Consider the following 144,179-nt stretch of genomic DNA (forward strand, 5'->3'; position numbering starts at 1 on the left):
TTTGACCCACCTCCTAGAGAAATGGAAATAAAAACAAAAATAAACAAATGGGACCTAATGAAACTTAAAAGCTTTTGCACAGCAAAGGAAACCATAAACAAAATGAAAAGACAACCCTCAGAATGGGAGAAAATATTTGCAAACGAAACAACTGACAAAGGATTAATCTCCAAAATATACAAGCAGCTCATGCAGCTCAATATCAAAAAAAACAAACAACCCAATCTAAAAATGGGCAGAAGATCTAAATAGACATTTCTACAAGAGTATATACAGATTGCCAACAAACACATGAAAGGATGCTCAACATCACTAATCATTAGAGAAATGCAAATCAAAACTACAATGAGGTATCACGTCACACCAGTCAGAATGGTCATCATCAAAAAATCTACAAACAATAAATGCTGGAGAGGGTGTGGAGAAAAGGGAACCCTCTTGCACTGTTGGTGGGGATGTAAATTGATACAGCCACTTTGGAGAACAGTATGGAGGTTCCTTAAAAAACTAAAAATAGAACTACCATATGACCCAGCAATCCCACTACTGGGCATATACCCTGAGAAAACCATAATTCAAAAAGAGTCATGTACCAAAATATTCACTGCCTCTCTATTTACAATAGCCAGGACATGGAAGCAACCTAAGTGTCCATCCACAGATGAATGGATAAAGAAGATGTGGCACATATATACAATGGATTATTACTCAGCCATAAAAAGAAATGAAACTGAGTTATTTGTAGTGAGGTGGATGGACCTAGAGACTGTCATAGAGAGTGAAGTTAAGTCAGAAAGAGAAAAACAAGTACCGTATGCTAACACATATATATGGAATCTAAAAGAAAAAAGAAAAAAAATGGTTCCGAAGAACCTAGGGGCAGGACAGGAATAAAGGCACAGACATAGAGAATGGACTTGAGGACACGGGGAGGGGGAAGGGTAAGCTGGGATGAAGTGAGAGAGTGGCAAGGACATATATACACTACAAGATGTAAAATAGCTGGTGGGAAGCAGCCACATAGCACAGGGAGATCAGCTCAGTGCTTTGTGTCCACCTAGAGGGGTGGGATAGGGAGGGTGGGAGGGAGATGCAAGAGGGAGGGGACATGGGGATATACGTATCCGTATAGCTGATTCACTTTGTTATAAAGCAGAAACTAACACACCATTGTAAAGCAATTATACTCCAATAAAGATGTTAAAAAAAGAAAAGAAAAGAACACAGCAGTTTAGGCCTAGAGTCACGAGCCATACATTTTTTGTTTGTACACCTCCTAAGGTAATTTTGTGAATACTAGGTAGTTGCAGTCAACAAGCATATTGAAAGATGCTCAACATTGTTACTCGTTAGGAAAATGAAAATGAAAATCACATTGAGATACCACTTCACACTCACTAAGTTAACCATAACCTTTTTTCTTTTTCTTTTTTTTTCTTTTGGCAGCTCTATAACTTTATTGGACAATCAGCAGTTAGTTCTCATCCACATTAACTGTCTTTAGATTTTTGAAAGTGGTGACAGGTACATAGGTAACCAATGTATAGAGCTTGTTTGGTGAATCTTCATCTTCATTATGTTTTCTGGACAACCGCACACTGATACAGTATGGGACATTCCTTATTCCTTTGGCCCAGACAGCTTTGTTGAGCCTGGTGTCAATGAGTACATCTGGAGTTCCCATGGCAAATGTTCCTTCATGGCAAATTTCCGGATTTCTTTGAGTGCCTGAGGGGCACGCTTCTTGAAACCCACTCCACGATGGGCTTGTGAATATTGATGGTGTATTCTCTGGTCACCACCTTGTTGATGGCAGACCGGACCTTCTTCTTGCCGCCTTTCATTGCGGGAGCCATCCTGCCCGGCCAGGGTTGGAAAGCCCATGACCTTTTTTTAAATGGAAAATAACAAGAGTTGTCAAAGATGTGGAGAAATTGGAACCTTCATACATTGCTGGTGGATTAAATGTAAAATGTTGCAGTGGCTGTGGAAAAGTTTGGTAGTTCCTCAACAAGTTAAACAAAATTATCAGCAACTTCACTCCTAGGTATAGAACCAAAATAATTGAAAATAGGTATTCACACAAATACTTGTACACCTATGTTCATAATAGCAGCACTATTCATAATAGCCAAAAGGTAGAAACAACCCAAATGTCCATCAGCTGATGAGTGAATAAGCACAATGTGATATATCCATTCAGTGGAATATTATTCAACCATAAAAGGGACTGAAATACTGATACATGCTACAACTTGGATAAACAGCAAAAACATGTTAAGTGAAAGAAGCTGGACAAGGTTACATACTGTATGATTCCATTTATATGAAACGTCCAGAGTAGTAAATCCATAGAAACAGAAAACAGATTAGTAGTTGCCAGGAGGAGTGATTGCTTAATGGGTGTAGAGTTTCCTTTATTTTTTTCTTTTTTAAAAAATTTATTTTATTTATTTATTTTTGGCTCCGTTGGGTCTTTGTTGCTGTGCGCGAGCTCTTCCCTAGTTGTGGCGAGCAGGGGCTACTCTTCGTTGCGGTGATTGCCATGGCTTCTCTTGTTGCAGAGCACGGGCTCTAGAGCGCAGGGTCAGTAGTTGTGGCGCACAGGCTTAGTTGCTCCGTGGCATGTGGGATCTTCCTGGACCAGGGCTCACACTTGTATCCCCTGCATTGGTAGGCAGATTCTTAACCATTGCGCCACCAGGGAGGTACCCTAGAGTTTCCTTTTGAGGTGATGAAAATGTCTTGGAAATACAGGTGATGGTTGTGCAACACTGTAAATGTACTAACTGCTACTGAATTATACAGTTTAACATGGTTAATGGTTAATGTTATGTTTTGTGAATTTTACTCAATAAAAAAATCAATAAAAGAAAAAAAGACCTAAGTAGTCCCCCTACTCGTTTTTAGCTAATATTTAACATTTCTGAAGTTTAAAGAGTTGCAAAGAATGTAACTTCCAGTATATTATATGAGCCTGATGCGCTGCTGGCTGCGCTAAGAGGGCAGCTCTCCGGTATATTATAAATAATGACAATTTAAAATAAAACTGTTAACATCATTCTTTTAAATATATCCATACAATCCTAATGCTCTAATTGATATCCCATCACCTATTTGTAAAAATACATGAATAAACTCTTCTTTAACTATCAGATATTTTATCTGTTTTTCCAGAGTTGCCACATTATTTTACTTAAAATGTGGTTTTCAACAACCAAAAACCACTTATGAGATATACAAAGAAACCAGAATGTATGGCTCGTACACATAGGAAAAAAGAACTATCAGTATTTTATATCACTCCTTTTTCTCCTTAAAATGATATTGCCATTACATGTCCCCACATATTTTTATCCTTGTGTAATTTTTTATGGTTTTTGTTTTTGTTTTAGTTTCCTGATACCAAAGGTCCCAAATATTAAAAATTTCTTCTGGATTGGGTTGTTATAATTGGTATTAGTATACATTTGATCAAAACAACATAAATATTACAAATTTTGATAATAATACAAACAATTATTAAACACAAAGAAATCTGTTGAAAATATAGATCTCTTAATAGAATGGATGGGGCTTTTTTTTTGTTTATTCTTGAATTCATGGATAAATATTACCTCTTGCCAAAATGAAAAAGTTCAGCATAAACCTTTATTTCTTGATTTTTCTTCTACACATTCAAGCACTGTTCACATAAACAAGTAGATGGGAATAGAGAGTTTTGTTATATCAATGTCAGTCAATCAATCCTTTGAAGGTATATGCGAAAACCCACCCAATGGTCAATCATCAAAAGATTAGTTTCAGTGATCTATCTGCTGACAGCTAGATTAGGTATTTCTTCAGTGAGTTTATTTTTTAGATTCATTTATTTATTTATCTTTTAATTTTTGTTATTGATGAGTTCAAGTCTATACAAATGTAAAAGAATAATGAAATGAATCTCTACGTGACCACCATCAAGCTTTCGACAACTTTACCAACCTATGGCCAATCCTGTTTGATTTCTATCCTCCCCCACTATCTGCTCTCCATCCCCCACCCTTCACCACTGCTGGATTACTTTGAAGCAAATGCCAAGTATCATGCCACTTCATCTGTAAATACCTCTATATATAGCTCTAAAATATAAGGACTCTTTTTAAAACAAACCAGTACACCTAAAAAATGTAAGTCATCCAGTATTCAGGCAACATTCAAATCTCCCCTGGTTGTCTCATAGATGCTTTTTGTTTTGTTTTGGTTTGGATTTTAGTGTTGGTTTTTCAAGATCCTAACGATGCCCACGAATTGCTTTTGGCTAATATTTCTCTTGTCTCTTAGTGATAGATTCTTTCTCCTGTTTTTCTTTCCTCTTGTAATTGGTTTGTTGAAAAACTGGGTCATTTGTCTTATAGGGTTTTCCACATTCTGGATTTTGCTGATTACATCTCCCTGGCCTCTGTATTTCCTGAAAATTGATATTTAGGCCTGGTCAGATTCAGAGTTGATACTTTGGCAAGAATCTTTCATAGGTGGACCAGTGGTTAAGATCCGCCTGCCAATGCAGGGGACCCAGGTTCGATCTCTGGTCTGGGAAGATCCCACATGCCATGGGGCAACTAAGCCTGTGCACCACAACTACTGAGCCCACAAACCACAACTACTGAAGCCCACGTGCCTAGAGCCCGTGCTCCGCAACAAGAGAGAAGGCACCGCAATGAGACACCCACACACAGCAACGAAGAGCAGCCCCCTCTCACCACAACTAGAGAAAGCCTGCATGCAGCAACAAAGAGCCAGCACAGCCAGAAAAACCCCAAAAAAACCATATAATTTGAAAATGTCATCTTTAGCTGCTAAATAAAACTTAAAAAAAAAAAGAATCCTTCATAGGTGGTGTGTGCTTCCTGTTTCATTGGAGGTACATAACGTCTGAGTATCTCTTTTTTTTGATAGTATTAATCAGTGGGTTCAGTGTATCCACTCATTATCAAGGTCCCCATTAGCTTTTCATCTAATGGTTTTAGCAATCATTAATGATCATTTCTTAGATCCATCATTTCATTATAAGTTCCTCTTTCATTTTTTTTTTTGTTTGTTTTTTGTTTTTTATTTTCCTCTTTCATTTTTGACAAAAATCAATCATTGGAAACTTGCAAAATAATTTGTTGCCTTCTTATTGGAGTCATCACTTTCTTAATTTCTGTAAACTAGTATACTTTTTAAAATTTCAAGAATTATATTACATAATTATTAATGTTGATTATGTAATTATAATGAATTATATCTGTTACTCTTTCACTTAAGAGATACCTTGTTTAATCTGATACTCAGAAGATATTGGGAAAATCAAAATATTAATTCCAATGCACGACAGCCGATTCAATATTTTTCCAATAAAAATAATTTTATGTCATCCCACATTTTAAATACATTTTTGTCAAAAATCTTAGAGATTTGTACCATTCTATTTATGGAAAATACTCACCACAAAACCTAGTTGGCAACTCTGATCCTCATTTTCTAATCAATAAACTAAATCAGAGATAATTTCTGTCTGACTTTCAAAATCCAAATAAATGTGTTAATAGGCATTTTTGAGGAATATTATAAAAATTACTGAGAAATAAATTATGGAACGCATCTTGTAAGATACATTACTAAAAGCAAGCAAGATTCAAATAATGTAGCTCTTACATAATTTATTCACATTTAGAATAATTTATGAAAACAAGATAATCACGCATTTGTCATCAATTATACTTCACTGTAACATGCAGTTAACATTGTAAGTTATTTATAAAGCAAGAAATATGAGGTAAAATATGGCATTCCTTTGATGTTTGCATGTGCATATATCAATACCAGGTGTTCAGCTTTTGAAAATAATTAAATAAAATTATGTGTAAATATCACAATTAACTTCACTAATTTTGCTTGATATCATGATTGAATTTTTTCTATGAAAGAAAAAGGTATATATTGCACTAATTTGTACAGCCCTTGCATCATTAACATTTTATAAGAGAAAATGAGGATCTGCTATTGGACTAAATAGGATATACAATGGAATGTTATTCAGCCATAAAAAGAAACGAAATTGAGTTATTTGTAGTTAGGTGGATGGATCTAGAGTCTGTCATACAGAGTGAAGTAAGTCAGAAAGAGAAAAATACCGTATGCTAACACATATATATGGAATCTATTGGACTGCTATTGGAATAAATTTCATGATATGTTTTGATAAAATATTTCATGATATGTTTTGATAAAATTGCCTTAATGAACTACCAGATTGATTGATGCACAGAAAATCTGGAAGAAATCATATAAAACTTTCGTTGACAAGTTTATCCAGTACATCTTGAATAATTTATTAGTCTCAGAACATATTAAGTCTCCTTGAAAAGAACCAGCATTATTAACTTTTACCAACCATTTGGAGGTACTTTTCTTTCCATAAAAGACATGTCCTGGATTGAGGATTCAATGGAATGGTTTACCTTAAAAATGGGAGGGAAAGGCATTGTGAGGATCTGGTGTTTGCTTTGCTTTCATGGGTTTGTTGTTAGGAGCAATGCTTTCTTCAATAATAAACTAGAGACAAACGAGGTGAAGTCATTCCCACCCCACTATCACACTCCGTAATATCTGAATTCAGAGTATCCCAATGCAGGCTAATTCCTCCCAATAAAAAAACAAACAAGATGATGGAAGACAAATGGTAGGCAGTCTGTTTTTCCTCTTTGACTAATTATTAAGGGAGCCTATTCAGAAATCTGTGTTTCAAAGTGTCCCTTTGTTTGGTGCTCCAGAGGTTTTCCTGGGGCAGTCCAAGGCAGAGTAAGAGTGTGCATTCCTCTTGTAAAGCAAGAGAAGGTCAGATTATGAAAGAGACTTTGGAAAGGAGAACCGCATACGCAAGCAGGCCTGCTTTCACAGATGGAGCATGAACTGAGAATCTGGATATGGATTCCCTTAGAACTGTCCATGCTGCTGTTCCCACTTTGAACATCACTAACCGCTGGCCTCTGGCTTTGAGGCCATTTCCTTGGACTGGGAAATGGTAGATATAGAAGGCTTGACCACTAATTTGCTTTGGAACCCGTGGGACATTCTTTAGCCTTATGGTTTTAATCTGAAAAGTGGAATCAATATCTAGTTTCCTGTTTCCTTCCCATGGTATTTTGAGAATTGATCATGAGGAACAGTTAATAATACCACTCAGGTTTTGAATAGTACTTTTAACTTTCTAAAAGACTTTGTCTGGACCTTGTGTTTTCCTCCTAACTGTCCTTCAAAGGCAAGTCTTACCCTTGTGTGACAGATGTGGGTCATGACCCAGGGCAAGTCTTGTCAAAGATCTCACAGCAAATAAGTGACCTCGCTGGGAATAGCACCTACATTTTTTTTTTTTTTTTTGTATTTGCGCTTTGGGTTTGTCTTTTTTTTTTTTTTTTAACATCTTTATTGGAGTATAATTGCTTTACAATGGTGTGTTAGTTCCTGCTTTATAACAAAGTGAATCAGCTATACATATAGATATATCCCCGTATCTCCTCCCTCTTACGTCTCCCTCCCATCCTCCCTATCCCACCCTCTAGGTGGTCACAAAGCCCCAAGCTCATCTCCCTGTGCAATATGGCTGCTTCCCACTAGCTATGTATTTTACATTTGGTAGTGTATATATGTCCATGCCACTCTCTCACCTCATCCCAGCTTACCCTTCCCCCTCCCCGTGTCTTCAAGTCCATTCTCTATGTCTGTGTCTTTATTCCTGTCCTGCCCCTAGGTTCTTCAGAACCATTTTTTTTTCTTTTTTTTTAGATTCCATATATGTGTTAGCATACGGTATTTTTCTCTTTCTGACTTACTTCACTCTGTATGACAGACTCTAGGTCCATCCACCTCACTACAAATAACTCAATTTCGTTTCTTTTATGGCTGAATAACATTCTATTGTATATATGTGCCACATCTTCTTTATCCATTCATCTGTGGATGGACACTTAGGTTGCTTCCATGTCCTGGCTATTGTAAATAGAGCTGCAATGAACATTGTGGTACATGACTCTATTTTTTTTTTTTAGGCTGCTTTGGGTCTTCGTTGCTGCACACGGGCTTTCTCTAGTTGTGGCGAGCGGGAGCGACTCTTCATCGCAGCGCATGGGCTTCTCATTGCAGTGGCTTCTCTTGTTGCGGAGCACAGGCTCTAGGCACGTGGGCTTCAGTAGTTGTGGCTCACGGGCTTAGTTGCTCCGTGGCATGTGGGATCTTCCCGGACCAGGGCTCGAACCCGTGTCCCCTGAATGGGCAGGTGGATTCTTAACCACTGAGCCACCAGGGAAGTCCCTGCACATTCATTCTTGACTGTGCAGTGATCTATGACATATTTCCTACTTCTGTAACCACCCTGCAAGGTGATCTCCCTGCTACGGAATGCTGCTGACCAAATAAGCAAGTTCTTAGAAATAATTACATTTCAGACGGATTTCCCCGGTGGCGCAGTGGTTAAGAATCTGCCTGCCAACGCAGGGGACACGGGTTCGAGCCCTGGTCCGGGAAGATTCCACATGCTGCGGAGCAACTAAGCCCGTGCGCCACAACTACTGAGCCTGCGCTCTAGAGCCCACGAGCCACAACTAGGAGCCTACGCACCGCAGCTACTGACGCCCACGCGCCTAGAGCCCATGCTCCGCAACAAGAGAAGCCACTGTAATGAGAAGCCGGTGCACCACAATGAAGAGTCGCTCCCACTCGCCACAACTAGAGAAAGCCCGCACGCAGCAACGACAGACCCAACGCAGCCTAAAATAAACTAATTAATTAATTTTTAAAAAAAAAAGAAAAAAGAAAGAAAGAATTACACTTCAGGAGAGTTTTGGGGTTTTTTGTTTCTGTTTTTGCTTCCTTTCAAGCAAAGTTTTAATTTATACAGATACAAAAGGTATTACAAAAGAGGTTTCCCTTCCACCCTTTTCCTCCTCCACCCTGTTCCTTGTACCAGAGGTAATCAATGAGAAAGAATTTAAAACATGAAATCTGTTGTAATCTGTACATGCCTGGGGCAACATGAGATAAACCATTTGAGGCTAATCCATAGCCCAGGAAGTGTTTGGGTATTGTAAAACCTTTGCTACGGAAGACTAAGTGTAGCAAGTTGGAAGCAGGGTCAAGATAAAAAAGGCACAGAAGCAGAGAAGAGGATGAGGGACAAAGGAATGAAATAATGAGTCTGGGAGTGCTGAATTATAACTATGAGTTATGTGTGAGCCCAAGGCAGGAACAGGAGTTTTCAGAAGTCCACAGAGCAGTTAAGATCAGAATAAATCCAGGTAACCAAGACCAGTCAATGTAGAACCTAGGCATGGAGTCAGGCCCCAAGACTGCCCCTCTCTTCTCAGACTGATTAATGATCTTGAGCCCCTGCCCTCCAAAACTGCTTCACGGATAGAGAACCCCTACATTTTAGAGCTGAGAACAAACTTAGAAATTATCTAACACATCTATTCTCAAGGACTTTGGTCTCAGGGCCGCATAATACTCTTAAAGATATTGAGGACCCCGAAGAGTTTTTGTTTATGTGGGCTACGTCTATCTATATTTCCTATATGAAAAATGAACACTGATGAAGTTTTTAAAATATTTATTAATATATTTTAAAATAACAATAATAAACACATTACATGTATAAGACTTTCTATGAAAAATAACTATATTTTCCAAAACAGAAAAAAAATAAGTGAAAAGATTGGCATTATTTTTGAAAATCTCTTTAGTGCCTGACTTAACAGGAGATAGCTGGATTCTCATCTCTGCTTCTGCATTCAAGGTGTTTGATATCACATGGAGTGGAGCCTCAGGAAAAACACTGTATACATACAAGAGTGGTTTGGAATGTACAGACTCCCCTGAAATGTCTTGGGAATCTCAGTAGTTCCTGGACCACCGTTTGAGAACTACTGATCTGATGTAATTTAGTATTACACTTTCCTGTAATGCCATTTATTAGCAATGGGACCTTCAGCAAGTTACTTGATCTCTCTAGACCTCAGCTTCCTTAGCTGTGAAGCTGGACTAATAATAGATGGTCTTTTTTATGACTTGTGTGGACTCCTATAAATGTGTGTCCTCCCAGTCATTTAAAATACATAAGTGAGATGATACTGATAAATGTTTAATCTAGTGCTTGGCCCATAGTAATCACTCAAATGATGACTCTTCTACTACTGTTGTTAATATTTGTTATAACAACACGCCAAGCATTGTGCCAGGCACCAAGGATCATGTCAAAGTGAGTAAAATAGCCTGAGTCACTTAAGAGTAGGGGAGATAAAATAAATGCATAACTATAAGAACAAAAGATTATGTTAAGAATGATAGAAAAGAGAGAGAGATCACACTCATTCTCAACAAATATTAATGAATTGCTTCCTGTGTTTTAGGAGCAACACACAGTAGGGGGCCAATATAGTGGAGAGGAAGGGTGGCAGGAGGTAAGGGGGGATATGGAGAGATGGGGGTGGGCCATGGACACATTGTGTAGGCCTTGGTAGGCCAATGTGATTTGGGATATAAGGAAATGTTTTATGAGGAAGTACCGTGTGAGTTAGAATTTTGAGAAGAGGTAGGATTTGGGAATAGAGTTGACGTACACATTCTTTTATTTACTCATCCAACAAACATTTGATTTTTCTGCTGAGTCTGCTCCACGTTGTACAAACTAAGGATCCCTACTTTCAAAGACAATATCTTGCATTTAACTGTTTTTATAAGAAATATAGGATCACTTGAAAAAAAAAACAAAACTGGAACATACAGGTGAGCAAAAATGAGAAAATAAGACCCACTCATAATCCCCCTAATCCACAGAGCACCACTTCAGGACCAGGATTAAGGTGAGGTGAATTTTGCCTCAGGTGCAAAATTTCAGGGGAGGGGGAGGTGCTAAAAAAATCAGTAATATTTTAATTTTTAAAAAAATCAAAATTATTGCAAAAAATCCAGGATGACACAATACCCAAGTTTTAAAGAAAAGCAGGCTCCAACCCTGTGCTTGCCCCACTCAGCCTCACTGACTGTGCTTGGTTATTTTCTGTATGTTCCCGCTCCCCAACAGATCCATTCTCTGCCCTTCTCAGCCCTGCTGAGGTCCCTGGGGGGCTGGTCCCTGAGGACTGCATCAATGGGCTTCTTTGCCTTCTGGTTTCCAGTAGGGTTCAGCCAATAGGAGGCACCTATTAGAAACCAGAGGGTGGGAGGAGAGAGAGGTTGGAATATTTCTTTTCCCCACTCCATCGCTTCTCATCACTTATGGGAAGGAGACCCTAGAGCTGGAGTAGTGGGGCCACCTGGGCCCCCCGCTTTGTTACAGATCTGAGGAATTCAAGGGGGGAGCAGCACACCTGTACTGGGTTCTTTCGGCATCCTGACAGGTTGTGTGTGAAGCTCCAGGACTCAGCTTCCCCAAGGTCCACCTGCCAGTTTCAACCCTAAGCCAGCTGACCAGTGGTTTTGTCCATAGGGAGTCTGAAGAAGCGGGAAGAGCAGGCCTACCAGTGTAGACTTCCTCCTTGCCCCTTAAATAAACTGTGCTCACTTTCATTCAGTCCTCACCACCTGTTGATTACACTTCATGCCTGTCTGATTACAGATTTGAAAAGTCAGAAGGAACATTCACCGTATAATAGAAAACATGCCCCAGGGGCCCAGAGGAGTTAGCTCCCTCCCCCGGCTCTCCCGGGAGGCCTGCTCGGGAGGGAGGCGAGGCTGTGGGTAGAGGAGGATGTGGTGGGGAAGACAGATCTCCTCAGAAGGAGGAAACAAAGTTCCCGGGCGACAGAAATGTGAGAAAACGGGGGCAAAGTGAAGTGAGGCGTGAGCATCCACGCTGGAAACGCAGTGAAGCAGAAAAAGCAACCGTGCTGTGAGGGGCGCCCAGAAGCGAGACGTGCTCAGCAAACAACACAGGGAGTTGGCCTGGGAGCCCCTGAGGTGAACGCCTTTGCCCTGACGGCTACTGGAGGGCTGTGAAAACTCCCTTCCCAAACATTTTAAAGCAGGAAGGAAATGAATCTAGCTGGGGACGGTTTTAGGTGTTGCCCCTTTATCTTTTGCTCAGACTGTTGGCCGAGTTCAGAAGTTTCCACTTTGCCTTTAGATTCTCTCACTTTGGATTCCACACCCCCCTCAACACCCCTGTAATCCCACAAGGGAGACAGACATGTAGAGAAACGTGCGTAACTGCAGAAGTCTGTACAACCCAGAGACCATTGCAGTGGGGCAGGGAGGGAGGAGACTGAACTGAGCAGGGGGGTAAGGAAACGTTGCACAGACAAGGCATGTCTGAACAGAGTTTAGAAGGCTTAAAAGGAGTGTGTCAGGTGGAATGGGAGCAAAATGGAGAAAACATGACAAGATTTTAGATAAGGTATTTATCCTTCCTGACTAAATTCCACTTGGATAAAAAACAGTGACACCCACCTAGCAAATTTAATTAGTGGATTATGAAACACTTTTTGAGGACAAAATGACACCGTCACACCTGAAAGGTAAATGCTACCACAACTCAAGTGAGATGTGCTCTTGAGAAAGGCACTTAGAATAGTTTATTCCGATGTTGATTCTCGTTTTGGTTACATGGAGTCTCATTCATTCTTACATCTGACCTCTACCCCTGGCTATAATTAGTTTTTCACAGAATTAGACCAGCAGAGGCCAGGGGAGTGTATGGAAAGCAAAATAGAAGAAAATGAGACAACCCAATAGCCAGAGGGGGGAAAAAACAATTCATGGACCCCCAATGGACAATAGGCTAAATGACTGTCAGGGAGAGAACAGCAAACCTTTTCATCTCAAAATAATTCCTTGGTCACTGGCATCCAGCAGAAATCTAGACTTTAATAAGAGATGTGATTTTAAAATAAGTGGGGGACTTCCCTGGTGGCACAGTGGTTAGGAATCCGCCCGCCAATGCAGGGGATACGGGTTCGATTCCTGGTCTAGGAGGACCCCACATGCCTCGAAGCAACTAAACCCATGCACCACAACCACTGAGCCTGCGCTCTACAGCCCGCGAGCCACAACTACTGAGCCCGCGCACCTAGAGCCCGTGCTCCACAACAAGAGAAGCCACCGCAATGAGAAGCCCGCGCACCGCAACGAAGAGTAGCCCCGGCTCATGGCAACTAGAGAAAGCCCACGTGCAGCAACGAAGACCCAATGCAGCCAAAAATAAATAAATCGATTAATTAATAAAAAAGATAAACGGGAACATAATCTGCATAATAGTATTTTTGTATTAAATTATTTGATATGACTATTAGCCATATTTCTGCAAAAACCATCCCACACCATGCTGCTAGAATTTAGCATCTAAGATTGACCCACCCCTTCATTACGTCACTCCTTGCTCAAAAGTTAACTATCCCCTGCTGAGTAAAAGATAATGTTAAAATGCCCCTAACCTTATATTCAAGGATTTCCACGACTGGGCTCCATCCTGCCCTACCACCCCCAGACTTTTTTTTTTTTTTTTTTTTTTTTTTTTTACTGTTTCTCTGTAGAAACTCTCTTCTTAGGCAAAACTAGTTTGCTCAGTGTCCCCAAAACATGCGATACCATGTGATTGTTGCTGACCTTTCATAAGGATAATATTCTTGCCTTTCTCCCCCCAACCCCCATACCTGACTAGGCTACTAGATATGATATTTTCCTCTGTAGACCCCTAGTGGAAGTTCTCTCTTTCTCTTTTTTTATATTAACACAAATACTTTTTTTTTTTTAAGCCATGCAAGTTTCTTGACATGATTTAGGAAATATCAGTAGTTAACAATGGTTTGGTATTGTGTACTGAAGATAATAGTAAAGATATCTAGACTGAGTCATATCCATTTACACTCTACCCTTTAAAGTGTACTTACAGTATTTAGATTATCTTTAAACAGATCTATACAACATAATTAAACATAAAATAGATTGCCCAATGTTTAAGAAATAGCCATTGTACTTGAGGTAGAAAAAAGCTTTAATCTGTGATGAGTGTTTATCATATACTGTAGCTTCATGTATCTTGTTGAACTAGGTTTTCTGTGGGTGCGTCCATTTGATTACACTGTTTAACTATGGGGAATTTTGCACCTGTTGTGCACAGAGAAGTAAGGCCCTTTGTAAAGGCTGAACAAAGGTTCATTCATTCATTCCTTTCACAAGATTTCACTGTGCACCTTCTAGGTGCCAGGCACTGTGCTAGGTGCCAGATGTACATGGATAAAAGTGTCCTGTCCTAAGGGAGCTCCCTAACACTAGTTCAGGAGACAGGGCTAAGGCTTGTAGCAGAGCTATACCCAAGGGACTCTGTGTCAATGATCCAGTGCCATAATAATGCTAAGTAGCAACCAACCACATAACTTTAGTGGATCAAACAGTAACTGTTAATTTCGGTGGTTGCCTTGGCAGTCCTGCTGATTTTGGTTGGGCTCAATGAAGTGTCTGGGGGTTAGCTGCTGCTGGCTGATCTAGGATGGCCTCACCATGTTGATCTAGCTCTGTTTCATGTGTCTCTCATCCTCCAGCAGGTATGTTCTCACGGCACTGGCTTAGACACAAGAGGAAGAGCATACTCTTGATGATTTGTAAGCTTTTGCTTTAAAATATCCCATTGGTTAAAGCAAGTTGCATGGCTGAGACCAGAATCAGAGTTATATGGCACAGGGCATGGATACAGAGATGGAAGAATTGGGGTTGACATTGCAATCTATCACAGGCTCTGAACACACACACCAGGGGCACCTAACTCAGCCTAGGGAGATGAGGAATGGTTTCTCCAAGAAGGTGATGTTGACTTGAGTAGAATTTTGAAAGAGAAGATGGAAGTTAGCTAGGGAATAAAGATGCTTTAAACAGAGCAATCCACATGAGCTATTGTTAAGTACTTCCACATTTTTGCCTCATAGATGCATCTACCCTTTGCCTGTTAACCTTTTCCCCCTTTCCCATTTGGAATTTAGATTTGAGTTCTAGATGTGCAGCAAACTTCTTATGACCATAAGGCAATAAGTGTCAGGTTGAAGGTCTGCAGAAAGATGGCACTTAACAGCACCACTGAGCCACTGTTAAGAGCCCCAACTGACTATGCCCAGACTTCTTGTCATATGAGTCAGCACCAGAAACTCCTGTAAAATCCCCTGAAGAATTACCTTGTTCTACAGTGTTCCACACTCCACCCCTTTCTTCCTTCAATCAAAACTCCCATTTGTTCAGTCAAGCTGACTCCAGATGCTTTGCATCATTTGCAGAAATGGTGACACTATTTATCTCCAGAATGACATTTCTAAATTTCTAGAATTTCAGGTGCCCTGGATAAGACAACACCCCTCCCCAGACCTCATCATTGTGAAGAGTATAGATGGGCATACCTTGGATGCTACTGGAAGGTCCTTCATACCTCCCTTTCCTCAGTATTCACAGTTTGGCCACCGTTATCTGCCTTCAGACCATCATTATCTGTTATCATTATTCCCTTTACCCTGGTTTATGCTAGTCACACAAGAAGCCCCAGGATTCTAGGTCATTCATTATCCCTTGCATTTCATCCCAAATGGTCCTGTACATTCTGTTTTCTAACCCCATTTCCTACCCTCTTCATCTCCTGAAACTCTCAGGAATTGGTTGTTGGGATCAGCAAAATCCCTCTTTTCTCAAAATCTCTGAATTTTTCCTTCTCCTTGCTCTAAAGGAAATCTGGGTCTCCTCTGAGGACAGTGATTCCTCTGCAGCCCTCTCAAGTGGTGGCTGTTTTTTTCCCACACCTTGCAGTGGATAGGTATCCTCTTTGTCCTTTTTTTTTTTTTTTTCTCTTTGTCCTTATTGCTGCTTCCAGACCATTCTGCTTCCCTCCTTCCCAAAGTGCCCAGCTTTGATTCTGATGTTAACCAGACTATGCTACCCTCATTGCCATCATATGGCCACTATCACTCTCCAACCCTGCTCCCACATAACCTCAGTATCCTTATAGATGATGCTTCCAAAACACTAATTTCTAAAATCCCTGACCACCTCTCCTCCAAAAAGTTTGTCCTCCATTGTAGCTCAGTTATTCCCTTTGTGTCCTTGTTTCACCTCTTATCTCACTTAGATTCTGTGGTCTGTTATTATAATCACTCCTTCGAATATAACCTTGGTTCCCTTTCCCCTCTCTCTCGCTTCACTGTACTTTTCTGACAGAACACAAGCCTTAATTAAATCTAACCCTCCACCTATGCATGCACAAGTGCGGCAGCTGAACACGACTGGAAAATTCACATACCTCTGCTAACTGCTCTCACTTTGAGTTTATGACCACTCACCTTAAAAAGGCCTTCAATGTCACTCATCAATTCTACTTACATTATCCTAGCACAGTCGTTAACCCATTCTCACAGATGGCCATTCCATACCTTCCCCTCTCTTTTCAAACTTTTCATAACTTCTTCCCCATCCTAAGATGACAACCTTGTCTCCTAGTTCACTGAGAAAATAAAAATAAGAAGAGAAAGTCCACAAGGTTCCCACCTCCCTGCATCCATGCTCATATACTCTGCCTTCCCTCCTATTAATAACGATGAACGGTATGTGCTCCTAACTTGGGCCAACTCCTCCACTTGTGTACACCTGATTCCATCACTCCAACCATTCTCCTCTCTCTCCTGGATCATTTCCCTCAGCAAATAAACAAGCCGTTATTTCTCTCATCTTCAAAAACAACAACTGTCTCTTGATCTCACTTCTCTTTCCAGCTACGGTCCCATTTCTCCTCCCCTTCAGACAATGAGAATTGGCTATTTTCCCATCTCCAAACCTTTCCTCCCATCAGATTTTCATACTTATGACTCCACAGAATGTCCTCTTGTCAAGGTTATGAATGACATCCAAATTGCTATATCTAATGGTCAATATCTATCCTTAATCTTTCTGAAGCTTTAAACACAATTGATTACTCCTTCCTCCCAGGAACACTTTCTTCTCTTGGCACCACACGCACTTTGTTTTCCTCCTATCTTGCTGGCGACTCCTTGGTTTCTTTTGTCCTCTTCTCCATCTTCTCACTCTTCCTGAGTGCTCTTATCCAGCCCTGTGGCTCTCTATGTTGATGATTCTCAAATATACATTTCCAGCCCAGACCTCTCCTTTGAATTCTATATATGTATGCATATACATATATCCAACTGCCTGATCAACATTCCCACTTGGTTGTCCAATAGGCATCTTGAACTTAACACATCCAAAATCAAATTCTTGATTTCTACACCAAAGCCTAATTCTTCCCATTTTTGAAAATGGTAACCATATACTTGAGTCAGCCTTGACTCCTCTCTTATTCTCATTTCCACATCTGATCCATCAGTGAATTATTTGACTCTACCTTTAAAATATATGTTTTAATAGATATTTTAGAATCCACTACCTCCACTGCTACTACCCTGATCCGAGACAATGGTCTCTTGCCTAGCCTCCTAGCTGACCTCCCAGCTTCTGTCCTTGACCCTCTTATGGTTTATTCCCCTCACTGTAACCCAAATGATCCCTTAGAATATGTCATTCCTAAACTTATACCCTCCAGTAGCTTCCCATTTCACCCTAAGTCAGAGTCAAACTCCAACTAATAAGGTCTACTGCATTCCTACACCATTTGTCCCATCCTGCCTTTGCTACCTTGCAACCTCCTCTCTTATACTCTCCTTGCTAACTCACTCTGATCAGTCACACTGCTTTCCTTGTGATTCCTGGCTTAGCACCTCTGCACTTGCCTGTTCCTTTTGCCTAGAACGGTCTTTCCTCAGGTATTTTCCTCACCTCCTTTAGGTTCTCGCCAAAATGTTACTTTCCCTGACCCTTCTATTAAAAATTGGAAAACGGAGTTCCCTGGCGGTCCAGTGGTTAAGACTCCATGCTTCCAATGCAGGGGGCCTGGGTTTCATCCGCGGTCAGGGAACTAGATCCCACATACATGCCGCAACTAAGAGTCTGCATGCCGCAATGAAGATCCTGTGTGCCACAACTAAAAAATGAATAAATACATAAATAAAAAATAAAAATAAAAATTGGAACAACCCCACCCTTGGTCACAATTTCTTCTTTCTTTATTTTTCTCCATAGCACTTATCACAATCTGATATACTACACATTTATGTGTTTGTCCCCCACCCAACAGAATGCAAGCTCCACAGACACAGAGAATTTTGCCTGTTTTGTTCACTGCTGTTTTCAGGGCCTAGAGTAGTGCCTGGAGTGTAAGAGACACCCAACAAGTATTTCTGGAATTTACTGCATGAAGGAGATTATGATGGAGAGTACAGAAACAACAGCACTTGAAAAAAATACTTCATGGCATGCCAAGGTTTCATCTTACCTCTAATGAGCTCCACTGCAGCATTTCCAGCAGAAAGGTGATAGGGATCAGATCTGTACAATGAAAGATCACTCTGGCTGCAGGGTGGAGCAAAGACTGGAGGGGTGGGATTGGGGGTGGAGGGAATAGTTGAGGGGCTGTTGGCAGAGATTCAAGCAAGAAAAATTGAGAGTCTGAGCAAAGACAGTGGCTATGGACATAAAGGGAAAGGGAGCAAATTTGACAGTTACTTAGGGGTAGAACAGACAGACCTTGGTGATCAATGTGATACATGGAATACAGCCCAACAGAAGACACCCTTTTATTCTCCCCAGATTTCATCCCCAGAAACTCCTTGACTGGGCCCTCATGGATCACCTGCAGCAGTCTCCAGAGATTTTTGAAAGCCTGGAGGCAGAATCCTCAGATCACATCCTGTCCTGATTCCAGGTAAGGCACCATCCAACAATGTCAAGCTCCTGAACCACCAAGAACTTACAAGTTTGGGCTCTACAAGGAACTCCTGGCTCTATTTCCCATTTTCTCACCCACTCTGACCTGTTAAGGAGACTAAAGCAAGCAAGAACCAACAAGAAACTTAAAACCGTGTTTACCTTTTACCTCCTACTGACTTACCTTAATTCAGTTTGTTCTCCCAGTGTCAACTGAAACAGATACTTCTAATACAGAGATAAGGGCTATCCTATTGCCAGGGGATCCCCACCCAGGTGTCCTCCCTCAGGGCCCAGCTCAAGGAAGCAAGTTCTACTGAAGGCAGTTGTCCATTTGATAATAGGATTTACAGCAACCAAGATTCCCTTCCTGGCATACTTCTCCAGAAGGTCTTGGCTCCCTAGGATGCTAAGGTCCAACTAACTGCTACAGTCTACAGATGCTTAGCCAAAACAGAAAGCTCCAGTCCTCCCGAATTCATTCTTTAAACCCAGCCACTTAGCCAGTACCCTAGTTGGGACTGACACCAGGCTTTGGTAAGCCACACAGGGCTGGTGAACAATGGAGGGAGTGTAACGTCACTCAAGTTTCAGGCCTTAACATCCACATTGCAGGCTGATGCATCCTGAGTGAAATGAGTGCTGGAGCCCCTACATGAAAAGGAACGCAAGGAAAGCTTGGACTGTGCTTTTAGTGTCACCGTGGACAGGAGAGACAGGTAACCAAGTACAGCAGCTAAGAAACTCCAATCCTAGTACACAAGGAGTGATGGTCTGGGTGAAGGTAGCAGGAATGGGTAGTGTAACCAGCATAGAAATCCTTCTTGATCTCTTGAGAAAATCAGACTCTGGTTCAGGGGCTGACCAAGGATTTCTTCACCATTCAGATGGGTCCCCAGACTGTAAAGATCCAAGAGCAACTGATGGAGCTCAGAGCTCTGCTGTATAGTGGTCCCTGGGAGACAGCTCTCTCCACAAAAATCACAGTTTGAGAAGCACCTGAAGTGCATGCAGACTTTTGTAAGGATTCTTAACTTGGGACCCCTTGAAACTGGATATGATTTGCAAATGTGCGTTTTTCTAGAGTGAAGGTCTTTATCTTTCATCAGATTCTCTGAGACTCAAAAAGAAAGGGACTGGAGGAGCCGGGCGTCCCGTGCGAGGGGCAGGCGGCTGTATCGGCCCCCGCAGCCGCGAGCGGCGCGGCCCGGGCCCGGCCGGGGGTCGCCAGCGAGCCGCCGCCGGCTTCATTCATTCCCGCGGCTCCGCCTCCTTCCCCGGGCTCAGGCGGCGCGTCCGAGAGGATAGCATTCCCTGTGGATATGCTGGATAATTGCAGTCATGAGGAAATGGAAAATTCTGCTGAAGATTACATATCAGATCTCAGGTGTGGGGACCCTGAAAATCCTGAATGTTTTTCTCTTCTCAATATTACGATTCCTATCAGCCTGCCAAATGTAGGCTTTGTACCTCTCTATGGTGGAGATCAGACCCAGAAAGTTCTTGCTCTTTTTGCACCCGAGGACTCACTCACAGCTGTGGCACTTTACCTTGCTGATCAGTGGTGGGCTATTGATGATACTGTGAAAACATCTGTCCCTTCCTGAGAGGGACTTAAGCAGGTGAGAACTCTTGGGGAGAGAGGGGTTCTGTATGTTCTGAATCGAATTATTTACAGAAAGCTGGAAATGGAGAGAAATGAGATCCCATTCCTGTGTCATAGGAGTACTGATTATGCTAAGATTCTGTGGAAGAAAGGAGAGGCCATTGGGTTTTATTCAGTTAAGCCTACAGAAAGCATATGTGCCTCTTTTCTTACCCAAAGCTACCAACTGCCAGTTCTTGATACAATGTTCGTAAGAAAGAAATATAGAGGCAAAGACTTTGGGCTTCATATGCTGGAGGACTTTGTTGATTCCTTTACAGAAGATGCACTTGGCTTGCGGTATCCACTGACCTCTCTCATGTACATAGCTTGCAACCAGTACTTTGAAAAATATCCAGGAGAGGGGCTTCCCTGGTGGCGCAGTGGTTAAGAATCCGCCTGCCAATGCAGGGGACACGGGTTCGAACCCTGGTCCGGGAAGATCCCACATGCTGCGGAGCAACTAAGCCCGTACGCCACAACTACTGAACCTGTGCTCTAGAGCCTGCGAGCTACAACTACTAAGCCCGCGTGCCACAACTACTGAAGCCCGTGAGCCTAGAGCCCATGCTCTGCAACAAGAGAAGCCACTGCAATGAGAAGCCCGTGCACTGCAATGAAGAGTAGCCCCCGTTCACCACAACTAGAGAAAGCCCACGCGCAGCAACGAAGACCCAATGCAGCCAAAAGTAAATAAATAAAATAAATTTATAAAAAAAGAAAAATATCCAGGAGACCATGAACTGCTTTGGGAAGTTGAAGGTGTTGGACACTGGTACCAGAGAATACCAATCACCAGAGCATTACAAAGAGAAACATTTAAAATTACTGCAGTTTCTCAAAATGAAGCTAAAAGACCTGTGTCTGGAGAATATGGTCTTGCATCTGTTCCAGACTATGAAGCAGGAGCTGAAGACAGTCTGTCTAGTGAGATGCAGCTAACTATTGATTCTCTAAAAGATGCCTTTGCAAGCACTTCTGAAGGTAAAACACCTGTTTCCACTCATACTCGAAGTAGTCATCTAAAGCGGCCAAAGACTGGAAAACGGTTTCAGGATTCTGAATTTAGTAGTTCTCAAGGGGAAGATGAAAAGACTCCCCAGACTTCACCTACAGCTTCAGTGAACAAATTGGAGTCTACTGCACGAACATCAGAGAGCTCAGAAGAATTCTTGGAAGAAGAACCCGAACGTACTGTGATTGAATTTGAGGATGAAAGTAGTGATAAAAATGTTCGACCAGCACCAGAAACCCAGCCAGGCCTGGAAAAGCAAGAAGGTGAAAAGGAATCTGAATTAGAGCCTATGAATGGTGAGATAGTGGATGATACTCTTAAGACTTCACTTATAACAGAAGAGGAGGACTCCACTAGTGAAGTTTTAGGTGAAGAATTAAAATTGCAGTCTTTTAATTCCAGCGAAGACTCTACGAATCTTGTTCCACTGGTGGTAGAATCTTCAAAATCTCCTGAGGCTGTTGCACAGGATAAGACTTCACATGTAACTGACTCAGAAATGTTGCTAGATGAAGGCCCATCTGATGACAAGGGGCACACTGAAGAGAGGCTGCCTCTAGTTTCAAGAAAGAAAGCACATTTTGGGAGTTCAGACAATGTGGCTACTATCCCAAATGAAGAACGGTCCGACAGTGGTTTTCCAAACTCCGTGATAACTGACTTTTCTGAAGAATTGATTCCTGAAAATGTATCACCCAACACTACTGCCTCACTGGAAGACCAGGGTGAGGAGGGGATGGCCGAGCCCCAGGAAACATCTCCAGCTGTTCCTCAGAGCTCTTTAATAGAGGTTGAACTTGAAGATGTGCCATTTGCACAGAATGAAGGACAGAAGCAGCAGTCAGAGGAGCAGTCTGAAGCATCTTCTGAGCAACTGATCAGTGGACACAATCAACAGAGAAGACTGTGGATAGCAGCTCAGAGGAGATAGAAGTGGAAGTGCCTGTGGTCGACAGGCGGAATTTAAGAAGAAAGGCCAAAGGGCACAAAGGACCTGCGAAGAAGAAAGCCAAGCTGACCTGAATGAGGAAGAAATGCGGATGAAAAATCCTCTTCTTTGTAACCTAATTGTTGTTTTTAAAATATGGCAGTTAATAAATAGCATGGGGCACAGGACAAAAACTCCAAGTTTTCAATTTGAACTTATTTATGATGCCGCTTTTCCCTCCCTTATAGGACCTAGGATTCACCGTTCCTTTTAATTTTTCAGGCTATTTTGTGTAAATACAATTTTTTAAATTTTTATTGACCATGTTTCGATTTTGGGAAACCAAATCATACCGTATTTTCTTTAGCAGTTGGGGATATCTGACCATTAATATTTCAGAAAATATAAATTAAAAAATGTGAAAGTAGTAGGGTTTCCATCAATCGTAAGGATCACAGAAATCTTTTATACTAAGGGTTTTAATAGTAATCTTGGTGAAGGTTCTAGAAGTTTTATCTTAAATTTCAAAACTAATCACCATTTTTTAAAATGTAGGCATGCTTAAACAAAAATGTAAGTTAGGATAAATGCAACTTCAACTAAATGAGAGCACAAATTTGGAAATTCATGGTCAAAGGTTTATGAAGGTGGTATTTTGGCCTCTTAGTTCTTAGATGCAGGTGCAATTTCTTCCTTTGACTTCAATGTCTGTGGAAAGGCACAAACAATCTGTTTCCAGTTCACTCTTGATAACATCTGATATTAACAGTACTGCTAGGGATTTAACTCTGGCCTGTAGGCACTCGTATAATTATTTAAAATTTCATTTGAATCTGGGGACTGTACTTTTGTCCTCACCCAGTTAACATGTACACTTTAGAAGTGTGAGAACCCTTCCTAAGGCTTCTCCTTAATCCTGCCACTGCCTTTATTCTAGAATCTTCGTTATATTCCCCTCACTTTCATCCACTTCCCTAACTCATGGAGTGATTCCTGTCAAAAGATCTTTTTGCCTGCCTGCCAGCTTATGCCCTTGGCTTCCATTTTTGGTAGGTTTGGAACTGCGCCCACAATCTTAGACCTAGATGGCAGGAATAAGCTGCCCTAGGAGCCATAGTTACAAGAGCTTAAATCAGATCGGAGGCTTCGTTTGTCCCTTTTGGCTTGCTTGCTCTTGATTTGTTCTGTGCGGACAGGTTACAATCTAGCCTGTGTGTACACTGTGGATGCCTTTGCCTGCGCAACACAAAGGCCGTTGCCTGGGTAAACAGAAAACAAAAAACATCCTCAATTGTTTATTTTTGTATAATAATTTATTTAAAAATGAACAAAATGGTTATTCTTAGAATCCAAAGAGAATCTTAAAACAATCCTACTCTTTGCAAGTATTATGTGTACTCAAATTTTCATGTAAGTTTGAGAATGTTTTGAGGCCATTCAGATTGTTCTTAAAACTGCTTGGTCCTTACATGAAAAAAAATGTGTTATGACTTTGTGTCATTATTTGAGGTGCTAAGGATTGATGTTGAAGGTTTATTCAGTCTATGGTCAGGTGATACTAAATTTTATTTTGGGATGTTGGCATTTCAGGAAGATTTAAAGTTGAGGTAAAAATCTTTAGCAGACAAAATAGCAAACCCTCCTTATTCGTGTAAAATTTTGAATACTTGTATCCTCTACTGTTTTCTTTAATTATTGGTCAGAGTTAGGCCAGATTATTCCATTCTAAATGAAAATTAAGCACTTTGGCCATTTGTTTTCCCAACAAATGCTAATCAAGTGAAAGAATAAGTATGACTAATATTAGTGTATCTATCGAATGTTTATGCTGTTTTATACATTTTGTGAGAAATTTTTGTTAATACCACAATTAGGGAAATAAAGATTTAGTAAATTCTTAACCTTTTCATTTTTAATTTCTTAAAATAGATTTAAAAACCTAACACTTACTTTTTTACTTGGATTCTTCATTGTTCTCTTTAAAATACTTTCTTTAAAAAGGTGTAATTTAAGACTGAGCTCACTGACAACTCTTGATGTGTGAATATAGTTGCTGAGGTTTACAAAAAGGAAATGTTTAGTTATTCATATATGACCACTAAGGACTCGCAGTATAAATTTATACTTGTTAAACTTGTTTGGTTTAAACAGTACGTGCATTTTAAGCAGTTTCAAAACTTTCTGTTCAGCACACAATTTTTGTCCATATTATCTCTGACAGAAAATGTTATTTTGGACTTTATAGTTGGTAGAGGAAAAAAAGTTAGGTCACATGAAAAAAAACCTAACTTTCATGTTCAGTAACAATGAGTTCTATGCTCAGTGAGTGAAGTGTAGAATTTATAACAAAATTTATCCTCAATAAGGAATCTAAATAAAACTTAATCACATTACTTGTACTTTTTGCGAAAGGCATTAGAAAAACTCTGAGAATGACAGAGGACTGAAATCTGATTTCAACCAGGTAGTCTAGTTGTTCAGTGTCCAGTCACATTCTATAGCCCTCTGTGAACTTTTTTCTGTTTAGAAGTCTTATTTGTGGAGAAGGGAGTTCAGGTCAGTTTGTGTAAATACATATATATTTCCTTGTGTAATATAAAGCAGACAGTTATTAGCAAAATTTTAGTTCTACTTTCAAGTTTATTCAATTGCTAGACATCACAGAAATATATTTAAGAATTTATTATAAAGTTCCTCTACAACTTTTAACAGTGAGAGGGTCTATTATGATTTTTTATAAAATCAAATAGCATGACAGAATGTCAATCTTCTACTACTTAAAATGTGTCTCTATTCATGGTGTTTCCATTCAGTGCAGAGAATTATCATGGCAAGGATAAAAACTACTAGTGATTAATGGTTCACTTTTAGCTGACCACCAGAACACCACCTAAAATGATTTCAGTGACTTTAGAAAAATATCTTGAAGGTTTATGATTGCATCGAATTGAGCCTTTACCTGGTATCTAAATATCTGCTCTTACATTCTGATTTACCCTTAGGGATTACCTTCTAAGGTTTGGTCACACCAGCAAACTGAAACAGATTTTAACGTAAATAAGGAATTTATACTAACATTACTCATCTGTGTAACAGTATTTTAGAAATTTCTGCCTTGTATGTCCACTAGTAGCAATACCGTTTGAAGTGTTAACCCAGTCTTTCATGGGTGTGGTTAGTTACAAATGTTTATGCTTCTGTTTGCATACTTAGTATCAAGCTTTATTTGTACAAGATAGTTTAACTTGCTTATTTTTGGTTGTGAAAAATAAGCAAACCTCAGTTCTGTATCCAGTGCTTATTACCTTTAGTCGATTTTTTTTCTTTCACCCTCCAAAACTTGTCATTCACACATTCCCCATTTCTATTAGCGGCAAAATCATTTGTTAAAATCTAATTGTAAGGAAGGTTCTGCTTCTGTTATCCTGAAGTAATTGTATCATACTGGATAGTAATTCCCAAGGAACTAGCCTTTCTTTTCCTAAGTGTCTGTGTGTTCTAAAACTTCTAAATCTACAATTTAGAAAAGATGTTACATTATTCAGAATAGCAAGACTTACTCAAGTACTTACAGTTGTTTTCTTGATAGTTTCCTTTTTCTGATTTTTTTATTTTTATTTTTAACAGTAGTAATTAAACCTATATTTTGTGATTGTTTCCTGGTCTGTGTTTTGAAATTCCTTCCCTTTTCCCTAATTTCATTGGTGAAGATGTGTTTAGATATTGAATTTGTTTAGACACTGATTTTGTTTAAGGCACAATTAATCACATTGGTTGTACTTTCAAGACAGACTTAAAAAAATAAACAGAATTGAAAACAAAAACAAAAAAAAAAAGAAAGGGACTGGATCTGTACAACCTTAACTGCACTTTCCAAAATGGTAGCATTAGCCACATTTCAAGTGTTCAATGTCCACAAGTGGTAGCTGCCACTGTATTTGTGTAAAAACATTCCTCACCACAGAAAGTTCTATTGGACAGTGCTGCCTTAAAGAAATGGTCCATGGTTATGTAGGAAGGTAACATTACCTGATGAGTAAGCCTGGGCTTTGAACACAGACCTGGGGTTGAGTCCATATTTTGCCACTATAAACCATGTAACTGTGGATACATTATTTAGCTTCTCCAAACCTCTATTCCATCATCTGGAAATTATGAAATTTACCTCCTAAGGCCATGGCAAAGACAATGTGATAACCCAAATAAGTGTGAAGTATAGTACCTGGTTTGTCGCAAGCTCTGAAGGAGCAGTAGCTACAATGATCTTCTTTCATAACCATCACGCTCCATAATTCCTTTTTGGAAATGCCCTCTGTTCTGGATACCCTGAGTTTTCGATTAATTACCTATTTCTTTTTTTTTTTGGCTGTGCCACACAGCATAGGGGATCTTAGTTCCCCGACCAGGGATTGAACCCACACCCCCTGCATTGGGAGCGTGAAGTCTTAACCACTGGACTGCCAGGGAAGTCCCATGAATACCTATTTCTTAACGACTGCTTCCAGCCAGCCTTTCCAGAAGTTCTTCCTAACTGACTTATGAATCACAAATTAAAGAGGCTAAGATCTGTAGTATTACACGTAAGGAAGGAGGTGGGATGGCTACTTGTCCTGAGGACTGTGTGAGGTGCTTCATTAATCATTAAGATCACTGTGTTTGGGACTTCCCTGGTGGCGCAGTGGTTGAGAATCTGCCTGCCAATGCAGGGGACACGGGTTTGATCCCTGGTCCAGGAAGATCCCACATGCCATGGAGCAACTAAGCCCGTGCGCCACAACTACTGAACCTGCGCATCTGGAGCCTGTGCTCCACAACAAGAGAGGCCGCGACACTGAGAGGCCCACGCACCGCAATGAAGAGTGGCCCCCAGGAGGAGGAACCAAGATGTCGGAGAAGAAGGACGTGCTCTCACTCCCTCTTGCGAGAACACCAGAATCACAACTAGCTGCTGGACAATCATCGACAGGAGGACACTGGAACTCACCAAAAAAGATACCCCACATCCAAAGACAAAGGAGAAGCCACAATGAGACGGTAGGAGGGGCGCAATCAGAGTAAAATCAAATCCCATAACTGCTGGGTGGGTGACTCACAGACTGGCGAACACTTATACCACAGAAGTCCACCCACGGGAGTGAAGGTTCTGAGCCCCATGTCAGGCTTCCCAACCTGGGGGTCCTGCAACGGGAGGAGGAATTCATAGAGAATCAGACTTTGAAGCCTAGTGGGAATTGATTGCAGGACTTCGACAGGACTGGGGGAAACAGAGACCCCACTCTTGGAGGGCACACACAAAATAGTGTGCGCATCGGGACCCAGGGGAAGGAGTAGTGACCCTGGGGGAGACTGAACCAGACCTACCTGCTAGTGTTGGAAGGTCTCCTGCAGAGGTGGGAGGTGGCTCTGTTTCACCGTGGGGACAAGGACACTGGCAGCAGAAGTTCTGGGAAGTACTCCTTGGCGTGAGCCCTCCCAGAGTCTGTCATTAGCCCCACCAAAGAGCCCAGGTAGGTTCCAGTGTTGGGTTGCCTCAGGCAAAACAACCAACAGGGAGGGAACCCAGCCCCACCCATCAACAGTCAAGTGGATTAAAGTTTTACTGAGCTCTGACCACCACAGCAACAGTCAGCTCTACCCACCACCAGAGCCTCCCATCAAGCCTCTTAGATAGCCTCAACCACCAGAGTGCAGACAGCAGAAGCAAGAAAAACTACAATCCTGCAGCCTGTGGAACAAAAACCACATTCACAGAAAGATAGACAAGATGAAAAGGCAGAGGGCTATATACCAGATGAAGGAACAAGATAAAACCCCAGAAAAACAACTAAATGAAGTGGAGATAGGCAACCTTCCAGAAAAAGAATTCAGAATAATGATAGTGAAGATGATCCAGGACCTTGGAATAAGAATGGAGGCAAAGATCGAGAAGATGCAAGAAATGTTTAACAAAGACCTAGAAGAATTAAAGAACAAACAAACAGAGATGAACAATACAATAACTGAAATGAAAACTATACTAGAAGGAATCAATAGCAGAATGACTGAGGCAGAAGAACGGATAAGTGACCTGGAAGACAGAATGGTGGAATTCACTGCTGCGGAACAGACTAAAGAAAAAAGAATGAAAAGACATGAAGACAGCCTAAGAGACCTCTGGGACAACAATAAACGCAACAACATTCGCATTATAGGGGTCCCAGAAGGAGAAGAGAGAGAGAAAGGACCAGAGAAAATATTTGAAGAGATTATAGTCGAAAACTTCCCTAACACGGGAAAGGAAATAGCCACCCAAGTCCAGGAAGCACAGAGAGTCCCATACAGGATAAACCCAAGGAGAAACACGCCGAGACACATAGTAATCACATTGGCAAAAATTAAAGACAAAGAAAAATTATTGAAAGCAGCAAGGGAAAAATGACAAATAACATACAAGGGAACTCCCATAAGGTTAACAGCTGATTTCTCAGCAGAAACTCTACAAGCCAGAAGGGAGTGGCATGATATACTTAAAGTGATGAAAGGGAAGAACCTACAACCAAGATTACTCTACCTGGCAAGGATCTCATTTAGATTTGATGGAGAAATCAAAAGCTTTACAGACAAGCAAAAGCTAAGAGAATTCAGCACCACCAAACCAGCTCTACAACAAATGCTAAAGGAACTTCTCTAAGTGGGAAACACAAGAGAAGAAAAGGACCTACAAAAACAAACCCAAAACAATTAAGAAAATCGTCATAGGAATATACATATCGATAATTACCTTAAACGTGAATGGATTAAACGCTCCAACCAAAAGACACAGGCTTGCTGAATGGATACTAAAACAAGACCCATCTATATGCTGTCTACAAGAGACCCACTTCAGACCTAGGGACACATACAGACTGAAAGTGAGGGGATGGAAAAAGATATTCCATGCAAATGGAAATCAAAAGAAAGCCGGAGTAGCTATACTCATATCAGATAAAATAGACTTTAAAATAAAGAATGTTACAAGAGACAAGGAAGGACACTACATAATGATCAAGGGATCAATCCAAGAAGAAGATATAACAATTATAAATATATAGGCACCCAACATAGGAGCACCTCAATACATAAGGCAACTGCTAACAGCTATAAAAGAGGAAATCGACAGTAACACAATAATAGTGGGGGACTTTAACACCTCACTTACACCAATGGACAGATCATCCAAAATGAAAATAAATAAGGAAACAGAAGCTTTAAATGACACAATAGACCAGATAGATTTAATTGATATTTATAGGACATTCCATCCAAAAACAGCAGATTACACTTTCTTCTCAAGTGCGCACGGAACATTCTCCAGGATAGATCACATCTTGGGTCACAAATCAAGCCTCAGTAAATTTAGGAAAATTGAAATCATATCAAGCATCTTTTCTGACCACAACGCTATGAGATTAGAAATGAATTACAGGGAAAAAAAAGTAAAAAACACAAACACATGGAGGCTAAACAATACGTTACTAAATAACCAAGAGATCACTGAAGAAATCAAAGAGGAAATCAAAAAATACCTAGAGACAAATGAAAATGAAAACAAGACGATCCAAAACCTATGGGATGCAGCAAAAGCAGTTCTAAGAGGGAAGTTTATAGCTATACAAGCCTACCTAAAGAAACAAGAAAAGTCTCAAGTAAACAATCTAACCTTACACGTAAAGGAACTAGAGAAAGAAGAACAAACAAAACCCAAGGTTAGCAGAAGGAAAGAAATCATAAAGATCAGAGTGGAAATAAATGAAATAGAAACAAAGAAAACAATAGCAAAGATCAATAAAACTAAAAGCTGGTTTTTTGAGAGGATAAACAAAATTGATAAGCCATTAGCCAGACTCATCAAGAAAAAGAGGGAGAGGACTCAAATCAATAAAATCAGAAATGAAAAAGGAGAAGTTACAACAGACACCGCAGAAATACAAAGCATCCTAAGAGACTACTACAAGCAACTCTATGCCAATAAAATGGACAACCTGGAAGAAATGGACAAATTCTTAGAAAGGTATAACCTTCCAAGACTGAACCAGGAAGAAAAAGAAAATATGAACAGACCAATCACAAGTAATGAAATTGAAACTGTGATTAAAAATCTTCCAAGAAACAAAAGTCCAGGACCAGATGGCTTCACAGGTGAATTCTATCAAACATTTAGAGAAGAGCTACCACCCATCCTTCTCAAACTCTTCCAAAAAATTGCAGAGGAAGGAACACTCTCAAAACTCATTCTATGAGGCCACCATCACCCTGATACCAAAACCAGACAAAGATACTACAAAAAAAGAAAATTACAGACCAACATCACTGATGAATATAGATGCAAAAATCCTCAACAAAATACTAGCAAACAGAATCCAACAACACATTAAAAGGATCATACACCACGATCAAGTGGGATTTATCCCAGGGATGCAAGGATTCTTCAATATACGCAAATCAATCAATGTGATACACCATATTAACAAATTGAAGAATAAAAACCATATGATCATCTCAATAGATGGAGAAAAAGCTTTTGACAAAATTCAACACCCATTTATGATAAAAACTCTCCAGAAAGTGGGCATAGAGGGAAGCTACCTCAACATAATAAAGGCCATATACGACAAACCCACAACAAACATCATCAAAAACTGAAAGCATTTCCTCTAAGATCAGGAACGAGACAAGGATGTGCACTCTCACCACTATTATTCAACATAGTTTTGGAAGTCCTAGCTACGGCAATCAGAGAAGAAAAAGAAATAAAAGGAATACACCGGTCAGAATGGCCATCATCAAAAAATCTAGAAACAATAAATGCTGGAGAGGGTGTGGAGAAAAGGGAACACTCTTGCACTGTTGGTGGGAATGTAAATTGATACAGCCACTATGGAGAACAGTATGGAGGTTCCTTAAAAAACTAAAAATAGAACTACCATATGACCCAGCAATCCCACTACTGGGCATATACCCTGAGAAAACCATAATTCAGAAAGAGTCATGTACCAAAATATTCATTGCAGCTCTGTTTACAATAGCCAGGACATGGAAGCAACCTAGGTGTCCATCATCGGATGAATGGATAAAGAAGATGTGGCACATATATACAATGGAATATTACTCAGCCATAAAAAGAAATGAAATGGAGGTGTTTGTAATGAGGTGGATGGAGTTAGAGTCTGTCATACAGAGTGAAGTAAGTCAGAAAGAGAAAAAGAAATACAGTATGCTAACACATATATATGGAATCTAAGGGAAAAAAAAAAAAAAAAAAAAGAGGTCATGAAGAACCTAGTGGCAAGATGGGAATAAAGACACAGACCTACTAGAGAATGGACTTGAGGATATGGGGAGGGGGAGGGGTGAGATGTGACAGGGTGAGAGAGTGTCATGGACATATATACACTACCAAATGTAAAATAGATAACTAGTGGGAAGCAGCCACATAGCACAGGGAGATCAGCTCGGTGCTTTGTGACCACCTAGAGGGGTGGGATAGGGAGGGTGGGAGGGAGGGAGATGCAAGAGGGAAGAGATATGGCAACATATGTATATGTGTAACTGATTCACTTTGTTGTAAAGCAGAAGCTAGCACACCATTGTAAAGCAATTATACTTCAATAAAGATGTTTAAAAAAAAATAAATAAATAAATAAAAAAAAATAAAAGGTTATCTGACAGCATAAAATGAAAAATAACATATTAAAAACAAAATATCTATTTAAAAAAAAAAAAAAAAAGGAATACAAGTTGGAAAAGAAAAAGTAAAACTGTCACTGTTTGCAGATGACATGATACTATACATAGAGAATCCTAAAAATGCCACCAGAAAACTACTAGAGCTAATCAATGAATTTGGTAAAGTTGCAGGATACAAAATTAATACACAGAAATCTCTTGCATTCCTATACAGTAATGATGAAAAATCTGAAAGAGAAATTATGGAAACACTCCCATTTACCATTGCAACAAAAAGAATAAAATACCTAGGAATAAAACTACCTAGGGAGACAAAAGACCTGTATGCAGAAAACTATAAGACACTGATGAAAGAAATTAAAGATGATACCAACAGATGGAGAGATATACCATGTTCTTGGATTGGAAGGATCAACACTGTGAAAATGACTATACTACCCAAAGCAATCTACAGATTCAATGCAATCCCTATCAAATTACCAATGGCATTTTTTACGGAGCTAGAACAAATCATCTTAAAATTTGTATGGAGACACAAAAGACACCAAATAGCCAAAGCAGTCTTGAGGGGAAAAAACGGAGCTGGAGGAATCAGACTCCCTGACTTCAGACTATACTACAAAGCTACAGTAATCAAGACAATATGGTACTGGCACAAAAAGAGAAACACAGATCAATGGAACAAGATAGAAAGACCAGAGATAAACCCACGCACCTATGGTCAACTAATCTATGAAAAGGAGGCAAAGATATACAATGGAGAAAAGACAGTCAATAAGTGGTGCTGGGAAAACTGGACAGCTACATGTAAAAGAATGAAATTAGAATACTCCCTAACACCATACACAAAAATAAACGCAAAATGGATTTGAGACCTAAATGTCAGACTGGACACTATAAAACTCTTAGAGGAAAACATAGGAAGAACACTCTTTGACATAAATCACAGCAAGATCTTTTTTGATCCACCTCCTAGAGTAATGGAAATAAAAACAAAAATAAACAAATGGGACCTAATGAAACTTCAAAGCTTTTGCACAGCAAAGGAAACCATAAACAAGACGAAAAGACAACCCTCAGAATGGGAGAAAGTATTTGCAAACGAATCAACGGACAAAGGATTAATCTCCAAAATATATAAACAGCTCATTCAGCTCAATATTAAAGAAACAAGCAACCCAGTCCAAAAATGGGCAGAAGACCTAAATAGACATTTCTCCAAAGAAGACATACAGATGGCCAAGAAGCACATGAAAAGATGCTCAACATCACTAATTATTAGAGAAATGCAAATCAAAACTACAATGAGGTATCACCTCACACCAGTTAGAATGGGCATCATCAGAAAATCTACAAACAACAAATGCTGGAGAGGGTGTGGAGAAAAGGGAACCCTCCTGCACTGTTGGTGGGAATGTAAATTGATACAGCCACCATGGAGAACAATATGGAGGTTCCTTAAAAAACTAAAAATAGAATTACCATATGATCCAGCAATCCCACTACTGGGCATATACCCAGAGAAAACCGTAATTCAAAAAGACACATGCACCCCAATGTTCATTGCAGCACTATTTACAATAGCCAGGTCATGGAAGCAACCTGAATGCCCATCGACAGATGAATGGATAAAGAAGTTGTGGTACATATATACAATGGAATATTACTCAGCCATAAAAAGAAACGAAATGGAGTCATTTGTTGAGATGTGGATGGATCTAGAGACTGTCATATAGAGTGAAGTAAGTCAGAAAGAGAAAAACAAATATCGTATATTAACACATGTACGTGGAACCTAGAAAAATGGTACAGATGAACAGGTTTGGAGGGCAGAAGTTGAGACACAGATGTAGAGAACAAACGTATGGACACCAAGGGGGGAAAACCACGGTGGGGTGGGGATGGTGGTGTGCTGAATTGGGCGATTGGGATTGACACGTATACACTGATGTGTATAAAATTATGACTGATTAAAAAAAAAAAAAAAAAGAACCTATACTGAATAGCACAGGGAACTCTATTCAATACTCTGTAATGGAAATATGGAAACAGAATCTAAAAAAGAGTGGATATATGTGTATGTAAAACTGACTCACTTTGCTGTACATCAGAAACTAACACAACATTGTAAATCAAGTATACTCCAATAAAAAAATTAATTGAAAAAAAAGAGTGGCCCCCGCTCGCCGCAACTAGAGAAAGCCCTCGCACAGAAACGAAGACCCAACACAGCCAAAAATAAATTAAGAAAAAAAAAAAAAAACTTACAAGGATAAAATGAAATGAAAAAAGCAAATCGCAAAAGAATACACGTGCTATAATTCTACCTAGAAAGAGGTCAAATTGGGGAAAATTCAATTGTACTGCTTACGGTGATAAACTATATGGAAGACTAAGGAGCTGCTTACCTTGGAAGTGGTCACCTCTGAATGATGAGGGAAGCGGGAAGGCGTGAGACTGAAGGGATACTCAGGCAGCTTTGGCAATGTTCTGTTTTTTGGGTGTTTTTTTTTGGAGTGGTAGTTCCTTTATATTACTTGTTAAATTGTACCTTTATACCTTAATTTTAATTTCATAATTTAAAATGTTTTAAAGACTAAGGAAAAATAAATACAAAACTATATTTTCAGTGTGATCCCAATTATACAGATTTCTGCAGCATGGGAAAAATGATCAATGGTGCTCTTCTCTCGGCAGCAAAATGTAAAGAGATTTGTGTTGTCTTCTTTATACATTTTGTATTTTTCAAATTTTTTATAATTAACAAGTATTACTTTTATAGTAACAATAAAAGCAGAACTAGCAACTGCCCAGTTTTGCTCTTCAATTTACGTCTCTGCAATGGAGTCACTTCGAGGAAGAGAAATTTCTCTTCCACCTGCTAGAGAGAAACAGGAAGGGAGAGAAGGCCACACGACTGAAATCAATACACGGCACCACCACAGGTCTGGTTATTTGTGCTTATGATAAGGCCTCAGGGGGCTCAGCTGATGGAAACCAGCAGATATACTGCCTAGATTATCCCAGAACTCACACAACTCTGCCTGTTCTCTCTCTTTCAAGGCCTTGGAAAATAAGCCAACAGATGAGAAAGAAAAAAAGAGGTGTTATTATGATTCTATAATAACTACCACTTTTAAACTCATTATTGTCATAATATTGTGTTAGGGGTGTTATATGCATGAATCCAATCCTAACATTCACAAGAATTCCATTAGGTGAACATATATTTTACACTGACATTTTACACCTTATTTTACAGTGATATTCTAGGGCTCAGAGAGGTGGAATGACTTGCCCAGATGTCTGACTCCAAAATCAGTCGCTTTTACACTCCACCACAATTTACCTTTATTCCTGTACATGTTGTAAAGAGTTTCCTCATCTTTTTTTTCCTTCCTCATAGCCAAGATGAGCCAAGTGAAATGTTGGTTCTATTTTCCCCAGGGAGTGACAGTTCATTTAATTCCAACAATAAACTCGCCTCCAGGAAGAAAGGATTATATAAAGGTCTGTGTGAATTACACAGTGATTATGAAGTTAATAATGTGACAAATCCAGTGGCTGAATCTATGACTACCTGACATAGTCCAAGAATATACAGTGTAAGAGGCTCTTTGCCGCCCACGAAACAGAAGTCAGTTTGTGCCTGTGCTACACTATAGGCGACTTCTCTTCTGGATCTCCCTTCTCTATGAAAGGGAGTAAACATTTATCGAATGGTTTCTGAATTAATCAGCGTCCTGGAAGCTATACAGGCTATACTGCGTGGCTGGCTCAAGGCTTGGGAATTCTGGTGTGTTGCTTTATATAATCTGGCCTTTGACCTGAAGACTTCCCTTTAGTGATCTGCATATTTTCACCAGTACAATCATCCCTTCCTCTGTATCTGCAAGGGAATTGGTTCCAGGACCCTCGCTGATACCATGCTCAAGTCCCTTATATAAAATGGTGTAGTATATGCATATAACCTATACACATCCTCCTGTATACTTTAAATCATCTCGAGATTACTTGTAATACAATGTAAATGTTATGTAAATAGTTGTAAATACACTGTAAATGCTATATTAATAATTGCCTGTGCCTGGCAAATTCCAGTTTTGCTATTTGGAACTTACTGGAAAAAATTTTTTTTCCAAACATTTTCGATCGAGGTTGTTTGAATCATCGGATGTAGAACCTAGGGATAAGGAGAGCCAGCTGTACTTAGTGTCTATGATTAAATAACAGGCCATCATGACAAGCCTGTAACTTCCTGAAGCATTCTTTATTTAGTTATTTTTGGACATTTTATAATTTCTTTTCTCTTTGGAATATTTTGTAAATGGCAACTAAAACCCATTTTTAACAAACACCTATAAACACACCAGTTTTAAAAATAAGGAAGCAAAAAAATTATTGCCCAAACTCTGAGGTCACTGACATTGCTTTTGGAGAAAGGTATAACAACCACCGAATGCTTGCCACCTCCCAGCCTCTTTCAGAGAAAAATGTCTGTGGTTCCTATGCATTGGGGGGTCATGGTTTTTTAAAATAATTTTTATTCAATTTATTTAATAAATTGAATTAATGATTTGTAATTAACTAATTAATTTATATTAATTTATTTAATAACTTGGGTGACTGAGTTTTTTAAGTTTAAGTTTTTTTCGTTTTTTGGCTGTGTTGGGTTTTTGTTGCTGCGTGCGCGCGGGCTTTCTCTAGTTGTGGCGAGCGGGGGCTACTCTTCGTTGCAGTGCGCGGGCTTCTCATTGCAGTGGCTTCTCTTGTTGCGGAGCACGGGCTCTAGGTGTGTGGGCTCAGCAGTTGTGGCACACAGGCTCAGTAGTTGTGGCGAGCGGGCTCTAGAGTGCAGGCTCAGTAGTTGTGGCGCACGGGCTTAGTTGCTCCGTGGCATGTGGGATCTTCCCGGACCAGGGCTTGAACCCGTGTCGCCTGCATTGGCAGGCAGACTCCCAACCACTGCGCCACCAGGGAAGCTCTAAGTTTAATTGAATAAAAAATTCACCTAAACTGAGTCACTTTGCTATAGGGCAGAGATTGGCACAACATTGTAAATCAACTACACTTCAATTAAAAAAATATATTTTTTTAAAATTCACCTATTGGGACTTCCCTGGTGGCGCAGTGGTTAAGAATCCACCTACCAATGCAGGGAACACAGGTTCGAGCCCTGGTCTGGGAAGATCCCACGTGCAGCGGAGCAACTAATCCCATGCGCCTAGAGCCTGTGCTCCACAACAAGAGAAGTCACCGCAATGAGAAGACCGCGTACCACAACGAAGAGTAGCCCCCGCTCACCACAACTAGAGAAAGCCCGCGCGCAGCAACAAAGACCCAACGCAGCCAAAAATAAGTAAATAAAAATAAAAATGAAAATAAAATTTAAAAATAAAAAAATAAAAATTCACCTATTGTTTTACACTCACAACAATCATGTAAAGTAGCTCAGAGTAGTTGTGTGATTTGCCCAAGTACACACAGCTAGTAAGAAGATATAATTTTTCATGATAACTTGTTTCTTTTTTTCTTGAGGGGGAAATTTCTTTTCCCGTACCCCAACTAAACGCCAATACATATGTGTCCTCCCATAAAACGAGTTATTACATCTACGTAGTACCTCTAGTTACTACCTCCTGCAAGAAGGGTGAAGATGTTGAATAAGACACAGAGGCCAAAAACAATGTTTTCTCCCTAAATCCAGTGGAGTGAGCAGGAAGGTGGAATCCAGAAATTGCTTCCAGGTTTTCTCCTCTTTTTGCAGCAGAGATAAGAGCAAGGTTTCACATTGTGTCCATTTTGGCTGTCATTGTCCTGCGATTTCCCTATCAACCTCATCTACTTCTGGGGTCCCTTTTCTTTTTCCACTTTGCCCTAAGGTAGTTAACCTATTCCGCTGCCTTCAAGGGATCTACATTCCAGGATCGCCTCCCAGTGGTGGGAGCATACTTTCCTCCTTTGCTTTTCCGGGCCCCGCCCATTCAGGCAGAGTCTCCCCACCCCTTGAGTATCTCAGGGTTAAAGCTGCTAATATCAAGTCTCTCTGGGAGCGATGCTTTCTTAACCCTGTCTTGGAAGGTGGGTAATTTTTTGCCAGGGAAAGAAGGCAGTGGAATTTGCTCTGAGTAGGGATGGTTATGCAAGATGCAAGGAGGAGGAGGAAGCTGAGAGGAGAGTTGGTGAGTCAGAGGAGAAAAGTTGCACAACTTGGCTAGCAGTGAGCCTTTAGAGCAGTGGGGAAGCCTAAGCCATTAACAAGGTAAGGAGAGAATTTTCTCTACACCTCCAAAGCAGGGCCATTATTCCCAGGTTCTTGGAGCGGAGTATCAGATAACCTGGGGCAACTAAGCCGGGAATTTTCTGGGCGATGGCGGAGGGGAGGTGTTGGTGGGGGGTTGAATCAGAATCACCAGGATAATCTTCCCCCAAAAGCACAAGCTGCCTGCCAGCAGCTCCCCTCTCCCCACCCAGCTCTATCCCTAAAAAGAGTAAGAAAGAGCCTAGAATGTGAGTAGGGCTATTCCGATGTATATTTTTGTAGCTAGTCCCCCTGACGTGTTTTACTCATTCAGATGCTGGCTTCGGACCTCAGTCTCTGTACTTCTTGCAGCTTCTCCTCTGCTCAGGTGTTGGGGAGTGGGGACCAGAGGTGCTGGGAGCTACAGATTTTCTCTGGCTCAGGTAAGATTTAGTGTGATAACTGAATTCTCAGACCTGGGACCCAAAAGATCCCGGTCTGATCAGGCAGGGCTATTTCTATCGTTGAGTCAATTAATTAAAGTTCACTTATTCTGAAACACAGAGGTGTGGCTCACCACTGCTCTGTATATTTAATCGGACTGTTGTCATTACCGTGGCTAAAAGGGCTTTCAAAGTTGTGGAGCGCTGTTCAGATGTAAAATAAGATTAAATTATGAGACCCGTGAGTCAGCCATGGTAGAAGAGACTTCTATCTTGTAAGGCTGTGGATAAGTCTGGAACTTCTAATTGGAAGTTAAATACTTTTATATGTGCAAAATAAAAAAATATCTTGTCCTGCTTTCCTTACCCATGTCAATGAGGGCACCTCAAATAGTAATAAACACGCTACGAATGTTTGTTCATTCAGTCATTCATTCAATAGATGTTTCTTGAGCCCCTACTAGACGCCAGGCACTGTCGTTGTTACTAGAGACACAGAAATTGCAAAGACCCTTCAGTCTAGTTAGAGCTTGTTATTGTATGGATATCCTTTGCCCAGGTGCTTATCTCACAGGTTTCCAGGTTCTGCAGCTATGTGTGTGGATGCAGGTCTCCCCGATCCAGCTCTCCTTTCTCTCTGTGCAAATGTCTTCTGCCATCTCTAATTTCTGGTTTTGGGGGCATAATCTCACTGGGAAATATAAATTACAAATTTGTCATCGGCTGGAATCCAGGGCTCTTAAATTGATGTATGTTTGGTTTTTTCCTCAGAATTCATCATTTTGTTTCTAATAGGCTACACGATATGGACTTGGGGGTCATCTATAATTCAGCCCTCTGTAGTCAGGCTGCTGGGTGAGGTCACCCATCCTGGTGCCTCAGAGTCCCTGTGCCTGAAGTAGGTGCTACGTCACTACCACCCTTTCGTGATGCTTTTCAAGGCAGCAGTGGATGAGGGGGAGAGCTGAGGGGGAGAAATGAGAGACAGAAGAGAGAGGCCACTTACTATCAAGACCAGGCTAGCGCATTCAGGATCAGATAACAGGGAGGGCAGGTTCAAGCATGCCCTCAAATAGCCATAAAGGAACACTTAGGAAGGTGGACTAGGGACTCTGAGATGGAAGTCACGTCACAGACTGCTCACAAATGCTTCCTGACCCCAAGGACTACAGAGGAAGTTAATATAGGACAGCTGAGGAGAGGTGATGGTTAGAATAGAGGAAACTGCCATGAAAAGCCTTGAGTTTCCTTCTCTTCCTGGAGCCACCTCTACCACTGATTCCAGTGACTGCAGAGATAAGCTTTCCCTGAGACACACCCTAAAGTGTCCCCTGACTGTTCTCATCAGCCCCGTCATGGGTTGCTTAGATCCAGGTTGTGTCTAGATCCCAGCGACAAGAGATGGGACTCACTTTACAAAAGCATACTTTCCTTCTGGCCAGGGAAATTGCTCGTGGAAAGAAAAAGCAGAGAAAGAAGTCGGAGGGTTTCCTTGGGAATTCCTGAGAACCGTGGTCAATTAAAGCCTGAGGACAACTGGGGATGAGTTCAAAGGCCAGGCTCCAGCTCTGGGAGAGAATGGGCATGAGTCCAGGAGCTATTGGCAGGCAAAGAGGGCTCAGAGCATGCTAGCCTTCTCAAACACTGAGCTGGCCCAAAGCCAGATAGGGGGAGGGAGGACGTACTTTTGAAAGGTCTACGTTGCTAGTCCCTAGGAAATGTTAGCTTTTTCCTGAGCCGATTATAGGCCCTGCATATAAAATTCTATCCTTATAATTGTACACAGGTCAAGTTCTTTCCTCTCTCTTTTGCTCCATTATTTCCTATCTTTGTTCCAAACTTTTCCTCATACTCATACTGCCTTTGGGAGAAGATCTCTTGCTAGTCATTTCCTCAATACTTGGGGGGCTGGGGGGTGGGTATTCTTGAGCCTTCGTCAAAAATGGCTTATTTTCTAATCATTTCCTCTTGGGCTCAAGTTTAAAAGAATAGGAACATATCTTAGCTGGCCCCATTCTAACCTTCAGGGCCAAGACAAGGATTACCATTCGACATTTTCCTAGCATATAGCAAAGTGGGGTTTTTTTTGGCACCTAGGAGAGATGATCCTCACTGGATCTTTTGGCACATGTGGAGGAAATGCATTGTTGTAATGAATGAAAGAGAGGGGTTTCTGGGCCATTGTCACTCAAGGTTTGGTTGAGGTCATTACACACTTCCTAGAAGGTTCAGGGGACTTCCAAGGGAAACCCATGGGCTGGCAAAGCATGCTCTACCTCTTCAGGAAGCAAGCTATAAACTCCAAGAGTCACATCTGTGACTGCCCAATTCCTCCTCTAAAATTTACTCTCTAGAATCTCTGGACTTCTAGACACACAGAATGGTTTATGACCAGTATGAAGGCTGTCTGGACAACAGATACCAAAGGTACACATACCCATACTCTTTGATTCAGCAATCCCTTCTGGGGAGTAAGCTTACATACTTATATAATGATGTATGAACATAAAGGTCATTATTGAAATTTTTGAAATGGCAAAAGACTGGAAACAACCCAAAAGCTCATCAGTGTGGACACTGGTTAAATAAATTGTGGTACATCTATACAATAAAATTCTACACAGTGGTAAAAAGGAATGAGGAAACGCTTTATGTACTCCCAGGGAAAGCTCTCCAAGGCATATTGTTAAGTTAACAAAGCAAGTTGCAGCACAGTGTGTATAACGTGCAACTTCTTGTGCTATAAAAAGGGGAAAAATTAAGAATACATATACATTTGAATTTTCTTGTGTACCCATAAAGCAACTGAAAGGACACATTAAAAAATGAACCCAGTTGCTATTTGGGGGCAAGTTGGGAAATGGACAGATGGAGGACAGGTGTTGGAAGTATATATTTCACTGTATAGTGATGATAAAACACCAGCTCGTAGATAAATACTAGCTGTCAGTAAATAGAGAAGAGATTATTGATTCAGCAGCTGGTAAAATTCTTAGGTGTTCTTTCCCCTAGAAAAATTCTATGACTCTTTCAAAAAGTATGTCATTACGCCTGTTTACAAATAGCTCTAGAAATTTTCTAATTTATGACTATAGGTCTCCTCCAGAGACATAACTGTTGTCATAGGATTTCCCCTCACCTAATATTCAATATGTTAAAGACCTGGAGTGTGACAGGCTAGGCTACAGGCTGGCAAGCACTGTCCTTATTCCCTTCCTGCATGTGGAATCTTAGGAAGCCTTCTTTTAAATTCTGAGTCTGATTTAATGTCCATGATAATGATACTCTTAAAATCAATTTGAACCATGTGACTATTAGCTATTCAAAACTTTAAAAAAAAATTGGTGATGAGACCTATCACCAGGAAAATAGCATATCTTAAACCCAGCTGCAATTACTGTCTAGAAACATATTTTCTCTTCTTTATTAAAGCTTGAAGGAAGAATTTCTTGAGTATAGAGTGATATGCAAATTAGCACCTTGCTACTGTTAACATTTTACACTATGTGAAATATCTATTATATCTCTCAATAGTTATTTATGCCAGGAAGTCACCCAAAATGATCCAGAGTCATCTCAACCCATAAAGAGAGTTAAGAGCTCCCCTGGAGTAATATTCTAGTATGGCACTGGGAACAGTGGTCTTTTCACACAAAGCCCTGGTTTGAAGGGAGTAAGTTAGCGTTGCCACCAGTCTGTTTGAGCCTTAGTGTAAATTACAAAGTGAAATTCATTTCTCTAGATATTTAACATCTAAGAACTGGAAAACCATCCTAATGTACTTATCCTACTGAACCAAGATACTTAACTGTCACCTACCAGACATTTTGTTAAATAATAAATATCTTAAATTCTTGATGAAGTGGCATTCCCTAGGGTTGGGCAGTACACAACATGCCCAACTGTACTGAGCAACCCTGAGTAAGTTGTGTCAAGTGGTCTAACATTACCCCAAGCAGCAGCACAGTGGCTAACAGGCCACAGCATCACTATTGCAGCTCTTAGGTTGGCTTGCCACAGTTTCATACAGTTGGCTGCTAAGGCAACAACGATTCAACCCAAATAGATTCAGATAGTTTATTGCATACACAGACACGAGGACAGCATTGGGTCAGCTCCTCATGTCCCTAGTCCCACAGGATGAGACCAAATCAGAGGTGATCAGATGATAGGTGCCACGGGCACTTTGCCACTGAGGAGACAACTCCAAACCAAAGCCAAGCAGTTTTACAGTCTGCAGCCATATCCTTCAGGGTATTGAAAGTCCTGTGCTTAACTGAGATGAAGGAGGGTAGTGAGAAATGGCCTTGGCACTATCCCTCAAGATGGGCATGGGTGGGCGGGCCTCAAGGCAGTTCCTCACAAGTCAGCTTATCTCCTGTAGTTTCTGAAGGAATCATGGGACATTGAACCAAAACTTGGGTCAGACTGTGGTTAAGCTTTGCCTACATGGCCTGTGTGAAGACATGTGTGTCACCAGGGTGAACCGGTTTCCCTATATTCATGAAATATGGCTGAGTTCACACATTTCTGTAGCTCCATGGACAAGGAGGACCAGGAGGGAGGAAGTAAAGAGCCTAAAAAGAAAGAGCTTACAAAGAAATAGAGCTTATGGGCACACTAACTGCAAGGGACAGGAATTAATCTGGAGAAGGATTTGTGCAATGCATTGCAAGAAGGCTCCAGCATTCTACATTGCCCCTTGGTGCGGGTCAGGGAGAAAGTAGCTTTGGCTAGAAAGGGGATGGAAGTCAGATACCAAAACATTAGCCTAACATAGCCCCTCTGCTTGTTCCTTGAAGGTCTTCTACTTCAGCATGATACTGCCCAAAAAAATGAAGCTACTACTGTTCCTGGCTTCCCAGATGGCTGTCTTTGTTCTATTCATCCTTCTGTACTCCCACAACTTCAACTCCCTGCAGATGAAGGAAGAACCCAAGCCCACGTACATGCACGTGCTCATCCTGTCTTCGTGGCGCTCTGGCTCTTCTCTCGTAGGGCAGCTTTTTGGACAGCACCCAGATGTCTTCTACCTGATGGAGCCTGCCTGGCACGTCTGGATGACCTTCACACAAAGTACTGCCCAGAGGTTGCATACGGCAGTGCGGGATCTCGTACGGGCCGTCTTTCTGTGTGACATGAGCGTCTTTGATGCCTACATGAAACCTGGCCCCCGAAAACAGTCCAGCCTCTTCCAGTGGGAAGGCAGCCGGGCCCTGTGTTCTCCACCTGCCTGCAACATCTTCCCACGAGATCAGATCATACCCCAGGCTCACTGTAAGCTTCTGTGCAATCAAGAGCCCTTTGAGGTGGTGGAGAAGGCCTGCCGCACTTACAGCCACGTGGTGCTCAAGGAGGTACGTTTCTTCAACCTGCAGGTGCTCTACCCGCTGCTGAGAGACCCTTCCCTCAATCTGCACATTGTGCATCTGGTCCGGGACCCCCGGGCGGTGTTCCGTTCCCGAGAACACACCACGAAGGAACTCGTGATTGACAGCCAAATTGTGATGGGGCAGCATCTGCAGAAACTCAAAAAGGAGGATCAACCCTACTATGCAATGCAAGTCATCTGCCAAAGCCAGCTGGAGATCTACAAGGCTGTGCAGTCCTTGCCCAAAGCCCTGAGGCAGCGCTACTTGCTCGTGCGCTATGAGGACTTGGTCCGGGACCCCCTGGCCCAGACTGCCCGAATGTATGACTATGCAGGGTTGAAATTCTTGCCCCAGCTCCAGACCTGGGTGCACAACATCACTCGAGGCAAGGGCGTGGGTAAGCATGCCTTCTACACAAATGCCAGGAATGCCCTCAATGTGTCGCAGGCCTGGCGCAGGTCCTTGCCTTATGAAAAGGTTTCTCGGCTTCAGAAAGTCTGCAGGAATACCATGAATTTGCTGGGCTACCACCTTGTCACATCTGAGCAAGAGCAGACAAACCTGTCGCTGAATCTTCTGTCTACCTGGAGCCCCTATGAGCAAGTCTACCAAGAGGGTTGAGGAGGCTCTGTCTCCACCTGGCACCAGCTTCAGCCACGTTAACTGATGGCAGCTTCTGAGCCTTGACCGTGTGTGTCAGTGTATGTGTGAGCATGAGTTGTGCCCAAACATGTTCAAGTCAAGAAATCTTTGCGTCTCTGCTCATATCTAGAGAAGAGACTTAGGAACCTTATGTGAGGGGCACACTCCACCAATGAAACAGAAGTAATGTCTTTATTCTCTTCTTGGCCTTCTTACCTATGCATACCTCAGAGACTTTGTGGCCTGGGTCCTATGTGGCACCATGCAGTATCACTGCAGTAAATCCATAAACTCGTCTGTCCACATCTTGCCCAGTGGGAAAGGAGAGAGACAGGAAAAACCAGGGAAATGGGTCTCCCACCAAACAGCCCACCAGCACATTCACCAGGGATGTGAACTCTGAGCCCTCAGAGCTCCCAGTGGATTCAAAAAGAGAATGGGCAACAGGGCTGGATGCTTACCTGTGAGCTTGGCCATCACAGCTATCGATTACCACAAATACGGAACAAAATCTCTGCACAACAGAGGAAGCTTTTAAGTTCACGGGATGGCTGGGCCCAATCTGGATATCAGTTCCCCTCAGTGTTTTCCTATTTTAACCTGTTAAGCTGCCATCTGTTAACACTAAAATTCCAAAATGAGATTCTGTTTGGAGTGTACCTTTTTATGCTTTCTAATTATTTAGTAGTAAATGCTCATTCTTATGGGATCCTAACTAAGAGCCTAAACATCTTTACAGATTCTTTTGACTGGAATATTTTATTTTTTAATTTTTAAAAAGTTTTTATTGAAATATAGTTGATTCACAATGTTGTGTTGGTTTCAGGTGTATTGCAAAGTGATTCAGTTATACATATATATATATATATTCTCATCTTTATACATTTTTAAAAAATACTTTTGTTATTATCTATCACCCACACAAAGCAAAAACTGTTAAGACAGTGTTTGGTTCAGATGATGCACTAAGTCTAAACTGATCAATACTGATCGATACACTGCCCTCTTAAGAATTTGTAGAAAGTAAACAGCTAGCAGCTAAGCCCTTTCTTGTGTGCGGCGTAAGCTATAATAATACCAGGTGTATCACTCTAGGTTCTGGAGTTCTTTTCATCTCATACCTCAGCCAGAGGACCTCGGTTATAATACGATTGGTGCTCTTCAGCTCTTCCTGGTCACCGCCCCTAACAAGAAAAGTTGTTTCCCCCAATCTTTGCAGGATTCCCCAGATCTAGTTTGTGTATCAGAATCACCTGTTAAAGATGTGTTTTGCCATGCCCTACCTCAGATCTGCTGGAAATGGAATCTCCCAGGTGAGGCTGGGATTCTCTATGTTTATCAATTGACTCTGTGTAACTCTTCCACAGCCAGCCTGACAATGGTACACCCTGCCCTGGGCAGCAGCACTCTTTGCCTTCTTGCTCCAAGGCAGGTGACTTTTCAGCACATGCCAAGTATCTAAGCACTTACTCCTGACACAGGTGCTGTCCTCAGGTTGGAAGGAATAGGAAGGTCTATGTATGTCTGGAACTCCGTGAACCTCTGGGTCCTGACCTTCCAAACATTTCGCTTTATTCAATTCTGAGAGACCATTATTTCATCTTTCCTTTTGTTCCCGCGCCCACTTTTGACATGGTCCTCACTTCACAAAGCTCCCTTGATGTCAGATGGGAATTCTCCCACTCCATTCCGCCGAGTAGCTCTTGGGCTGCACCACCACCTGAGATGCTTGAGTAGGCACCTCTGCCAGCTGGGTCTTTGATGTTAATTTATATGGGCTTTAAAGGAGTGAATTTATTCTAATACCTAAACCCAAGCCACTCTAGACCCTCCTCGAGAGCCTAGAATCTCCCAGGCAAATGCTTCTTGCCTCTCCAAACCTTCCAAAACTATGAAAATTTCCCCAACGTTGAAAATAAGGCCAGGGCAGTAGGTGAGGGTGCAAACAGAGTGAAGAGGGCCAGTGAGGGGGAGAGACAGTGATAGACTCGACCATCTCTGATTTCCCCTCTGAAATTTCAGCCTCTACCTGAATTGTCTTAAAGTTAGCAACTTCCTTAGGAACCATCTCTGTGGGATGCTGGAGCACAGAGCTGCTTGCTTTTCCATCTCCAAAAGAGTCACCCATCCCGAGACAAGGGAAGAGACTAGCCACATGGAAATCTCAGGATCTTATTTAAGATCTACTTTAAAACAGCTTTAAATTTCCTATATTCCAAGTCCTAAGTCAGATGAGGTCCAGACAGCTAGTAGCCATCCTCTTGAAAGACAGCCTATACACTACCTTATATATGAGCCACTGGTAGCTGTTTAGATTTAAATAAGTTAAAATTTAAAAAAAATTCAGTTCTTCAGTTGCACTAGCCATCTTTCAAGTACTCAGTAGCAATGTGTGGCTAGTGGCTACTGTACTAGACAGCACAGATATAAATCACTTCCACCACTGCAAAAGTTCTATCGGACAGCTCTGGTCTAAATTAATTTCTATTTGTTTGTAGCATCTTATCCTTAACCTCAAATTGCACCCTGCCCAAAAAAGTTTAGAGAATATATAACAATACTATAATGGCACTTTTATATAACATAAGACTGTGCAGTATAAAGTCATGCTATATAACCTCTAAAACTCTGACCTAGTCGCGCTTCCTCAGGCAGCAGCCATGGTGGGACAAGAGGATCCCGTGCAGCGGGAGATTCACCAGGACTGGGCGAGCCGGGAGTACATTGACGTCATCACCAGCAGCATCAAGAAAATCGCAGACTTTCTCAACTCGTTTGATGTGTCTTGTCGTTCAAGACGCGCAACACTAAACGAGAAACTGACAGCTCTTGAACAGAGAGCTGAATGAAGCGAGGGTGACAAACGGTGAGACCCTCACCTACAACTGTGCCATGCTGCTGCTGGGAAGCTGCTTTTACAGAACGAAAAGGCCTCGTGGGAAAGGCCCCAGCAGTCTTCAGCTCCTTCCTCTCTCCTTAAAGAACCACAGGGCTTATTCTTGTTTTTCTTTTTTTCAAAAATGTGGCCTTTGGGCTCTGCCATGTACACCCAGCAGTGTGATGTGGCGTGTGGGGAGGAGTCCAGGGGAACTCTCAGAAACAACATTAGGCACTTTACCTCTTCAGTAACACTTTGTACAACTACTTGTCAACACATTTGAGGCGCTAAGAACCAAAAGCCTAGGACTCTGTCTGGGTCCTCCCCACCTCTCTCTCTCTCTCTCTCTCTCAGCCTTTCGTTACAGCTCTCATTGCCTTTGCTTTGCTTCTATAAATAGTCTGTCTCCTCCCCAACTTTGGCCAGGGGTGGGAAGCAGTCCTGGCTGAGGAGCCCCGGTGAGGTGGCTGCCAGAGAATGTTGTTGCTAACCCACCAGTTTCTTGTCCTTTTGGGAAGGTCAAGGCCAGGCCTCCACTTGGCTTGAAAAGAGACATTTTCAGAGTTCTCTGTCACTTGGGGTGTCTTAACATTTCATATTTCCCTAATAAACTCAACTTTAAAATAAATAAATAAATAAATAAAACTCTGACCCAGTGCTGAGCGAGATTTAGAGAGCAATGGAACATCTCCTATTGAAGTGTTCAGGTGGTTGGCACCAGAGTTCAAGGATGCGAGTGGCAGTACATTCAGTTATGAGACATGGGGAATTCGGGGAGCTGAGGACCCATGATGAGTATAGAGGACTGTGTCCTGCAAAACAGCCTTTCCACTTTGGAGACATCTGTTCCAGCCCCCAACCCCCAAACTAGGAAGGCATTTGTTTGCCTCCCAAGCCTATTGAGCTGCATGGGATCTAAGGATGAGTTTGAACATAGATGAGGGATGAATTTGATCTAAATTTCTCAGGCCTAGTAATTAGGTTTGGGGAATGAGCTCTTTCATGTCTAGAGAAAACATAATGGCCTGAAATGCCTAATTGGGGGCTTCCCCAATGCAGGGGACACGGGTTCGAGCCCTAGTCCAGGAAGATCCCACATGCCGCAGAGCAACTAAGCCCGTGCGCCACAACTACTGAGACTGTGCTCTAGAGCCCGCGAGCCACCACTACTGAGCCTGTGTGCCACAACTACTGAAGCCCACGCGCCTAGAGCCTGTGCTCTGCAACGAGAAGCCACCATGATGAGAAGCCTGCGCACCACAACGAAGAGTAGCCCCTGTTCGCCACAACTAGAGAAAGCCCGTGCACAGCAACGAAGACCCAACGCAGCCAAAAATAAATAAATTAAAATAAATTAAAAAAGAACGTGGGCTCTAGAACTGGGTTGCCTGGGTGACTTTGCTATCACCAGTTGGGTGACCTCAGCAAGTCCCTTAACATCTCATGTCTCAGTTCCCTTACCTGTAGGGTGGGTAGAATAATAGTAGTACCAACTCCTTGGAGTTGCCAGGAGAACTAATGAGTTAATATACGGAACATGCTTAGAAAGCATCTGCTGCTCACTATTGTTAGCTGTGAATATCTTGGTAACAACACTGGTCTCGGCTCTCAAGGACTGTCTTCCATAATTTCTGGTAACATCCTTATTAAGGTGATGTTTAACAGCAGATCACAAACCCTTTATGGCATTTCTGCTCATAATGATACCATTAGGAGATGGATAATTTTCTGATACTCTAGTTTCTCAATATCTGTAGTTCTCAACCAGAGGTGACTTTGCCCTGCAGTGGACATTTGGCAACGCCTAGAGACATTTTTGGTTGTCACGCTTTGGGAGGGGGGTGTCTCTGGAATCCACTGGGGAGGGGCCTGGAGTGCTGCCAAACCTACAATGTACAGGAAAGCCCTCCCTTAACTAATATATGATTAATATATGAAGGACAAAGAGCTAATGATTCAAATAAATTTCTCTTCCATCTTCATTCAATTACATTCAATCTCACTCAAATGAGATTGAAAGCGTCTTGACTGGGGAGATGTCATAACCTGGGCTCTTTTGATACCCACTCAAGTCATCTCAAAGGGAGAAGTGGAGGAGACATTATAACAATACAGAACAGCACCACAGAAGCCTGATGAGAGGAAGTGAGTGCAGCCAGGCTTCCCGGTCACTCACTGGCCAATCTATGCCTTAACCGGTCTTTGCTTGCGCCCACCCTAATTCAGTTAGCTGTAGCTTGAAGAGAAGAGTTTAAAGGGGCAAAACATGGTCATTTAGGGCCTTGGGGAAGACGGGCAGACAAATGAAGCCATGAGCAGACACTGTGCTAGACAAATGAGTTGTCTAACATGTCTGAGAACAGAAGAATCATTGACAAACGTCAAAAAGTTCCATGGGCACCACAGAGTTTACAGCACAGTTCCTCAACCTTTTTTTTATTATCACCCCCTCACCCTCAACAAGCCTTTTTAGACATTTTTTCCCTAATTGCACCTCTGCCATGAAATGTTAATACCGCAAATACACTGCATGTCTGTTTTTGTATGGTGGCCCTTTGGAGGGTCACAAACCACCATAATATCTACTCTTTTTTTTTGGTCTCCCCAAAACTGCTTTTCATCCCCTTGGTAATTTTCACCTCCATTGGGAATGCATGCTTTAGACTACTGTCCCCAGTAGTTTTTAAACTTTCCCACCCAGCTCCTATCTTTTTTTCCTCAACATGTCTTTTCATTTGTCATCTCCCCAAATTATGTTCCTTGCTCTCACCAATGATAGCTGTACCTTGCTCATCAATAATTGAATGTGATTATGTAAAATAACACATATAAGTGTAATCTGTAAACTGTAAAGACCATGAAAACACTGGTTATTATTAGTAGTAAAATAATAATACAAGTAACTCTTGACTGCTGTCCTCCCTGCCAGCCCTAATCCTAACCATTTGGCATGGTCCAGCTTTCCTTGCCAATTTTCACATTGGCTTCTTATGATTCTGGATGAACAATAAGGAAGCTAGTTTATGGTTTGTTTGTTTTTTAAGTTTATGACAAGAGTTGATAACAAATGGAATAGGAACATAAAATAGGTTCATAAAGAATGAGGTACGTTTCAGAAAAAGTTAGCCATCGCTCTACCCTAAATCAATGTGGACTTAAATGGCTAACTGCAGATAATTTAAACATGTTGAATGAAAAGAAATAAAGGCTCCTGTTATTTTATGTAGTGGTAAGGTGAATGATTATCTGATCCATCATAAATCAAACTATGAGACCTTAGCAGATGCAACACACACACACACACACACACACACACACACACACACACAGGCCATTCTAGATGCAAATAAGCTTAAAAAAGTTGACTACACTAAATTTAACTGGGTTTTCAAATGTGAGACCCTCAGAACTTCAAATATGTTTATGTGCATATTAAGAAGGGATTAGAGTATATAGCAGTTCTCCCAAACTTCTTTGACCAAGGACGTTTTCATCCTGTTAACATCTGTCAGTAGAATGTTTTGAGAAAGAGCAGTTGGAGAAATGCTGAATTGTCTTCAGCACTCATAACCCTGGACGTTCCCAACACTCTGGCTTCTCCTTGCCTTCTCCCAAGCCCAAGCAGGCAAATTCTGAATGGAGAAAATCACATGAGGGCAGCTTAGTTCACAGGCAGTTATAATCACCTCCATCAATGTATGATCACTTCAACACTCACCTGCAACCCTTTCCCCCTCTCCATAAGAACTTTCAGGTTTAGAACGCCTTTCAAGATCTGTCCCTTGCATCCTTCTCTAAGAACTCCCTCTTAGACTCTACTTCCCCCATCTCAAATGTGAAGTTCTACCAATGTACCACATCTGGATCTTAGATCATGCTGCTTCTCCCACCTGGCATACCCTGTTCTGTCCCACCTTCAACTTCTCTGGCTCATTTTTTTGATCCCTCAGTTCTCAACTAAAACATATCCTCTGGAAGTTTTTCCTGGCTTGATCCTTAAGCCTCTGTTGAATGCCACTTTTACATGCTTTCTATTATAGCATTTATCACATTGTAATAAAACTGCCCAATTTATGTGTTCTTCGAGCTCTTTGAGGGCAGAGTCTATCTTATTCACCGTGGTATAACCAATGCCTAGCACAGTTCCTAGCATCTAGTAGGCACACAATAAATATTTGTTTAATAAATGAAAGCTTGATCTCAGCCTCATTTTATGTAAAGGGATCAGTCTTTATGTAATACTTTTTAAAAGGCCAATCACAGAAACACAGTGACATATTTAAAGATTCAGATAAGAAATAACCAACATTTAAGAGTTTCCTGTCTGAGTGAAATAAGGGAAGTTGAATCTTAAAGCCAACAGCTCTGAAGTGCTGGTCAAGTGGGGTGGCAGGTGGGAGGGTGGATAAAGCAGAGATTCAAAAATTAAGTTGAATTGTATTTCTAATAGTGATACATATTATCATCGCAAGAGAAGCTGCAAATTATGCTGGTTGTCTAAAGAGCTGCATGTGTTCACAGGGTGTATGAACCAACCAATTGCCATCTGGAAGCAGTTGGCAAATACTTGCTTAGTGATTGCCCTCCAACTGTTTTTTAGGCAAATCTCCAAGCAGAAAGTTTATGACTTGTTTTTTTTATTGCCTCTCCACCCTCATAACGGCAAAATTTTGTTTAAGGAATGTCTTGGGGGAATAGAGTCACCTTTGATTCTTTCTTTTCTTTCACTTTCCACAATCCTGTCCATCAGCAAATCCTGTTAGCTTGACTTCCAAAATGTACCCTGAATCAGACCATCTCCACTCACCATCTGCACTGCTACAATGTTCATCCAAGCCAACCTCAAATCTCACCTGAACTGCTGCAAGAACCTCCTAACAGGCCTCTTCTTGCCCTGCCCTCATAGTTCACCTCCCATTTACTAACCAGAATGACCTATCTAAAGGGTAAATTAGATGCCAATTCTCTGCCTAAAGTCCTCCAGTAAATTATAGCCCAGGTGACTGTAAAAAGGAGAATGGATAAATAAGTTGGTAAATTCATATCACGCAATACTATTCAGTAATAATATTGAATAGTTGATACATGCAACATGGATGCCTCTCAAAAGCATTAGGCTAAGTGAAAGAAGTTCTACATGAAAGAGTTCATACTATATGATTTCTTAATATGTACAGTTGTAGACCAGGAAAAAACTAATATATGGTAGAAAAAAATCATAACAGTGTTGCCTCTGGGGGCGGGGAGGTGATGGTGACTGACGGGGAAGAGATATGGGGAACTTTGTTGGGTGATAGAAATGTTTCATATCCTGACAGGAGTTTGGGTTGCACAGGTGCATGAATCTATCAAAACTCAATGACTGTACACTTAAGATTTATGTACTTCATTGTATGCAAAATTTACCTCAAAAGAAAAAAAAACTGCAAACAAATATTGAGTTCTAGTTAATGATACACATGCGGGAGAATTTAGAAGTTACTGATGTCTGCAACTTACTTTGCATTGCATCCAAAAATACATCAGAGTGAATGATAGATAAATGGAGAGATATGATACAACAATTATAACAAAATGTTAATGGTAGAATCTTAGTAAGGAGAATATGGGTATTCACTGTGAAATTCTTCCAACTTTGCCGTTTAGAATTTTTCATACTAAAAAGAGATGGGGAAATAAAACCCCTAAGGTGACCATAGTTCTGGAATGGCAGCGTGAGAAGCTCATCTCCCCACTGAAACATTTAACTAGTGAAAATTATTTTTTTTTAAACCAACCATTTAAAATCTCTGGATATTGTCCCAAGAGTATACAGAAAATAGAGAAACATTTATTCAAGAAAGTTTAGTAAATCTGGATAAGAACAGTAAGAGTCTATGGTATTTGAGCCACTGTCTGATTCTATCTCCTCCCAGCTTACTGTGACATAAGTTCTACTTCAAGCAGGGAGGTCAAAGAAAATAGGACTCCCTTTCCCTTCAGCTCCTAGTTTAGGACTATGGTTTCACCCAAGGAAGGGCAAGTGGCCAGCGTATCATCCCTTTTTCTGGCAGGGGCCTGGACTGGGACTCCCTTCCAAATCCCAGGTCCCACTCATAGGGTGGAAGCTTTACTTAAGCACAGAAAGCTGAGAATACTGGGTCCCAATTGCCCCCACCCCAGCTCACTCATAGATTCCATGCCAGGAGGGCAAGCCCAAAAGACTAGGGGCTGCCATCCACATCCAGTGCCCCACTCGTGAAGCAACACAGGTTTATCACTTCAGAACAAGTGGACCACAGTCCCTGCCCCTGCCCTACTCTAATGCAGTAGTACAGGCATTCTGTTGGAGGGTGGGGGAGAAGGAGGCCATAAGAACTGAGAGCTCAGACACTTCTCTGGTGGCGCAGTGGTTAAGAATCTGCCTGCCAATGCAGGGGACATGGGTTCAATCCCTGGTCCAGGAAGATCCCACATGCCATGGAGCAACTAAGCCCGTACCCCACAACTACTGAGCCTGCACTCTAGAGCCCGCAAGCCACAACTACTGAGCCCGCATGCCTAGAGCCCATGCGCCACAACAAGAGAAGCCACTGCAATGAGAAGCCGGCACACCACAACAAAGAGTAGCCCCTGCTCGCCACAACTAGAGAAAGCCCACGCGCAGCAACGAAGACCCAGCGCAGCCATAAATAAATAAATTAAAAAAAAAAAAAAAAGAACAGAGAGCTCAGTAGCTCTCCCTAAGAGGACATACTTTATTGGGAAGACAATGTGGGGAAGTTCATGCATAAGGGTATTGTCAAAAACAATGGAGAGTTTGGTGGTAAACAGTTAAGAGGAGGCTCTTAGCTCCATTAAACTAGCAGCAACAAACAAAATAGTAGCCCAGCTAGAAGTTTAAGAGAGTAAACCAGGGAAAGAGACAAATAAGAAGGGCCCTTCTGAGCTCAGAGCAAGCCTCAAAGACTGCCCCCACAAAGGGGCCTGACTTTAGCTGGATCACACTGTGGAACAATTTTATGCCCCAGACTTTGCCAAAAACAACAGAGCAGTCAGCTAGCAATTACTGGAGGCTAAAGGCTGTGAGTGTTACAGTAAAGTCAGATCACCTAGCAGCTTAACAGGGAGACCAGGGAAAGAGAGCACTGCTAAAACCACAATAATCCCTGGTGGTCAGAAGACTGTGCACATAGTCAAAGCTTCACTCTTTGAGGAGCAACATCAGAGACTACACACTGTGGATAAAATATTGATAGATTTCTGTGAACTAGTCCAGGCAAGTCACTGAAAAAATAAATAAGAAAACAAGCCCCAGGTGAGAGAGGGATCAATATCCAGAATTGCTACAATATATTATTGTAGCAATGTTCCATTTTCAACAAAAAAATTATGAGACATGCAAAGAAACAGGAAAGTGTGACCCATGACAAGAAGAAAAAAAAAAAATTAGGCAACAGAAACTGCTTTGGTGGGGGCCTAGATGTTGAACTTAACAAAAACTTCAAAGTCCCTATTGTAAATATGTTCAAAGAACTAAAGGACACCATATTTATAAGGAATTAAAGGAAGGTATGTTGACAACATCTCATCCAACAGAGAATATCAATAAGGGAGTTAGAAAATGTTTAAAAAAAAAAAAACAAATAAAAATGAAGACACAAAATACCAAAACTTATAGGATGGAGCTAAAACAGTGTTCAGAGGGAAATTTTTAGCTATAAATGCCAACGTTAAAAAAAAGAAAAAGAAAGAAAGATCTCAAATCAATAAACTAAATTTCCACCTTAAGTAACAGGGGGGGAAAAAGCAAACAAAACCCAGAGCAAGCAGAAAGAAGAAAACAATAAAAATTAGAGTGGAAATTATCGAAATAGAGAACAGGAGAGGAAAAATATAAAACCTAATTTCATTCTTTGAAAAGATCAACAAAATTGACAAACTTTTAGCTAGACTAACCAAGAAGAGAGAAGACTAAAATCAGAAATGAAAGAGGGGACATTACTACTGACCTTACAGGAAAAAAAAGAATTATAAGAGAATACCATGAAGAAACATATGCCAACGAATTATATAACAAACGAAATGGACAAAGTCCTAGGAAGACACAAACTACCAGAATCAACTAAAGAAGAAACAGAAAGTCTGGAAAGGCCTATAACAAGTAAAGAGATTGGATTAGTAATTTAAAACTTCCCCCAAAGAAACTCCCAAGCCCAGATGACTTTACTGGTGAATTTCATGAAACACTTAAAGAATTAATATGAATCCTCTCAAACTCTTCCAAAATATAGGAGAGGAGGAAACACTTCTCAATTCGTTCTATGAAGCCAGTGTTACTCTGATATAAAAACCAGAAAGACATGTTACCAAAAAACCCTACATACCATTATCTCTTATGAATATGGACGCAAAAGCCTCAACAAATACTAGTCAACTGAATGCAGTAGTATATAAAGAGAATTATACACCATAACCAAGTGGGAATTATCCTAGGAATGCAAGGTTGATTTTACATTGGAAAATCAATTAATTTAATGCACCACATTAATAGAATAAAGGACAAAAACCATTTCATCATCTCAATAGGTGCAAGAGAAAAAAAAAAAGCATTTGACAAAAATCCAAAAACGTTTCATGATTAAAAATACTCAGTAACCTAAGAATAGAAGGGAACTTCCTTAAACTGAAACAAAGAACATCTATAAAAAACCCACAGCTAATATCATAATGGTGAAGAAATGAATACTTTCCCCCACAAGACCAGGACCAAGACAAGGATGTCCATTCTCACCCTTTTATTCAATAATATATTGGAGATTCTATCCAGGGCAATTGAGCAAGAAAGAAATGGCATCCAGATTGAAAAGGAAGAAGTAAAATGGTCTTTATTTGCAGATAACATTATCTTATATATAGAAGATCCTAAGGAATCCACTAAAAAAATATTAGAACTAATAAAGGAGTTTAGCAAGGTTGCAGGATACAAGATGAGTAAACAAACACCAATTCTACTTCTACATACTAGCAGACAATCCAAAAATGAAATTCAAAAAACAATTTAATTTACAATAGCATCAAAAATAAAGTACTTAGTAATAAATTTAACAAAAGAAGTGTAAAATCTGTATATTGAAAAGTATAAAAAACTGTTGAAAGAAATAAAAAGATCTAAATAAATGGAAAAATATCCTATGTTCATAGATCAGAAGACTTAATACTGTTAAAAGGGTAATACTCCCCAAGCTGATCTACAGATTCAATGTAATCCCTATCAAAATCCCAGGTGGCTTTTTTTGCAGAAACTGACAAGCTGATACTAAAATACTGTGGGGAAAAAACAAAGTTCTGATTTCAAAATTTACTACAGAGCTACAGAAATTAAGACAACGTAGGGACTTCCCTGGTGGCGCAGTGGTTAAGAATCCGCCTGCCAATGCAGGGGACACGGGTTCGAGCCCTGGTCCGGGAAGATCTCACGTGCCACGGAGCAAATAAGCCCGTGCACCACAACTACTGAGCCTGTGCTCTACAGCCCATGAGCCACAACTACTGCAGCCCGTGTGCCTAGAGCCTGTGCTCCGCAACAAAGAGAAGCCACCGCAGTGAGAAGCACACGCACCGCAACAAAGAGTAGCCCCTGCTCACCGCAACTAGAGAAAGCCCGCGCACAGCGTCGAAGACCTAACACAGCCGAAAAATAAATAAATAAATGTATAAAAAAAAAAAAAGACAATGTAGTAGTAGTATGAAGACAAATAGATCAATGGAATAGGTCAATCAATCTACGCATAAATGGTCAAATGATCTTTGAAAGGGTGCCAAGACGACCCAATGAGGAAAGAATAGTGTTTTTGTTTTTTAATAAATTTATTTATATTTATTTATTTTTGGCTGCGTTGGGTCTTCGATGCTGTGCGTGGGCTTTCTCTAGTTGTGGCGAGCAGGGGCTACTCTTTGTTGTGGTGCGTGTGCTTCTCACTACGGGGGCTTCTCTTGTTGCAGGGCACGGGCTCTAGGCAGATTTCAGTAGTTGTGGCTTGCGGGCTCTAGAGTGCAGGCTCAGTAGTTGTGGTGCATGGGTTTAGTTGCTCTGCGGCATGTGGGATCTTCCTGGACCAGGGCTCGAACCCACGTCCCCTGCACTGGCAGGCGGATTCTGAACCACTGTGCCACCAGGGAAGTCCCAGGAAAGAATAGTTTTTTCAACAAATGGTGCTAGGACAATTTGATATCCATATGTAAAAGAATGAAGTTGGACCTCTACCTCACACCATATACAAAAATTAACTATGATCTATTATCATAGGCCTCTTATGTAAGAGCTAAGACTATAAAACTCTGAGAAGAAAACATAGAAGTCTTCATGACTCTTGTTTAGGCAGTGGTTTCTAGGGTATGACATTGAAAGCACATGCAACTAAAGAAAAAAGATTTGTCGAACTTAATTAAAATTAAAAACTTTTGTGTTTCAAAGGACACCATCAAGAAACTGAAAAGACAACCTGCAGAATGGGAGAAAATATGTGCAAATCATATATCTGATAAGGAACTTGTATCTGGAATATATGAAGAACTGTTACACTTCAACAATAAAAAGATAAATAACCTAATTTAAATGTATATATGTGTAACTGAATCACTTTGTTGTACATGTGAAACTAACACAACATTGTAAATTTAAATAAATAAAAATTATACAGTGCTGTATGTCAATTATATCTTAATAAAACTGTAAAAAAAAAAACAGTAAATAAAAAAACACAATGAGATACCCACTAAGATTGCTGAAATAAAAAGATAATAAATGTTCGGCAGTTCCTCAAAAGGTTAAACATAGAGTCACCATATAGCAATCTCACTCCTAGTTATGTGCCCAAGAGAAATACAACCATTTACCCACACTTGTATACAAAATCTTGTATGTGAATGTTCATAGCAACATTATTCATAATAGCCAAAAAGTGGAAACAACCCAAATGTTCATCAACTGATGAATGGATAAACACAAGTAGCATATTTATACAGTGTAATACTATTCTGCGTAAAAAGGCATGAAGTACTGATACATGCTACAACATGGATAAACCTTGCAAACATTATGCTAAGTGAAAAAAGTCAGTCACAGAAGACTATATATTGTATTATTCCATTTACATGAAATGGCCAGAATAGGCATATTCATACAGACAGAAAATATATTAGTAGTTGCCTAGGGCTGGGGGTGAGGGCGGGGTGTGAAGGTAGAAAGTGAATATTAATGGCTATGGGAATTCTTTTGGGGGTGATGAAAATGTTCTAAACTTGATGGTGGTGATGGTTTCACAATTCTGCGAACATATTAAAAACCGCTGAATTGTACACTTTAAATGGGTGAATCGTATATGAATTATGTCTTTTTTCGCCGTGCAGCTTGCGGGATCGTAGTTCCCTGACCAGGGATTGAACCTGGGCCCTTGGCAGTGAAAGTGCGGAGTCCCAACCACTGGACCGCCAGGGAATTCTCTGAATTATGTCTTAATAAAGCTGTTAAAACAAACAAAACAGAAACCTCCAGGGGTTTCCAACCCACGTGGCTCTTCTCTCCTCATTCACTCACCTGCATCCATGTTCTCCACTTTCTACCAAATTTCCTGGACTTTGTATGTGTGGTTCCTGCTTAGAACATTCTACCCCAAATTATCTCAAGCTGACCTTATTATTATTTAGTCTCGATTCAAATGAATCCTCCTCAGAGACATTTTCCCTGACCATCCCAACTAAAGCAGTCTCTCCCCCTTAAAATGGTCTATTTTATATTCTGTCAAGGAACAAAAAATAAAGTAATTCAGATATTCAGCTGATGCGTGTCAGGTAGCACCTCAAAATTAGCTAACTCCCTGAGCTGAAGCAGAATTGGAGTTTTTATAAGGCAAGAGAAGAAAGGGGTATATGGTTATGGTATTGTCCCAGGCTGCAATTTTCTTTATCTGTAACTGCTGCAAAACACTGCAGTTTAAAAGGGTGGGATATATTGGGGTATTCATGCCTCTTTCTTGTAATTGCTGGTGTAGTGTTATTTTGGTAGCAGTTGAAAGGGTTCTTTTGAGAGCTATCTTTGTAAGCCTTCTCAATCATCTAATGCTAATTAAGTTCATGGGAAGGACTGACAAAAAGGGGAAAAAAAGGAAAGGAAAGGAGAAAGAAAACAAAAGGAGGTAAAGCCTGAAACAAGGAAAAGCAGGGTCTGTTTCAATTCTTTAGAACATGTCTCAGTATCTGAAATTGTCTTAGTTATTTGTTTGCATGTTTATTTTCTGTCTCCTCTACTACTAGGATGTTTCTGTCTTGTTTGTCCACATAGTAGATGCTTAATATGTGGTGGCTGATTGACCAAATTCCACACCAACATGATAAATCTAAGGTGAAAGCATGAGCAAATATTTTGGAACTTTCTAACCACTCCTCTCATTTCTCAGGACTATAACGAACTGTCACCTGGGTGCTTAGAGAATTAAAAATTCTTGGGCCACACCTCCACAGACTGGTTCATCTTTGCTTTAATTATACATCTGCCTGCCTACAGAAACAAATATTTTAAAAGGTAAGGAAAAATCTGTGTGACAGTCTGGGCAGTGCTTCCATTGCCTCGAACTCGACCCTAGGATTGTTGATTATACAGGAGGAACTGGAACAAACCTACTGCAATTTTATGCAGGGGTTTCAAGTCTGTAATTCAAGCTTGCTTCTTCCTAGAAGTAGGAGTGGAGTCATTGTGCTTAGTTACTTCTGCAATTGCTAGAGGTTAGGAACAAAGACTCAAAGAATTTAAGTGCTGGAAGGAACCTCAGGCATTACTTAGCTTCTTTCTTTCTTATCAGATGTTTCTTATCTTCTGTATCCAAAATATCAAGATTTTACCTTCTAAGAACACTTCCCTGCTCAAAGCATTTTCTCAGACCAGCACCACTGGCATTACCTAGAAGTCTGTTTGGAAATGCAGAATTTCAGACCCCATTCCAGAGCTATGTAGTCAGAATTTGTAATTTCACATGACCCCCAGGTGACTGGTGTGCAGTCTGAGAAGTGCCGCAGCATTTCTGGACATGCTGAACCAGTGCCTACTATCTCCAACAGCATGCATTTATCATTAGCACTTACCTGCAAGCTGGACCAATGGAACAAGGAAAATTCATAGGTGAAAAGTTTTCCCAAATGTCCCCTGCAGAATTCAAAGACCTGTGTATTAGGGAAAGAAAAGAAGAGGCTCAAAGGATAAAACTCAAAAGTAATTACGAAGCTTACTGGTAAAATGGTGATAATTTTTTTGAACTGGGTGATGAATACATTGAGAGTCATTAAACTACTCTCTCTACTTTTGTGTATATTTTAAAGTTTCATAATAAAAATTTTTTAAAATTATATTTTATTCACACTTATCTTTTTTTTTTTCGGCCACGCCATGTGGCATGAGGGATCTTAGTTCCCTGACCAGGGATCGAACCCTTGCCCTCTGCATTGGGAGTGCAGAGTCTTAACCAATGGACCACCAGGGAAGTCCCCTGAAAGTTTCATAATAAAATATTTTTTTAAAAAGTAGTCTCAAGTTTGGGACTTCCCTGGTGGCACAGTGGGTAAGACTCTGCACTCCCAATGCAGGGGGCCCAGGTTTGATTCCTGGTCAGGGAACTAGGTCCCACATGTATGCCGCAACTAAGAGTTCGCATGCCACAACTAAGGAGCCCACGTGTTGTAACTAAGACACAGCGCAACCGAATAAATAAAATTAATTTAAAAAAAAAGTAGTCTCAAATTAGTGATAACTACCAGTCCCACCAAGAGGCACTTGTGGTGAGAAAGTGTAGTCAAGAATGTTGTGTATCTTGGGACTTCCCTGGCAGTCCAGTGGTTAAGCCTTCACCTTCCAATGCAGGGGGTGTGGGTTTGATCCCTGGTCAGGGAGCTAAGATCCCACATGCCTCAGAGCCAAGAAACTAAAACCTAAAACAGAAGCATCATTTTTCTTTAAGAATTTATTTATTTATTTTTTATTTATTTATTTATTTGGCTGTGTTGGGTCTTCGTTGCTGCACGAGGGCTTTCTCTAATTGCGGCAAGCAGGGGTTACTCTTCATTGCAGTACGTGGGCTTCTCACTGTGGTGGCTTCTCTTGCTGCAGACGATGGGCTCTAGGCGCGCAGGCTCCAGTAGTTGTGGCTCATGGGCTCAGCAGTTGTGGCTCGTGGGCTCTAGAGCACAGGCTCAGTAGTTGTGGCGCATGGGCTTAGTTGCTCTGCAGCATGTGGGATCTTCCCAGGACCAGGGCTCGAACCCATGTCCCCTGCATTGGTAGGCGGATTCTTAATCACTGAGCCACCAGGGAAGCCCCTAGAAGCATTACTGTAACAAATTCAATAAAGACTTTAAAAATGGTCCACATCAAAAAAATCTTAAAAAAAAAAAAAAAAAGAATGTTGTGTATCTGCCCCAAAGTGAAGGCTGAAGGGGATTGGGGAAGAACTAAGGTTTATGGACCAGACCCCTTGGGTACATTCCTTCATTTAATCCCCCATCACAGCTCTGTTAGGTAACACCACCTTAACCAAGTGATTGAATTTAGCATCACCAAACCTGAGACAAATTGATACTGTATACCCCCGGTTGAGTGTATGGGGAAGTACACATCCTCGTTGATGTGGTCCTCTCACCAAAAATGTCTCACCTGAATCTAAAAAGGAGGCAGCAAACGCTGAACAGAGGACATTCTACCAGACAATGGGCCTGGACTCTTCAAAAGTGTTAATATCATGACAGACAAAAGATTTAAAAAGTAAGGTGAAGTGCTTTAAATTAAAGGAGACTAAAGACGTATGACATCTAAATGCAATGGGTGAACTTTGATTGGATCCTAGATTCAAAAAAGAAACACTAAAAAAAGTCATTGTGGGGATTTCCCTGGCGGTCCAGCGGTTAAGACTCCGTGCTTCCAGTGCAGGGGGCACAGGTTCGATCCCTGGTCAAGGAACTAAGATCCGGCATGCATGCAGTGTGGGCAAAAAAAAAAAAGAATCATCTAATACACTGTCCATTTTCCAAGTTTCTAATTGTCCCCACAATGACTTTTTTAAATAATAAATTTATTTATTTATTTATTTTGGCTGCAATGGGTCTTTGTTGTGGCGGCGTGTGGGCTCTTCGTTGTGGCGCGCAGGCTTAGTTGTGGCATGTGGGATCTTAGTTCCCCGGCCACGGATTGAACCTGGGCCCCTGCATTGGGAGCACGGAGTCTTAACCACTGGACCACCACGGAAGTCCCCATGATGATTCTTTAAAATATATATATTAAATGTACTGGGTGTGACTAAAACAACAACCACCACCTTATGAGGTAAGTGGTAACCCTCTTTTAGAGACTGGGAAACTTAAGTTCAGAGAGATAAAGGGACTTGCTCAAGAATCCACAGCTGGTAAATGGCAGCGCCAAAACAGGCCCAGATCTCCCTGACTCCAAAGCACAAGCTCCTGGCTGGTGGATGCTTCTTCCTCTGCAGCATCCCCAGGAAGCAAGAGATAGGGCTGTGTCTCCAAGGAGATGGTAAGGGTTGTAAAGAGGCACCGTGCATTGTTATGCCACGAGCAGTCATTCATTTATTCAAAATTTAATTTCTGTGTGACAACGATAAGCAAAAACAGGCAGTCCCTAGACTCAGGTTGCTTACAGCCTAGTGGAGGAGACAGATGTTGATCAAATGTTGGAAACACTCAAAGAAATATATATATATATATATAACAAAAGGAGATCAGAGCAATGAAGAAAAGGAAGCTGACCAAAGCAGAGGGTCAGCAGAAGACTTCTATGAGTTTGCTTTAAAGACTGAATAGAAGTTAATGATACAGACAGAAGGAAAAGTGTGAGCAAAAGGCCTATGGCAGGAGGGAGCATGACCTTGCAGTAGGAAAGCCCCAAGAGCCGGCAGCTGTGTGGTGCAAGGTAAGAATGGAGGAAAGTAGGCAGGGTCTGACCATGTAGGACCTTAAAGGCCATGCTAGGAATTCTGTTCAATTTTAAAAGCAATTAAAAAAAAGTTATTAAAGGGTTTAAGCGAGTGACAACATAAGATTTCAAGTTAAAAAAAAAAAAAAAGAAACACTTTGGCTGCAACGTACCAGTTAAAAGAGATTGTGGTAACCTGTGGTTACTTGTATTAGAATGAGCAGTGGAGATGGAAGGGGCCACATCCAGAGGATATTTGGGCAGACCAGATATGGGGAAATGCAGGAAAAGGAGGTACTGAAGATGTCTTAGGTTTGTAGCTTGTGCAGTTGGATGGAGATGCCATTCTCTGAGAGAAGGAACACTGGAAGAAGGCCAGATATGGGAAGATGTAACGTGAGTGATATCTTGGAAATGAAGAATTGGTGGTGCTTTTGAGACCTCCAAGTGGAGATGCAAGAAGGCAGCTGCATGTGCAACTCTGAAGTTCAGAAGAGAAGTCTAGACTAGAGGTGTACATTTGGGAGTCATCAACTTATGGCTACTGAAGCATGGATAAGATGGCCTCAGAAAGGGAGGATTTAGTCAATGGGAACCTCTGATTCTTAAAGGGAAGGCTTTGATGCAGAAATACTGGAAGGGAGCAGTAGGGGGGCTGAGTCACGAGCCTGAGCGAGAAGTGTGGGCTGGGAGAGAACCTCAATGTCACTCTCACTGCTTCTAGAAGCAATGTGTTCCTGCCAGCAGTGGGGTCACTTTCACTACTTTTGGAGGATGGCTTATGCGTTTCGCTACCTGGTGGGCTCTACTACTCACCCTCTAGGCAAGCCTCTGCTGGCAGCCCCCGTGTCTTCTGCCACTGCTTCCTGGGGGAAGGTGCTCTGCCCCCGGGCTTCTCTCCCAGTGTCCTTCAAACTATACCATAATTTATTTATTAAGCAATTAATTAATTGATTAACCAATGCCTTAGTGATAGGCAACATTTGGGGGCAAAAATTATGGTATAACCATACGTTGGAATACTATGTAGCAGAAGAGAGAGAGAGAGGGAGGTGGAAAGAGAGAGACAGAGAGAGGTATTTCTCTGTGTTCATATATGGAAAGCTCCCCAATTCCCCAATATACATATATTGTGAAAAAAAAAAGAAAAGTACAAAACTGTGATTTTATGCTATCTTTCGTATTAATGGGGAATATAAATCTGTATTCCAATTTACTTGTATACGCCTAGAGAAAGTGTGGAAGGATACACGGGACACTGAAAACAGTGACCCCATAGGGGATAAGGCAGGGTGGATTGCAGAGATGACAAATAAGGACGAAACTTATTATGACTCTGTTTATTTAAAATTTTCTGAACGTTATGACTATATCACCTATTCAAAAAATTAAATTCTAAAATATGGAAAAATGTTGTTTTCCAATATGTTTCATATTTTATATTTTCTAATGAAACTGATTTTAGTGCTCCCACCCCCAAAGATAACATTTTGCAGACATATAATACAATATCGCAACCAGGATATTAACACTGATACAGTCAAGATACAGACAATTTCCATCACCATTGTGTGCTATGTTTTAAATCTTGAAGATGGATGGTCTATTAAATAAAATAACATGTTTTACAAATCAGTGTGTTTAGTACACATTTAAAAAAAGTCTGGAAGGAAATTCAGCACAACAAAATGGTAACAGTGGTAATCTCTGGTCACGAGAAATACAGGGGGCTTAACTTCTTATTTTTCCTTTTTAGTTTCATGGTTGTTTTCTCTTTTCTGAGGTGAAATTCACATAACATACAATGAACCATTTTAAACTGTATATTTCAGTGGAATTTAGTGTATTCATGATGTTGTACAACCACCTCTCTTTAGTTTCAAAACTTTTTCATCGCTCTAGAAGAAGATCCCCTATCCATTAAGTAATCACTCCCTAGCCTCCTATTGCCAGCCCCTGACAACCTCTAATCTGCTTTCTATCTCTATGGATTTGCCTATTCTGGATATTCCATACAGAAGGAATCACATAATATGTGACCTTTTGTGTCTGGCTTTTTTTACTTAGCATAATATTTTCAAGGTTCATCCAAGTTGTAGCAGTATCAATACTTCATCCATTTTTATGGCTAAATAATATCCCATTTTGTGTATACATCATGATTTGTTTCTCTGTTCATCCATTAATGGACATTTGGGTTGTTCCCACCTTATGGCTATTGTAAATAGTGCTGCCAAGAATATCCATGAACAAGTTTTTGTTTGGACTCCTATTTTCAATTATTTTGGATATAAATGTAGAAGTAGAATTGCTAACAATTCTGTTTATCTTTTTGAGGAATCAACAAACTGTTTTCCACAGCAGTTGTACCATTTTACAGTCCCACAAGCTGCATATGAGAGTTCCTAATTCTCCATAGTCTTGCCAACACTTGTTATTTTATCATTTGTCTGTTTATCATAGCCATCTTAGTGGGTGTGCAGTGATATCTCATTGTGGATTTGATTTGCATTTCCTTAATGATCAACGTCAAACATCTTTTCATGAGCTTATTGGCCACTGAGTATCTTTTTTGGAGAAATGTCTGCAAAGCATGTGCTATTTTTAATTGTATCACTGATGATGTATTTTAAAACAGAGAGATTAAATTTTACATTACTGCTCCTGAATAAAGTTTTCTCTTATTACTGATGAAAATTAAAATTTCGAAATAGTATCTCATTGCATTAGTTAAGGCAATGGAAGCTGCTATAACAAATCCCCAAATGTTTCATGGCTCGAACACAATTGAAGTTTCCTTCTTGCACAAATAAAGCCCAACATGTTCAGTAAATGGCTCTTCTCTAAGCGGTAATGCAGGTACTTGGGCTCCTTCCATTATATGCTCTGCCATCTTCAACTCAAGGCTTCTAAGGCGGCACTGGTCCAGTATTTGTAAAAGGATTTTCAGTGAGGCCGGACACCATGCACCAATAGCACCAATTTACCTTTTTTCTTTCTTTTTTTTTTTAGGTATAGAAATGGAGAGTGTTCAGGGTTAGATTAATCTCAGGTAGAGACTTTCCACAGTAGATGCTACACAAAGATAAGGAAGCTAAGTTCAAGTGGCTGGCAAGAATGTGGGTATGTATTGCACCACGGGGTATATGTTGGAAAGAAAGAGAAGAGTAACAATGCAGGGGAGTTGACGGACTTAGGAGGAAAGTGTGGAGAGATCAGAGGGTTGAATAATGTCTAGGTGTAAACTGTGATTCAGTTGGAGGGCAAGAAGATTGCAGTGAGTTAATTATACATCAGGATTTAAGATTCTTAAAATAGTCTAGTTCAAGATCATGATAAAGAACAAGGTGTAGGGACTTCCCTGGTGGCGCAGTGGTTAAGAATCCGCCTGCCAGTGCAGGGGACATGGGTTCGATCCCTGGTCCGGAAAGATCCCACATGCCGCGGAGCAACTAAGCCCGTGCGCCACAACTACTGAGCTTGCACTCTAGAGCCCGTGAGCCACAACTACTGAAGCCCGTGCGCCTAGAGCCTGTGCTCCGCAACAAGAGAAGCCACTGCAACGAGAAGCCCGCGCACTGCAATGAAGAGTAGCCCCCGCTTGCCATAACTAGAGAAAGCCTGCGCACAGCAACGAAGACCCAATGCAGCCAAAAATATATAAATAAATAAATTAATTATTAAAAAAAAAAAGAACAAGGTGTGCCTGTGGGAGTGGGTGGCCATAATGGGGTAAGATTTATATATAGCTCCTCAAGTTCGAGATAGGCAGGAGGCCTTTATAGGTGTTGGTTGGGTTATCCACAGAAATACTGAAATTTCCCACATGTCAAGGCTCTAAGTAAATAAAGGAGAGTGTACAGAAAGGGTATAAAGTAATATAGCCTATATTTTATTTATTTTTAAAATTTTTATTGGAGTATAGTTGATTTAAAATGTTGTGTTATAGCCTATATTTTAAAGGATAGTTATTGCATGACTCTGAGAGACTAGAAATCCTGAAAGGACAGTAAGTTAGATTTCTACACTAGGTGGAAAAAAAGCAATTTCAAGCTGGCTGTAGGGGTGGCAGTATCTTTGGGGGAACAGCCAAGTTATGGTTAAAGCAAAGAGGTGAAGGAACTATGCTCAACAATTTAGGAATGGCAGGGAATTTTAATCTGCCATGGAAGAAGAATTCCAGGGGGAAAGAATGGAAGGAGGAAGCATCAGGCTGGAGGGAGCTAAAAGTATGGGAATTTCTATAGCAATATCACAAACTAGATAATGCGAAAATGTGTGGGCTTCCAAACACCTAGATATGTTAGATAAAATCTAACATACACTTTTTCAGATTCAGAGCTAACTTTGCAAGAGGGTAAGGGTACCTCCCAAGGAGCACAAATAAAGAGGGAACTGAAAACTAGGAAAAAAGATTATGGTTATGCTGGTGCTATCTCAGTAACCAAGAGGTTTGGATTTTAAGACTAGGAGAGGAAGCCTTAGGCCCAGGTAAGGCAGGGAGCTGTATCTTAAATTCTGCATGAAGTCAGGACCCTTCAAATGTTAAGCTTGAATGAAAGGATGAATTAAAAAGAAATCTCGGAGGAGCTTCAAGATGGCGGAAGAGTAAGACGCGGAGATCACCTTCCTCCCCACAAATACATCAGAAATACATCTACATGTGGAACAACTCCTACAGAACGCCTACTGAATGCTGGCAAAAGACCTCAGACCTCCCAAAAGGCAAGAAACTCCCCACGTACCTGGGTAGGGCAAAAGAAAAAAGAAAAAACAGAGACAAAAGAATAGAGACGGGACCTGCACCAGTGGGAGGGAGCTGTGAAGGAGGAAAGGTTTCCACACACGAGGAAGCCCCTTCGCGGGTGGAGACTGCGGGTGGCGGAGGGGGGAAGCTTCTGAGCCACGGAGGAGAGCACAGCCACAGAGGTGCGGAGGGCAAAGCGGAGAGATTCCCGCAGAGGATCGGTGCCCACCAGCACTCACCAGCCCGACAGGCTTGTCAGCTCACCCGCCAGGGCGGGCGGGGGCTGGGAGCTGAGGCTCGGGCTTGGTTGGATCCCAGGGAGAGGACTGGGGTTGGCTGCGTGAACACAGCCTGAAAGGGCTAGTGCGCCACTGCTAGCCGGGAGGGAGTCCGGGAGAAAGTCTGGAGCTGCCGAAGAGGCAAGAGACTTTTTCTTGCCTCTTTGTTTCCTGGTGCACGAGGAGAGGGGATTAAGAGCGCCGCTTAAAGGAGCTCCAGAGACGGGCGAGAGCCACGGCTATCAGCGCGGACCCCAGAGACGGGCATGAGATGCTAAGGCTGCTGCTGTCGCCACCAAGAAGCCTGTGTGCAAGCACAGGTCACTATCCACACCGCCCCTCCCGGGAGCCTGTGCAGCCCGCCACTGCCAGGGTCCCGTGATCCAGGGACAACTTCCCCGGGAGAACACACGGCGCGCCTCAGGCTGGTGCAACGTCATGCCGGCCTCTGCCGCCACAGGCTCGCCCTGCATCCATACCCCTCCCTCCCCCCGGCCTGAGTGAGCCAGAGCCCCCGAAGCAGCTGCTCCTTTAATCCCGTCCTGTGTGAGCGAAGAACAGATGCCCTCAGGCGACCTACACGCAGAGGCGGGTCCAAATCCAAAGCTGAACACCGGGAGCTGTGCGAACAAAGAAGAGAAAGGGAAATCTCTCCCAGCAGCCTCAGAAGCAGCGGATTAAATCTCCACAATCAACTTGATGTACCCTGCATCTGTGGAATACCTGAATAGACAACAAATCATCCCAAATTGAGGAGGTGGACTTTGGGAGCAACGATATATGTATATTTTTCCCTTTTTCTCTTTTTGTGAGTGTGTATGTGTATGCTCCTGTGTGTGATTTTGTCTGTATAGCTTTGCTTTTACCATTTGTCCTAGAGTTCTGTCTGTCTGTTTTTTGTTTTTTACTGAAAAAAATTTTTTCCTAATAATTATTTTTTATTTTTTATTTTAATAACTTTATTGTATTTTATTTTACTTTATTTTATTTTATCTTCTTCTTTCTTTTTTTCCTCCCTTTTATTCTGAGCCGTGTGGAGGACAGGCTCTTGGTGCTCCAGCCAGGCGTCAGGGCTGTGCCACTGAGGTGGGAGAGCCAAGTTCAGGACACTGGTCCACAAGAGACCTCCCAGCTCCACGTAATATCAAACGGCGAAAATCTCACAGAGATCTCCATCTCAACGCCAAGACCCATCTCCACTCAACGACCAGCAAGCTACAGTGCTGGACACCCTATGCCAAACTACTAGCAAGACAGGAACACAACCCCATCCATTAGCACAGAGGCTGCCTAAAATCATAATAAGGCCACAGACGTCCCCAAACACACCACCAGACGTGGACCTGCCCACCAGAAAGACAAGATCCAGTCTCATCCACCAGAACACAGGCACTAGTCCCCTCCACCAGGAAGCCTACACAACCCACTGAACCAATCTTAGCGACTGGAGACAGACACCAAAAACAACGGGAACTACGAACCTGCATCCTGCGAAAAGGAGACCCCAAACACAGTAAGTTAAGCAAAATGAGAAGACAGAGAAACACACAGCAGATGAAGGAGCAAGGCAAAAACCCACCAGACCAAACAAATGAAGAGGAAATAGGCAGTCTACCTGAGAAAGAATTCAGAATAATGATAGTAAAGATGATCCAAAATCTTGGAAATAGAAATGGAGAAAATACAAGGAACGTTTAACAAGGACTTAGAAGAACTAAAGAGCAAACAAACAGTGATGAACAACACAATAAATGAAATTAAAAATTCTCTAAAAGGAATCAACAGCAGAATAACTGAGGCAGAAAAACGGATAAGTGACCTGGAGGATAAAATAGTGGAAATAACTACTGCACAGCAGAATAAAGAAAAAAGAATGAAAAGAATTGAGGACAGTCTCAGAGACCTCTGGGACAACATTAAACTCACCAACATTCGAATTATAGGGGTCCCAGAAGAAGAAGAGAAAGAGAAAGGGACTGAAAAATATTTGAAGAGATTATAGTTGAAAACTTCCCTAATATAGGAAAGGAAATAGTTAATCAAGTCCAGGAAGCACAGAGAGTCCCATACAGGATAAATCCAAGGAGAAACAGGCCTAGACACATTAATCAAACTATCAAAAATTAAATACAAAGAACAAATATTAAAAGCAGCAAGGGAAAAACAACAAATAACACATAAGGGAATCCCCATAAGGTTAACAGCTGATCTTTCAGCAGAAACTCTGCAAGCCAGAAGGGAGTGGCAGGACATATTTAAAGTGATGAAGGAGAAAAACCTACAACCAAGATTACTCTACCCAGCAAGGATCTCATTCAGACTCGACAGAGAAATTAAAACCTTTACAGACAAGCAAAAGCTAAGAGAATTCAGCACCACCAAACCAGCTTTACAACAACTGCTAAAGGAACTTCTCTAGGCAGGAAACACAAGAGAAGGAAAAGACCTACAATAATAAACCCGAAACAATTAAGAAAATGGTAATAGGAACATACATATTGATAATTACCTTAAATGTAAATGGATTAAATGCTCCAACCAAAAGACATAGATTGGCTGAATGGATACAAAAACAAGACCCGTATATATGCTGTCTACAAGAGACCCACTTCAGACCTAGGGACACATACAGACTAAAAGTGAGGGGATGGAAAAGATATTCCATGCAAATGGAAATCAAAAGAAAGCTGGAATAGCAATTCTCATATCAGACAAAATAGACTTTAAAATAAAGACTATTACAAGAGACAAAGAAGGACACTACATAAGGATCAAGGGATCAATCCAAGAAGAAGATATAACAACTGTAAATATTTATGCACCCAACATAGGAGCACCTCAATACATAAGGCAAATACTAACTGCCATAAAAGGGGAAATCGACAGTAACACAATCATAGTAGGGGACTTTAACACCCCACTTTCACCAATGGACAGATCATCCAAAATGAAAATAAGGAAACACAAGCTTTGAATGACACATTAAGCAAGATGGACTTAATTGATATTTATAGGACATTCCATCCAAAAACAACAGAATACACATTCTTCTTAAGTGCTCATGGAACATTCTCCAGGATAGATCATATCTTGGGTCACAAATCAAGCCCTGGTAAATTTAAGAAAATTGAAATTGTACCAAGTATCTTTTCAGACCACAATGCCATGGGACAAGGTATCAATTACAGGAAAAAATCTGTAAGAAATACAAACACATGGAGGCTAAACAACACACTACTTAATAACCAAGAGATCACTAATGAAATCAAAGAGGAAATCAAAAAATACCTGGAAACAAATGACAGTGAAAACATGACAACCCGAAACCTATGGGATGCAGCAAAAGCAGTTCTAAGAGGGAAGTTTATAGCAATACAATCCTACCTTAAGAAACAAGAAACATCTCAAATAAACAACCTAACCTTACACCTAAAGCAATTAGAGAAGAACAAAAAAACCCCTAAGCTAGCAGAAGGAAAGAAATCATAAAGATCAGATCAGAAATAAATGAAAAAGAAATGAAGGAAACGATAGCAAAGATCAATAAAACTAAAAGGTGGTTCTTTGAGAAGATAAAATTGATAAACCATTAGCCAGACTCATCAAGAAAAAAAGGGAGAAGACTCAAATCAATAGAATTAGAAACGAAAAAGGGGAGGTAACAACTGACACTGCAGAAATACAAAGGATCATGAGAGATTACTACAAGCAACTCTATGCCAATAAAATGGACAACCTGGAAGAAATGGACAAATTCTTAGAAATGCACAACCTTCCGAGACTGAACCAGGGAGAAATAGAAAATATGAACAGTCCAATCACAAGCACTGAAATTGTAACTGTGATTAAAAATCTTTCAACAAACAAAAGCCCAGGACAAGATGCCTTCACAGGCGAATTCTATCAAACATTTATAGAAGAGCTAACACCTATCCTTCTCAAACTCTTCCAAAATATTGCAGAGGGAGGAACACTCCCAAACTCATTCTATGAGGCCACCATCACCCTGATACCAAAACCAGACAAAGATGTCACAAAGAAAGAAAACTACAGGCCAATATCACTGAAGAACATACATGCAAAAATCCTCAACAAAATACTAGCAAACAGAATCCAACAGCACATTAAAAGGATCATACACTATGATCAAGTGGGGTTTATCCCAGGAATGCAAGGCTTCTTCAATATACGCAAATCAATCAATGTGATACACCATATTAACAAATTGAAGGAGAAAAACCACATTATCATCTCAATAGATGCAGAGAAAGCTTTTGACAAAGTTCAACACCAATTTCTGATAAAAACCCTCCAGAAAGTGGGCATAGAGGGAACCTACCTCAACATAATAAAGGCCATATATGACAAACCCACAGCCAACATCGTCCTCAATGGTGAAAAACTGAAACCATTTCCACTAAGATCAGGAACAAGACAAGGTTGCCCGTTCTCACCACTATTATTCAACATAGTTTTGGAATTTTTAGCCACAGCAATCAGAGAAGAAAAAGAAATAAAAGGAATCCAAATTGGAAAAGAAGAAATAAAGCTGTCACTGTTTGCAGATGACATGATACTATACATAGAGAATCCTAAAGATGCTACCAGAAAACTACTAGAGCTAATCAATGAATTTGGTAAAGTAGCAGGGTACAAAATTAATGCACAGAAATCTCTTGCATTCCTATACACTAATGATGAAAAATCTGAAAGTAAAATTAAGAAAACACTCCCATTTACCATTGCAACAAAAAGAATAAAATATCTAGGAATAAACCTACCTAAGGAGACAAAAGACCTGTATGCAGAAAATTATAGGACACTGATGAAAGAAATTAAAGATGATACAAATAGATGGAGAGATATACCATGTTCTTGGATTGGAAGAATCAACATTGTGAAAATGACTCTGCTACCCAAAGCAATCTACAGATTCAATGCAATCCCTATCAAACTACCACTGGCATTTTTCACAGAACTAGAACAAAAAATTTCACAATTTGTATGGAAACACAAAAGACCCCGAATAGCCAAAGCAATCTTCAGAAAGAAAAACGGAGCTATAGGAATCAGGCTCCCTGACTTCAGACTATACTACCAAGCTACAGTAATCAAGACAGTATGGTACTCGCACAGAAACAGAAATATAGATCAATGGAACAGGATAGAAAGCCCAGAGATAAACCCACGCACATCTGGTCACCTTATCTTTGATAAAGGAGGCAAGAATATACAGTGGAGAAAAGATACCCTCTTCAATAAGTGGTGCTGGGAAAACTGGACAGCTACATGTAAAACAATGAAATTAGAACACTCCCTAACACCATACACAAAAATAAACTCAAAATGGATTAAAGACCTAAATGTAAGGCCAGACACCATCAAACTCTTAGAGGAAAACATAGGCAGAACACTCTATGACATAAATCACATCAAGATTCTTTTTGACCCACCTCCTAGAGAAATGGAAATAAAAACAAAAATAAACAAATGGGACCTAATGAAACTTCAAAGCTTTTGCACAGCAAAGGAAACCATAAAAACGACAAAAAGACAACCCTCAGAATGGGAGAAAATATTTGCAAACGAAGCAACTGACAAAGGATTAATCTCCAAAATATACAAGCAGTTCATGCAGCTCAATAACAAAAAAACAAACAACCCAATCCAAAAATGGGCAGAAGACTTAAATAGACATTTCTCCAAAGAAGATATACAGATTGCCAACAGACACATGATGCTCAACATCATTAATCACTAGAGAAATACAAATCAAAACTACAATGAGATATCATCTCACACTGGTCAGAATGGCCATCGTCAAAAAATCTACAAACAATAAATGCTGGAGAGGGTGTGGAGAAAAGGGAGTCCTCTTGCACTGTTGGGGGGAATGTAAATTGATACAGCCACTATGGAGAACAGTATGGACGTTCCTTAAAAAAACTAAAAATAGAACTACCATATGACCCAGCAATCCCACTACTGGGCACATACCCTGAGAAAACCATAATTCAAAAAGAGTCATGTGCTCTCTCACCTTCTGAGATGGCCCACACTCTTTCTGTGGAGTGTGTTTCTCTCTAAATAAATCTACTTCGTACTTTCCACTTTGTCTCGCACTGAATTCTTTCTTCGATAAGACATCAAGAACCTGAGCTTCATTAAGTCCTGAGACTAGGTGTGTGATCTCAGTTAAAAGAACATGGGGAGATTAACCAAGATGGTGGAGTAGAAGGACATGCTCTCACTCCCTCTTGCGAGAGCACCAGAATCACAACTGGCTGCTGGACAATCATCAACAGGAAGACACGGGACTTCACCAAGGAGGATACCCCACGTCCAAGGACAGAGGAGAAGCCACAGTGAGATGGTAGGAGGGGCGCAATCAGAGTAAAATCAAATCCCATAACTGCTGGGTGGGTGACTCACAGACTGGCGAGCACTTATACCACAGAAGTCCACCCACTGGAGTGAACGTTCTGAGCCCCACGTCAGGCTTCCCAACCTGGGGGTCCGGCAACGGGAGGAGGAATTCATAGAGAATCAGACTTTGAAGCCTAGTGGGAATTGATTGCAGGACTTCGACAGGACTGGGGGAAACAGAGACCCCACTCTTGGAGGGCGCACACAAAATACTGTGTGCATCGGGACCCAGGGGAAGGAGCAGTGACCCTGGGGGAGACTGAACCAGACATACCTGCTGGTGTTGGGGGGTCTCCTGCAGAGGTGGGGGCTGGCTCTGTTTCACCGTGGGGACAAGGACACTGGCAGCGGAGGTTCTGGGAAGTACTCCTTGGCGTGAGCCCTCCCAGAGTCTGCCATTAGCCCCACCAAAGAGCCCGGGTAGGCTCCAGTGTTGGGTTGCCTCAGGCAAAACAACCAACAGGGAGGGAACCCAGCCCCACCCATCAACAGTCAAGTGGATTAAAGTTTTACGGAGCTCTGACCGCCACAGCAACAGTCAGCTCTACCCACCTCCAGAGCCTCCCATCAAGCCTCTTAGATAGCCTCAACCACCAGAGGGCAGACAGCAGAAGCAAGAAAAACTACAGTCCTGCAGCCTGTGGAACAGAAACCACATTTACAGAAAAATAGACAAGATGAAAAGGCAGAGGGCTATATACCAGATGAAGGAACAAGAAAAAAAACCCAGAAAAACAACTAAATGAAGTGGAGATAGGCAACCTTCCAGAAAAAGAATTCAGAATAATGATAGTGAAGATGATCCAGGACCTTGGAATAAGAATGGAGGCAAAGATTGAGAAGATGCAAAAAATGATTAACAAAGACCTAGAAGAATTAAAGAACAAACAAACAGAGATGACCAATACAATAACTGAAATGAAAACTACACTAGAAGGAATCAATAGTAGAATAACTGAGGCAGAAGAACGGATAAGTGACCTGGAAGACAGAATGGTGGAATTCACTGCTGCGGAACAGAATAAAGAAAAAAGAATGAAAAGAAATGAAGACAGCCTAAGAGACCTCTGGGACAACATTAAACGCAACAGCATTCGCATTATAGGGGTCCCAGAAGGAGAAGAGAGAGAGAAAGGACCAGAGAAAATATTTGAAGAGATTATAGTCGAAAACTTCCCTAACATGGGAAAGGAAATAGCCACCCAAGTCCAGGAAGCGCACAGAGTCCCATACAGGATAAACCCAAGGAGAAGCACACCGAGACACATAGTAATCAAAGTGGCAAAAATTAAAGACAAAGAAAAATTAGTGAAAGCAGCAAGGGAAAAATGACAAATAACATACAAGGGAACTCCCATAAGGTTAACAGCTGATTTCTCAGCAGAAACTCTACAAGCCAGAAGGGAGTGGCATGATATACTTAAAGTGATGAAAGGGAAGAACCTACAACCAAGATTACTCTACCTGGCAAGGATCTCATTTAGATTTGATGGAGAAATCAAAAGCTTTACAGACAAGCAAAAGCTAAAAGAATTCAGCACCACCAAACCAGCTCTACAACAAATGTTAAAGGAACTTCTCTAAGTGGGAAACACAAGAGAAGAAAAGGACCTACAAAAACAAACCCAAAACAATTAAGAAAATGGTCATAGGAACATACATATCGATAATTACCTTAAACGTGAATGGATTAAATGCTCCAGCCAAAAGACACAGGCTTGCTGAATGGATACAAAAACAAGACCCATATATATGCTGTCTACAAGAGACCCACTTTAGACCTAGGGACACATACAGACTGAAAGTGAGGGGATGGAAAAAGATATTCCATGCAAAGGAAATCAAAAGAAAGCTGGAGTAGCTATACTCATATCAGATAAAATAGACTTTAAAATAAAGAATGTTACAAGAGACAAGGAAGGACACTACATAATGATCAAGGGATCAATCCAAGAAGAAGATATAACAATTATAAATATATATGCACCCAACATAGGAGCACCTCAATACATAAGGCAACTGCTAACAGCTATAAAAGAGGAAATCGACAGTAACACAATAATAGTGGGGGACTTTAACACCTCACTTACACCAATGGACAGATCATCCAAAATGAAAATAAATAAGGAAACAGAAGCTTTAAATGACACAATAGACCAGATAGATTTAATTGATATTTATAGGACATTCCATCCAAAAACAGCAGATTACACGTTCTTCTCAAGTGCGCACGGAACATTCTCCAGGATAGATCACATCTTGGGTCACAAATCAAGCCTCAGTAAATTTAAGAAAATTGAAATCATATCAAGCATCTTTTCTGACCACAACGCTATGAGATTAGAAATGAATTACAGGGAAAAAAACGTAAAAAACACAAACACATGGAGGCTAAACAATACGTTACTAAATAACCAAGAGATCACTGAAGAAATCAAAGAGGAAATCAAAAAATACCTAGAGACAAATGACAATGAAAACACGATGACCCAAAACCTATGGGATGCAGCAAAAGCAGTTCTAAGAGGGAAGTTTATAGCTATACAAGCCTACCTAAAGAAACAAGAAAAATCTCAAGTAAACAATCTAACCTTACACCTAAAGAAACTAGAGAAAGAAGAACAAACAAAACCCAAAGTTAGCAGAAGGAAAGAAATCATAAAGATCAGAGCGGAAATAAATGAAATAGAAACAAAGAAAACAATAGCAAAGATCAATAAAACTAAAAGCTGGTTCTTTGAGAAGATAAACAAAATTGATAAGCCATTAGCCAGACTCATCAAGAAAAAGAGGGAGAGGACTCAAATCAATAAAATCAGAAATGAAAAAGGAGAAGTTACAACAGACACCGCAGAAATACAAAGCATCCTAAGAGACTACTACAAGCAACTTTATGCCAATAAAATGGACAACCTGGAAGAAATGGACAAATTCTTAGAAAGGTATAACCTTCCAAGACTGAACCAGGAAGAAGCAGAAAATATGAACAGACCAATCACAAGTAATGAAATTGAAACTGTGATTAAAAATCTTCCAAGACACAAAAGTCCAGGACCAGATGGCTTCACAGGTGAATTCTATCAAACATTTAGAGAAGAGCTAACACCTATCCTTCTCAAACTCTTCCAAAAAATTGCAGAGGAAGGAACACTCCCAAACTCATTCTATGAGGCCACCACAGATACCCTGATACCAAAACCAGACAAAGACACTACAAAAAAAGAAAATTACAGACCAATATCACTGATGAATATAGATGCAAAAATCCTCAACAAAATACTAGCAAACAGAATCCAACAATACATTAAAAGGATCATACACCATGATCAAGTGGGATTTATCCCAGGGATGCAAGGATTCTTCAATATATGCAAATCAATCAATGTGATACACCATATTAACAAATTGAAGAATAAAAACCATATGATCATCTCAATAGATGCAGAAAAAGCTTTTGACAAAATTCAACACCCATTTATGATAAAAACTCTCCAGAAAGTGGGCATAGAGGGAACCTACCTCAACATAATAAAGGCCATATATGACAAACCCACAGCAAACATCATTCTCAACGGTGAAAAACTGAAAGCATTTCCTCTAAGATCAGGAACGAGACAAGGATGTCCACTCTCACCACTGTTATTCAACATAGTTCTGGAAGTCCTAGCCACGGCAATCAGAGAAGAAAAAGAAATAAAAGGAATACAAATTGGAAAAGAAGAAGTAAAACTGTCACTGTTTGCAGATGACATGATACTATACATAGAGAATCCTAAAACTGCCACCAGAAAACTGCTAGAGCTAATTAATGAATATGGTAAAGTTGCAGGATACAAAATTAATGCACAGAAATCTCTTGCATTCCTATACACTAATGATGAAAAATCTGAAAGAGAAATTATGGAAACACTCCCATTTACCATTGCGACAAAAAGAATAAAATACCTAGGAATAAACCTACCTAGGGAGACAAAAGACCTGTATGCAGAAAACTATAAGACACTGATGAAAGAAATTAAAGATGATACCAACAGATGGAGAGATATACCATGTTCTTGGATTGGAAGAATCAACACTGTGAAAATGACTATACTACCCAAAGCAATCTACAGATTCAATGCAATCCCTATCAAATTACCAATGGCATTTTTTACGGAGCTAGAACAAATCATCTTAAAATTTGTATGGAGACACAAAAGACCCCGAATAGCCAAAGCAGTCTTGAGGGAAAAAAACGGAGCTGGAGGAATCAGACTCCCTGACTTCAGACTATACTACAAAGCTACAGTAATCAAGACAATATGGTACTGGCACAAAAACAGAAACATAGATCAATGGAACAAGATAGAAAGCCCAGAGATAAACCCACGCACCTATGATCAACTTATCTATGACAAAGGAGGCAAAGATATACAATGGAGAAAAGACAGTCTCTTCAATAAGTGGTGCTGGGAAAACTGGACAGCTACATGTAAAAGAATGAAATTAGAATACTCCCTAACACCATACACAAAAATAAACTCAAAATGGATTAGAGACCTAAATGTAAGACTGGACACTATAAAACTCTTAGAGGAAAACATAGGAAGAACACTCTTTGACATAAATCACAGCAAGATCTTTTTTGATCCACCTCCTAGAGTAATGGAAATAAAAACAAAAATAAACAAATGGGACCTAATGAAACTTCAAAGCTTTTGCACAGCAAAGGAAACCATAAACAAGACGAAAAGACAACCCTCAGAATGGGAGAAAATATTTGGAAACGAATCAACTGACAAAGGATTAATCTCCAAAATATATAAACAGCTCATTCAGCTCAATATTAAAGAAACAAACACCCCAATCCAAAAATGGGCAGAAGACCTAAATAGACATTTCTCCAAAGAAGACATACAGACGGCCACGAAGCACATGAAAAGATGCTCAACATCACTAATTATTAGAGAAATGCAAATCAAAACTACAATGAGGTATCACCTCACACCAGTTAGAATGGGCATCATCAGAAAATCTACAAACAACAAATGCTGGAGAGGGTGTGGAGAAAAGGGAACCCTCTTGCACTGTTGGTGGGAATGTAAATTGATACAGCCACTATGGAGAACAATATGGAAGTTCCTTAAAAAACTAAAAATAGAATTACCATATGACCCAGCAATCCCACTACTGGGCATATACCCAGAGAAAACCATAATTCAAAAAGACACATGCACCCCAATGTTCATTGCAGCACTATTTACAATAGCCAGGTCATGGAAGCAACCTAAATGCCCATCATCAGACGAATGGATAAAGAAGATGTGGTACATATATACAATGGAATATTACTCAGCCATAAAAAGGAACAAAATTGAGTCATTTGTTGAGACGTGGATGGATCTGGAGACTGTCATACAGAGTGAAGTAAGTCAGAAAGAGAAAAACAAATATCGTATATTAACGCATGTATGTGGAACCTAGAAAAATGGTACAGATGAGCCGGTTTGCAGGGCAGAAGTTGAGACACAGATGTAGAGAACAGACATATGGACACCAAGGGGGGAAAACTGCGGTGGGGTGGGGATGGTGGTGTGCTGAATTGGGCGATTGGGATTGACATGTATACACTGATGTGTATAAAAGTGATGACTAATAAGAACCTGCAGTATAAACAAACAAACAAACAAAACAACTAATACTAAACTTTCATTGGGTTATTTGTATGGAAATATGTTAATATAAATATTTCAGACATTACATGAAATTTCTAAAAATCTTATATGTTCTGGTATAATGTTATAAGTCATAATCCTAGTTATTACTTTAAAAGGTATATCTCAGAAATAACTAATTTTCTTGTCAACTGCATTATTATGAACTTTCATCAAATCTTTAACCGTGGTCATTTTTAAGTCTTTTGTCATTTACAGACAGTTCTGGGTGTACTCTGATGCTTTTGTAAATATGTTCCTGTAAAAGGGTTTCATCTTCAGGAAATTCATGGAAAAGACTCTGACAAGTACAGGTTTCTGGTACCTGACTGTACTGCTGAACTGAATGAATAAGCATTTTCAGAACTCTAATGAAAAACTGATGCGCTCATAAAAGTGCTAACAAAAGATCAAGAAGAAAAAAAAAAATTAATTACATGGGACTGAGTGAACTGATGAGGATGACTATAATTTTTGTGACTTTCTGTTTGAATTTAAAAAAAAGAAAAAATCCCACAAGGACTCAGAGGCAAAGAATATACAAATCAATTTTCACTGCAAAGTAAAGGAGCTGTTACAGTGGAGGATTACTGGACTGAATGTCAATATTATGACATAGTATGAGTGTGTTTCATGTTTGGTAATTGCAATCATTGTTGCTTTTGTTGTGGTCATCCATGTACAATGCTTGGTGTCAGTCTATTTATCTCTTGTAAAAATAAAATACAGTGTGTGTGTGTGTGGGGAAAAAAAAAAAAAAAAAAAAGAGTCATGTACCAAAATGTTCATTGCAGCTCTATTTACAATAGCTAGGACATGGAAGCAACCGAAGTGTCCATCGACAGATGAATGGATAAAGAAGATTTGGCACATATATACAATGGAATATTACTCAGCCATAAAAAGGAATGAAACTGAGTTATTTGTAGTGAGGTGGATGGACCTAGAGACTGTCATACAGAGTGAAGTAAGTCAGAAAGAGAAAGACAAATACCGTACGCTAACACATATATATGGAATCTAAAAAAAAAAAAAAAAAGTTCATGAAGAACCTAGAGGCAAGACGGGAATAAAGACGGATACCTACTAGAGAATGGACTTGAGGATACGGGGAGGGGGAAGGGTAAGCTGGGACAAAGTGTGAGAGTGGCATGGACATATATACACTACCAAACGTAAAATAGATAGCTAGTGGGAAGCAGCCACATAGCACAGGGAGATGAGCTCGTGGCTTTGTGACCACCTAGAGGGGTGGGATAGGGAGGATGGGAGAGAGGGAGATGTAAGAGGGAAGAGATATGGGGACATATGTATATGTATAACTGATTCACTTTGTTATAAAGCAGAAACTAACACACCATTGTAAAGCAATTATACTCCAATAAAGATGTTAAAAAAAAAAAAACAAGCTACACAGGTAAGATTATATCAATCAGGCAATTTAAAAAAAAAAAAAAAAGAAATCTCTCTCGGTCTGGCCTCTGGGAAGAAAAAACCTCTCCGGTCAGAATCTGTAACCATAGGCATTCTTTTATGTGGATTTGGTGTTCAAATGCATTCTGCTTGCATGGTCTGGGACCCCAAGCTGAGAAATTCACATGAAAAGTGGTCCTAGTCCAGGAGTTTTAATACCGGAAAAGACGGGGAGAATGGGTATTAGGGAATGTCTAGCAGTCTGCCACATCAGTCCATATTTTTGTTGCACAGAAAAATAATCAGTAAAATACTTTTAAGGATAAAAAAGTATCACATTAACATAAAATTGGCGGAAAACGTGGAATAGAGATACAAGATCAGGAGAGAAAAGTAACAATGTAAAATTTCCAATATCGCCCCAGTTGAAAATACATGCTCTAGAGCTAAATTCCATTTAATGGATGTTTGGGCGTTAGAGGAACAAGTTAAATGACACCACAAGAATGTCTGCCACATCCAGAGTGTGGGAAATTTCACAGGACAACTGTTTCGACAATTAAGTCAATGGCATGAAAAGATTAAGAGAAATTTAAGAGATGTAAAACTAAAAGTAATATTTGAAACTTGTTCAGATCCTAACCCAAATGAACCAACTATAAAAAGATATTTTGGATACAGTTGAAGAGATCCGATTATTTGATGCAGTGTGGAATTGTAATTAAGAAATTAGGTTTTTAGAGATGCATACTGAGGGGTATGAGAGGAAATGACATGTACCTAGGATTTGCTTTATAAATACTTCAACAAAGAAAACAAGGAAAAGGAGGAAAGAAGAAATATGGCAAAGTCTTGATAATGGATGATGGATATATGGATATTAACTATACTATTGTTTCTTTTATACACATTTAAAATTTTCATAGTCAGAATTCAAAATTATTTTAGAGAACACATGAACAGAAAACAGCACTAGTATAATATACGAACTAATTCTGCTATTTATAGAAACATCCCAGGTGTTTTTCTAGAAATTTCTTATTTTTCCCAGTGTGCAATCCCCACCGATGCTTTGCCCTGCTTCCATTATGAAATGCTAGAATCAGGAAAAATAAGCACTTTGTACCCCAGGATGAACAAATGATGATAGGGTCATCTCATCTAATTTCAGTCCTGAGGAAAAACTTAAAAACTAAGCAATTCCTACAAGTGTGGACTCCCTAACAAAAAATGGTGCTATCCCTGACTTTTAGAATGCTAGTGCCTGAAACAATGTCACTGTCTTTGTGGATATGGTTAACATGAGAAAAAGTTACTGTTTCCTACCATGATCAGATGAATGAAACTGGTAATTTCTCAGGTTTCTTACCTTTCTTTTTAAAACTTGAAATTCCTTTAAATGCCAAATATTTGAGTTGGTCTTCCTGAAGTCTGACTCCTTTGCACCTTTAAAAAACAAAAACAGTGTTGTGGAGGTATAGTTCACATACCATACAATTCACCCATTTAGTGTATAGTTCGATGGTTTTTAGTATATTCACAATCGCACCACCATCAACACAATCAATTTTAGAATATTTTCATTGCCCCCAAAAGAAACCCTGCATCTGTAAGCAGTCGATCTCCACACCCACCCCCTACCCGTCCCCACCACATACATCCTCACACTCAACTCTAGGCAACCACTAGCCTCTTTTTTGTCTAGTTTGGACATTTGATATGAATGGAATTACACAAAATATGCTCTTTTCCACTGGCTTCTTTCACTTAGCACAATGTTTTCAAGGTTCATCCATGTTGCAGCATGCATCAGTACAACATTCTTTTTTCCTCTCAAGTAATATTCCATGGTATGGATATATCACATTTTATTTATCCATTCATCAGCTGATAGATATTTGGGTTGTTTCCATTTTCTGGCTATTATGAATAATGCTGCTATGGACATTCTTGTAAAAGTTTTATGTGGACATAAGTTTTCATTTCTCTAGGAGTGGAATTGATGGGTCATATGGTAACTATATTTTTAACCTTCTGAGAAACTGCCAAACTGTTTTCCAAAGTCGCTGAACCATTTTACATTCCTACCAGCAGTGTGTGAGCATTACAATTTCTCCACATCCTTGCCACCACTGTTACTGCTGTTTTTTTTTAACAGCCATCATAGTGGGTGTGAAGTGATATCCCATTATGATGTTGATTTGCATTTTCCTAATGGCTCATGATGTTGAGCAACTTTTCAAGTGCTTATTGACCATTTCCTTGCACCTCTTTGAAAGTAAACTTTCTAAATGTCTTTGTCTCTGAATCTTCCTTCCACACTAGTAATATTTTCAGTTAAACCTAGTATCTCCTTGTTGTAATTCACTTAACAAGAAGATAAAGAGTAATGGCAATCCATTAGTCATGGTATTTTCTAATCCATTCATTCATCAAATATGGATTGAGTGCCGATCATGTGCCAGAGGCTCTTCTGGTCACTAAGCATATAGAAGAAAATAAAACAGACCTAAATAAATAAATAAATAAAACCACCTTGCCCTCCTGAAGCTTACATTTTCATGTCTTTAAAGTTTTTTTCCAGTTTTATTGAGATATAATTGACATACATCATTGCACAGGTTTAAGGTGTACAGCATAATGACTTAATTTACGTATATTGTGAAGTGATCACCAAAATAAGTTTAGTTAGCATCCATCATCTCACATAGATACCAAAAAAATAAGTTTTTTCCCCTGTAATGAGAACTCTTTGGATCTACACTTCTTTTATTGTATAAAAAGAAAACATATAAATTTTACCATCTTAGCCATTTTTAAGGGTATAGTAAGTAGTGTTAAGTATATGCACATTGTTGTGAAACAAATCTCCAGACCTCCTTCATGTTGCAAATATGAAACTCTATACCCACTAAACAGCTCCCTTTTCTCCCTTACCCCCAGCCCCTAGTAATTTTTTTCTGTTTCTATGAGTCTGGTTAATTTAGATACCTCATGTAAGTGGAATCATATAGTATCATTTCATGACTGGCTTATTTCATAACATAATTTCCTCAAGGTTCAGCCATGTTACAGTATTTCCTTCCTTTCTAAGGTTGAATAGTATTCCACATTTTGTTTATCCATTCATCCATCAATGAATATTTGGGTTGCTTCCACCTCTTGGCTATAGTGAATAATGCTGCTATGAACATGGATGTACAAATATCTCTCTGAGACCCTGCTTTCAATTCTTTTGGATATATACCCAGCAGTAGTATTGCTTGATCATATGGTAATTCAGTACTTAATTTTTTGAGTAACTGCCATACTGTTTTCCATGGTGGCTGCACCATTTTACATTCTCACCAACAATGCACAAGGGTTCCAGTTTTTCCACATTCTCTCCAACACAATTTTTGTTTGTTTGTTTTTTGCTTTTCTCTGGTGATTAGCGATGTTGTGCATCTTTTCACCTTTCACTTCCTCATTTAGATCTATTCCCAAGTATTTTATTCTCTTTGATGCTACTGTAAATGAAATTGTTTTCTTAATGTCCTTTTCAGATTGTTCACTGTTAGTGTATAGAAACACAACTGATTTTTGCATGCTGATTTTGTATCCTGCAATTTTGCTACATTTGGTTACCAGTTATAACCGGTTTGCGTGTGTGGGTGCCCATAATCTTCAGGGGGTTCTACATAAAAGATCACGTCATCTAAGAACAGAGATAATTTTACTTCTTCCTTTCTAATTTGGACACCTTTTATTTATTTTTCTTGTCTATTTGCTCTGTCTAGGACTTCCAATACTATGTTGAATAGAATTGGCAAGAATAGGCATCCTTGGAAAAGCTTTTAGTCTTTCACCATTGAATATATTAGCTTTGGGCTTTTCATAGATGGCTTTTTTCTTTTTTTTAAATAAATTTGTTTATTTGTTTATTTTTGGCTGTGTTGAGTCTTCATTGCTGCTCACGGGCTTTCTCTAGTTGTGGTGAGCGGGGGCTACTCTTCGTTGCGGTGCGCGGGCTTCTCATTGCAGTGGCTTCTCCCGTTGAGGAGCACAGGCTCTAGGCGTGCGGGCTTCAATAGTTGTGGCACACGGGCTCAGTAGTTGTGGCGCACGGGCTTAGTTGCTCCACGGCATGTGGGATCTTCCCGGACCAGGGCTCGAACCCGTGTCCCCTGCATTGGGAGGTAGATTCTCAAGCCACTAGGGAAGTCCCCATAGATGGCCTTTATTATGTTGTGGTAGTTTCCTTCTATTTCTAGTTTGAGTGTTTTTATCATAAAAAGGTGTAGAATCTTGTCAAATATTTTGTTAGCATCACTGAGATGACCAGGTCGTTTTTGTCCTTCATTCTGTTATTGAGGTGTATTACACTGACTGATTTTTTTTCATATGTTGAACCATTCTCATATTCCAGGAATAAATCCCACTTGGTCGGGGCTTCCCTGGTGGCGCAGTGGTTAAGAATCCGCCTGCCAATGCAGGGGACACAGGTTCGAGCCCTGGTCCGGGAAGATCCCACATGCCGCGGAGCAACTAAACCTGTGTGCCACAGCTACTGAGCCTGCGCCCTAGAGCCCGTGAGCCACAACTACTGAGTCTGCATGCCACAACTACAGAAGCCCACGCACTTAGGGCCCGTGATCCAACGACAAAAGAAGTGGCAACAAAAGAAGCCACTGCAATGAGAAGCCCGTGCGCAGCAACGAAGACCCAACATAGCCAAAAATAAATAAATTTATAAAACAAAAAATCCCACTTGGTCATGGTACATAATCTTTTTAATGCACTGTTATATTTGGATTGCTAGTACTATGCTCATCTTCTCTGTATTGTTCCAATTTTAGTATATGTGCTGACAAAGCAAGAACTCCCTGTGGCTTTATTTTTTAAACACGGGATAACATACTTTGAATTTCATAATGTACTTTGCATTTCAATTTTCAAATGAGTAAATGTCTCAAGGAGCAAGAATTCTTTTCTATGCTTGAAACACTGACAAAAATTAAGACACACTTGCTACTTTGCAGTCTGTTTTCTTCGCAGAATTAGCATCACCTGCTTCCTACATAATACACCTCAACTGGAGTGTCAGAAAGTGACTGTTTCTTTGGAAGGTGCTGTGCAACAATCTGACCCATAGAGAGCATCCAGATTTGAGGTTTCTATGACACCATTATGAAACCCGTTTGTAAACACACACAAACTGTTTAGAGTAAATAAGAGTATGAATAAGATGTACCGGGAATTCACTTCTCCAACAGATTCAATACTTCAACCTTTAGAGTACTTAAAATACAGGCCCTCCTGCACAGTAAAGTGTGGTGTGCGTGAAGCACAGCGGAGGACTCACCTTTCTGGGTCAGTAGAAATCCAAATATATATGCCATGCACTCGGGACCGTGAAGGATACGATTCTTTTAAGAAAATTTCCAGGGACTATACTTTTGAGAACTGACAACAGCTCCTGGGAACTTCTGCTTCTGTTTCACAACTTATGGGACTTACTGGCACCCGCCCACAGCTAGGAAAAGGTTAACAGGTGTTTACAATACCTAAAGATGACTTGTCGACTTTCTGGAAGCCTCCCGCCTGATGTGGCCCGAAAAGGGGGCAAAGGAGGAAGGGAATCTCTCAAAAAGGCGCGGGTCCGAGAAATAGGCTGAAGGAGGAAACAAAACCGAACCTCCGGAGAAAAGGTAGTCGCTCCAACTAGAAATACGCACCCTCGCCGGCGCCTCGAGTTCTGCGCCTGCGCCCAGAGCGGCGTCTCGTAGGCCCACGACTGCGCATGCGCCCTGAGTAGTGCGAGGCCGTCGTTCGCATCTGTGTCTGCGCAGCTGTGGGTTCTTTCCTCCCCTCTATCCCAGCCCAGCTCACCCACCCCTGCATCCCCCGACCCCCTCCTCTTCCAACACGGTCACCCAGAGCAGGGTTGGGTCGTTGGTGACTGCTAGGGACTAGAGTGGGACGGTGTGTGGTACCGGGTCAGTGGTAACTCGCCAGTTATCGCGTAGGCGATGCTCGGGTTAGACAGGTGAATTCACAGCTGCGAGCCCTTGTCTCCGACCTTTTAAAGCATCCTTTGTTTTATCCTGGGACGCTCGGAAGCCACCATCCTGCTGCCGCCATCCGCGAAGCAGCTGGGAATTGTCTCTTGGGAATTTTAATCTTGTTTGGAAGCAGCCCCGACCAGGGGGTCCCTTTTTTATCCAGAATCACCCAGGACATGATGGACAGAAATGTCATCCCTCCTTAGACTTCGATAGAAGCTGAATTAAAAAGTTGAGTAGTAGTCACTTTGAAGAAAGGAAAAAAAAGGAAAAATTCACACACAAAAACATTTATGTGTACACAGAATAATCTCAAAGAATGGATCAGCAACTGCTACTGTGATTACCTCAGGGGAGAAGAAAAGGTGCTGAAGGACTGGCATGAGTGTTTTTTAAATTTTTTTGCATCGTTTGAAATATGTTCAATGTGCATGTATTTTTTGTTTTGTTTATTTTTTCAAATTATTTATTTATATATTTTTGTTTGCGTTGGGTCTTTGTTGCTGCGCAGGGGCTTTCTCTAGTTGTGGCGAGCAGGGGCTACTCTTCACTGTGGTGCACGGGCTTCTCATGTGGTGGCTTCTCTTGTTGCGGAGCACGGGCCCTAGGCGGGTGGGCTTCAATAATTGCGGCTCGCGGGGTCTAGCGCACGGCCCCTAGATCGCAGGCTCAGTAGTTGCAGTGCATAGGCTTAGTTGCTCTGCGGCATGTGGGATCTTCCCGGACCAGGGCTGGAACCCATGTCCCCTGCATTGGCAGGTGGATTCTTAACCGCTGTGCCACCAGGGAAGTCCCCGTTTTGTTTTTTAAATCTTTGAATGTTCATTTGACTCCCTTACCAAAATGGTAGATATCAAGGAAATTTGGAAATTTAAGAAGTCTGTCTAGATTCAGTAATGCTGGATAGAATTATACATACGTGTGAAGATAAAACGTTTTGTGTAAACCACTAAGTCTTCCTGTTTATTTCTGGACAGATATCCTTGGGAGTTGGGGCCAGAAGTACAGGAAAAGAGGAGCCAGGAATTTTCGAAAAATCGGCAGGAGTGGCATACAGGAAACAAATGTTTTTCATCTCAGTCATTGTATATTCCTCTTGGTTTTGCTGAAGAAAATTGAAGGGTAAATTTTAGTTCACCGAAGTCCGACATAGATGGGAAGGGGATGTTTGATGTTTATTTTTGTAAAGGAAATTAATTGGGTGTGGTTGGCAGAGTTGAGACTTGAAGTTCCTATTCTAGGTAAGGAAAACATCCCTTAGTGAAGAATTTCCAGATTGATTATGGTATATTCCTGCCCCTAACCTTGCAAAATAACTTCAGGCTCCCTCCTCCAAGGGAAATTGTTAGGAAAAAATTAGGCAACTGCGCTTAAGAGGACTTGCAGACAAAAAGCTCATACTGAAAGATGAGCACACCGGACACACCTCATTCTCTTGGTTAGCTGAACCAGTTCAACTTGTTACCCAGTGAGTGGTTAGTAGATCTAGACAAGTGTAGGAATTTGGAGAGTGGGGATCCCAAAAGTTGAAAGTGTGAAGTCAGAGGCCAGGGGTTTATAATGTTTCTTCTTAGTTTGTCTTGTTTGTAAGTACAAGCAAGAAGTTGAGCTCCCAAATAAAATATTTTAGGAATAGTGTTTCTTAAGTGACTCCAAATGTCAGTACATCTACAAAGAAATAAATGAAACCTAGTGGGTAATAAATCAATCAGACTGAGCAATAAGCAGCACCTGGGGATAGAAATTCCCCACAGAGGAGAAAAATGACATCACAGAAGAGAATACTTAGTAAAATTTATTTTAAAAAAAAAAGAAAAAGGAAAACAATAATTTATGCCCTTGGCAAAATAAAAGATCTTTTCAATATAAATGTTTCTTAGAAAACATATGAAAAGATAATATAACATATATATCAATAAATCAATATCAATGTTACAGCAAAAGTAATAATGATTCTATAACAATGACGAGTGAAGAAAATTCTGGCCCTTACACAGCAGCGTTCCTGGAAGGTCCTCTGATTCCTCCTTTTTTTGGTACAGAGGTGCCCTCATTTTAAGAAAGCCTGATACACATATATCTACATTTAGAAACTCTATCAAATTTCTCTGTATCACAAAATAATTCTCTACAAAAAAAAAAATCAACGAAAAGTTTCTGTAAGTGATCCTTCAAATTGGCAAGCTTTCCTAATGTGTTTAGAATTAACCAAATACATGTGTCCCCAACTTCTTTCATTATAGCATTATTGCATACAGTGAGGTATACCTGAAGTGAGCCAGTGACAGAGTTGGGCTTCAGACCTGACTGAAGAGAATGCGTTCTTACTTAGAGTAAGAGGAAATGGTTGGGGGCACGAGTTCCCTCAATCTTTTGGTTCTCTAATCCTGAGTTCTTAATTTTCCTGTCTCTGCTGTTTCCTGGGTAACTTTGTTCACCTGGTACTCTCAAGCTAAAAGGAGGAAGTCATATGGGAGGATGGATTGATGGAAGTCATAGGGGTGGATTGATGAATTAGTGAGTCACTCCAGCAGAGCAGAGTGAGATGAAATCTGAGGTTCAGAGTGTGTGTGTGGATATAGCTGGGGGAAAGCTGGAGCAACTCTGAGCCCTTGTCGTGGTATTTGCGAGGCCCCTCTCCCAGCAGGGGCACCTGAGGAGCAGCAGGGCTCAGTCCCGCTCTCCCCAGCCGGATGGGACACGTACTCAGGAGAACGGACTCCATCCTATTTGTCACACTCCTCCTGGCTCCCTTCAGCACAATGGTGGTGCTGCTCACAGAACTCCTGGATCCGGCTGCAGGCCTCCAGCATCATCACTTCGGGGATTGTGATGACCACTCGGAAGAAATTTGGGTACTCGAAGCACTGCAAAAATAAAAGCCTGTTATTCTCAGAGCAATTGAATCAGGGACTGGACCACCCTAATATGGCCAGGGCCCTAATCAGCAAGAAGCAGTGATGCCATTTACCCAGGGCTATCCTTTCACTCAATTCCTACCACTGGAGTGCTAAGCCAGTAACTGAGTTAATTTATCTTGAAAGGAATTTGTGGGACGAGCTTGGTTTCCTCTCACCTAGAATGTTCAACCACAATTTTTCTTCCTGGATGGGGGAGAAACAAACTTTAAATAGAGGTCATGAGACCCATCAGTTTGAATCTTTTCAAAAGAGAATACAGTAATCCCTCGGTATCCATGGGGGGTTGGTTCCAGAACCTTCGAGAGTACCAAAATCCGAGGATGCTCAAGTCCCACATATAAAATGGCATAGTATTTGCATAACCTACATACATCTTCCTGTGTACTTTAAATTGTCTCTAGGTTACTTATAATACCTAATACATTGTAAATGCTATGTAAATAGTTGCCAGTCTGCAGCAAATTCAAGTTTTGCTTTTTGGAACTTTCTGGGATTTTTTTCCCCGCATATTTTTCCATCCACAGTTTGTTGAATCCTTGGATGAGGAACCTGTGTATATGAAGGCCGACAGTACGCTTTGTTGGGAGACAAAAAGTCAGGCTAAAGACCAGCTCAGGGAGAGTTCCTGAGGCTCTAGAAACCGTTGAGAGTGTCCTGAGAGACATAAGCACTCACTGTTGCCGGGAGGCAGTGGACGGATTGCTCAGCAAATAACTGCTCAGTGAATTCCACATCATTCTCAAATTCTGGGAAATGTTCCATCTCAATTCCAACCTATACCAATAACAGGGAGATGCAAATTTATCAGGAGGGAAAACAGGCCAACTCCCTATGCCACAAATTAAGGTAGGGACTGCTCTAAAAAACATCTTGGAACGCCACTGCTGATAACTAAGAGTTCTTGCTCTTATGAACTCACAGAATTTTTCATAGGGAAGAGAGGATATATTTATATTAATGTTTTAGTTTACTGAAGGGTTCCTTCTTGGATGCTGATAAATGAAAGCTAGAAATAGGATGCCAGTGTTTCTCAAAAAAGGCACTATTGGGACTTCCCTGGTGACGCAGTGGTTAAGAATCAACCTGCCAAAGCAGGGGACACGGGTTCGAGCCCTGGTCCGGGAAGATCCCACATGCCGCGGAGCAACTAAGCCCGTGTGCCACAGCTACTGGGCCTGTGAGCCACAACTACTGAAGCCCACGCGCCTAGAGCCCGTGCTCAGCAACAAGAGAAGCCACCGCATTGAGAAGCCCGTGCACCACAAGGAAGAGTAGCCCCGTCCGCCGCGACTGGAGAAAAAGCCCGCGCGCAGCAACGGAGACCCAACGCAGCCAAAAATACATTAATTAATTAATTATTTGTTTTTAAAAAGGCTCTATTACCATTATGGGCCAGGCTATTCTTGATTGCATGGAACTACCCTGCCCATTGAAAAATATTTAGCATCCCTGGCCCACAAAATGCCAATAGCACCCCAAACAGTCTTTCTGAAAACAAACAAAATTCCTATATATCCCCAAACATTCCTAGGGAACCAGATCTCTCCCAGGTGAGAATTACAGTAGTGTGGAAAGCCTCTTATTTGTGCCTTATGTCATCCCTGTATCTACATATAAAATGATTCTCTGTATGAAGAATTAAGTCATTTTAAGAGTTTTTTTCTTTTTCTTCTTTTTTCTTGTTTTTAGCACTGAGGTTAAACCACATCGATGGGACAATTCAGAACAAGGCATTCCTAAACTGACTGGCTCAGGAGCCCATGTGGTTGTCTTCGTGAGCCCTGCAGACTGGCTTCCCCCGCCTACCACCAACTGCCTGCCACCCACAAACTCACCATGAGGTACATAGCCCCAGAAGGGCGGATGGGCCGGAGTCCAGGGATGGCAGCCAATGCCCCATAGCAGAGATCCGCATTGGACTACGAGAGGAGACAGAGACATCAAGAATGAAAAGTTAAGCAAAAGAAAAACCAAGTCATTAAAAGGAGAGCCCACATCAAAGGCAGGGAACCTAAGTTTGCTCTCCTGGCATAAGGGGTAACAAGATAAAAACTCTGCCACTTGAAACTTTTGGCCAGGAGCAGGGTGGATTGCCAGAAGTTAAAGAAATGTATGGGTAGATATTTACACTGATGCCACCTCCTGGTTTGGAAGCCCCATAATGGAGCATTGCTCCAGAAATGAGGACCCATTATTCCAAATTCCACTGGTGGTGTTCCTTGACTCCCAAAGTGGAAAGTCATGGGCTGCCCTTACCTTGAGGAAGCTTAGAGTGTTGTGGTAGAACTCTTGAGGGGTGCGATGCAGGATACTTTTCAGAGCTCCCTGGACAAGGGTGCAGGGTCCCAGGATCCGCTGACTCAGCTTCACCAGCCCATCTCGGATCTAAAAGCCCCCCAGCAAAGACATTATTTAGCCTTTCTTAAGCATCTCCACTGTGGAGATCCTTGTTCTGCCAATTCTTTCTATCAAGTTTTTAATCTCTGGAGAAGTGATGGTGCCTAGTGTCATTCTTAGATCAGACCACCTAGGTTTGTAGCCCAGCTCTGCCATGCACTGGCTGTGTGGCTCTGGGCAAATTATACAACCTCTCTGTGTCTCATATTTCTCACCTGTAAAATGGAGGTAATACTAATACTGGCCTCACAGGGTTGTTAGGAGAATTAAATTGAAATAAAGTACATAAAGCACTGGCACATTGTAATCCCACAAACAATATTAGGTATCATTACTGCTATTGTTTCCTTTTTTGTGGTACTAAAATTGGAGGTAGACGGAACTTCCTCACCAAGACAGAAAAACTGAGTTTTGGAGAGGAATAACTAGTACTGTCTTTATCCAGTGTCTTTCCAGGCACACGGAACTACAGGGCCAAAAAGAAAGAAAAAAACTCCTTACCTCCTTACCACTGTGCATGCAAAGTAAATAAATAAATAAACAAATATTTAGAAAAAATATATATATATATAATCGCCCCTAAATTAGACATACTATTTCACCACATTGCTCTTACCTCATTGCCAAAAATATCTCTTCGGTCATGGATGAGGATCCAGCCCATCCTCCAGCCAGGAACCAGCCAGCGCTTGGCCAGCCCTCCACAGGACAGGATGGGGACGTTGCTGCTGAGGGTGGCTAGAGGTTCAAATTTGGAATCTGAAAACACCTGAGGAGAAGAGGTGCTTGTTACAGTTGTCTTCTGGTTTACTTTCCTCCAAATCCCATGCCTCGCAAAATTTTCCTTATATCACTAGGGACAGGGTCTCAGATTTACGGGCTCATTCCTACCCTGAAGCATGATTGGGATCTCAAGAGCCTTCAGAGGGGACTATCCAAAAACATTTAACCCAGTATCTAGTCTAGATTAAAGGAAGCCTAAAATGAGGAAACTGACCCCAGCCCTTGGCTCTAGGGAATGAATAACCGTTGGAGTTACAGATTTCACAATAATATATGGGTCCATAATCCCTTATGTGAAATCCCTGGGCTCAAGTATGTTGCAAAATGTAGAATTGTTTGGATTTTAGAAAGGTTATATAGCACATGTACCATATATTATATAACAGCTGCAGGGCAATCTGGGACAGCACTCCTAATCAAGCAGAGTAACTGTTCTGCCCCTTTCCTTACCCACTTATATAGATCCATAAGTGAGATAAATAAAGATTTACAAATATCTTTATATCAGGCCAAGTCAGGTTTTCCACCAAATGAATTCCAAAAAATCTTCAGATTTTTGTAGCTTTTTGGATTTTGGAAAACTGGCTAAGCGGTGGTTATCTGTATATCTGTTTAGAGCGCAGGGATACTGATTAGTGCTGTACTGAAATGATTAGGATATGCTTCTGATTATTCTAGGTGCCACATCTAAAGGTGCCATGAGATAACTTGGGATTGAGAGTATGGAAGTGATGCATCCTACCCAAGACTCACCATGTCTCCATAGATCTCATCAGCTAAGATGGGGACACACTGCCTTGCAGCCACTGAAAATAAGAGAAACATGCTGAAATCATTTTTAATGTGAATTGCTTTAGCATTTAATATTTACCTGGGCTTATTATACTTTGCATTTCATGTTTGTATGTTTCATCTTCCTCTTTAAGAACTATAAACTCTTCTTATACTCTTCCAGGGTACAGAGCCTAAATTTGCTCTTTAATTAACTAGATATTTCAAACCCTCTCTTCCACATGATGGGAGTGGTGAAGAGGCAAGTATTTCCTCTTTTTCTCCTTCTTTCAGGAAATTCCTACCTTTCCAGGGGCACACCACTCACTAGGGACCCCAGTGGAGCCCTCCCACCTCCATCCTAGGCTTGGAACTTAGTGAAGGACTCCTTTCTCGTTCCATGAAACAGCTGAAGGATTTCATCCCCATCTTCTCCCCTGTCAAGTGAAGTCTGCTGGACTTACCTGCCAAAATTTTCTGGAGATGACTTCTACTGAACACTGACCCACAAGGGTTTGATGGATTATTGACAACGAGACAAGCTGTCTTTTCATCAATCAGAGATTCCAGTTGTTTCAGGTCAATTTCCCAAAACTTCTCTGGCTGGGGAGGAAAAAAAGGGGAGACTAAGATGATTCTGAAAAATGTAGGAGGAATACTCACTTCACTCAAAGGTATAATGTAAATAACAAAATGTGTCTGTGGCCTCGACCACCCACTTCCAGATCTTTCTCTGCTAAGATAATGGTCATATATTTTTATGAAGTAGTAATTGAGCTCTTGTGTCTAAAATTTAAAAGTCATTTACCAATAAATTGTAGGGTTTGACCTCGATTCCCATAGATTCAGCCAGAGTCCTGTAGAGAGAGAAGCCAGGTCTGGGAACTAGGATGTTTTGCCCTGGGTTGGCCAGCACAGCTAAACAAAGTTCAATAGCCTGACTGCAGCCACTTGTTAGAATGACATCCTGTGAAGAATAGAAAAGTTTCATTTTGTTAGGGGTTCCAACAGCAACAGGAGAAAAGAGGTTATCAGATGAATGAGTGGGAAGCAAAAAAAACCTTATTTTTACAAACTCTATGTAAAATAGTGGGCACTGTACAAAGCCAAAATTGAAAGAAGTGAATATGTTTATATATGTGCATATCTAAAAGTTGTTGAAAATGTTGGCCACTTGAGAGAAATAAATCACTTAAAAAAGGACGGGCTGGCTGTGACTCAGCAGACCTCCACGAGAGATCATTATGACCTTGGACTTTTTCACCTGGTTATTTATTTACTTTTGACCAGAGATTTGAAACCTGACTCACTTCTGAAAGACAGATATAGGGCACCTCTTAATGTTAAGAAATATTGACCCCCACCCAGTGGACAACAGAGCAGAGGGTAGCATTTAAACTTGGGCCTGCCATCAATCCAGTATGCCATGGAACCTCGATCTTCCCATCTAAGTGACCTTAAGGGCAGTGAAGGAAGCGACAGATTAATAAAAGATCCTATTGGTAAAATTAAAAATTTCAATTATTTGATGTTTATGAATTATTGTTTTTCAATGATCTTCTGCAGAGAATCAAATATTGGGTGACCTCTGAGTCCTTTAAGCCTCCTTGAGACAGACACTATATGAGTTGTATGCAACGTTATTATCATACTATAATGACATTAAATATAATCACTGATTAGTGGCCTCCCCGTATGAAAAGTCCTCGAATTGCCAAAGGGAAATTATCCTTAGTTTTTTTTCCACTTGAAACCTTTATTCCTCATGGAACAGAAACAAGGAAAAGGGTAGAGTTTGCCCGATATTGTTCCCAAGCTGGTGCCTTGTCTAGGGCTCACCTTAGCTTCCAGGGGTGCCTCGGGACAGCGGTAATAAGAAGCAACCTCCTCCCGACTCGATAAGTAGCCTGAGAGAACAGAGCAGAGTGAGGAAGCTGCAAGTTTTCATCCCACAGCTGACAGCTTTGCCCTTAAGTCAACAGGGCTTCGAGGCTACCTTCTGCCCCAGCTCAGAGCACATACAATTTAGTTTAGCTCTCTGTCACTATAGATAAAGGAGATTAACTTTATATCTTACACTTTTATAATGAGCACAAATGTATAAATAATAACAAAAAGAGTTCCCCAAACTATAAAATACTCTGCAGCATCTTGGTTACTGTGATTATGTTTTATTTTATTTTAGATTATTTAATCTAAAATTTAAATTAAATAATCTAAAATAGGATTAGATTATTTAGGATTTAGATTATTCCTAAATCCCTTCCAGGTATTATATTTTTTGAAAACTTGTAATTAATGAATTCATTACTTTGGGTCCATTTTAACTTTTTCACATTGTATTGTATACCTATTAGTATTTTTCCTTTTCAATTATATTGAGGGACTTCTCTGGTGGCGGAGTGGTTGAGAGTCCGCCTGCCAGTGCAGGGGACAGGGGTTCGAGCCCTGGTCCGGGAGGATCCCACGTGCCACAGAGCAGCCGGGCCCATGCGCCACAACTGCTGAGCCTGTGCTCTGGGGCTTGCAAGCCACAGCTGCTGAGCCCATGTGTCACAACTGCTGAGGCCCCGCGCCTGGAGCCCATGCTCCGCAGCGGGGGGAAGGGGGCCACCGCGGTGAGTAGCGGCCCCCGCTCGCCGCAACTGGAGAAAGCCCGTGAGCAGCAAGGAAGACCCAACACAGCCAAAATTAATAATATAAATTAAAATAAATTAAAAAAAATTATATTGAAATTAAAATTTTTTCCTTTTAAATTATATTCTCATACAATAGTTCCAAATGTTGGCTTACAAGCTTGAAGTATAGACAGTTTCATACAAATTATTATGTTTTACAAAATTGCTCTCCAGAAAGATTGTCTTCAGTTACCAAGACTAGAGGCAATATTTCCTAATGTTTGTTAAATTAATAGGTAGAGATAGGTCTCTTGATGTTATACAAATTAGCATTTCCTTAACTACTAATAAAGAAGAGTATTTTCTAGATATATATTATTATCTGTGTTTCCTTTGGCATGAAGTGTTCATATCCTTTGCATTTTGTCAAATGGAGACTTGGTTTTGGGTTTTCAGGTTAAGTCAGTTTCCTAATATTTTGGATATAAAAGTCATTATAAATTTTTAAAAAATTTTATTGAAGTATAGTTGATTTACAATGTTGTTAATTTCTGCTGTACAGCAAAGTGATTCAAGTTATATATACATTCTTTTTCATATTCTTTTCCATTATGTATAAACTTTTTTTAACAACTTAACTTTTGGTTTTATTTTGTTTTGATTTTTGTTTATGAAACTTCATAAAATGTAAATAATCAACCTAAAAATCACATCCCTGATATCTCTTTAAAGTGTTTTTAAAATTCTATTTTAGCATGAAACTGGATTTTTATTCTGCATTAAGAATATGTTTCTATGCGCACATATACACAGGGCGGAAATGTGTGACACTGAAACAAAGTCAAGGAATCACTTATTTTACCAAAATGTTTAGGGTAGAAATGTTTAATAGATGGAGAGGGTTAAACCTAAATAAGAATAATTTCTTTCTGTCCTAAACAAACCTTCTATCCTCCAGTAGGTCAGCTCATTCTTTGCTGTTCTTGGTTTTTTTGTTTTTGTTTTTTGTTTTTGCCTTGAAACAAGCACAATTACATTGAGAGTGTGATTAGGACCGTAATTAAATTAAACCTTGAATGTGTAGAGAAGGAGAAATAAAGCCAAGAAGCTATTTACACAGGGCAGTAATTAATTTAGGAGCTAGAGGGCTTTGTAAAGAAGCAGGTGCAGCCAAACTCAAGGCCTCCGTTTAGAATTAGCGATGATAGAATAGGAGTGTTATTTGAGAAATAAGTATGTAATGGGAACCTAGAGCAGGGAGGTGCCATAATGCCAGAGGAAGCCAGGAAAGAAAGACCTTGATGGCTTGAGGTTAAGCATGCTGAGACTCCTTTCCCCAAATCCAACAGCCATTTTATCTTAGCTTCTCCTTAGGAATTATGCATCAGGAAAGCAAAGAGGAGTGCTAGAAATTTATTCCTATTAGAAGAGCACTAAAGATTTGGAAGCCACCAGATTAGAGTCTCAGGAGGAATTTACCAGTGGAGGGGGCATAGCCGTTATACTTCCCCGAGTCAAGGGCATCTTTTATTGCTTGGGTAACTTCAGGATCTGTAGGCAGGTTTCCAAACACAGTAGGGTCCCCTTTTCATGGGGAAAAAAAAAAAGGACCGCCAAGAGGTTATTCTTCCATGCCCAGTGCTCAGACCCGCCCTCCACTTCCATCCTCTCCAACCAACCCATGAGGATGGGGGTGGGAGGAACAATGCCTGCCTCTCGGTCAAGTGTCTCCAACTCACCAATTGACAGAGCAATCATGGTCTTGTTTGGATTTGGCTTCACCTTCATGCTGTCCACAATGGCCCGGATGGGATTGAAAGTTTTGTTGGACATGTCCGAGGGCCTCACAGACCATCTGGCCTTCCTGCCTTTCATTTTTCCCGGCACAGAGCTTCTCCCAGGGATGTTGACATGCACATCCAGCACTGAGGGGAGGTTGCCATGGTCGTGCAACTGAATCATGTATGGGTCCATCACTAACAAAGACTATGGGGAAAAAAAGGGGTCGCTGTGACACTAAGAACAGGCATCATCCTGGGGGGGCTACAGTTGGACCTAAACATTGGGGTGATTTCACCAGACATCTCTTTCCAAACTCCCTTCTCATGTAAAGTAGGTTTGTTATGAATGTGGGGAGTTTTAAGACTTTTCCCTGAGATGGAAAATAAGCAAGAGCCCATTCTACAATCTTAGCCGAGAGTGTTCCATCAAATACTTACCTACTGTGAGATTCGCTGGGTGCAACTGTAATCCCCATGAAAATTTAACCACACTCTCAGTGAAACCAAGGAAAAATGACATGAGAACTGTTAAACAATGAAAGCATATGTGTTCCTTCCTTTCCATGCAAGGAAGAGCCTCCCTAACACTTCAACAGACTGTGTCTTGTCCGGTGCAAAGAAGAACCAGGAAGAACCATTCTACGTTGTTAGAAATTTAGTGTTAATATCGTTATTAGTAAAAATAAAGCCCCATTCCATAAGCATCTTACTGTCCTGTGGATAAAGAAGTCAATACACCACAAAGAAGAAAGTGCGTACTCCAAATCACCATCACCAGATTAGCTGAGGCTTGAGATTTTACCTTCTGAGTAAAGGAGAAGCAGCTTCCAAGTAGCCAAACCAGGAAGTCGTCTTAGTTCTTTGGCAAGTTACAGTGACAGTGAATTCAGATGCAACCTCTGACTCCTGAAATAGTCCCACAAATGGGCGTTCGGCCTGAAACTTTCATGCTATTGGTTCAGGTGAGAACTGAGCAGCCAGCCCTCCTCTTCCCTCCCCTGCCCACTTTTTGCTTCTTTTTACCTCTAACCCTGCCTCCACCTCCACCACCAAATCAGGAATTTGAACTCGCTCTGTGTTAACTCTTTCTGCGTACTTTGTGAGATGTTTGAAAGGACTGTCAGAGAGGTAGTTAGGATTACAGTTGGTAACTTTTATTAAAACTTTTTTGTTACAGAACAACCTATTAAAATTTCAATAGTACAGAAATGTATAGAGTAAAAAGTGAGAGTCTTGCTATCTGTATGTTCCATTCTCACTCCCAGGGCCAGGCAGTGGTAATGATTTGGCCATTTCTATCCATTCACCAAGATGGATAGATGATAGTAGATCAATTGATCTATAGATGATAGATAGATAGGTAGATAGATAATGATAGTAGATCAATTGATCTATAAATGATAGATAGATAGATGAGAGATTAGATGACAGATACATAGATACAGAATTTTATGTATTTTCAAAACAAGCTGAGATCATGCTCTACAACTTGTCGGGCAGCATGCTTATTTACTTCCTACATCTTGGGCTCCTTTCCTTGTCAGTCCACAAAGTTCTACTCCAGCAGGAACACACTGCACAGTCAGAGTAAACTAAGGCCCCCTCCATAAATATCTTACCTCCATAAATATCTTAAAAGTACACGGTCTCCAAGGCAACCAAAACCTGTGCAATTGTGAATTCTCCTTCATTTTCCTGTTGTGGAGCTACTGGAAAAATAAGATGTCAGGTGAGATCTAAATAAAAAACTTTGCTAAGCAAGCACAGCAGAGATCTCACATTCCTGTGAGCCTATGAAAAGTACCACCCACCCAAGGGTTAAGAGGAGCCTCCGTGACCCCATGGCTCAGATCCTATCTGTTTATTTATTGAGAGACAAAGAGTTGTTACATAAGCTCTGTCTTCTCCAGCTGCTTATCGGTGATTTGAGTCTCCAGTGGGGTTGAATAACCTTTTATTTCTCTGGTCCTTCTATCTCTTAGTGCTTTGAAAGACTTACCTAATGCATTCTCTTCCCCACTCCAGTGAAGTGAGCATTTACCACTTCATCTCACCAGTGGAGAAGCAGAAGCACCAGGCAAGGGCAGGAAGCCAGTCAGGTCAAAGAGAATTTAGGTTCTGAAGCCCTGAGCCCTGAGCTAGCTAATCGAGACTGCTCTGTTTCAAAAAGCTATGTCTACAACATCTAAAAAGACAGAAAAGGAAAGACTTAATAAGTCAGCTCTGCTCTTTGGCACCCTATAGCAAAAGGTGAATGGCTTGTTTTACTAAATGCAGTGAAACATTGTACAGAAAGAAGTATAGGGGCTTCCCTGGTGGCGCAGTGGTTGAGAATCTGCCTGCCAATGCAGGGGACACGGGTTCGAGCCCTGGTCTGGGAAGATCCCACGTGCCGCGGAGCAACTGGGCCCGTGAGCCACAATTACTGAGCCTGCGCGTCTGGAGCCTGTGCTCCGCAACAAGAGAGGCCGCGACAGTGAGAGGCCCGCGCACCGCGATGAAGAGTGGCCCCCACTCGCTGCAACTAGAGAAAGCCCTCGCATAGAAACGACCCAACACAGCCATAAATAAATAAATAAATAAATAAATTTATTAAAAAAAAAAAAGAAGTATACTTCACAGGCTGGACGGACTGCCCTTGGTTAAGTTGCCAAGTGAGAGCATGGTGTTATTTCCAAAGCACATAGATTTTGTCAGGTGAGAAGACACCCTTTCCTAAATGCTTTCATTCCACCACCGCCCCCATTTAAAATATAACATGTATGTGCTGGAGAAAATCAGAAAAAATTAAAAGCATTTATAATCCACCACCACTCTTAATACATTAGTCTTACTTTTCCCCCACAAAGTTTGGATCTTGTTCTATATACATATTTTTTAAATTGAGATAAAATTTATATAACATAAAATTCACCATTTCAAAGTGTAGGATTCAGTGATTTTTTTTTACTTCATTCACAACATTGTGCAACCATCACCACCATCTAATTCCAAGACATTTTCATTGCTCCAGAGAGAAACCCCATACCCATGAACTAGCCCCTCCCCACTTCCCTCCTCCCAGTCCCCCCCAACCACTAATCTACTTTCTGTCTCCATGGATTTGCCTATTCCTGACGTTTTATACAAATGGAATCATACAATATGTTATCTTTTGTGTCTGACTTCTTTCACTTGGTAAATATTTTTCAAAGTTCATCCATGTTGTAGTGTGTATCAATACTTCATTCTTTTTTATGGCTGGAAAATAGTCCATTGTGTGGATATACTTCATTTGTTCATCCATTCACCAGCTGCTGGCCATTTGGGTTGTTTCCACTTTTTGGCTATTATGAATAATGCTGCTATTAACATTTGTATACAGGTTTTTGTGTGAACATATGTTTTCAATTCTCTTGGGTATATACCTTGGGGTAGAGCTGCTGGGCCATATTATGGATAGTGTTTGCATTGTGAATTTTTAAATTATATCATGAATATTTTCCCATGTTATGAAAAACATTCCATCATAGAGGAGTACCAGAATTTACTGAATAATTTTCCTATTGTTGGACATAATGTGGAGTCTAGTTTTTATCATTGTAAGAAATGCTGCCAAGAGCATCATTTTATGTAAATATCGGTTCATACACTTTACTATCTCCTTAAGATAAATTTTACTATCCATTGACTTACTGAATTGAAGACAATAAACATTTTGCTTTTACTTTTACTCTCCTAATAATTAAAGTATAATATATTGTCATATAATAAATTCAAATTTAGATGTTTATGAACTAAAACCTTAATACCTTCTTTCTCCATAATCCCATTCCATAGAGATAGCCCGTTTAGCCACTTCTTGGTTATCTTTCCAAGTGTCCCGGTGTCTACACAATACTTGTACACCTGGTTTTGGAGTTGTTCAAAATTATATATATACTATATGTTTATTCTGAAGCTGCACTGTCTCTTATTGTAGCCACTATCCATAAGTGGCTATTGAGTACTTGAGATGTGCTTTGTCTGAATTGAGATGTATTGTTGGTGTAAAATATACATCAGGTTTCAAAGACTTATATAAATACTGTAATGTAAAATATCTCATCAATAGTTTTATATTGATTACATGCTTAAATAATATTTGAATCTATTGAGTGAAATAAAGTATATTATTAAAATTAATTTCATCTATTTATTTTGACATTTAAAAATATTTCTATTAGAAAATTTGAAATTACTATGTGGCTTGCATTCCATTTCTATTGAATAATGTTCTATAGCTTGCTTTTTTTTTTAACATCTTTATTGGAGTATATTTGCTTTACAATGGTGTGTTAGTTTCTGCTGTACAACAAAGTGAATCAGCTATATGTATACGTATAACCCCATATCCCCTCCCTCTTGCGTCTCCCTCCCACCCTCCCTATTCCACCCCTCTAGGTGGTCACAAAGCACTGAGCTGATCTCCCTGTGCTATGCGGCTGCTTCCCACTAGCTAGCTATTTTACATTTGGTAGGGTATATATGTCAATGCTACTCTCTCACTTCGTCCCAGCTTACCCTTCCCCCTCCCCGTGTCCTCAAGTCCATTCTCTACGTCTGAATCTTTATTCCTGTCCTGCCCCTAGGTTCATTAGAACCTTTTTTTTTTTTTTTTTACATTCCATGTATATGTGTTAGCATACGGTATTTGTTTTTCTCTTTCTGACTTACTTCACTCTGTATGACAGACTCTAGGTCCATCCACCTCACTACAAATAACTCAATTTTGTTTCTTTTTATGGCTGAATAATATTCCATTGTATATATGTGCCACATCTTCTTTATCCATTCATCTGTCTATGGACACCTCAGTTGCTTCCATGTCTTGGCTACTGTAAATAGTACTACAATGAACATTGTGGTACATGACTCTTTTTGAATTATGGTTTTCTCAGGGTATATGCCCAGTAGTGGGATTGCTGGGTCATATGGTAGCTCTATTTTTAGTTTTTTAAGGAACCTCCATACTGTTCTCCATAGTGGCTGTATCAATTTACATTCCCACCAACAGTGCAAGAGGGTTCCCTTTTCTCCACACCCTCTCCAGCATTTATTGTTTGTAGATTTTTTGATGATGGCCATTCTGACTGGTGTGAGGTGATACCTCATCGTAGTTTTGATTTGCATTTCTCTAATGATTATATAGCTTGCTTTTTAAAAAGTCTTAATAATATGTTGTGTGGACATTCTTTCCATTTTCATACATAGAGATCAACTTAATTCCTTTTAATGGCTACATAGTACTCAGTTAACCATTCCACTGTTGTTGGCTATGGGGCAGCTTCCAATTTTTTCTTTCTATTACAAATAAATCATATTGAACACACATTATTTATGATTGGGAATTTTTATGAGTATCCTGTAATTTGTGGGATAATTTCCTAGAGGAAGAATCACATTTCAAACACTGATAGACCTGCAAATTGATCAAATAATAGACTATAGTGAGAAGAGACAACACAAATATGTCTTATTTTGACAACCTCTTGGAGTTCAGACCAGCTGTCAGAACCACATATCCTGCTTGAGAGGTGACACAGGGAATCAGCTGAGTGTTACCGCAGTGGTTCTCCAGGTGGACAGAATCTCAGGGATTAAGACCTCCTCTTGACATTGGCCTTTGCAAGAGTTAAGTCAGGCAAGGATGAGATTGTCTCAATGTTAGAAGCTATTGCCACTCAAGGTTTAGACTTTCAAAGATCCCAGCTACACTGGAGACTCAGGTTCAACTCGCCCTCCCACACACACAGCCAATAGGCTTGGTGTCCTGTCCCCACCTCGACATTATAAACTGGGAGCCTTAGATTATTCAGACTGATAATCCCCTCTGGGCGGCAGCAGGGTCAGCTCATCTATATCTCTGGTTTTCTGTCCTTCTCATTGCTTGGCCCCTGGGGCATTCCATTTTTATCTTTGGAACTCAGTTAGGTATTTTGTTATATTTAACCCAACAGTTTTAGATATTTTTATAACTGGAGATCTTCCAGGTCCTCCTGACCTCAATATCACCAAAAATGAAAGTCTCTCCTCGTTAATTTGAAATGTCACCTTTATCTTGTACTAAATTCTTCTATCTTCCTAACCCTTTATGGAATACTATATTCTAGAATGAAAAATTTTACAGTTCTTGATATGCATTGGCAGCGTCCTTTCAGAATGGCCAATAACCTTCCTATCAGTAATTGTTTGCAAACCCTGGGAATTATTTTCCACAAAAATCTTTGCCAAATTGATTGATAGGAAAAAAGGATATTAAAGGTTGCCGTTATTTCTGTTCCTTTTTATTTTAGTGAGGGCAGTCATTTTTCATGATTTAATATTAGCTCTTCTCATGTTGTGAATTACCTGTTCACATCCCTCACCTGTCTTGCCCAGGGGCTCAACTTTTTCTTAGGTGAGACCTGGACAGAGGAAGCCACTGCAAGGCAACAAAACAGCAGCACTGAGATCACTGGCCCAGCCTCCTCTGTCTCAACCCAGCTGGCTCAGACTCAGGTTTACAGATCAAAGAACAGTGAGTAGCACGGGGTTTGGGCAGGTGGTCCTGCAAATAGTGCAGCTGACGCAGAACCAGCAGGGCCGAGGGGGTGTGAAGGGGACAGGGGCTGCTGTATCAGAAGGTCATCCCCATGGCACGCCCTCATTCAGTAGCTGAAAAAAAGCAAAGCAAACAAGTTTTGGTAATACCCTTCTTCTGTAGCTCACGTTTTCTCTCGATAGAAAGCTGAGGGGGGAAAACAAAAGAGAAGGCCCAACTCTGCTTACGGAGCCTAACTGCCACCAGGTAACCTTCACTGGACAGTCAGGGCCCAGTAAACCGTGGAAATACTCACTAAAAGCTACACCAACCAGCCATTAAGGCTTTCACTTAAAAATTAAACTTGCATTGAGTTTGTTCTTAAGTATAACACTATTGTGTTTGCCATAGAAAAGTGTTTCTATGTGTGTGGTAAAAAACCACGTAACATTAAATTTGCCATCTTCATCATTTTTAAGTGTATAGTTCAGCAGTGTTAAGTATATTCACATTGTTGCACAGCAGATCTCCAGAACTTTTTCATTTTGCAAATCTGAAACTCTATACCCGTTAAACACTAATTCTCCCTCTCCCTTCCCCACAGCCCTTGGCAACCACCTTTCTACTTTCTACCTTTCTTTTTTCTGATAGGAAAGTATTTTAAAAATAGTTACACCACCCAGAGATAACCACTGTTAACCATCTTGCCCACAATTAATATTTTGAAATATATTTTTTTTCCTAGGGGTATATCCACAGGCTTTATATATCAGAATTTGGTATTCCACGAGTCTCTTTTTACATGATATTGTGATCTAAGACTGTAAAATTTTTTTTGAATTTCTTTTTAGAGATCGCCTAAAACCCTGGGTCTCCCTTTTTTTTTTTTTTTAATTTATTTATTTATTTATTTATGGCTGTGTTGGGTCTTCGTTTCTGTGCGAGGGCTTTCTCTAGTTGTGGCAAGTGGGGGCCACTCTTCATCGCGGTGCGCGGGCCTCTCACTATCGCGGCCTCTCTTGTTGCGGAGCACAGGCTCCAGTCGCGCAGGCTCAGTAGTTGTGGCTCACGGGCCTAGTTGCTCCGCAGCATGTGGGATCTTCCCAGACCAGGGCTCGAACCCGTGACCCCTGCATTGGCAGGCAGATTCTCAACCACTGCGCCACCAGGGAAGCCCCGGTCTCCCATTTTTATACATCTCTTTCCACACCCTTTTTTTCTCGACCCAGGCATAAGAGTTTATGCTCACCGGGTATCTATCCCATACCCAGCACTGTTTGATATGCTCTACCCAAATAAACTCATAATCCTCATCTCCATCCCAGAAGTAGGGCCTGTTTCATCTCCACTTTACAGATGAAAACGAGTCCCACAGTAGTGAGTGGTGAGTTGCAGTTCCAGTTTCACCATCCAGCTCCAGATCCCATTACACAAGTCTGCCCCATTTTATTTTTTTATTTTTTTTATTTTTTATAAATTTTATTTATTTATTTATTTTTGGCTGCGTTGGGTCTTCGTTACTGTGCGCGGGCTTTCTCTAGTTGCGGCGAGGGGGCGCTACTCTTTCGTTGCGGTGTGCGGGCTTCTCATTGCAGTGGCTTCTCTTGTTGCGGAGCACCGGCTCTAGGTGCGCAGGCTTCAGTAGTTGTGGCACGCGGGCTCAGTAGCTGTGGCGTACGGGCTTAGTTGCTCCGTGGCATGTGGAATCTTCTCGGACCAGGGCTCGAACCCGTGTCCCCTGCATTGGCTGGCGGATTCTTAACCACTGTGCCACCAGGGAAGCCCTGCCCCACTTTAGAGGACCAAGTGAGTTGAGAAATACAGTCCTTTCTTTCCTAAATAGAAAAAAATTAAAATAGTAAAAAGAAAAATAATAAACATGGAGGTCGCTTCGGATAACTTTAAGAAAATAATGAATGAACTGTGTGGATTAAGCATGGAGGATTCACCTGCCTTTTATTGCTTATAATTAGTTACTTTGTAACTTTTCATCCTGAACCATTCCCAATGATCACTCATCTGTTGGGTACAGAGGAATGCATATGTTTTAACTCCCCTGGTGGATAGTAAGCTCCCTGAGGAGGAACCAGGTGGGAAGCATTCCTAATACTTCTCTACATCCTCCTTCAGGTCTGGCGTGGTAACTTTACCAGCCATACTCAATACTTGCTCGCCAGTTGGCAGTGAATAGTACATAAACCAGAGGGAAAGGAATGGCAGAAGGGGTGGTCAAATGAGAGGAAACCCAAGCCTTTGCACAGTTATAGATGAGGAGGTGAGGAATTTGGGTCCTAGTTTGTTCCCACATTCACTATCTCATGTAATTAAAAAAAAACAACCCACAAACAAACCACAAACCTGTGAGCTAGACAGATAGGCTATCAGAACAGATAGGTGAACCTGGTTGAGCTTTTAAAATTTAAAGTAAACTTTTTTATTTTAGAATAGATTTAGAGGGACTTCCCTGGTGGCGCAGTGGTTAAGAATCCGCCTGCCAATGCAGGAGACAGGGGTTCGAGCCCTGGTCTGGGAAGATCCCACATGCTGTGGAGCAACTAAGCCAGCTAGCCACAACTACTGAGCCTGCGTGCCACAGCTACTGAAGCCTGTGCGCCTAGATCCCGTGCTCTACAACAAGAGAAGCCACCACAAAGAGAAGCCCGCGCACCGCAATGAAGAGTAGCCCCTGCTGCCACAACTAGAGAAAGCCCTCACGCAGCAATGAAGACCCAATGCAGCCAAAAATAAATAAATTTATTTTTAAAAAAAACTTGTATAGAATAGATTTAAATTTACAGAAAAGTTGTGAAGATAGTACAAAGAGTTCTCACATACACCTCACCCAGTTTTTCCTGTTTTTAACATCTTATATTACCATGGCATATTCTTAGTCATAACTAAGAAATAAACATTGGTCCGTTAACCTTCACCAAACTCCACATTTCACTTGGATTTCACTAGGTTTTCCCACTAACACACTTTTTCTATTCCAGGGTCCCATCCAGGAGACCACATTACATGTAGTGGCCATGTCCCCTGAGTCTAATCTAATCCCAAACAGTTTCCTCTAATCTGGGACAGTTTCTCAGACTTCCCTTATTTTTCATGATCTTGGTAGTTTTGTGTAGAATGTTCCTCAACTTGGGTTTGTCTGATGTTTTTCTCATGGTAAAAGGGAAGACAAGTTGAGCTTTTAATGTTATGGCCACTCACTTCACATCAGGGCTCTAAAGGTTAAAGAGGAAATAAAGCTTTCATCTGTGTGCTGTTTAAAGCACCTGCTTGCTACTTCTCTCATGGAGTATAGCAAATCATACCATCCTGTTTGTTTTGTGCTTTGCATAATCATTTAAACCATTCTCCCATTAACTCAGTCATTTCTCTTTAGTCAGAACTTGGAGTTCTTTCATTTGAGGATGGCCAGAACTTCAATCTCACTCCAATTCCTAGCATTCATCAGGAAAGAGTGTCATTTGTACTTACAGGGGGAGTCACCAAGCAAATAAGCTTAGATTCTTGGGAAATGATTCTGTGTTCTTGCCATTCCAATGTTCAGAATAATCTAGAGTCTCAACTATGCTCCAATCCATCAGCCTATCTCTAGACTACAATTTCTCACTATTTTTCTAATAATAAAAATATTATTTTTGGCCCTGTTTTTAAAAATTGAGATATAATTCATATTCCATAAAATTTATCCTTTCCAAGTGTACAATTCACTGGTTTTTAGTATATTTACAATGTTGTACAATCATCACTACCATCTAATTCCAGAACATCGTCATTACTCCAAAAAGAAACCCTGTATCTATTAGCAGTCACTTTCTAGTCCTTCAATCCTGCCTTGCCCCTGGCAACCTTTAATCTATTTTTTATCTCTATGAATTTGCCTATTCTGGACGTTTCCTATAAATGGAATTGTATAATATGTAGCCTTTTGCGTCTGACTTCTTCCACTTAGCATAATGTCCTCAAGTTTCATCCATGTTGTAGCAGGTATCAGGATTTCATTCCTTGTATGGCTGAATAATATTTCATTGGATGAAATACAGCACATTTTGTTTATCCATTCATCAGCTGATAGATATTGAGGTTGTTCCTTAACTGATTGTGTTTTGATAGCTGTTCGTTATTTACCAATTGACTCAGCTCCTGGCGTCATACCTTATCTTCCTAATTCTTAATCCCCATTCATGTTTTACCTCCAGGCCCCATGAAAACAGCCAACAGTGGCTATCGCTGAAAACAAATACACAAAAAACACCCAAAAAACCACCTCTATAGAAATCATTGCTGATTTTTCTACCATATTCATTCAGTAACTGACTCACATCTGCTTACTGTGTACCTACGATTTGTTAAGCACTGTGCTAAGTCCTACAGATATAGGATTCAACAAGACAGATACAGACCCTGCTCTCAGGGTACTATTATTAATGTCTAATGAGAGACAGACTTTAACCAAATCATTATACGAATAGGTATTTAAATGGCTATTAGGATAAGTGCCACAGAGAAGTGCAGAGAGAACATCATGAGTGAGGAGAGAGGTTGAAGGAGCCTTCCCTGAAGAAGCTGTGTTTAAGTTGGGTTGGGAAGATAAGGATTTGGCCAGAAGAAAGGAGCGAGAGAGATTCCAAGCTGTGACACCAGCACGCTGAAAGCCTTGAGGGGCTAGGGGCTTGAGAGAAAGTGGTGGGACACTGTGAATAAGAGGGGAGCAGTAGACAGTGAGGCTAGGGAAGTACAGAGGAGTCTCTGACCAGCTTATGCTCATGGAGAAGGTGATCAGAAAATGAAGCACCATCTTCTTACCAAAGAAAAAGGCTTAACACTCTTTTCCAACACTCCAGGGCATTTAGAAATTTTTCAAGCTGCTCAAAATTAGGCAATTTTTCTTCCAGTCCTAAGAGGAGCAATTCTGGTCCCAAATCTCATTCTTGCCCATGGGCAAAATATCCTAGATATTTTGTTATCCACTGGGATGCTGGATATCTTCCCTTTGTCTCTTCAGATCCACTCTTTGCCCTTCTCCTTTCTCTGTGCCCCAGGAACCTGACTTGCATGGACCCATCAGTGGGATCCCTTGGCCACTGTGGGTCACTGGTGGGAGATCCAAAGTGGGGTCAGGGGTGTACAAGGTCGGCTCCCTTCTGGTTGGGTTGCATCTTCTGAAGACCATAGCTACCATCAGGAGGCTGTCTCCATATAGCTACCCTCTCCAGGTTCTTGTCACCACTTCTTCCCCTTGCCCCCTTAGGCCTCAGTGGGGACAGCTCCCCTATTGGTTTCTCTAAACCCTGTTTATACCTTTTATAGCAGACTTAGTCCCCCCAAATGGCTGCAACAATACTCCCACTCACATGCTCCTCAGCAATGTGACTTTGCCATTTCTCCTTTGAGAGGTGGAGTCTATCCTCCACACTCTTGAATCTGGACACTGTGACAGCTTTGACCAATGGAATCTGAGGGAAGTGCACTGTGCCCTTTCTAGGTATAGTTCTTAACTGGTCTACCAACTTCTACTCCCTGCTCTTGGGACCCTGAGCCTCCATGTAAGAAATTCAGTTTACTCTGCTGGAGAGAGAGGACACCTAGGGAAGCACTGAGGTGCCAGGCAGGTAAGTGAGGAAGCCATCTTGGGTGTCCAGCCCATCTGAGCCTTCAGATTACACCAGGCCAAGATAACTATGACTGCATGAGAAATCCCAAAAAAGGTTCACCCAACTATTCCAGTCAACCCTCAGAACCATAAGAGATCCAAAGTAAATTATTTTATGCCAGAACACCTTTGCATATGGTTCCTTTGTTAAACTCTCTTCAAACTGCCTAGTTTGTATGCACCCTCTGTTTCCTGCTGGGACCCCATAGATGACAACCAAAAGTGTCTGGCAACAAAAAGCCCACTCTAACTTCTAACCTGGATCACACAATCCGATGAGTGATAGGGATTGGGATAATCCTGGAAAGCCATCAGCTTGAAGTCATCCTGCATCCATGGGTCTCTGTCTATTTTATTTTAAACACAGGACCTCAGTCACCTGTTTCAGGACTTTTCACAAGCCACTTTCAAGAGCAGATGTAGTAGAACAGATCATTCAGCTGCACAGACAGAAAAAGTGCAGCAGAAGAAAAGTGTCAACTTTTTCTTTTCCAGGCCAAACATATTGGGTCTTTATAGCTTCCTCAAGGGCTCTATAATTAATTGGTCAATCCTTGCATTTTTTTCCTTGTCCTTCCTGGAACGATTTCATGGGTGGTGGTATCCAAAAAGGAGCTCAGCCCCTCCTGTAAATGTTTACCTAGTTCTGTAGATAGGAGGAGGCTATATAGATATAGATATAATACATACATAAAAGGGAAAGAAAGAAAAAAAGGGATTCTCTTCCCAACAAGTCTGAGCTCTGAGCAGCCAACTAAAATGATAGCTAAAATAATAACATGAAATACAAAGCGTTTCTCTCTCTTGCTGACCTTCAGTGGGATCCTTAAAGCCTAGGAGACCCATCCTTTAGCCTACATTACCTCCTGCAGTGAGAGATCTGAGTCACAAGACAGACTTTCTATGAGGAAGAGCATCTCCTGGTAGCCCAACACCAGCTTAAACATCCCCTGCCCTGTGCCTTAGTGGGTAATAAGGGTCTTCCTTCCAGACCAGGCAGGTGCTGAGCCTGGCTTCTGCACTACAGAAAGTCCCGAGTACATTTCCATGGGTCTGCAGTTCCGAAGAAGTTTCTCAGCCAAGAAGCATAGAATGTTCCAAAGGTTAAAGGGTTTGCTGCTGCCATCCCCCAATGAGGCCTCAAGGACACTCCTTCACTCTTCTGCCTGGAAACAAGTGCCAGAGGTGATGCAACTCAGCAAACTTTATCCAGATTCACTGCTGGGATCCACAGAAGGGAGAGGACCATCGACAGGGGCCAAACCACAGTAATTACCCAAGTCTGGGAACATCAAGTTCCCACAAGACCCTGACGAAACAAAGAGACGCAATGGAGTCTCTAGTACTTGAGAAGAGTGCCACAGGGTACACATCTCTCTCAGTGGGAGGACTGGGAGGGAGAGAATAAAAAAGAACAATATGGTTACCAAAGGGGAAAGGGGGTAGGAGAGGGATAAATTAGGAGTTTGGGATTAGCAGATACAAACTACTATATATAAAATAGATAAACAACAAGGTCCTACAGTATAGCACAGGGAATTATATTCAATATCTTGTAATAAACCATAATGGAAAAGAATATATATATATAACTGAATCGCTTTGCTGTACACCAGAAACACAACATTGTAAATCAACTATACTTCAATTTAAAAAAAAAAAAACGAGCCAGGATAATAGGATTCAGGTTTGAACCAAAACATGGGGAGAGGTGGGGTACTGTGCCTACTTGTCACTTAAAGCTCTTCCATAGCAAGAGTTCTGCAACCAATTTTCATTAATAAATTCACTCAATAAGTATTTATGAGCCAGGCACTTTCCTAATACTAGGGATGCAGCAGTGAAGGAACAAACCAAGCCCTGCCCCTACATTCTTGGAACTGACATTCCTGTGGAGGAAGAGCAGCAATGAACAAAGAAATATATGTCAGGAGGCATCAATGTCACAGAGAAAAATAAAGCAGAGTGTGGGATTAGAAGGGGTGCTATTTTGTGCATGATCATTAGAACAATCCCCCACGCCCTCCCTGAGGTAGTGACATTTAATGGAGAAGGGAATGGAGAAGGGAGTCCAGTGGATGACAGGGGAATAAGCATTCCAGGCAGAGGGAACAGCAAGGGCAAAGCCTTGAGGTGGGATAGTACCTGGTGTCTTTAGGGCGTGACCAGGCCAGTGGGCTGAGTGAGCAAAGTGGAGGGTGGCAGGAGATGGAGTAAGAGAGAAAGTGCTTTAGTCTTCCTACCAAGAGGACTAACTAGGCCATTGGTTTAACATAGGAAAATTTGTTTCACAGCCCCAGACTGGCCCTCTAGCTCCAACTCACCATCAATAAATGCCTTTGGACATGAGGGGTTGGGAGTGTGTCTGCATCAGTGCTGACCCCTCGCAAACTAAAATAAAACCTGCGAAAGACATGTGCTGCTGGCGGTGGGTCAGCAGGGTCACCTCATTTTGGCTGTTGGGCACAGACCGGAGGGACCAGACAGAGATGCAGATGGGAATTAGGGGGCTGTCCTTCTGGTTGAGTCTACAGAGAGCTGGGGCTCTGCTGGGGACATCCCTGCAGCCACCCCCAGGAAGTGACTCCACCCCACAGAGATTTTACATACACCCTGCTCCATCTCACCCAAGGGCCTTCCAATCCAGCTGTTCCCTTGGCCCTCACCTGAGAGCCCTGCAGAGTGATGGTTTGATCACAGTGGTTATGGCTGTAGGACCCTGACAGGTTTTATAACAGGGATGGGAAAGCTATTAATATATTAATCTATTTTAAAATATCTTACTCTTGTTCTAGAAATTATTAGGCAGTCATAGACTGTCACGAGCATGGAAGGACATCACCTGGGATGACTGGATTGCATCCCACCCAAGTGCTGGGGCTGGGCTTCTCCCATCCAAGCAAAGACAGCCTCCCTCCTTCCTTCTCCCCTCTCCCTGCCCCAGGTACTGGGCCCATCTCTCATATTCGGGGCTTAGTGAGCGCACCTGGCTGCTGAAGGGCTGGTCCTCCAAGTTCAGTCTCTAGGTGGGAAGTCTTCTGCAGGAGGGTTAGGGACAGGCAAAGGGGGCCACAGAGTTCCCGGCTCCTTGCCCTACCACCCAATTCACCTCCCACTCTTACCCCCTCCTCCTCTTGTCTCTCTTCTCAATCCATTGCCTAGAGATAAACCCTGGCCTGGGAGGGTGGGAGAGAGGGAGACGCAGAGGGAAGAGATATGGGGATATATGTATATGTATAACTGATTCACTTCGTTATACAGCAGAAACTAACACACCATTGTAAAGCAATTATACTCCAATAAAAACATAAAAAAAAATAAAAATAAAAATAAAATATATGTAAAAAAAACGAAAACAAAAAACCCTGGCCCTTCACTTGATTTGCCAAAAGCCTTTTTCCTTTCTCTCAGAAAGCCAAGAGAATCAAAATCTCTGGCTTTCACAGCTATTATCTCTAAAATGGACTTTGAGAATCCTTTTTGGAAGTCAGAAGCTGAGCTTAGATTCTTCCTCTGCTGTAACAGTCCTGGTCTTCCCTGTGAGATGGGTACCTCTGAGTGAAAGGCAGAGGAAGTTCACAGATGAAGAAAAAAGAAAAGCACCTCAATGCTCCTTCGAGATAATATTTAATGATCCATTAACCCAAATTTGTTTATTATTGTGATATTAGCAGCTGCTTCTTGAGAGCACATATAACGATAACAACAGTTTTCACCGATGTTCTTTTTTAAGATGAGTCTTCTGGATCGGAAAACAATTTTCTCATAAAGTTATATACACTTAGCCATACAACACCAAGAAAAGGCATCCTACTCGTAGCAAAACAAAAAACAACTTATCTTCACACAAAACCCTGGATGTGAATGTTTATAGTAGCTTTATTCATAATTGTCAAAAATGAGAATCAGCTTACATGTCCTTCAGCTAGCGAATGAATAAATTGTAGTACATTCATATAATGGAATACTGCTCAGCAATAAAAAGGAAAGAACTACCAGTATACGCATCACCATAAATGAATCTCAAATGCGTTAGGATAAGCTAAAGAAGCCAGACTGAAAAGGCGACATATAGTATGATTTCATTTATAGGATATTCTGGAAAAGGTAGAATTACAGGATAGGAAACAGCTCAGTGGTTTCCCAGGGGCTGGAAGCTGGGGAAGGGAGGGCTACACATAGGAATTTTGAAGGATACTGTCCATATCTTGTTTGTGGTGCTGGTAATACGACTGTATGCATTTGACAAAGACTGCAGAACTGTACACACACAAAAAAAACCCAGTGAATTTTACTGTTTGTCAATTACACCTTAACTTTTTAAAAGGAAGAATACCAAGTTACCGCCAAAAAAACAAAACAAAACAAAACCCCAACCCAAACCAAAACACCTGTGCTGAGAAGGGTGCCACTGAAAGTAATTTTGCAGGTTAAACAGATGGGACAACATCACCTGGAGGGTGGTTTGTTTTTCTTTTAGGAAGTAGAAGTGTCCTTTGTGGACAAAACACCACATCCTACCATACACCTCCCCCCGTCACCTCTCCAAGCTCGGCCATGCTGGCTTTTTGGGTCCTTGAGCAAACCAAGCTCATCCCCACCTGAAGACTATTGCCTCAGCTAGATTTGGATCACAGTTCCATCATTTCCTAACTGTAAAAATTGGGCAAATTACTTAATCCTTGTGCCTCAGTTTCTTCATTGGTAAAAATGGGAATAATGATAGTACCAACATCATGGGGTTGTGGTGAGATATGGTCAATTAACACGTGTAAAGGACTTCAAACAATGCTGGGACCTTGTAAATGTTTGATAAATGTTAGCAGTTATTATTTCCGGTTCCTGAAGCTCTTGTCTTTTCTACCTTTTAGTCTTGTAATCCAGAACTGTTTGCATGCATGAGTGTGCCTACTGGATAAAATATCTTACACAGAAACTGTGTCCGGGACTTCCCTGGTGGTGCAGTGGTTAAGAATCCGCCTGCCAATGCAGGGGACACGGGTTTGAGCCCTGGTCCGGGAAGATCCCACATGCCGTGGAGCAACTAAGCCCCTGCACCACAACTACTCAGCCTGTGCTCTAGAGCCCACGAGCCACAACTACTGAGCCCACGTGCCACAACTACTGAAGCCCGCGTGCCTAGAACCCGTGCTCCACAAAGAGAGAAGCCACCGCAATGAGAAGCCCGCGCACCGCAACGAAGAGTAGCCCCCGCTCACCGCAAATAGAGAAAGCCCGCCGGCAGCAACGAAGACCCAACGCAGCCAAAAATAAATAAATAAATTTATTTATTAAAAAATAATAATTTTATTCATCACCAAATATTGATTGAGCACCTCTATATTCTCGGCACTTTTGCAAGTTCTAAATACAAATGTTAACTCATCTAATTCTCACAACAACCCCACGAGGTAGGTACTATTATAAGCCCTGTTTCACAAATGAGGTAAACCAACGATAGCCACCATGTAGGTCTGTAAGGAGATTCAGGATGAGCCCAGAGGAAGAGAGAGGACTTTGTGGACCCTTGGGTTGAAACATGAAGGAGTCAGTTTGCCAAGTGGGAGCAAAGGAAGGCTGGACTCACTGCCAGGCAAACCTCCTGCCCTCCAGACCCGAGGCTGGATGGACTCATTCCCCTCTCTTTACAGAATGGTTTTCACTGCCCTGCAACGAGAGATCAGCTCTGGCTGCCTATCTCTGCCAGAGCAAATATTAAGAAACATCAGACTCAATGACTCAGTGTTGCACCTTATTGCGTGTGCCACAGAATAAATCTCTTTTCCCGCCCCCCCGACCCCCAAAATGAGCATCAGGTAGTCGAGGCAGAGCTAAATCCTAGTAAATGAGCTGGGGGATAACTAGGGGCTGCCGAGGGATAAAGAGAGTGAGGAACCAAAAAGCAGTGGCTGGAGATTAATCCTGCAAATTTTCCCACCCACAAGGGCCCTGGGCTTGTGGAGATGGTGAGGGAATACTGCCTGACATCAGAGCAATAACCCATAACTACAAGGCATGTGAATGCTAGCTGTTCTGGGATCTCCCAGGAACCACTGTCTCCTTTCTCTAAAATAAATTTTAAAAACAAAATCATAGTTCTAAGCACACACACATATATACAGTAGTGTTTTCTCAAGAGATTTTATGTATGATCAATCTATCGAAGTGACCAATAAAATTGCTTACAAAAGGAGATCAGCTCGGTGCTTTGTGACCACCTAGAGGGGTGGGATAGGGAGGATGGGAGGGAGACGCAAGAGGGAGGAGACATGGGGATATATGTATGTGTATAGCTGATTCACTTTGTTATAAAGCAGAAATTAACACACCATTGTAAAGCAGTTATACTCCAAAAAACATGTTGAAAAAAAAGTTTCTGATTTTTACTGCTCTATTGATTTTTTAACTACCACTAAGTTCCCACTTAGATGTCAGTGAGCCCTAACATGAAAATTATTAACTGTAATGCTTATGTGTCTTGTAAATATTTGATCAATGTGTTCCTGGCTTGTGCCAAAGTGTGGACTCTGGGAAAGTGTATATATCTCTGTTTCTTTTCATGTTCGTGCATTTCTGAGGGCAGGGGCCATATTTGTTTAACTTGTTTTATACAGTACTAGACAGTTCCATGCACAAGGGAGTACTTAATCCAATTTAATCAAGAGGTCAATGTTTATTTCCAAGAGGAAGTAAGATATAACACATTCATACATTTCATTTTTTTAAAACTCATAAAAAATATGATTTACAGGTGCCAAATAAATCAGACCAAAATATACATACTAACTAATAAAAATGACAATTTGGGCAAGTTCACATATCTTGGTTTTTCAGTATTGAGTGACAATCCCCAACAGGGAACCACAACTTGCGTCTGATGTAGGCAGGATCAGAAGAAAATTCCAGCACAATAGTAATGCTCCAACTTCCAATTGTCCTTCTCCATGCATCTTCAAGTCATGTCTATCATGATTTTTCCCTCTCTTTAAAAAAAAATTTTCTTCATGCTTGTGCTTTCCCTTCTGTGCAAAATATGGGAGGGTTCAGGTGTAAAGTGACAGAGAGAAAATAAATATGACAGCTAACACTTACATAGAACTTATTATATGTCAGTCCCAATTCTAGGTGTTTTATATCTTAATTCATTTAATTCTTACAACGACCCTGTGAGGTCAGCTCTATTACTATGCTCATTTTCAATGAAGGAAAACTTTTCATTTCCTTGAAAGAAACTTAAGTCCAGAAAGATTAAATATCTTGCTCAAGTTCACAAATCTATCAGGTAGTGGATCTGGGATACAAACCCAGATAGCCTGGCTCCCAGATCTATCTTAACCACTAATATATGACCAGAAAAAATCCCTTCAAGAATTTGCCAGTCACCTTTATCTTTACCGTGAGTGGTTTTGACCTGGGTGTTAAGTAAGTGGTACAATAACTCTCAAACTTCTTAAAAGCCATGGCCAAATCACAGATTGAAAAAGGAAACAGCAATGAAAATGCCAAAGTATAAGGTTGACCAAAAAGTTCGTTTGGGTTTTTCCATAACATCTTATGGAAAACCCGAACGAACTTTTTGGCCAATCCAAATATATAAAACTTACTTTAAGTTATTCGATATGTTGGTGTGTATGTCACATGAATTTTGGTAACATGATAGCTTAGAATGGAAGCTCCCCAGAAGCTTAGGGACTTCTGATGATACTCAAGGTATTTCTGCAGCTTCTTCCAATCATCTGTCATTTACAATTCCACATGTGATATCTCAGAGGTAACAAACTTCACATGTCCCTAGTAGTCAGACCAAATGGCAGCAGCTGCTGGACATTTCATATAACATATTGTAGCAACTCTAAATTCTGATTTTTCTCCCTAAAGGTTGTTGCTATTGCTGTTCGTTTTCGTTTTTTTTCTTTTTGGTTGTTTAGTGACTTGCCTGGACTAATTCTGTAGCGGCTGTTTACAGAGTGCAGCCCCTGATATCTATGCATGTTTTGGCTTTTCTTTCTTTTTCATTATTTTTAAGTCTGGCTTCCTTGGAGTTGTCCCTTCATCAGTACAACTTAGTGCTCAGCAATGATCCAGAGCCATTTAGATAGCTGCTCATGCACATGGCCTTCTGGATCACCAGAGGTCCATGGGAGCTCATCAAGACCCACTATGACTGTTTCAGTTCTTGATCTCCCTATCAACTTTCTGGCCAATCTACTGTCTTGTTGCTTGCCCAAACCTTCAGGATAGCTATGGCATTTGCCTTCCTTATTTGTTTGCCACTAAGATCACTGCGGTTTTTTACTAAACCCCTGGGCATTTGGTTTTCCCCCTGTCCTGCTCCAAATCACATCAGTCCCCTCTGGCAAGGTAGCTGTTATTTTATAGCTTAGCTCACTCTGGTGGAATTACCAGCCACAAGAACTGGGTGCCAGGGTGGGAGTTGTCCCAGACAAGAAAGTCATAAACTCTCACTGCTCGTACCTAATGCTGAGTAGTTTTTCCTGAATAAACATTTCTCAATTTGTTGTCCACCTTTGGTCAACATTCAGAATCCTTACGTGGATTGTTTTTGACAATTTTTTCAGTTTTATTATTCCTTTGGGGGAAGAGGATTTGCCACGCTCCTCACTCTGCCGTTCCAGAAGTCCTACTCTCCTCACTCTCAGATATCATCAACCTCCCAGTCCTAGCGAATTTACTTGTCATGTATCTCTGGAATCCATTCCCTTCTCTTTATCTCCACCACCTCCTCCTAGCCCTAGTTACCATCATCTCTCTTTTTTTTTTTTTAACATCTTTATTGGAGTATAATTGCTTTACAATGGTGTGTTAGTTTCTGCTGTATAACAAAGTGAATCAGCTATATGTATACCTATATCCCCATATCTCCTCCCTCTTGCGTCTCCCTCCCACCCTCCCTATCCCACCCCTCTAGGTGGTCACCAAGCAACCGAGCTGATCTCCCTGTGCTATGTGGCTGCTTCCCACTAGCTATCTATTTTACATTTGGTAGTGTATGTATGTCCATGCCACTCTCTCACTTCGTCCCAGCTTACCCTTACCATCATCTCTTGACCGAACTATTTGTAATCACCTCTTTGGAAATCTACCCTCATTTAAAAAAATTTTTTTACAGTGGACCATTTTAAAAGTCTTTATTGAATTTGTTACCATATTGCTTCTGTTTTATGTTTTGGTTTTTTGGCCACGAGGCATGTGAGATCTTAGCTCCCTGACCAGGGATCGAACCCGCACCCCCTGCGTTGGAAGGCGAAGCCTTAACCAGTGGACTGCCAGGGAAGTCCCTACCCTCATTTTAATCTGTTCTCCATATTGTAGCCACTCATACCGTCCAAAGGTATTTTCTAATCATGTCACACTCATCTCCTTCACCCTTTGCTTAAAATCTTTGACTGACTCCCCATTGCTTTTAAGATAAAGAGAAAAAAATCCCTAACACTCTCTCAGAAGACCTGAGTTTTCTGACTGCCCACTGTAGAGCTTCTTTTTCTAGACCCCACTGGTCGTCCGATCATTCTGGGATTGTCCCATTCTCCTTTTTACCTTAGGGCCTTTGCACATGCTTTTTCTTCTGCCTTGAACTCCCCAGTCCTTCTTCACCAAACTAAGCCTCACTCTTATCCCACAGACCTCAGTGCAAACATCACTTCCTTGGGGAAATCTTCCCTGACATCTCCTGTGTCAGCTCCCACTATGGTTTACTTCTTGGCACTAACTGTAAGTGCAATATCACATTTATGGTGTGATTATTTCTTTGATTTCCATTGTCTCCTCCACTGAATTGTATGCTCATGAAGGTAGGAACCATGTTTTACCTCTGCATCTCCAACACTTAGCTCATAGTATGTGCTCAACAAGAATGAATGCATTCTTAGCTCAATAAGAATGAGTGTATGCATGCATCACCCAAAATACACCGCATCATGACAATTCAATTTAATATCAAAGGAGATATAAAAGCAAAGTTCTAAACCTTACATTATTGAGAAAAAAAGATTTAAAATATATATTCTAAAGGAAACTTGTAGAGAAAAAAGACTTGGTGAACAAAAAATCCAACTATTTTTATCACACAACAATTACTCCTGATATATTTTTAATAGACTATATTTTTTAGAGTCATTCTAGATTCACAGCAAAATTGAGCATAAGGTATGGAGATTTTTCATATATCCTCTGTCCCTACATATGCATAGCCTCCTCTATTATCAACATCACTCACCAGAGTGGCACATTTTTTTTCTTTTACCAAGAATGAACCTACATTGACACATCATAATCACCCAGAGTCCGTAGTTTACATTATGGTTCATTTTTTGTGCTGTATATTCTATGGGTTTGGACAAATATATAATGACATGTATCCATTATAGTATTATAAAGAGTAGTTTCACTGACCTAAACATTCCCTGTGCTCCACTTATTCATCCCTCTCTGCCTAACCCCTGGCAACCACTGATCTTTTTACTGTTTCCATAGTTTTGCCTTTTCCAGAATGCCATATAGTTGGAATCATACAGAAAGTAGCCTTTTCAGGTTAGCTTCTTTCACTTACTAATATGCATTTATGTTTCCTTTCTGTCTTTTCATGGCTTGATAGCTCATTTCTTTTTAGCAATGAATAAAATGCCATTGTCTGAATATATCCCCCAGTTTATTTATCCATTCACCTACTGAAGGACATCTTGGTTGCTTGCAGTTCTGTGAATTATGAATAAAATTGCTATAAACATCCCTGTGCAGGTTTTGCTGCGACATAAGTTTTCAGCTTCTTTGAGTAAACACCGAGGAGTGTGATTGATTGCTGGATCATATGATAAAAGTAAGTTTGGTCTTGTAAGAAACTGCCAAAAACTGTCTTCCAAAGTGGCTTACCATTTTGCATTCTCTCCAGCAATGCATGAGATTCCTGTTGCTCCACATCCTCATCAGCAGCTGGTGTTCAGTGTTCTGCATTTTGGCCATTGCCGTAGGGATGGGCTGGAGCTACTTCACTGTTGTTTGAATTTCCATTTTCCTGATGACATATGATACGGAGCACTTTTTCACGTGCTTATTTGCCATCTGTATATCTTCTTTCATGAGATATCTGTTAAGGTCTTTGGCCCATTTTTAAATCAGGTTGTTCATTTTCTTATTGTTGAGTTTTGAGAGTTCTTTGTATGTTTTGGATAACAATACCTTGTCATATGCATTTTTTGCAACTATTTTATCCCAGTCTGTGGCTTGTCTTCTCATTCTCTTGATACTGTCTTTCTCAGAGCAAAAGTTTTTAATTGTAATGAGGTCCAACTATCAATTATTTCTTTCATGGATCATGCCTCTGATGATAAAAAGTCATCACCATACCCAAAGTCATCTAGGTTTTCTCCTGTTATCTACTAAGAGTTTTATAGTTTTGAATTTTGCATTTAGGTCTGTGATCCATTTCGAGTTAATTTTTGTGAAGGGTGTAAGTTCTGGGTCTTTTCATTTTTGCCTGTGTGTGGATGTCCAGTTGTTCCAGAACTGACAATTTGACAGTATTGACTCTTCCTACCCATGAACGTGGAATATCTCTCCATTTATTTAGTTCTTCTTTAATATTTATCATCAGAGTTTTGTATTTTCTTCATATAAATTTTGTACATACTTTATTAAATTTATGTCTGTTTCATTTTTTTGCAGTACTAACTTAAATGGTATTACGTTTAAATTTCAAATTCCACTTATTCACTACTAGTGTATAGGAAGGCAGTTGATTTTTGTATATTAACCTTGTATCCTGCAACCTTGCCATAACTGCTTATCAATTCCAGGAGTTTTTTGTTTGATTCTTTTGTATTTTCTACATAAATAATCATGTCATCTGTGAAAAAAAAGACAGTTTAATTTCTTCCTTCCCAATATGTATACCTTTTATTTCTTTTCCTGTCTTGTTGCATTAGCTAGAATTTTCAGTATAATTTTTTTTCTTTTAATTTTTGGTAGCGTTGGGTCTTTGTTGCTGGGCGTGGGCTTTCTCTAATTGCAGTGAGCGGGCTTCTCATTGCAGTGGCTTCTTTTGTTGTGGAGCATGGGCTTCAGTAGTTGTGGCACACGGGCTCAGTAGTTGTGGCTCGAGGGCTCTAGAGCGCAGGCTCAGTAGTGGTGGCACACAGGCTTAGTTGCTCTGCGGCATGTGGGATCTTCCCAGACCAGGGATCAAACCCGTGTCCTCTGCACTGGCAGGCAGATTCTTAACCACTGCACCACCATGGAAGTCCCAGAATTTTCAGTATGATATTGAAAAGCAGTGGTGAGAGGGAAAATCCTTGCCTTGGTTCTAATCTGTAGGAGTACAGAAAAGTAGTGGTAAGAGGGGACTTCTTAGTGGGAATGCTTCAAGTTTCTCACCACTAAGTATAATATGAGCTGTAATTTTTTAATAGATATGCTCTAAGTTGAGGAAGTTCCCCTCTAACCTAGTTTACTGAGAGTTTTTATCATAAATGGGTGTTGCAGTTTCTCAAATGCTTTTTCTACATCTATGGATATGATCACGTGGTTTTTCTTCTTTAGCCTATTGATGTGATGGATTACATTAATTGATTTTCCAAATGTCAAACCAGCCTTGCATACCTGAGATAAATCCCACTTGGTCATGGTTTATAATTCCTTTTATATAATTGTTGGGTTCAATTTGCTAACATTCTATTGAGGATTTTTACATCTGTGTCCATGAAAGATATTGGTCTGTAGTTTTCTTGTAATCTCTTTATTGGAGTTTGGTATTAGAGTAATGTTGGTCTCATAGAATGAGTGAGGAAGTATTCCCTCTGCTTCCATCTTCTGAAAACGATTGGAGAGACTCGATACAATTTTCTTCCACAAATGTTTTGTAGAATTCACCATTGAACCCATCTGGGCCTGGCACTTTCTGTTTTGTAAGGTTATAAATTGTTGAGTCAATTTCTTTAGTAGATAGAGTCCTATTCAGATTGTCCATCTCTTCTTCAGATTGTCTATCTTCTTCTTGGCAGATTGTGTCTTTCAAGGAATTGGTCTATTTCACCTAGGTTATCAAACTTTTGGGCACAGAGTTGTTCATAGTATACCTTTATTGTCCTTTTAATGTCATGGAATCTGTAGTGATATTGACATGAGTCATATTGGATTACAGGCCCACTTTACTTCAGTAGCTTAACAAATTACATCTGTAATGACCCTATTCCAAATAAAGTCACATTCTGTGGAAATGGGGGTTAGGGTTTCAGTGTATTACATTTGAGGTGATATCATTCAACCCATAACAGGGAGCAATCAGCAGTGTTGGTGTGACAAGATGGAAAGATACAACAGAATTTGGGTTCCAGTCTTAGTCTGTCAACATTGTGCTGTTGACCTTGAGCAAACTGGGCCTGTCTCCTCACCTGCAAAATAAGGGAGTTCCTACAGAGGGTATCAAAGTTTCTGTGCTAGTCCTGTTCTCAAAATAGCCCTGCTGTGAGAAGACTTAAAACATAAAGCTTTAAGTTAGATTTTGGATTTTAAGAAAAGCATCAACTCAAAAGTGAGACCTTTTGAGAGGACTGTGGTATGAAGAGGCCCAGCACAGAAGGTGCAGTGGTCTTGGGACTGACTTGTGAGAAGGGTTGCCCTCATGTATGCATTGTCACAGGATCATTGCCTTCAGACTGTTATCATTCCCAACTTTTTTGGAGTTGCAACACCCAGCATGTTATGGTTGTTTATTTGATTTTGTGACACTTCCCATTACCCTCCACCTCCTACAGCTTCCTTCTCTCCCCGAGCCCCAGCCCCAGCCCCAGCCCAGAGGAACTGCCAAACATGGACTTATTAGGTCTTGCAAATTTCATTATACCCTAAGATAATTCTACCCCTCTGTCAAGGATGTAAACAAAAGCAGATCACCACTGGGCACAGGAATGGCTGGAGGAAAGAATACTTGGGACTACCCTAATTACCATTTTTAGGAAATTATAAATTATTATTATTTTTAAATACCACCTTACACTTTAAAAAAAGCACTTTAAAAACACTTTCAGGGCTTCCCTGGTGGCGCAGTGGTTGAGAATCTGCCTGCCAATGCAGGGAACACGGGTTCGAGCCCTGGTCTGGGAGAATCCCACATGCTGCGGAGCAACTAGGCCCGTGAGCCACAACTACTGAGCCTGCGCGTCTGGAGCCTGTGCTCCGCAACAAGAGAGGCCGCGATAGTGAGAGGCCCGCGCACCGCGATGAAGAGTGGCCCCCGCTTGCCGCAACTAGAGAAAGCCCTCGCACAGAAACGAAGACCCAACACAGCCAAAAATAAATAAAATAAATAAATAAAGCCAGGAAAAAAACCACTTTCACAATAGCAAGTATATAGGATTGGATGTCAAAGGGAAATAACAGCAAACTCTCATTCAGCTCTACGTATCATACAGTGTTATAAATGCTTTAGATATGTTAATTCATTCAATCCTAACAACACCCCTATGATGTATCATTATCCTCATTTTGTAGATAAGGAAATTGAGGTATAATAAAGGTAAGTTATTTTCTCAAGGTCACATGGGTAATAAATGGTGGAATCAGACTTTGAACCCAGGCAATCTGGCTCCAGAGACCATACTTAACCTTGTCACCATACTGCAAAATTTGAAGTTATGATTACAACAATACTGAAATATGTAAAAAATATTTTTGCAGACGGAGCCTTAATAAAATATGCAAAAGCAAAAGCAGTTTATAGTCAGGAGAGGGGTTATTTTTTATGTGACATTACTTTTACGTTAACATATGCACATGCTTTTATAGACTTTTTCTAGAAACAGAGACTGCTGTGAAAAAGTCTTCACAATCTGGGAAAATTCTTAAGGATACTATACACCAAAAGATGAGTGATGAAAACCATTAGGATAGCCAGTCTCCAAGATGGCCCCAGTGATGTTTGCCTTCTGGTATCCAAGCCTTGGTGTGGTCCTTCTACATTCAATAAGGGCTGACTTGTGTGATCAATAGAATACTGTGGAAGTTATAATGTATGACTTCCAAGGCAAAGGTCAAAAAAGGCAATGCAGCTTCCACCCTCATCTCTTGGATCTCTTGCTCTGGGAAAAGCCAGCTGCCCTGTCATGGTGACACCCAAGCAGCCCTGTGGAGAGCCCCACTTGAAGAGGAACTGACGCCTCCTGACAGCAGCAGCAACTTGTCACCACCTGAGTGAATGACCTTTGGAGTAAATGGATTAAAGCCTTGTGGGAGACCCATGAGCCATCCAGCCCAGCCACTCCTGAATTTCTGACCCACAGTGTGGTAAACAGAATAATGGCCCCCCCAAAAATGTCCACATCCTACTCCCTGGAACCTGTGCATATGTCACCTTACATGGCAAAAGTGACTTTGGAGATATGATTAAATATCTTAAAATAAGGAAACGATCCTGGATTATTTGTGTGGGCCCAGTCTTTTGGCCTTGAACTCTAACCTGCCTGGGTTTAAAGCCATTGCAACCTTTGAAAATGGTGGATATTATGGGAGGGATACATTTTTTTTTTAAAATATTTATTTATTTATTTATTTTGGCTGTGCCAGGTCTTAGTTGCTGCACTCGGGAACTTCGTTGCAGCATGCGGGGTCTTTAGTTGCATCATGCAGACTTCTTAGTTGCGGCATGCATATGGGATCTTGTTCCCCGACCAGAAATCGAACCCAGGCCCCCTGCATTAGGAGTGCAAATCTTACCCACTGGACCACCAGTGAAGTCCCGGGGAGGGATAAATCTTAATTATGCAAGTGGATCGCTTACACCAAGAGGAGTCCTCCAGGCTCAAAGGACTGGCCTTGCCCTTGATAACTTCTCTTTCCTCTAGAGAAATGGGTATTTGTGGATGAGGTGTAGAAAAATTATTCAACACTTGGATGTAAGGGGAAAAATAACTGTATGTCTTCAATGTCACACGGAGTATTAACAGGCCTGCCCAAAACTACTGATTCTCTAGGGCAGTGCACCTCTGTTTGATTTATTACTTGCTCTTGATTCAGTCTCAGGCTCTGTAAAGTTGGATGCTCTTGTAGAATTGCCAATTATAAGTGTTTATAAAAAAAATTTTTTTTTAATTGAAGTATAGTCAGTTTATAATGTCATGTTAGTTTCAGGTGTACAGTTCCGTCGGGTCTTAATTGCAGCACACAGGATCTTTCGTTGCAGCGCGCCTGCACTTTGTTGTAGCGCATGGGGTTCTCTCTAGGTGCGGTGTACGGGGTTCTCTCTAGTTGTGGCACACAGGCTCCAGAGCACGTGGGCTCTGTAGTTGCGGCACATGGGCTTAGCTGCCCTGTGGCATGTGGGATCTTAGTTCCCCGACCAGGGATCGAACCCGTGTTCCCCTGCATTGGAAGGTGGATTCTTTACCACTGGACCACCAGGGAAGTCCCTACAAGTACTTTTTGTAAAGTAAAGATGCAAATGATTTCTTATCTAGTAGGAAGAATAACTTCAAAATTTATAACTTATTACCATGTGTGTTGGGTGACCAACAGTTGCCATTTGCCCAGGATTGAGAAGTTTCCTAGGATGTGGGACTTCAAGTGCTAAAACTAGGACCATCCTGGGCAAACAGGGGCAGTTGTTCACTCTACCTGCATGACTTAGGCAGTTTGGGAACTGACTTGACCATCTTCTTTCAACATTCTGTCTTGCATTGGCCAGAATTGTTTTGGTCCCTCCCATATGCCTCTGAACCAGTTTTCTCATCTTCCTGTTCTATCATTAATGAGCTAAATAAATCTTTGACAAATATAAAGACTCACTTCATATTGGTATAAGACATGTTTTTAATGGTTTCAAATGAGTATTTTCAATTCGACAATGAGAAAAAGACAGTCTCTTCAGCAAGTGGTGTCAGGGAAGTCAGACAGCCGCATGTAAATCGATGAAGTCAGAACACTCCCTCTCGCCATACACAAAAATAAACTGAAAATGGCTTAAAGACTTAAACATAAGACATGACACCATAAAACTCCTAGAAGAGATCATAGGCAAAACATTCTCTGATATAAATTGTAGCAATGCTTTCTTAGGTCAGTCTCCCAAGGCAATAGAAATAAAAACAAAAATAAACAAATGGGACCTAATCAAACTTACAAGCTTTTATACAGCAAAGGAAACCATAAAAAAAAAAAAAAAAAAAGACAACCTACAAAATGGAAGAAAACATTTGCGAACGATGAGATTAACAAGGGCTTAATTTCCAAGATATAAAAACAGCTCATACAACTCAACAACAAAAAGCGAACAATCCAATCAGAGGGAGACCTTCAAGATGGTGGAGGAGTAAGACGTGGAGATCACCTTCCTCCCCACAAATACATCAGAAATACATCTACATGTGGAACAGCTCCTACAGAACACCTACTGAACTCTGGCAGAAGACTTCAGACCTCCCAAAAGGCTAGAAACTCCCCCCGTACCTGGGTAGGGCAAAAGAAAAAAGAAAAAACAGAGAAGAAGAATAGGGATGGGACCTGCACCTCAGGGAGGGAGCTGTGAAGGAGGAAAGGTTTCCACACACTAGGAAGCCCCTTCGCGGTCGAAGACTGCGGGGGGTGGGGGGGGAGCTTCGGAGCCACGGAGGAGAGCGCAGCCACAGGGGTGCGGAGGGCAAAGCGGAGAGATTCCCGCACAGAGGATCGGTGCCGACCAGCACTCACCAGCCCGAGAGGCTTGTCTGCTCACCCGCCGGGGCGGGCGGGGGCTGGGAGCTGAGGGGGCTGGGAGCTGAGGCTTGGGCTTCGGAGTTCAGATCCCAGGGAGAGGACTGGGGTTGGCTGCGTGAACACAGCCTGAAGGGGGCTAGTGCGCCACAGCTAGCCGGGAGGGAGTCCGGGAAAAAGTCTGGACCTGCCGAAGAGGCAAGAGACCATTGTTTCGGGGTGCACCAGGAGAGAGGATTCAGAACACTGCCTAAACAAACTCCAGAGACCGGTGCGAGCCTATCAGCGTGGACACCAGAGATGGGCATGAAATGCTAAGGCTGCTGCTGCAGCCACCAAGAAGCCTGTGTGCAAGCACAGGTCAGTATCCACACCTCCCCTCCCTGAAGCCTGTGCAGCCCGCCACTGCCTGGGTGCCGTGATCGAGGGACAACTTCCCCAGGAGAACACATGGTGCCTCTCAGGCTGTTGAACGTCACGCCAGCCTCTGCCACTGCAGGCTCACCCTGCATTCTGTACCCCTCCCTCCCCCTGGCCTGAGTGAGCCAGAGCCCCCGAATCAGCCGCTCCTTTAACCCCCTCCTGTCTAAGTGAAGAACAGACACCAGAGGGCGACCTACACGCAGAGGCGGGGTCAAATCGAAAGCTGAACCCCAGGAGCTGTGCAAACAAGGAAGAGAAAGGGAAACCTCTCCCAGCAGCCTCAGGAGCAGCGGATTAAATCTCCACAATCAACTTGATGTACCCAGCATCTGTGGAATACCTGAATAGACAATGAATCATCCCAAAATTGAGGCAGTGGACTTTGGGAGCAACTGTAGACTTGGGGTTTGCTGTATGCAACTGACTAGTTTCTGATTTTTATGTTTATCTTAGTATAGTTTTTAGCTCCATTGCACAGCAAAGGAAACCATAAAAACGACAAAAAGACAACCCTCAGAATGGGAGAAAATATTTGCAAACGAAGCAACTGACAAAGGATTAATCTCCAAAATATACAAGCAGCTCATGCAGCTCAATATCAAATAAACAAACAACCCAATCTAAAAATGGGCAGAAGACCTAAATAGACATTTCTCCAAAGAAGATATACAGACTGCCAACGAACACATGAGAGGATGCTCAACATCACTAATCATTAGAGAAATGCAAATCAAAACTGCAATGAGATATGATCTCACACCAGTCAGAATAGCCATCATCAAAAAATCTACAAACAATAAATGCTGGAGAGGGTGTGGAGAAAAGGGAACCCTCCTGCACTGTTGGCGGGAATGTAAATTGATACAGCCACTATGGAGAACAGTATGGAGGTTCCTTAAAAAACTAAAAATAGAACTACCATACGACCCAGCAATCCCACTACTGGGCATATACCCTGAGAAAACCATAATTCAAAAAGAGTCATGTACCACAATGTTCATTGCAGCTCTATTTACAATAGCCAGGACATGGAAGCAACCAAAGTGTCCATCAACAGATGAATGGATAAAGAAGATGTGGCACACATATACAATGGAATATTACTCAGCCATAAAAAGGAATGAAACTGAATTATTTGTAGTGAGGTGGACGGACCTAGAGACTGTCCTACAGAGTGAAGTAAGTCAGAAAGAGAAAAACAAATACCATATGCTAACACATATATATGGAATCTAAAAAAAAAAAAATTGGTTATGAAGAACATAGGGGTAAGACGGGAATAAAGATGCAGACCTACTAGAGAATGAACTTGAGGATACGGGGAGGGGGAAGGGTAAGCTGGGACAAAGTGAGAGAGTGGCATGGACATATATACACTACCAAACGTAAAATAGATAGCTAGTGGGAAGCAGCCGCATAGCACAGGGAGATCAGCTCGGGGCTTTGTGACCACCTAGAGGGGTTGGATAGGGAGGATGGGAGGGAGATGCAAGAGGGAGGAGATATGGGAATACATGTATATGTATAGCTGATTCTCTTTGTTATAAAGCAGAAACTAACACAACATTGTAAAGCTATTATACTCCAATAAAGATGTTAAAAAATATTTACAAACATATGAGGAAAAAAAAAACCCAATCGAAAAATGGACATAAGACCTAAATAGATATTTTTCCAAAGAGGAAATACAAATGGCCAATAAGCACATAAAAAGATGCTCAACATTGGTAATTATTAGAGAAATGCAAATCAAAACTACAATGAGGTACAACCTCACACCGTCAGAATGGCCATCATCAAAAGCTCTACAAATAACAAATTCTGGAGAGGATGTGGAGAATAGGGAACCCTCGTACACTGTTGGTGGGAATGTAAATTGGTACAGCCAGTATGGAAAACAGTACGGAAGCTCCTCAGAAAACTAAAAATATAATTACCATATGATCCAGCAGTCTCACTCCTGGGCATATAGCTAGACAAAACTCTAATCCAGAAAGATACATGCACTCCTATGTGCATAGCAGCACTATTCACAATAGCCAAGACATGGAAACGACCTAAGTGTCCATCAACAGATGAATGGATAAAGAAGATGTGATACATATATACAATGGAATACTACTGAGCCATATAAAAAGAATGAAATAATGCCATTTACAGCAACATGGATGCAATTAGAGATTGTCATATTGAGTGAAATAAGACAGAAAGAGAAAGACAAATACCATATAATATCACTTATATGTGGAATCTAAAATATGACACAAATGAACCTATCTACAAAACAGAAACAGACTCATGGACATAGAGAACAGACTTGTGGTTGCCAAGCGGGAAGAGGTTGGGTGAGGGATGGAGTGGGAGGTTGGGGTGAGCAGATGTAAGCTTTTATATACAAAATGGATAAACAACAAGGCCCTGCTGTATAGCACAGAGAACTATATTCAGTATCCTATGATAAACCATAATGGAAACGAATATTTAAAAAAAAGAATGTATATATATATATATATATATATATATATATATATATTATATATATATATATATAATGGAATCACTTTGCTGTACAGCAGAAATTAACACAACATTGTAAATCAACTACCCTTCAATTTAAAAAAATCAAAAAAAGATGAGTATTTTTGACAAGACAAGGGATTTCTCTGGTGAGGGGGGAAGTGGGGAGGTGCTGCTGGGAGAACAGGCCCTGAAGATCTGTACCAGAGATGCCGCTTCTATTTTTCATGCCTTTATTGATCCCCTTCCTCTTGAGCCTATAAATATGATTCAGTCTCGTCCTTCCAGAAAAATAGCCTCCCTTCCTTCTGGCCGTGGCCTGTCTCCTACTCTTCTCATCCAAGAGTGCAATTTGGTTCCTTCTTAGCAACTTCATGACCTAGCCAAACTCATTGACACCGTCCAAATACAATGGACACTTTCCAATCTTGAAATCACTTAACTTCTCTATGATAAAAAATGTTTATAGCTACCAATATCTGACATTCATTGAGCACTTGACATTCTTTGAGTATTTGCCTTTCATTGAGTATTTAACATTCAGTGACCATGCTCTCGGCCACTTGGCACTACTTACTGATCGGTTGCCCCTTCTTGTTTATAAACAATATACTTCCTTAATATTGCCTAAATCCACTTCCTCTGCATCCCCAATGCCAAGGCCTTGGCTTGAACCAGCTCTCCCTCCCAAACATCCTGGAAGGTTATTTCTGCAAGAAATTTGACTGAGGTACTTCCCTGATAAAAAGCCATCTCTGATGGTTCCACACAGCCTGTAGTCACAAACCTAGCATGCACGCCAATATGCAAATATTTATTTATAAATTATATCCGTGTACCACTGTACTAATATGTTGCTTATATTTACATATCATAAATCAGATATGGAAAAGAAATTCCCAAAGAAATAGCATTTACAAATTAAATAGAAGTTCTAATTTCTTTCCCTACACTGTAGTGGAGGTTGTATGTGCTTGCTCAGAAACCACAGACCCACAGTGGTTAAGTCCAAATACATATGGCTGACTTTCGAGGATTCTCATGATCTGGCCCTTGCCTATCTCTTCTGTCTCTTCTCCCTTTGCTTCCTCTCTTGCTCCTAATGCTTTGGTCCAAATGGAAGGATTTGAACTTCCCCAAATCTGCCTGCTTTCTATTTGCTGCCCTCTTTGTTTAGAAGGCTGTCCCCTGCCTTGGCTCCCCAAGCCCCAAGTCCCTCCATCTTATTTATTCCTAAAAGCTCTCATCCGGCACTCCTTCCTCTGGGAAGCTGTTTTTTGGTTACTTCTGCCTCACACCCCACCTACACCCCATGCACATCTTTTCTTTTGCAGTAAAACACAATGTTTACTTCTCTGCCTCTTTCATTAAGCTGTGAGGTCTGTAACAAACTGTCTTGCTCACTTAGGAGTCCAGAGTGACTTATAAACAATAACAATGACAATAATAACAGCTAATACTTTTATAGTGTTAATATATGCCAACTACTGAGTCAAGTTTGTTGTACACATATTTGCTTTATTTAATCCTATGATATGGGTATAATTATCCCTATTGTGCAAATGAGGACACTTGGGCACAGAGAGGCTAAGTAACCTCCTGAGGTCATTTTTATGTAGTATGCAAAGATCAGAAAGTACTGAACTAAACTGAACTGCCTCCTTTCTATCCACCTGTGATGAAAGAAGTATAGTCACCCAGGCCCAGGAGAGGGTGTATAGTGTGGGCTGCCCCAGCCTGAGCCTGCGCTGCCCCCTGCTGGCCAGCTCTGCCCTCTCTGCAGGCTTAACCAGCTCAGAAGTGCCCCCTGCCACGTGAGCTTGAGGGGGAGAGGGAGCCAGAAGGTCACGTGGAGAATATACAGGGATTTCCCCTGATCCACACACCTGAAGGCCATCTCCCTGATAGGGATGCTGAATGAAACCACTCAGAGTTAGAACTGGGAAAGTAAACTCTGCCACCAAATGCCATAGAATTTACCCAAAACCAATACAAATGTTTATTTTTTAAGAAAAAAATTAGGTAACTATTTGGATTATTCTTACATTAGGCTCTTCTTTAGGAGAAAAAATTGAATGCTAACTTATATTAACAGATTGGTTCGCATATGGGTTGCCCCACGGAACGATTGAAAAATACAGATGCCCAGGCTCCATCTCAAGCCTGGTAAGCCAGAAGCACCGGTGCTTTACTATTTCTCCTCATGTCACATTTTTCCAAACCCCAAAATCTCTAAGACCATTTAACATCCCACTTTTCCAGTTTAAGCAAAGGCAATGCCTTTCCATTTGTGCTTCAGTAGAAAATGATGCTATTTTTTCAACTCTGTAAATTGTAGGTAATTGATAAGTGATGAAAAGAAAATTCTTGCCTGTAGACATGCAAATTCTACCCTGTCTGATAGAGGTTAATTGATTTTCCTTTCCCTCTTTGGAAGAAATCAGTTTTGCCTCCTTTGTACGTTGATTTCCTTATTCCTGATGTATGATGAGTCTATCTTCAGATTCTCTTCTGAACCTGCCGTAACATTTGCCTGATTCCCTCATTGATTATTGAGTTAAATAAAATCTTTAGCATGTGTTCATTTTATATCTGAATGAGAGTTGTGATTTTACCTTTTTTGGAAAATTATCTTTAATACACCAATGGCAAGTATTTTCCTTTTCCCTCCTCTTCAGTCATCTGCTACCTGTGCTCTTTGCTTTAGTTGAAAACTCAGAGGGTTTCCTCAGAAAAGAGCCGCTGCCCTTATAACCTTCTACCATATGCATAACGTCTAACCAAGCATTCCTAGAATAATAGTGGAATGACCAAAAGATGTTACATTTTTCAAGGCAAAAGTGAGGTCAGGGCATTGGTTCCTAACCTTCTACAAAAACTAAAATAAAAGGACATAAACTTTAAATTAAATAAAAACACCATATTTTCATTGGGCTCTAACTCTGAAATATCTTATTTACTTATTTCTTCCTTACCTGTGTTGTTGATGGATTTATTAAAAATTACACACATTAGGATTGTTTTACTTTTAATGCACTTTATGCCATCTTGTACCTTATTCAAGACGCTATGGAAAATATAAGGTCCCTGTCATCCTCCTGAGTACACAGATTCATCTAAGAACTAATGTTATTCACTCAACAATTACTTATTGAGCAGCAACTGTGTGCCATGCATAATGGCAAAGACATCGTCCCAGGGGGCTGACAGACTAGAGAGAGGAACAGACAACACAAATAAATGTATAATTTCAAAGTTTGAGACCCACAGATGAAATGCATTTTTTCCATTCTTCCCCTCACTCTCACAGCTTTACGCCCAAATTTTTAGTTGGGTACCTAGCTACACTTCCCAGCTTCCTTTGCAGTTACCTATGTTCATGTGACTATCTTCTGGCCAGCCAGATGTGAGCAGAAGTGATGTCTCCAACTTGTTGGTCTCACTCTTAAAGAAATGAGGAGAGCCCTTACCAATCTCTAATTTTCTTTCCTTCCTATGGGCTGAAATGTCAACACAGTGTTGACATTTTGGACCTTGTAGATGAGGGCAGCATCTGAAGAGTGACAGAACAACAACATAGAAGGAGCCTGGACTTCCAAGAACTTCACAGAGCGGAGCCACCTAATGGGCTTGGACTTTTCCAAGAGAGAAATAACTTTCTATCGTGCTTAAGATACTGTTATGTTGGGTCACTGGCTCAGCCAGCCCATCTTATAACCTAACTCTGACAAGCCTCAAAGGAACAGGGGATACTCTGAATATGGAAGTTAACAGAACATTCCTGTGTGGGGCTCAGGAGCGAGCATTCTCCAAATGAGGGAGCATCAAGGGAAGTGAGATCTTCAGGGAGGAGGCAGGTCAGGCCACGAGGCACAAGATGAAACCACAAAGACTGATGAGCATATCAGCATGTTTCTCCTGGTGTCAAAAGCATTCCAGAGGCAGCTGGAAGGGACTCCCACTGGCCAAATTTGGGAAATTTTAAGTATCAAAAAAATTAATAGATTATAACACATTATTAGGGAAAAATTAATAAGTCTATCAAGTTAATATAATAGTCTGACTCCGCTTTTGACATCTGACTGCTGACATCTTTCAAGCCCCATCACTCCCCTTCCCCTTCTGTCCCACATCTGAGCAAGCTGATAAGAACGCCCAGGTACGTCCTTGACAACGGCAGGAAGTTCACACCATGCAAGTTCTAGTCCACACATAAGAACCTTCACCCCAGTCCTGTTCCCAGATTACAATAAAACCCCAAAGCTAGTCACCTCTTCCTGCTTTCTCAAGCCATTTTCAAACCAACCTGGGAAACCGTTCTGCTCTCACCAGAAAGCCTCATTATGTCAGCAACAAACATACCCCATTGGTGCATTTTTGACATCATCAGTCTTGACATTGGAACCAAATTGGGGGTCGGGTGTACAAACTGCTTCTGCAGGATGATCACAATAGATGGAAGGGAAAGTTCTTCATTATAGAAGAATGCCAATAAATCAATAAATATAGAAAGACTGATAGAGTTAGAAACTACAACTCTGCAACCACCACTGTAATAATTCATTCAGGCAAGAAAGGTTAAGAAGGAACATATAGTCTCAAAGTTATTAAATACAAATGGGAGGGGTTTCCTTTAGAATGGAGAATCTGATGGACATCACCTTATCCAAGTGATCAAATGTAACATCACCAATAATGGGACAAACTGACATCTGTGCCTCCTGATAGAACATACAAAGAAGGATATAACATCACCTATTTTAACATTCCTGCCAAAAGTGTTAAACTAGAATTTAATCATAAGGAAATGATCAGACACATTCAAGTTGAGTAAGTAAGTATTTAGTGGGGAGAGTGATGTGTCTGGAACTTACACTCCAATGTTTCATCAAAAAAAGTTTACAGCTATATAGAGAAAGACAGAACAAATGTGGCAAAATAACAATGTTTATCAAGGTAAAGATACAAAATAAAACAAAAACAAATGAAACAAAAAGGTAAGCTGGTATGGGGGTTTGTTTACTCAAAAAGAAGGTTCCAGAGGCCCAGAGGGAAGGTCTGAGAGAGAAAGGAGCTTGCCACTTCACAAACCATCCTGTGTCTGCTTGTTCACAGAACTCTTCTCTAGCCATAGCTGTCCCGGGTTCAGACAGGGTTTTGTGCAAATAAATATTTGTAGAAGGTCCCAGGATTTGGCCACATCTTCTCCACTCTGGGAAGAAAGTCTGGTGGAGCTCACAGGAGTGCCTCTGTGGGATGGGGCTTGGTGTCTGAGCATATAGGCCTGGTGACCCCACCCTCCTGGGTTTCCTCCTACCGCACTCCTCACTTCTTAATCCTCTTGCTTTTTAGCTCTAAATGTTAGTTTTCCCTGGGGCTCTATTCTAACTCCGTCTCTCCTTAAAAGAATGACATAGCTGTTGAGGATACGACAAAAACTAGTTAGACCCTACTGGGCCCAAGATGGCAGAAGATTCGACTTCTAGTAGACCTTGAGCCTTATTATATGCTTATTGTAACACGTTAGCATATGCTAAATAACACACCCCCAGGCGCCATGAGAGTTCTGAGACCAACCATAAAAGGCGAAAAAGTGGGCAGCGGCCCCATTCCTGGAAATCCCCACCTCTTCCCCCCAAATAGTTCAAATAATCCTCCCACTCGTTAGCCGGTGGAATTACCCAGCCCATAAAAACTAACCGCCCCATATTTCGGGGCTGCTCTCTCCTTCTGAGATGGACTACATTCTGCCTATGGAATAAACCTGCTTTCATTTTACTTTCCTGCACGAAGCCAAGGATCCTTACCTGGTGGCCTGTCCCAGGAACTCGCCTGAGACCTGGGACATGACCATCCTCTCCCATTTTCCTGCAACATCTTTACAAAGGATGAGGAAGAAGGTAGTCTTCTCTCCCTCCCTACTTGTGCTTTGATTATAAATATGTAGCCCACTTAGTTCTCAAGGCAGAGCCCTCTTGCCTGCTCGCCTGTATCCTTCACAAGCATCCTATATTAACAGATCTACATCTTACCTATCACTTTGCCTCTCGCTGAATTCCTTCTGTGCCGAGACATAAAGAACCTGAGCTTCATTAAGTCGTGAGACGAGTCGTGTGGTTTCAGCACATCCAAAATGGAACTCTCCAAGTTTCCCCAAACCTGGTTCTCTCCAGTCTTCCCATCTCAGTAAATGGCACCTCCATCCACCCATCCTTTAAGTTATTCCTCCAAACTACAACCCAGATCTGTCCACTTCTCACCATCAACTCAGCCACCATCACCCCTCACCTGGATTTCTTCAGTAGCTTCCTAACTCATCTCTTGACTGTGCTCTCAGGCCCACGCAGTACATCTTCCTCACAGAAGCCAGAGTAATCTTTATTTTTTAAAAACGTAAATCAGAGCAAGCCACTCAGTGTTTCAAAACACTTCAATAGTTCCCCGTTGCTCTTTGAAAATGAAGATTCTTCACCATGAAGACCCTACACCATCTCCTGCTCCACTTCTCAGCCTCATCTCGTGCTGCCTCACTCCTCTCGCAGTGACCTTCTCTTTTTTTTACATTTAAAAAAATTTTATTGGAGCATAGTTGATTGCAGTGACCTTCTTGTACAGCTCTCTGCATAAGTCAGCGTTTCTCTCTTTCTGGAACATTCTCTCAGCTCTCCTCAAGGCTGCCTCCTTCTCTTCTAGGACTCAACTCAAATGTCCCCTTCCCAGATCTATATAAAGAAACCTGCTCCGTCAAAATTTAGACGTCAAATTGTCTTCTCTGTTTCTTGCCAGTTCTCCTTTTCCACACACAGTAGAATGGACGCACCGTACAAGGAGAGTTCATTGCTGGATCTCCCGCGCCTGCTAGGCTAGGGGCTCACACATATTCGTTGAAAGAATTCATTAATAGACGGCAATTTTGTATGTTTTTAAATATCCTTCCTTGGCAAAAGAAAAGGCTGCCAATTTTGTGTGGTTCATCATTTTTAAAAAAACATTTATGAGTCCAGGATTTTTGGATGAACTGGCCTCGAGTCCCCTACAACATAGTTGTTGTAAGGATAGCAGGAGAGGGAGGAAGAGAAGGACAGTGGCTGGGGGGCCGGCTGGGGGGCTGAGTGGACGGACGGGTGAGAGAGCGGATGGGTGAACACTCTGGGGAAGCATACCCAAGGTGCTAAGTTGAGAGCACAGTTCCCTAGGCAGCCCATCTTGAGGGGTCGCGAAGCAGATACTTCAGGGCCGACGGGGCACGGCGGGAGGGCGGTAGTCCCCTCCTCTGTGTGTAAAGCAGCAACACCCTCCAGGCTCGCGCCCCATCCAGGCGCACGCGCGCCCAGACCCCGGGCCGCGCTCAGCGGCGTCCCCTGCCGGCGCGCGCGCTCAAGTGAACGCTCTCCGGCCCGCAGCGGGGTTAGTGCGCGTGCGCGCAGGTGAGCGTCCCGCCCCGCCCTGCCCCGCCCCCGGGCTTGGCCACCTGCCAGGGAAACTTGTGGATTGTTGCCCTCGGGTCGCTGCGGGGCGGGGACGCGGAACAGAGCCATGGAACATACGTCGGGGAATCGCGAGTCCCGGGCCCGGCCGAGAGAGCGGGACCCAGACCGGCACCCCCGCCCGGACCGAGACCGCCACCCCGAGAGACAGCGGGACAGAGCCGGGGACCGGCGCAGGGAGAGAAACGGGGGCGGGCGGAGGGACGGGGACCGGGACAGGGGGAGGGACCGGGAACCCCGCCAGGACAGACACAGGGCCGGGGACCATCGTAGCGGTGAACAAAGAGTTTGGGAACAATCCCGCCAGAGTCGGACGCGGGACGGACCCCGGCGGCCGACCTGGGACGCGGCCCCGCCCCCCTGGCCCGCGCCTTGGGAAACGCCGGAGCCACCACCCCTGCGGAAGGAGGGCCTCGGACGCCGAGGACCAGAGAGGTGAGGTGGAGCAGCGAGGGCCCTCTACCTCGCCCCGGAGGAAGCCTGGGTCTGAGGCCAGTCTGCGCGGTGCTGCTGTCCCGGCTACTTGTCCTGGGAAGCTGGTTTAAAGGAAGTGCCATTCTTCCCTTTTGAGCTCTTAGAGGTGACCTGGGAGTGAAGGAAGACCTTACAGTGCCCCTCCCCCACACACACACACACTCCTTGACCTGAACCTGATGAACAACGCAGAGACCTACCCCCCACCTCCCTCCCCCCTCCACCCCCTGTTCCCCAGCCCCCCTTTAGCAGTGGCAGGACCGGGGACCAGGTAAAGAGGAAGAGAGGACTTCAGGACTAGAAAGGGAAGGGGTGGGAAGGAGATTGGGTGGGTTGGGTTAACCTGAGGCCCCTCCCTGACCCCACCCATGTGGTCACAGGACGGCCCCTTGGGGCTTCAGACCCTTGTCCTGTGCTCCAAAACCAGCCCTCCCCAAAGTCCCATTCCCTGGAGGCCCAGGCCTCATAAAAGACCAATGAAAAGCTAATAGTTTAATGTGTAATCCCTTCCAGGGGTATATGCATTTCAAAACCAGACAGTTGGGAGAAGATACACTTTTAGCCAAAGAACTGAATGTACCTAAAACTCTGCACAAAAGGGCAGAGATTTTTCCCCCCCTTTGTCAGTGAGGTCTTTCTGGGCAGCCTCATTCAAATCCCATGATTGTTTCAGACCCCACCCTCCTGAATGAACAAACTTTGCCATCACTACCTTGTAGAACAGAGTTCCCATAAGGCCTGTGGGGTGAAAGCATCATGATGTTCTGGAAGACTGTGAGCTGGGAGAGGGTAAGAATGGAAGGAAAGAGAGGCGGTGGTCCTAGACCCCACTCCCCCTCTAGGGAAGTGGTCTTTTTTCCATTGCACATTCCATCCAACTCCACAAATACTACTGAATGCCCAGATTAGATGCCAGGCCAAGAAGGAGACAGGCAGGTACTGGAGTGATGACTGCCTTCTGGTTTTTGCCCTCGTCCCTAGGAGGAGTCCAGGCTCCTCTCTGCTATGGAACTTGGAGGCTTAAGCCCAGTCTCTCTTCTGGTCGTGTCCACACAGCGGGAAAGCTATTATCCTGAGTTTATGTTACATTATCTAGAACTAACTAACCAAACTGTGACAAAGGGTGTGCCCAGTTACAGTCACAGGCACTGGCTACTGTCTCCCTGCCTAAAGCCACACTGCATTGCAACTGCCAGGCCTGGGAGAATCCAGAGCTTCGTGTTTAGGTTTCCTTCTAAACTGGTGTCCTGGTCCCCCTTTCCCCACCCCCGCCAAGCCCCAAAGCTAGTGAAGGGAATACTTTTGCTTCTTTTGCTCACAGTTGGTGGTTTAAAACCAAGAGCAATTTATTTCTGTCTCTCCTCCACATAACAAGCCTGTATTTAATGGATGGGAGGTAGGGCCAGGGACTACAGGGATCTACTCACGGTGTCCACAGGACACTGACAAGTAAACAGGCCAATTTGCAGCACCTGTGAAACGTGCGACTCCAGCGGGGGACAGACACAAAGAGAACAGAACTGGGGCCCTGACTGGGCTCTGGAATGTTTCCAGGAGGACATAGCCTCAAAGCTGAGTTCTGGAGAAGGAGCAAGAGGCTGTCTCAAGCAGAGAAGTAGTTTCCACGGTGACCTAGAGGCATGGGAATGCGGGTCATCTTTTGGGGCGGGGAGAGGGGCAGTTCACTATGGCTGGGTCTGTGAACATGAGGTTGTGAGTGGAGAGAGATGAGCACGGGCCCTCCCTTGCTGTGCTTAAAGTTTGGACTTTATGGATTTCAAACCCAAAAAATACATGGTGAGATCTATGTGCTAGAAGGATCCCTGGAGCCCAGCTAGTAGAATGCAGCCCCCACCATTCACCACTGAATCTCGGACAAAGCCCAGGATGTGCTGGATAAAGTGATAGGGAAGGGAGGGGGTGGTGAGGAGAAGGAACAGAATATTCCAGGGCTGGCAGAGGAAGAGGGAGAGATGTGAAGGTATCCAGAGTTGTCTGTACCACCCATAGCCTAGAGAATGACTGCGGATTCAACTCTTTCCAAAGTAACAAGGGAAGGAAGAGAATGCCAGCCTGGGCATCAGTCTTGTGAATGCAAACTAGTTTTGAAGAGGGCCTGGTCCTCACCGAACTGAAAAGCTCCCCCAGGTGGCTCCCAGCTACCTGTTAGATACCCTCCCCGCAACACACACACACCCTCCCCCACAGGCCAAGCCAGCATGGGAGGCGGGGCTCAGAATTACTGAGATAAGTGACGTGCTTAATTAGCAGAACTGGGCCAAGTGTTTGGATGCCTTGTATAGCCACTAAGCCAGAAAATTCTCTGGAATATGAAATCTGTGGCAGATTTTCTGTTCTGTGCATTCTTTAATGTCTGAGCCCCGTGTGAGGTGTCCAGAGTTCTAATGCTGAACAAGCTATTGAATTTGAAGCCCGCTAATGGCCACACATGTGTTTGATTATAGTGAGCCCACTTCAGGGAGATATCCGCTTTCGACCCCCAGGCCTGGACTCGAGGAAGTGGAATATTACCAGTCAGAGGCTGAAGGGCTCCTGGAATGCCACAAGTGCAGATACCTGTGCACCGGGAGAGGTGAGCCATTTTGAAGGCAGTTTGACCAATTACTTACCGTTGCTGGTGGTTCTGGACGGGGTCCGAGATGATGGAGCAAAAATTCAAGCCGACTTCCCTTTTGGTTTCCTCGTATTTTCGTTTTCATACCTGCGTGAAGTTCACACTTTCAAAAGAAGGGTAGGAACGTCTGAAAGGGGCGGCTAGGTTTCCCGTGTTTCTCCTCGGACGGGCCCGGGTGTGGTGAGGCAGTCGTGCCTGCAGTTTTCAGAGCCAGCTCTGAGTTGCCGGCTGTCAGAGGGGGGCCCCTCTGGCAAGGCGGGCCAAGTTAAAGAGAGATCACCGGAGATGGCAGCCAGGTTGAGCTCATGCCGCAGGACAGGAGATCCGATGCCCAAACCTGCCATCATGGCTTTTAAATGTTGTTGACTGAGACCCACAGTAAGAAATACGTTTCACATTAAGAACAAGTTCACATGTGCGCGCATGTGCACACACACGTCATGTAACAATACGCCATCACCTACGAAGGGCAGTAACTTCTGTTTCACTGAAAACAAACAAAAACAAAAAAACCACACTTATTAGAATCCACAGTATGAAGAACACTTAAATAATATCATGTGTCAGCTCCAAATGTGGTTTCCCAGAGTTCCCATCCTAGCACCAGGCTTGGCCTTGCCAACAATGAAGAAAATCTGGTTTGTCAGGGTGAAGAAAATCTTACCCTTATGGCTCACATGATTTGGTAAGAAATTTTCCTCGGCTACCTATGACTAAGAGGGGAAAACTTCTTGGCCTAAGGGGGAGAAATCATGGAACTTATACCTGAAAATGTCTCTTTTTTTTTTTAAATTTATTTATTTTTGGCTGCATTGGGTCTTCATTGCTGCGCGCGGGCTTTCTCTAGTTGTGGCTAGCGGGGGCTACTCTTTACTGTGGTGCGAGGGCTTCTCATTGCAGTAGCTTCTCTTGTGGAGCACAGGCTTTAGGTGTGCAGGCTTCAGTAGTTGTGGCACATGGGCTCAGGAGTTGTGGCTTGCGGGCTCTAGAGCATAGGCTCAGTAGTTGTGGCACACGGGCTTAGTTGCCCTGTGGCATGTGGGATCTTACTGGACCAGGGCTCGAATCCGTGTCCCCTGCATTGGCAGGTGGATTCTTAACCACTGTGCCACCAGGGAAGCCACTGAAGATATCTCTTAGAATGATTACAATGAGATACGTTATTATGGGATTATGTAGAACTTTCATTGAAGAGCTCTAGGCAGTCCAGGTACAAGAATCCTCACTCTAGTTTATGTATGTTGGCACA

The 144,179-nt window shown here is 41.4% G+C and overlaps 5 protein-coding genes and 2 pseudogenes across 6 annotated transcripts in view; 4 read left to right on the forward strand and 3 right to left on the reverse strand.

Annotated features, from left to right (window-relative positions):
* Nucleotides 1-1,449: 1,449 nt before the first annotated feature.
* LOC133078017 (large ribosomal subunit protein eL31-like) lies at nucleotides 1,450-87,898 on the reverse strand (annotated as a pseudogene).
* Nucleotides 16,583-22,485, forward strand: LOC133078846 (soluble lamin-associated protein of 75 kDa-like). Its single transcript, XM_061174019.1, is given in 5 exon segments — nucleotides 16,583-16,589; nucleotides 18,685-18,799; nucleotides 19,931-20,829; nucleotides 21,179-22,333; nucleotides 22,336-22,485. Coding segments are annotated over 5 exon segments (2,325 nt in total). The 3' UTR covers nucleotide 22,485.
* On the forward strand, nucleotides 43,596-44,771 carry CHST4 (carbohydrate sulfotransferase 4). Its single transcript, XM_061172872.1, has one exon. The coding sequence runs from the start codon at nucleotides 43,596-43,598 to the stop codon at nucleotides 44,769-44,771; it is 1,176 nt and encodes a 391-aa protein (XP_061028855.1).
* On the forward strand, nucleotides 47,453-47,641 carry LOC133078621 (probable protein BRICK1). The gene has a single exon (XM_061173724.1). The coding sequence runs from the start codon at nucleotides 47,453-47,455 to the stop codon at nucleotides 47,639-47,641; it is 189 nt and encodes a 62-aa protein (XP_061029707.1).
* LOC133079257 (U6 spliceosomal RNA) lies at nucleotides 86,943-87,041 on the reverse strand (annotated as a pseudogene).
* Nucleotides 87,899-90,949: 3,051 nt separating the features above from the next.
* TAT (tyrosine aminotransferase) lies at nucleotides 90,950-99,687 on the reverse strand. Its single transcript, XM_061173390.1, has 11 exons — nucleotides 99,453-99,687; nucleotides 99,193-99,297; nucleotides 96,935-97,002; nucleotides 95,904-96,062; nucleotides 95,560-95,698; nucleotides 95,078-95,130; nucleotides 94,158-94,310; nucleotides 93,401-93,529; nucleotides 92,980-93,063; nucleotides 91,820-91,918; nucleotides 90,950-91,090 (listed from the first exon to the last, which is right to left on the reverse strand). The coding sequence occupies exons 1-11, from the start codon at nucleotides 99,685-99,687 to the stop codon at nucleotides 90,950-90,952; spliced, it is 1,365 nt and encodes a 454-aa protein (XP_061029373.1).
* Nucleotides 99,688-139,817: 40,130 nt separating this feature from the next.
* MARVELD3 (MARVEL domain containing 3) overlaps nucleotides 139,818-144,179 on the forward strand; it is a 13,450-nt gene continuing 9,088 nt past the window's right edge. Inside the window, exons 1-2 of one of the 2 annotated variants that reach the window (XM_061173054.1) lie at nucleotides 139,818-140,256; nucleotides 142,761-142,888. In XM_061173054.1, coding sequence (XP_061029037.1) covers nucleotides 139,871-140,256; nucleotides 142,761-142,888 — 514 coding nt within the window. In that variant the 5' untranslated portion in view covers nucleotides 139,818-139,870. The remainder of the gene's footprint in view (nucleotides 140,257-142,760; nucleotides 142,889-144,179) is intronic. The other variant, XM_061173053.1, reaches the window with a different exon arrangement.

Source organism: Eubalaena glacialis, chromosome 18 (genome assembly GCF_028564815.1).
Source record: "Eubalaena glacialis isolate mEubGla1 chromosome 18, mEubGla1.1.hap2.+ XY, whole genome shotgun sequence".
NCBI lineage: Eukaryota > Metazoa > Chordata > Mammalia > Artiodactyla > Balaenidae > Eubalaena > Eubalaena glacialis.

Coding starts and splice junctions, on each gene's coding strand:
- CHST4 (XM_061172872.1), top strand. CDS start 43,596: ATGATACTGCCCAAAAAAATGAAGCTACTACTGTTCCTGGCTTCCCAG.
- LOC133078621 (XM_061173724.1), top strand. CDS start 47,453: ATGGTGGGACAAGAGGATCCCGTGCAGCGGGAGATTCACCAGGACTGG.
- TAT (XM_061173390.1), bottom strand. CDS start 99,687: ATGGACCCATACATGATTCAGTTGCACGACCATGGCAACCTCCCCTCA. Junction 99,298..99,452: donor CATGATTGCTCTGTCAATTG/GTGAGTTGGAGA, acceptor CCCCATGAAAAG/GGGACCCTACTGTGTTTGGA. Junction 95,699..95,903: donor TCAAACCCTACAATTTATTG/GTAAATGACTTT, acceptor TTTCCTCCCCAG/CCAGAGAAGTTTTGGGAAAT.